Genomic DNA, 144,179 nt, shown 5'->3' with positions numbered 1-144,179 from the left:
GTGTACCTATACGCTAAGAGACATGAGTAGAAACATTCGTGGCTTCGTAATTCACAATAGCTAACATCAGTATATCATCGGTGTAATGTACATATAAATGCTCATATATTGATATATATGAGTTATAAAAATGAACAAACTCTTGGCACACGACACAACATGGATGAATCTCATAAATATGATATTATGTGACAAAAACTAGACCCAAATGAGTACCTATTATATGACTCCAATTAGGTCAAGTGCAAAACCAGGCAAAACTATAATGTTAGCAATCCAGGGCAGTGTTAACGTTTTAGAAAGAAAGGAAACTATGTTAGGTTTTGGGGAACCAAAGATGTACAGGGTATGGTCTAATTCCTCAAGAGTTTCACATTGAGATTATGTACATAAAAATGCGTTATGAGCTGAAAACGCATGAACCATTAAAATGTTATTATTTTGAATAATAATATCCAGATAAGCTGATATCTGAAGTTAAACAAGCTGATCTCTAACGTGTTTTTTTTTTCTGACATTTTGTTAATTAGACAACAAATAACTTCTCATTAGCTGAAACTCCTCAGGCAGGCCAAGGGCTATGTTTCCATTGAGTCTAAGGCAGATGGAATGAAATGAATTTTCACTGAATCTCATCTCTCCTCAGCCAATATGAACGCAGTCCAAAGGATTCTCATCAGCAGGAGAGGATTATAGGGTAACTCAGATAATATGACCTAGATGTGCTTATCTACTCATTGTTCCCTCTCTTTGGGGAAGAATTCAAGCAGAGCACAGCCATAACTTTTTTTCTGAAACCAAGAAAACCATGATTTGTCTTTAAAAGACAAGTAATAAAAAAAACAACAGCAGCAGGAGCAAAGACTACAATGATAATGTCCTTACAATAAGCTTCCCAGCTTGTGTCCCATCAGTAACATAGTTGTATAAAACTATCATTGCACTAATAGGTAACTGCGTTTACCTATCACAAATGAGAAAAGCCGTTTTCTAAGCTGGAAATTTGAAACATTACTACTTTTGCAAATATTTTACTTGTAGCACAAAAAACTGAGAGATTACCAACAAACATAAAATGCTTTTAGGTCATGTCTTATTCTCCTTGGAAGTTATCTTGTTATGTTTTTAAATGTTTATTTATTTCTTTTGAAGGAGAGAGCGAGCTGGGGAGGGGCAAAGACAGAGGGAGAGAAGAGTCCCGAGCAGGGTCCATGCAGTCGTCGCCGAGCCCAATGCGGGGCTCCATCTGGCAAATGGTGAGATCATGATGGGAGCCGAGATCAAGAGTTGAACACTTAACCCACTGAGCCCCCAGGCATCCCTTACTATATTTTATAGGGCACTTCATCTCTATTGAAAAAAAAATTTTTTTTAACGTTTATTTATTTTTGAGACAGAGAGAGACAGAGTATGAACGGAAGAGGGTTCGAGAGAGAGGAAAACACAGAATCTGAAACTGGCTCCAGGCTCCGAGCTGTCAGCACAGAGCCCGACGCGGGGCTCGAACTCAAGGACAGCAAGATCATGGCCTGAGCTGAAGTCGGACGTTTTAATGACTGAGCCACCCAGGTGCCCCATGCATCTGTTTTTTAACAGAGTATTTGCAGCCTGTCTTGTTTCCACATCCACATAGAAGGGTTATTTACAAGGATATTGCTTAATATATAAGTATTTAGAAATTTCCTAAGAATCTTATCATTATTCCAGCTTATATCTAATGTGGCCAGAGAACACAAATTCCAATTCCATGGTATTTGTTGAAACTTGTTTTATGGCCCTTTCCTGATGAGTGTTCCATATGTACTTGGAAATATAGCATATTTAGAAATCTGAGGTACAATATTCTACATGTGTCATTTAGGTCAAGGTTGTCAACTGCATTGCTTCGAATCCTCTGTATTCTTACTAATTAAAAATATTTTTTTAAACATTTATTTATTTTTGAGAGACAGAGTATAAGCAGGGGAGGGGGAGAGAGAGAGAAGGAGGTACAGAATCCGAAGCAGGCTTCTGGCTCTGAGATGTCAGCACAGAGTCTGATGCAGGGCTCGAACCCATGAACCACAAGATCATGACCTGAGCCGAAGTTGGAGGCTTAACCAACTGAGCCATCCAGGCACCCCAATTCTTACCAATTTTTATCTGCTTGTTTTAGATTTGTAACTGAGAAAGATATGTTCAAACTTTCTATTATGATTGTAGATTTTATTTTCCCTTTTAGTTCTTTTAGATTTTTCTGTATTTTGATTTAGACTATGCTCTACAAAGCCTAACTTAGAAATCTTTCTAATAGATTTGCCTTTTTATCATTATGAAATACCCTGTGGTTCTCTAATAATATTGATTTTATTAAAGCCTATTTTGCACGTTATTAGTATGGTGATGACAACTTTATGTTGGATAGCATTTCTTTTTTTTTTTTTTAAGTTTATTTATTTATTTTGAGGGAGAGAGAGAAGCACGAGCCAGAGAGGTAGAGAGAGAATCCCAAGCAGAGTCTGCTCTGTCAGTGCAGGGCTGGCTGAGGGGCTTGAACTCACAAACCATGAGATCATGACCTGAGCTGAAACCAAGAGTCAGACACTTAACTGACTGAGCCACCCAGGCTCAACACCATATGCTGTTGGATAGCATTTCGATGATTTACCTATCCTCTTAGTTTCCACTATGCTGTGTTCTCACAAGCAGCCGATAGTTGAGATTTGTGTTTTTATCCAACCTGATGATATTTTAATGAGTATCAATCCATTTAAACTTCATTTAATTTTATTACCAACATATTTGGAATTCTTCTACCATTTTATTTCCATTTGTGTCATCAATTCTTTAGTTTTTCCTTTTTCTCTCCTTTGTCACCTTGGGTTAATCAAGTAATTATTTTCCTTTTTTTCCTCTTTATTAGTGCGCGCGCACGCGCGCGCGCACACACACACACACACACACACACACAGTTTTTGTAACTAGTACTTTTACTACCACCCAGACAATGTGAGGACAAGCGTTCGATTCTATTTACCTCTCTTACGATTTTTTTTGCTATTATTAACATGTACTTTAAATATTTCTAAAACTCACAATATCTTATCACTGTTATATGTAGTCAATATTCATTTAGATTTATGGTATGTTTATATTTTTATGAGCCTTTATTTTTTCCTTTTCTTCTTCCTGAATGAAGAATGTATTTTAGTATTTCTCTTACTGAAGCCTGAATAGTAATGAATTCTCTGATTTTCTAAATTTGTCTAAAGTGTCTTTCTGTTACCTGTATTTTTTTTAATGCTTATTTCTTTTCAAGAGAGAGAGAGAGTTGGGGCGCCTGGGTGGCGCAGTCGGTTAAGCGTCCGACTTCAGCCAGGTCACGATCTCGCGGTCTGTGAGTTCGAGCCCCGTGTCGGGCTCTGGGCTGATGGCTCAGAGCCTGGAGCCTGTTTCCGACTCTGTGTCTCCCTCTCTCTCTGCCCCTCCCCCGTTCATGCTCTGTCTCTCTCTGTCCCAAAAATAAATAAACGTTGAAAAAAAAAAATTAAAAAAAAAAAAAAAAAAAAAGAAAGAGAGAGAGAGAGAGAGAGAGAGAGAGAGAGCAAGGGAGGAGCAGACAGAGGAACCGAAGCTCCACTGTCAACAGCAGACAGCCTGTGCGGGGCTCGAACTCACAAACCATGAGATCATGACCTGAGCCAAAATCAGACACTTAACCATCTGAACCACCCAGGCACCCCTACCCCTATTTTTTAACGGTCTTTTGACTCGGTGTAGAATTTACTTGCTTTTTTTTTTCAGCTGTAAGTGACAGTTGCTTTTTTCCAGCTTTCTAACGATATGTTTCCATTGTATTCCATCTTCTTTTACTTCTGGTGGAAAAATCAGCTCTTGATCTTATTGTTATTCCTTTGCAGGTGACGAATCTTTCCTCTGCCTGCTTGTAATATTTTCTCTTTTTCTTTGATCTGTCGCAGTTTTACCATGATGTGTCTATGTGGATTTCTTTGATGTATCTTGTTTGGGCTTCCTGAAATTTGTTGACTTAGGCATTTGAATCTGTCACATTTTGGAATTCTTGCCTGGTATATCTTCAAACATTATACCTGTCCTTCTCTTCTCTCAATCATACCCATTTCAGATCTTGTACCTATGTCACGTATGTCTCTGACATTCTGTATTTTTCGTTGTCTTCCTATATGTTCTTTTATTTGGGTGTTTTCTTCTGACCTAACTTCTACTTCACCAAATATCCCTTCTGCTGAGTTAAAGTTGCTCTTAAACTCATCTGTTAAGTTCTTAAGTTTTGCTAATGTGCTTTGCAATCTAGAATTACCATTTGACTTTTTGTATAGCTCCTACCATCTTCTGTGTGGCAATTAGAAGAGAAAGGGCATGAATTGACCTGTGAGTTGAGATGATTCAAGATAGATTCCTTTCTTTGTCCGGTTTGGTCCATTTTGGTTTTCCTTTATTCTCAGAGTATATCTTTTCAAGGTTATCTAATGAAAGCCTGGAGTGATAAATAGGGACCCCTTTCCTGGCAAGACATAAACTCAGACTTTTAAGTTGTTAGCTCCATAAGACCACTAAAAGGTCTACTTTGTGCTGTGTCTCTTCACACTTGATCTTAGCCAAAAGGCCGAGAAGCAATGTGCTGTGTCTCTTAATGACTGCTTTCCCCTTCTTCACTTCTGCCCTGCCCAAACAGGGCAGCAACTAATCGGGAAATAAACCAAATTCACTGTGATTCAATTTTGTTCAGGATCTAAATTCTTTAAATCTTTGCTGACTTTATAACTCTGAACTCCCATTATTTTCTTCTAAGATCTCTGAGACTGCAAAAATCTGAGCCACTGTGATCTGCAATGCTTAGGAATCACTACTTGTCTTAAAGGAAAAAGCAGAGTAAAGTATCATCTCAATGCCTTTCCTCAATTTGATCCTACAAGGTATGACTTCCTTGATTGCCGTCTGATGCCTTCCAACAGCTGTGGGTTTTTTCTCTTTTAATTTATATTTTATTCAGCTTTCATTGTTTTCCTTGGTGATAGGACGGATAGGGCTGTTTGACAGGTTTATAGATAATAAGCTACTCTATCAAAGCTGACAGTAAAAGTCCTAGTCATTCTCTTATAAAACATATAACACAAAAAGTGACCTTCAGAAGTAAGTGATATGGAAATGATAACTAGTAGCCTGCTTATTTTTTTGTAGGATAAAAACTTCTCAACTATAGCAACTCATAGCAGAAATTGAGTGGAGAGAAGAAAAACTTTATATACTTGTGTGTATATTACACAGGAGAGCAATGGATCTTCTAAATCTTTAATTTTAATCGAATTCCTAATGTATGCTTGAATCAGATTAAAGGCCGTAATATGTAAGCTACATCAAAGACACTGCCTTGTATAATGTCACTTCATACTCATGTTTTTCTTTCCCTCAAAGATACATTGAGCTGTCCTTTGCATTTAAGCTTTGTAGGCCTAGGGAATGGAAGTTTTCAATGAACTCAACATGTTTCCTAAAGCAATAGTTTTATTTTGTGTTTAGAATGGGTAAAGCTAAATTAGTTGGATAAGATATACTCTTTTTTTTATACTTTATAGAAATGGAATTCCAGGATTCACTGATAATTTAAAAATTGTTTTTTAATGTTTATTTATTTTTGAAGGAAAGAGAGACAGAGCATGAGCAGGGGAGGGGCAGAGAGAGAGAGAGAGAAACACAGAATCCAAAGCAGGCTCCAGGCTCTGAGCTGTCAGCACAGAGCCCGACGTGGGGCTCGAACTCACGAACTGCGAGATCATGGCCTGAGCTGAAGTCGGTCACTTTACTGACTGAGCCACCCAGGCGCCCCTACACTGATTATTTTGAAGAAGATAATAAAAGGAACGTGACATCTTTTCCCACAGCCTTGACCTTCTCAACTGGGATGAAAATAATTTCTCATGAACTAGGTTTTAGGACATCACACCATAGCTCTTAGATCGTCTGTGGTCAAAGTCCTTCCCTTGATCCCTCCTCTCAAATGTCCCTCATTGATCGACAAGACAGACAATTTTCTCACTCAGCCACCCACAAGATTCTCCTCTGAATGTTCTCTCAGTTTTTCGGTTCTCTTTGTGGCAGTCTAAACGAGAGAGTGAACAATGAAAATCCCAACATTTCAGAGAAATGGAACTGACATGGGAGTAGATAAGCTTTTCTTATAAGAGCCAAAGCCAAAATCCACTGATTTGATTGAAAAATAAGAAAGACAAAAACAAAAGAGCTCCCCAGAGTGAATAAATAGGTCTGAAGTAATGACAACGCTATTTACTCATTAAACCCTCAGAGTGGAATAATGGTACTGTAGATGCTTTGCAGCTGGTATAGGGAGCCATGCGCTAAGTAGAAATAGACAAGCTTCCTGTAAGAGACGACTCATTACAAATTCAAACTATTAGAATATTGCCACCACGAGAAGCAACTGCTGCCGGAAAGTTTGAAAAACAAGCGATTTCATGCAGCGAAGAGTCACCGGCCTGGCCAAAAATGTGAAATCTGCCAACCATAACGAATATGATGCGATTTACACAACTGGATTTTCCTTGTAGGTAATCCCTGAACCATATAATAAGAAACATGAGGGAAAAATTATTCCCTTTTCTATAAAAGAAGGTGGAAGAAAATTAACCCTAGTTTCAGAGAGACTTTTGCGGTCCACACAGGGGATGATTGATACAAACTCAAATGCCCAGTCCCTGGCATCACCCCCACCTACTGAATCAAATTTCTGGGGGAGAGCCAACCATCTGAGGTTCAACCAATACTACATATTTTTATTCATGCTATCTTTTGAGGAGGACTGATTTAAAGTAACTCAATTTAGTCTTTAGTCCAACTGCTTTGGTAAGTTCATTTTTTCTAGGAAAACTAATTTAGGAAATAAATTCAAAAAGTCTACATGACAATTGGTTATACACTGACTGTGGAATGGAGGGCTTAAATGTTTCATTCAGATGCTTGTCTTTAAGTAGTCACAGAATAGCAATGGGGTGTTGGGGAATGAAGGCACATGATAGAAGAGAAAGTGAAGGCAGCCATTTCCACCGAAACTTGGGAGAAAGGAGCCTGTAACTACTTCCTGTTCACAGTTTTGTCCAGAATGAATTCTTCTGCTTTGCCCTGCTGTAGAGAACTGAAGGATGGCCTGAGGTTATAGCAGGTTCTATGTACACGTGTTTCATTTCTTTTTAACTGAATAAATAATCTTACATATCTCTTTTAAAAACGCTGACATACAGTTAGGCACTTTCAGATTCCATTTTAAGTAGCATAAGAGTGAATCCTAAAGAGCAAAGAGATTCCTTCACTTACTTAGTTTATCTTCCATGTGCTTGTGTTGCGGAATACGAAGTTAGGGAGAAGATGTTAACAGAGATAAGTTCAAGGTCCTCAAGGAACTTCCTGTTTAGGAGAAATCAAAAGACAAGCGGTTAGTTACTGAAGTATTAAGAGTATCCCATTAGAGCTCAGTCAGTGAAGCGCCCCACTCTTGATTTCAGCTCAGGTTATGATCTCACGTTTCGTGAAATCGATCCTCGTGTAGGGCTCGGCACTGACAGTGCAGAGCCTGCTTGGGATTCTCTCTCTCTCTCTCTCTCTCTCTCTCTCTCTCTCTCTGTGCCCCTCCCCCACTCATGTTCTGTCTGTCTGTCTCTCCTTGTCAAAATAAATAAACATTTTTAAAAAATAAAAATAAATAGAGAACAGACACTGAGGTTGTAAAAGAAGTACTTAACCCAGTGTAGAGGATCAGACGGGGCAGAATTTTCTGAGGAAGTGTAACTAAGCTGAAACAATAACTGGAAGTGAGAATTAATTCATGGAAAGCTTTGGGCAGCCAAGAGAAACCATTGCTAATGGCAATAACCATTCATTCATTCATATCATGCATTTAATCCTTCAGTGAATTAAACATACGTCATGGGCAAAGTGCTCCGCTACATCCCGGAGCTATCGCTGTGAAAGTGTCCAAATGGCAACTGTCTTTGCTCAGCGGAAGACACAGACAGGGGACTACCTTGTAAGTGCTGTGATTAATGGAAAGGTTCTCTGCACCAACCAATATGGTAGCCACTAGATACATGGGGCCATTGAGCTGCAGTTGTGCTTCATGTAACTGAAGGCATGAAGTTTTAATTTTATTTAATTTTAATTGAAATAGCTTCATGTGGTAGTAGCTACCACATTATACAGGGGTAGAAACAGCAGGAAAACATCCCTGATCTGAATCCCCATAGGGATCCAGAGCTAAGAACCAGTAGCCTCTTAACAGTGAGCTCAGAAGAACAATGAGGGTCTAAAAGCATCAGCAGTGGGGTGAGGACATACTGCATGGTTAAGAACAATGGGGTAAGTCCAACTTCTTGCCAGGGTAAGGCTTTAACAACGGCTAAATACCATGATTTGAGAGTCTGAGAATATCCCTCTTACTGTTTGAAAAATCAGTGCCCTAAGTTTAGAGAAAAAAGGAAAGATAATGTTTTTAGATATAGAAAGAAAACTAAATCTATAATTTCAATAGGAATCTGACCCAAAGTCAAAGGGAAACAAGTTGGGGAAATGTTTAGCCAAGTGGACACATGACCAAAATGCATTATCGATATTCCAAAGAGTAGCTTCCTTTTCCAGAAGGTTCCTTTCTCTCTTCCCATACTAATACAGGGGATTTCAGTGGTCTCCTGAATTGTGCTATTAAATCTAAGTTCAATCCCCCAAGTACGTTTCCTTATATGTCAGTGTTAAAGCATCATTTTAAAAGCACCATCAATCTGAATGACAACTTTTCTCAAATACCTGGCCTGCTCAGGACACACAAATAGGAATTCAGTACTGCTAGGAATGAAATCATCTGCTAACCTATGGCAAGATTTGGATATACTAGTCCAGCCATGTTTCAAAATGACAGCATCAGGATTACCTTTCAGGGGTGATGTGGCTCGAAAATACTATCAAATCATGGTATTTTAAATTTCTGTTAAAGTCATCACATAGAAGGCTATAATGACACTCACGTAGACAGGAGGTGACAAATTTATATTTGAAGGAAGTCCACGTGGAAATTAGGTTTCCACAGAAGTTTTATGATACAGACTAGATCTCCAGTCAAAAAAGGGGCAACATAGGCTTGAATGGGCCAAAATATTGTATGTAAAGGAACAGTACTAATGCTTTTCTTCCAAAAATGAAAAACCAATGCCTGAAATGAAGGATAGTGTTATGCAAAAACCCTGAGAAAAAATCAAGAAGTAGGTATTGAGCAGGGTCGGTCCAGCACCTACACTTTGCAGGGGACATGGAATCTGGCAGCTTTGGGTCCTGAGGTCACCAAAGAGGTGAGCTCTATATTTAAGTTACAAAACATCTCTCTAAAATAAGGGGACAAGAGGCAGAGGAAGGAAGAGAGAGAAGAAAAGGAGAAGGAGGGAGACAGACAGCGGTGGTGAAGGGAGAATCATCAATTCAAAAATACTTTCCCGAGCGCTTGTACACATGAAGCTGTCTTCCAAATATCTAAAAGCTGAAAAGTGTGATAGTGGGGCCAGAGTCATTCATCAGATAGTTCCATGACTTGAATTTTTAATACTCATTGATTATTTCTTAAGTAACTGACACCAGAAAAAAAGGTCTTTTGGATGTCACACAAATATGTAGCTCAGTGATTAGAGACATTCCCACCCCCATTGGCTATATATGAATTAGTACTCTAGTCATGTTTTCATGTCTTATGGATTTGGTTAGTAATAAAGCGGCACGACCTGTGTGGATTTAAAAAAAAAAAAAAAGGATCCAGTTCCCGGATTCGGAAAGCTGAGGCTCAGACCGTAAGCGGTGGCGGGCACTCAGGTTACCCATCTGTGGGCACCTCCACCTGCGAGGACTGACAAGGGCACCTGCCAGTGTCCGTCTCAGCTCTCAGTCTTTCTCCCGGGAGCAGTATTCTTCAACTGGTTCTCGTCTTTTAAAATTTCACGCATTCCAATTACAAATGGAGCACCTGCTCATTGCAAGAATTCAAAAGGCAGAGATATTTTAAAAGAGAATTTAATAGTTCTTATCATTGTCACCAACACTTCTTCCCTAATGGCACTTCGGCACCCTTCCTTTGCTTCTACACCTTCGTGCCAACATAAAATGAGATCCGTCAATCCATATTATGTCGTTGCTTGCTTTTTGAGGTAAGTATATATATTGGGGCTATCCTTCCCCCAATTGGGGCTCTCCTTCCCCTTCATAAGTGTTTATAAATCTACTTATAACTTTTTAGTGCTCTCTGGATCGTGTTTAGTATGAGTTTATCATAATGTATTAACTACTCCAGAGAGTAGTTGATGAATTTTGAAATCGGTTTTATACTTTTGCTATTCCAAATGTGTTGGGATAATATTTTTGAGATATTTGTGCTTCATTTCCCTTTTCCCTCCCACCCCAGTATAAACAGGGAGCCCTACATTCACTGCCCCAGCAAAGATGCAGAAGATATGATGCAGAATAACCCAGAAGACACTGTTGTGGACTGTGTCCCCCTAAAATTCATACGTGGAAGCCTTAACCCCCAGTCTGACTACATTTGGAGATGGGGCCTCGCAGGGAAGTTATTAAAGTTAAATGAGGGCATAAGGGTTTGGGCTCTGATTCAAAAGGATTAGCATCTTTAGAAGAAGAGATGCCAGAATGTTTGCTAGCTCTCTCCCCACCTGCACACACCAAGGAAAGGCCATGCCAGGACACTGAGCAGGCTGCCATCCACAAGCCAGGAAAAGTTCTTATCAGAAACAAACCCACCATACGGGACCTTGATCTGGGACTTCCAGCCTCCAGAACTCTAATTACATTTCTGGCATTTAAGCCACCCAGTCTATGATATTTTGTTATGGCCGCCTGAGCAGACGAAGACTTGCCCCAATTTTCTAAGCCCTGGCAAGGAAAATAATACATTGTTTTAAATAAAATCTCTTGGCCAGAAGCAGAAAGTGAGGTTTCCATCACAAGAAGGCACAAATTGGGGTGCCTGAGGGGCTCAGTTGGTTTAGCTTCGGACTTCGGCTCAGGTCATGATCTCGCGGTTCGTGGGTTCGAGCCCCTTGTCAGGCTCTGTGCTGACAGCTCAGAGCCTGGGGCCTGCTTCGGATTCTGAGTCTCCTTCTCTCTCTGCCCCTCCCCGACTCGTGCTCTGTCTCTCTGTCTTTCACTCTCAAAAATAAATAAAACACATTGAAGGAAATCAATTTTCTGAGTGAGTTACTGAGGAGTTTCATTTCTCTTGTGATTTATGACATAATCTTTAACAAATAGGAAGTTTTCATATATATTTGTATCTCTTATTTATTAAAAAAATTTTAATGTTTATTTATTTCTGAGGGAGAGAGAGAGCATAAGCAGGGGAGGGGCAGAGACAGAGGGAGACACAGAGGCGAGCTGTCAGCACAGATCCCCACCTGGGGCTCGAACTCACGAACTGGGAGATCATGACCTGAACCGAAGTCAGGGGCTTAACCGACGGAGCCACCCAGCCGCCCCCTATCTCTTTCTGGAGTGATCTATTCATTTATTGTTGCATCAGTGCCATGTAGTTTTTTTTTAACTTCCTCCGCACTATTATTTCGTCTCTTTTAAAACTGAAATATAATTGACATCACATAAAATTCACCCTTTTAAAATGTACAGTTCAGTGGTGGTCAGGGGGTTCACAATCACCACTACTTTCTAATGCCAGAATGCATTCATCACCCCCAAAAGAAACCCTATCCCAGTTCTGACTCCACAATCCTCCTTCTCTCACCCCCTAGCAACCAATATTCTACTTAATGTTTCTATGGATTTGCCTGTTATGCACATCTCATATAAATGAAATTACACAAGTTCTGGCTTCTTTCACTTACCAAAACGTTTTCAAGGTCCGTCCATGTGGGTAGTCCGTATCTGTGCGTCACTCCTTTTTATGGCTAAATAATCTACGCTCTGGATATCCCACATTTTAGTTATCCGTTCGCCACTTGGTGGGAACTTGGGTTGTTTCTACTTTTTGGCTATTCTGAAAAACGTTGCTATAAACAAACATTCATGTACAAGTTTCTGGCTGAACGTATGTTTCCAATAATCTTGGATAAATGCCTGGGAATGGAATTTCTGGGTCATATGATAAGTTTATGTTTAACTTTTTGAGGCCCCGCAAAACCATTTTTCCAACCAGCCACGGTTTTCATTTCTACCAGTAATTTCGGAGAGTCCCAATCTCTCCATCTTTCTCTCCAACGCTTGTTATTGTCCACCCTTTTTTATTATATGCATCCCAATGTCTGTAAAGTGATATTTCATTGTGGTTTTGATTTGCATTTTTCTTTGCCCATTTTTTACATTGAGCTGTTTCCCATTTTGTTGTTGAGCTGTAAGAGTTCCTTATATATCCTGGATACCAAGCCCTTATCAGTTATATGATTTGCAAATATTTTCTCCCATTTTGCGATTGCACTTTCACTTTCTTGATAGCATCCTTTAAAACCGAACTTTTCAAAAAATTTTGATGAACTGTGTTTTATCTATCTCCCTCAGTTCCTCGTGCTTTAAATGTCACCTTGAAGAAACCCTTGCCTAATCCAAGATCATGAAGATTTACACTTAAGTTTTTTTCCAAGCGTTTCTAGTTTTAACTCTTACATTTAGGTCTTTCATCCATTTTGAGTTAATTGGTGTGAGGTAGGGGTGATTTGGGGGGTACGTATATGTCCAGTTGTCTCAGAACCATTTGTTTGAAAAGATTATTCCTTCCCCCCAATAAAGTATCTTAGAACTCTCGATGAAAATCAAGTGCAAAAAATGAGCTTATTTCTAGATTTTCTATCCTGTTCCATTGATCTTCATATCTAGCCTTATGCCTGTAGCACACAGTATTGATTGTATTGTTTTGAAATTAGGAGGTGTGAGAACTTCAACTTTCTTTATTTTTTTTAAGATTGTTTGGACTGTGCTGGTTCCCTTGCATTTCCATATGAATTTTAGAGTCAGTTGTCATTTTCTGGAAAAAAAAAAATCCAGCTGGGATTTTTTAGGGGTTGAGTTGAATCTGCAGATCTATTTGAGGAGTATTGCCATCTAAACAATATTGTCTTCCAAACATAAACATGAGTAGTATTTCCATTTACTTGTATCTTCTTTAGTTCTTAGCAATGATTTTTCTCAGCTTTATTGAGATAAAATTGACATATACCAGTGTGTAAGTTTAAGGGGAACAACATGATGACTTGATGCATGTATATTTGCAAAATGATTACCAAAGTTTACCGTAGATGATTACCAAAGATTACCATAGTTACCACATATAATTACCATTTTGGGTGTATGGTGGAGACATTTAAGATCTACTCTCCTGGCGATCTTCAAGTATATAATAATACAGATTGACTTCAATCACCATGTTATACATTATATCACCAGAACTTTTTACTCTTACAACTGGAAGTTTGTACCATTGACAAATATTTCTCCATTTACCCCAACCCCCAGCCTCTGGCAACCACTATTCTACCATCCATTTCGATGTGTTCAACTTTTTAAGACCATGTATATGAGGGCATAGTGTTTTCTTTTTCTGTTTGATGTATCTCATTTAGCATAATGCCCTCAGGTTTCATCCATGTTGCTGCAAATACTAGAATTTTCTTATTTTTTATGGCTGATTTATATATATATATATATATATATATATATATACACATACACACAATATATGTATATATACATATATGTATCATCTTTTCTTCATCCATTCATCCAACAAAGGACATTTACGTTGTTTCCACACCTTGACTATTGGGAATAATGCTGCAAAGAACATGAGGGTGCAGGAATCTCTCTGAGGTAGTGATATCATTTTCTTCAAATATATCCCCAAAAGTGGGATCTATTTTTTTCAGTTTTTGAGGAAGCTCCATATTGTTTTCCATAAGGGCTATACTAATTTACATTCCCCCCAAATTTCACGAGTGTTCTTTTTTTCTCACCAACACTTGTTATCTCTTGTCTTTTTGGTTATAGCTATTCCAACAAGGGTGGAATGCAATATTTTCATTTGCATTTCCCCGATGATTAGTGTGCTACACACGTTTCATGTACCTGCTGGCTATTTGTATATCTTTTTGGAAAATGTCTATTCAGATGCTCCACTCATTTTATTTTTCTTTCTGGACTCTCTCAACTCCTAGAACTTCTAAATAAAATCTTTCTATTGAAAAAAATATATATAAATAAATAAATAAAAATAAAATCTTTCTATTGAATGCTCATTCCTATCTACCTGACCTCATATTTTGTTAACTTGTGATACCCATTTTTAAATTGGATTATTTATTGTCTGCTTTGACTTGTAAGAGTTCCTTATGTTTTTTTCATATTGACCCTTTATCAGATATATGATTTGTAAATATTTCCCCCTTTTCCATAGGTTGCCTTTTTATTGCGTTGATTGTTTCTTTTGCTGTGCAGAAGCTTTTTAGCTTGATGTAGTTCCGCTTATTTATTTTTGGTTTTTGTTGCCTGTGTTTTTAGTATCATGTCCAAAATTTAAGCCTTTAATCCGTTTTAATTGTTGTCAGTGGAATAAGATAGGAGTACACATTCATTCTTTTGCATGTGAATGTCCAATTTTCTAAGCACCATTTATTGAAAAGACTATCTTTTCTTCATTGAGTATTCTTGGCTCCTTGGTCAAATATTAGTTGTGGACTTATTTCTGGGCTCTCAATTCTGTTCCATTGGTTTTTATGTCTGTTTTTAATGCCAGTACCATGCTGTTTTGATTAATAGCTTTGTAATATAGTTTAAAATGAGGAAGCATGATGCCTCCAGCTTTGCCCCTTCTTTCTCAGGATTACTTTGGCTATTCAGGGTCCTTTGTGGTTCTGTGTGAAATTAGATTGTTTTTTCTATCTCTGTGCAAAATACCATTTCAATTTTGGTAGAATTTGCACTGAATTTATAGAAAGCTTTTAGTAGTATGGACATTTTCACAATATTAACCCTGATCCGTGAATACAGAACATCTTCCCATTTACTTGTGCCTTCTTCAATGTCTTTCATCAATATTTTACAAATTTCAGTTTCACCTCCTTGGTTAAAGTCATACCGAAACAGTCTTTTTGATGTTATCATAAACAGAATGGTTTGCTGTATTTCTTTTTCAGATAGTTTGTTCTTATTCTATAGAAAAGCAATTGATGTTTTTCATGTTGGTTTTGTATCCTGCAATTTTACTAAATGTGTTGAATAGTTGTAACATCTTTGGCGGAGTCTTTAAGATTTTCTATATATATAATCATATTGCCTGCAAACAGGAGCAATGTTAGATCTTCATTTCTAATTTGGATACCTTTTGTTTCTTTTTCTTGACAATTGCTCTGGCTAAGACTTCCAATACTATGTTAAGTAGAAGTGGTGACAATGGATATCCTTGTCTTGTTCCTCATCTTAGAGGCAAAGATTTCAAGCTTTCGCCACTGAGTGTAATGTTAGCTGTGGGCTTGTTATATATGCCCTTCATTATTTTTTATAAATTTTTTTAATGTTTATTTATTTTTGAGAGAGACAGAGACAGAGACAGAGTATGAGCAGGAGAGGTGCAGAGAGAGAGGGAGACATAGAATCTGAAGCAGGTTCCAGTCTCTGAGCTGCTAGCACAGAGCCCGATGTGGGACTCAAACTCATGAACGATAAGATCAGACGTGAGCCGAAGTCGGACGCTTAACCGACTGAGCCACCCAGGCGTCCCAATGCCTTTCATTATTTTAAAGTACATTCTTCTATACCCAGTTGATTGAAAGTTTTATCACAAAAGGATTTTGAGTACTTCTTCTGCAGGTATTTAGATAATCATATGATTTTAATGTCCATGTACAGTTATTGACTTGTGTATGCTGAACTATCTTTGCATCTCAGGGATAAATCCCACTTGGTTGTGGTGTATGATACTTTTAATGTGATACTGAATTTGTTGGCTAATATTTTGTTGAGAATTTTTGCATCTATATTCATCAGAGATATTGGCCTTATTATTTTTTTTTCTTATAATCTTTTTATTTGGTTTTGGTATCAGGATAATGCTGGTCTGGTAAAATGAGTTTGGAAGTGTTTCCTCCTCTTTGATTTCTTGGAAGAGTTTGAGAAGGATTGGAACTAAGTGTTAATAAAAGCAGAACCCAAGGCCTTCATACATTCTCTCTTTCTGTCCCTGTGTCCTCACTGTGTGGTCCTAGATGTGCTGTGTAATTTTGAGGTCCTGTAACTAACAAACCTTTATTTTTTTGTCTGTTTATTTTTTTTTCCAAAGTTTTTTGATGTTTGCTACTGGAGGGCATTTTGTAATCATAACAAGAAACACGAGAGCCAGTCTGATTATAACATTGGTTATTGATAGGCTGATACTGGCCCAAAACATGTTATGATTCCAGTGTTTTTAAATTTGCTAAGACTTGTTTTGTGACCCACCATATGATCTATCTCAGTTTACTGTAATGGATCTTCGAGAAAATCATTTTGGGTTGAAATTTTAGGGATATCTATGAGCTTCATGAGCTTAGATGTCCAAATTCCATCCCAGATTTTGGAAAGTTCTCACTCGTTATTTCTTTAAATAGGCTTCTGTCCCTTTCTCTCTCTCTTCTACTGGGATACCAATACCGTGTAGATTCTTTTCTCTTACTGGTATCCCATAGTTCACATAGACTTTTTTTTTTCTCTTTCCTTTTTCTTCTTCTTTTTAATTTGTTCTCCTCTGACTGGATAATTTCAAATGATGTTTTCAACTTAACAGATTCAGGTCATGATCTCCGGGTCCATGAGTTCGAGCCCTGCGTGAAGTTCCGTGCTGACAGCTCAGAGCCTAGAGCCTGCTTTAGGTTCTGTGTCTCCCTCTCTCTCTCTCTGTCCCTCCCCACTTGTGTTCTGTCTCTCTCTCTGTCTCAAAAACAAAAAGATAAATAATAAAATAAGAGGAAAATAACTATTTTCAATTCTTTATCAGACAAATCAAAGATTTCCACTTCTTCAGGGTCAGTCACTGGAAAGTTATCGTGCTCCTTTGTTGGGGACACGTTTCCTTGATATTTCACGGTCCTTGATGTCTTGCATTTTTGTCTTCGCATTTCAAGGAGCAGTCACTTCCTCCGGTCTTTACTGACCGGCTTCTGGAAATAGTTTCCTTTATTCCTATTAGGAATTCTGAGGCTTTCTCAGATCTTTTCTATAGCTATGCCTGCTCCACACTTCTTGTTCTCTCTTATGGGTGGGAGGGCACCTGTAACATTACATGCATTGTTTCAGTCCTGCAAAGCCACGTCGAGTGATTTCACCCTCCCATTTGCTTCTTTTTTTCTGGGACAAGTGCTGAAAGCTCAGATTTGTGTGTTTTCTCTAATCCTGAAAACTTGGGCTAACTTTTCTGCAGGTGCTCACTGGCCGTCTGCAAAGGCTCACTCTCAACCACCGTCGGAGGTGTGCAGGGGGAGTCAGCCATAGGGTGAGGAGATGGGTAGAGGAGGCACACAGGACACGGAGGGTACCTGTGACCCAGTTGGGGATCTGCAGGCAAAGCAACCACGGAAGCTTATGAACAGGCCTCCTGAAGGAATCTGTAAAGCAAAGGAGGCTTTGATATATTCCAATCCGATCCCCCAGCTGCTCACCATCCCAGTCACGCAGTTCACAACTCAGTATTCCGGACAGGCAAGAATGGAGTGGGTCCCCTTTGTAGCATCCCACACAATTGGTAAAGCCGGACGCTCACTCACACACTCTTCACTGTCCCTCATGAGAGAAATCACGGGCTGAGAAGGTATCTCTCGGCACTGAGCTCTGCTGCCTTGGGAAAGAAGTGACACTTGGAATGGGAAACTGTTCCTCTTGACTCTCTCTACTGCGTCTAATCTCGGATATTTTTTCTCCAAGTGTGTGTTGGAATGTCTCCACTGGACTACGGAACTTTCACAAAGGCATTCTTGTGCATGGGTGGTTGTCGAAATCAGCGTTCTTTCCGAGGAAGACGGTAGAAAACTCTTCTTCCGCCATGATCATAATCATTCCTCCCTAGCAATGATGTTTTACAGCTTTCACTGTGTAAAGCTTGCAGGGAAGCTTTCCTTAAATTTATTAAGCACTACTTTATTCCTTTTGATGCCATTGCAAATGGAATGACTTTCTTAATTTTATTTTTGGATTGATTGTGCTTTACTGGGATGCAGGAATAAAACAGATTTTTGCATAGAGGTTATACATTCTGAAACCTTTCCAAACTCACTTATTAGCTCTAACAGTTTGTGTGTGTGTGGATTTCTTAGGATGTTCTCTAAACAAATACATCTCAGAATGAAGATACTTTCACTTCTTCCTTCCCAATCTGGAAGCCCATTATTTATTTTTCTTGCATAGTTGCTCTTACTAGAACCTCTGGTACAATATTTAATTAGAGTGGCAGAAATGGGCATTCTTGTCTTGTTTCTGATCTTTAGTTTTTCACCATTAGGTAGGATGTTAGCCGTATGTAATACACTGTCCTGACTAAAGACATTTAATCATCTGAATGATAAATTCCGCTGACTATTGTTTTTCAGATTTTTAAAATATACTTCCACATTTTTTTCCATAAAAGCGTTGTTTTTTTGTTTGTTTTTTGTTTGTTTGTTGGTGGTGGTGGCGGCGGTGGCGGCGGTGGTGGTGTGTGTGTGTTTTAAGAGAAAGAGAACGAGCTGGGGCGGGGAGCAGAGAGGCAGAGAGAATTCTCTCTCAGAGGCAGAGAGAATCCATACTCAGTGTGGAGCCTGACACAGGGTTCGATCTTACAACCCTGGGATCATGACCTGAGCTGAAATCAAGTCAGACGCTCAACAGACTGAGCCACCCACATGAAGTTTAAAACCATCATATTATCTCCAAAAATACAGGGGATTATAATTTGCATTTATTACACACTCAGCATCATAAAAAAATAGTTTTTATGGTATTAGCACTGACTAATAGGAACATGGTATATATTCTGGCTTTTTTATGTCCTTAATTACCAATTTCATACTTTCCATCATATAGGTCTTATAGCTGAATAAAATTATTCATACACGAATCTGTATTTTCTTGTATTGAGAATATAAGATCTTTCAAATTGATATGCCATGTGTGACCAAAAGTTCACGACTACCCATCGTTTGTCCTCTACTTAGTCTTTACCACATGTTAGTCAACCTTTTCTCTTTTCCATGGGACTCAGAATGCTTCTAACTCCTGAATCTGAGTAAGAACACGAAATGTTGAACATGCCCGTTCATCAGCTTTGCCTGGGAATCATAGGGCCATAGTAAGACCTTTTTCCTGATCCCATTGGCCATTTCCTTTGCTTGTTCAACTTGCCTGCCAAAGATTCTGCTTTTCTCTGCTTGCTCCCTCTTTACCCCTTTAACAGAGGGGCTCTGTTTGGCTCTGAGATGCTCAGATTTCTGAGATTGGAGCCTTCTTCCTATCTCAATAGTCTGTCTTGCTAATTAAAGTCTGTCTACGTCCACACTTCTTTTAACTTGACATTTCTACAATACTATAGAGAATGAATATATATATAATAAACTTTGGTATCCATACACCATGCCGAAATTCTCATTAGAGTAATGCATCATGTAAATTGGGTTTCTTTTTTTTCCCCCTCAGTATTCAATGAAATGCTAATTATCGGATTATCTTCAAATAATTAGCGTTTATCTCTTCCAATATTTATACCATGTATTTTTCTCTTTTGCCTTGTCATGCTAGGGAGAACTGCCAAAAACACTGTTGAATTATAATGCTGCTAGCAGGCATTCTCTCTGTTTCCCAATATGATGCAAAAGTCTATTACATTGCTCAATTTAATATATTAGTTGGGTTGGGCTGGGTTTAACTGTATTAAGAAAATGTCCTTCCTTTTCTATTTTACTTTAGAGCTTCTTCATTGTAATCAAAAGTATTCTGAAATTTCATCAAAAGTTGATTTGATAAAATGTTTTAATAATTTCATATTTTCCAAAAATCTGTCAATATAAAAAATTTACTGATAGAATGCTAATGATAAAACTTACTTGAATATCTGAAATAAACTTTATCGTGCATTTTAATATACTGCTGGGTTTTGTTTACAAATATTTCATTTAGAATTTTCCCATATTCGTAAGTAAAATTGGCCTATAATTTTCATATTTGAACATTTTATCTGTAGCAGATTTTGGTATAGGAAATACCCATACGTTGAGTTGTAGATAAAACCTACTGTAAAATCGCATTTAAGATTTTTCTCAAATCCTTTTTTATTTATTGGTCTGTTCCAAAAAGATCTAAAGAGACCATGATAACAGTGTTCAAATTGTTTAGGGTCTAACGTCAGAAGAGGGATTAGATCCTCAGAGTCTGTTTTCTTTATCTCCTTTAAATAGCATCATTCTAATGCAGGGCCTGGTTTTCCAACTAATTCCTGACTAAACTACCCACACTTAATATTCTTATACTTCAACTTTTTTTTTTCAGTATTATGTTGCTCGATTGTACTACATTGTTTTTCACATGTGTGTATCATCCTCCAAAAAAGATTACTGTCAGTATAATTGTATTCGCAAGGCACGATTGCTTCCAAAATATTGCCACCATATGTTCTCTAAATGCTTTGCTGAATTAAAAAAAGATGTAATTATACAACATAATATTGTGGTTGATATTCTGTTAATATCAGACCACCTTTCCAAGCAGTATTTATTTGCATCTAAGTTCTTTCAATATCATTTTTCAGATATATCTAATGGCACCCATTACACTGTTGTATGGATGTCCTTTGCCCAAATTCAAGGACAACGTCCAAGTCTCGGTTATCTTTGTATCCTTCACGTGCGTTGCAGCACTGGATACACAATGGATGCACAATAAGTGATGGTTATATGAATTAATAAACTGTGTCTACATACCTCTGTAGTCAATTCATGCATCATTAATAAATTTTAAAGAGCTAATACGGTTGTACATAATAGAAGTCATTTACTTGAAATAAACACTCAACAACTGATGAGTCCTGCATTCAAGACTCATCCAGAATATTGCTCAGCTTTAGCCCAAAACCACATCCTTAATAAAACGAACATTAACCAACTCAAAATAACACTCATGTAAACATTCTAGTAAGATTAAGTTTATTAATTTTTCATAAAAACGTGTTTTAATATAAAGAAAATAAGACTAGGTTTCATTTGTTTTAGAACCCCCCTGAATAGCAGGCATATTGTCTACTTTTACAAAAAGATATGCCAACTATCACTTGAAATGTGCTTTGCTGGCAAAATAAAATAAATTTAAGACCTGTAGTGATGCAGATACACTAGCTTCTTTCAACTTGAAATTTTTATCATATAATTTTATCATCCCATTTTCAAATGCTAAGTACACATACCTTTGTTATAACGAATGTTCATTCTAAAGATGATTCTAAGGCCTCCGTTCTCTTTTTAAAGTACAATCATTAAGTGTAAAATTGAAATTCCATTTTTGAGAATATTTTTAGTGTTTATTCTTTTTTTTTTCTTTGAAAGAAAGAGAGTGAGCAGGGGAGGGGCAGAGAGAGAGGCGGACAGAGGATCCGAAGCTGGCTCTGCGCTGACAGCAGCAAGACCAAACTTACCAACCGTGAGATCATGACCTGAGCCCAAGTAGGACGCTCAACCAACTGAGCTACATGGGCACCCTAAATTGTAATTCACTTTTTTTTTTCTAACATTTATTTATTTTTGAGATAGAGAGAGACAGAGCATGAACGGGGGAGGGTCAGAGAGAGAGGGGGACACAGAATCTGAAACAGGCTCCAGGCTCTGAGCCATCAGCCCAGAGCCTGACGCGGGGCTCGGACTCACGGAACGCGAGATCATGACCTGAGCCGAAGTCGGACGCTCAATCGACTGAGCCACCCAGGCGCCCTATGTAATTCACTTTTAAGGAGAAGTTAAATTTATAGTTCTGTGTATAATCCTTCAAAAAAATGTGAAGAAAGCATTCGTGGGAGTTAAAGAAAAACATTAAAAGCTACGAAGCAAAAACCAGGGCTTTGGGTTTGTGCAAGGGACAGCAGAATGTCTACGGATGTTCTCTACAAAGAACTAAACACCGACGGTAAGAAGCCATGAAGCCTCTTTCTCTTGAGATATCCTCAAACAGAATGTGTCCCTATATTTCTCTGATGGATTATTATCCAGCTTTACCAGGAAGGCGGAAGACAACATGAAGACCCTAGCAGCTAGTTGTTAACATAAAATACACACTAAGGACAAAGAGCTCTCAGTGTGTTAGGACTGACCAGTTACTAGAAGTACACAGAAGACAAGATTTCAGTATCAGAAAGTATGAGAGTCGGAGCTCCTGGGTGGCTCAGTCGGTTGGGCGTCCGACTTCCGCCCAGGTCATGATCCCATGGTTCGTGGGTTCGAGCCCTGTGTCGGGCCCTATGCTGACAGCTCAGAGCCTGGAACCTGCTTCAGATTCTGTGTCTCCCTCTCTCTCTGCGCCTTCCCTATTCACACTCTGTCTCTCTCTGTCTCTCAAAAATAAATAAACAAACATTGAAAAAAAGAAAGAAAGTATGAGACTCTTTCTCCTGTCCTTCAATCTCTCCTTACCCACCTTAAATTCCAGCCACGGTCCAAGAATGAAATCACTCCCTGGAGAGCCCTTTCATCTCCCAGCCCTCCCACTTGGTCATATTCTTTGAGCAAAGCCATCGTCTGTGTGTTCCACGCACGCACCCTACGGCCGGAGGCTAGTGGAGAAAAAGCACAACCATCCTGTGAGTCTCACTTCCAGCTCGGCACCCGTAACCACCATGGGCCTTTCTGGCTACCTGGCAAATACACTAAGCCATTTGCATCCACCCTCCTCCTCTGATTTCAGGACTTCTGCTCTTTGCAAGAGGAATCCGTCCCTCTCGGCTGATGACCTCTGCTCCCTTCCTCCCGGGAATGATGTCCTCTACCATGTTCCACACCCCCCTGCTTCTGCCTCTTATTCTGCTTCATTCCTGGGGCACAGCGTGCCTTCTGTGCCCCAGCCTGCCGTCACCTAGCCGTCCTCCCGCATGCACACTGCATGGCTCCAGCCGTCCCCTTTATGCTGCATCAGCAATGCCCCCCTGTACTCTGTTTTTCCCATCAGTCCACAAATAGGCTACTATTTCTCCCAACTTAGAAAAAGAAACGTCTTACTCCCATTTCACCCTCCTGGTGATACTCCAGTTCTCTACTTCCTTCTATAGCCAAACTCCTCCAAAACGTTATGCGTGCTTGCCATTTCTGATTGCTGTCCTCCTGTATCCTTTTGAACCTACTCTGATGAGACTTTCATGCCCATCACCTTAGCTGAGCGACTCTGGTTAAGATCACCGGTGGTTAATTCGTAGTCCTCATCTCTGATGGGAGAGCATTTGACACAGTTTATGACTTTTTTCTCGAAAACTTCTTCACTCCCCTGGACATTCTTCTATGGCACTGGCCACTTCGGGGGGTTTGGTCGGCCTCTTGCTGTTTCTCTGACCCCTGAACATGAGGGATGTAGGGCTGACTGCCTGAACCTCCTTTGTTTTCCGTCCGTGACCCTAGGACCGCATTCGACTTATGCCGAGGCTCCCTCATTTCTAAAGCTCTTCCTTGAGCTCCGGGCCCCTGTGGCCAACTATTTACATAATTCCACTTGAGTCCTCCACCTAATGCACTTTTGTGCATCTCAAACTTTGCATCTCTAAATTTTTCCTTCACATCTGCTGGTGATAGCCTCCCCCATCACTGTGATAACAACACAGATTGCCCTGGCCAAACGCCATTAATCATTCTTCATTCTTTGCTTTCTCTCCTACTCCTCATTCAATCTCTCTTGAAATTTCATTGGCTTTCACCACTGCATATATCCAGGATCCTATCACTTTTCACCACCTTTTCTGCCACTACCTTAATCAAGCCACCATCATCTCTCTCCAGGGTTATGGCTTAGACAACACCAAGGGTCGGATTATCAAATAAGACCTCCAAATCAAAAATCTCCTTCAGTACCAAGCTTCCTTAATAATAATTTCAAGGGTATAATTAATCATGAATGAAACAGGGAGAGACCCTGAACTCTAGTCTGAATCCTTTGCCCCTTCCTTGCTGCCTTAGAAACACTTGAGGCCATGGCAGGCAATGGGTTTTAAGTGGATTATAATAACCTGATTTTCACACATGGAGTGGTTTCGATCATGAAAAATAGCACACATGACATAACCCAGGGGGAGGCATGCCCTGTAACTCTGTGAATTCCAGGTTTGTTGACCATAAGCTGTGCGAGGAAAGCACGCCAAAGATAAGAGCAGTTTTGTTAGCACCAACTACTGAGCATTTTTGCCAGGAGGTATGTCATGTTAACAAGGAGAATAGACTGGATCATTCATTGCCTCGAAATGTGGCCCCTCCAATCCCCACGTAAAGGAGGGGAGTGGATCTCAGACTTCTTGTTTTGCATAAATAAGACCTATTTCCCAATGGTAATAGTATTTTCCGATGCACTCATTCTCCTGTTCTCATCCTTGCCACCTATTCTGAGCCAGAAACCAAATTAATCTTTTTTTTTTTTTAAGGTTTTGAGAGACAGAGACAGAGCACGAGCGGGGGGAGGGGCAGAGAGAGAGGGAGACACAGAATCAGAAGCAGGCTCCAGACTCTGAGCTGTCAGCACAGAGCCTGATGCAGGGCTCAAACCCACAAACCGTGAGACCATGACCTGAGCCAAAGTGAGACGCTTAACTGACTAAGCCACCTAGGCACCACTGATCTTTTTTTTTTTTAAGTTTATTTATTTTGAGGGAGAATGCACACAAGTGAGAGAGGGGCAGAGAGAAAGAGAAACAGAATCCCCAGCAGGCTCTGCCCCATCAGTTCACAGCCCAAGGTGGGGCTCGAACTCACAAACCGCGAGATCATGACCTGAGCAGAGATCAAGAGTTGGATGCTTGGGGCACCTGGGTGGCTCAGTCGGTTGAGCATCCGACTTCAGCTCAGGTCATGACCTCGCAGTCTGTGAGTTTCAGCCCCACGTCGGGCTCTGTGCTGACAGCTCGGAGCCTGGAGCCTGCTTCAAATTCTGCATCTCCTCCTCTCTGCCCCTCCCATGCTCATGCTCTGTCTTTCCCTGTCTCTCAAAAATAAATAAACGTTAAAAAAAAAAAAAAAGAGTTTGATGCTTAACCGAATGCACCACCCAGTTGTCCCCAAATTCACCTTTCAAAAGCAAGCCCAAAGATGTCACTACTCAGCCTTTGGCACTTGCTTCTCCCAGATGCACTCTGACCTTGCTCCCTCACCAACCTTAGGTAGCTCCTGAAATGTCACTGCCCTGGCCACTCTGCCCCAAACTGCAATCCCCAAACACAACCACACTGCAGGGCTCACTTCTCTTTGTCAGTTTCACATTAGAGCTTTACAGTCTAACATGATACATTTATTCATACATACACTTACTTGTCATATTTATTTTCTGGTACTGAGGATGTGCCTACATTTTTTTTTTTTTTTTTTTTGGTCTGTCTTACTCACTGTATATGCTCAGAACCTACTTGGAAATGTGTCTAGCCTATAGTAAGAATGTAATAAATATTTGTGGAATGAATGAATAAGTTTTCCTGTTCTTATTTTTAATTTCCTTGCATTGGGTGTCTTTTATTTTTTATTTATTTATTTATTTTTATCTTTTTAAGTTCATTTACTTTGATAAAGAGAGAGAGCACAGTGGAGGAGGGGCAGAGAGGAGAGACAGAATCCCAAGCAGGTTCTGCCCCATCGGCACATGTAGCCTGACGCAGGGCTCGAACTCACAAACCGTGAGACCGTGACCTGAAGATCAACAGTTGGACGCTTAAGCCACTGCACCACCCAGGCGCCCCATGTGGTTTTTATTCTTGATCAGACTTGCTAGTAGTTTCATCATGTTATTATTCCCTTAGAGAATCCACTCTTAGTTTTATTCATTAATTCTTCTTACCTACTTTCTAATGCATGACTTCCTATTTTTGTTATTTTTTAAAAACAATCTATGTTTTCTAGTCCTTGAAATTAAGAATAAATTGATTTATTATCATCCTTTTTTTAGGCCATATGATATTCGGACTATACGTATACAGTATAATATACCTATTGCTCTGAGTGTAGTTTTAGCTATATATTTTTTTTGGTTTTTATATAGTGTTTAAATATCTAATATTGTCAAATTACAGCTTTTTAAACCTATTTTCCCTTTTATTTTTTTTATTTTTTATTTTTTTCCAGTATATGAAATTTATTGTCAAATTGGTTTCCATACAACACCCAGTGCTCATCCCAAAAGTGTCCTCCTCCATACCCATCACCCACCCTCCCCTCCCTCCCACCCCCCATAAACCCTCAGTTGGTTCTCAGTTTTTAAGAGTCTCTTATGCTTTGGCTCTCTCCCACTCTTCTTTTTTTTTTTTTCCCTTCCCCTCCCCCATGGGTTTCTGTTAAGTTTCTCAGGATCCACATAAGAGTGAAAATATATGGTATCTGTCTTTCTCTGTATGGCTTATTTCACTTAGCATCACACTCTCCAGTTCCATCCACGTCGCTACAAAGGGCCATATTTCGTTCTTTCTCATTGCCATGTAATACTCCATTGGGTATATAAACCACAATTTCTTTATCCATTCATCAGTTGATGGACATTTAGGCTCTTTCCATAATTTGGCTATTGTTGAGAGTGCTGCTATAAACATTGGGGTACAAGTGCCCCTATGCATCAGTACTCCTGTATCCCTAAATTCCTAGCAGTGCTATTGCTGGGTCATAGGGTAGGTCTATTTTTAATTTTCTGAGGAACCTCCACACTGTTTTCCAGAGTGGCTGCACCAATTTGCATTCCCACCAATAGTGCAAGAGGGTTCCCGTTTCTCCACATCCTCGCCAGCATCTATAGTCTCCTGATTTGTTCATTTTGGCCACTCTGACTGGCGTGAGGTGATATCTGAGTGTGGTTTTGATTTGTATTTCCCTGATGAGGAGCGACGTTGAGCATCTTTTCATGTGCCTGTTGGCCATTCAGATGTCTTCTTTAGAGAAGTGTCTATTCATGTTTTCTGCCCCTTTCTTCACTGGGTTATTTGTTTTTCGGGTGTGGAGTTTGGTGAGCTCTTTATAGATTTTGGATATTAGCCCTTTGTCTGATATGTCATTTGCAAATATCTTTTCCCATTCCGTTGGTTGCCTTTTAGTTTTGTTGGTTGTTTCCTTTGCTGTGCAGAAGCTTTTTATCTTCATAAGGTCCCAGTAATTCACTTTTGCTTTTAATTCCCTTGCCTTTGGGGATGTGTGGAGTAAGAGATTGCTACGGCTGAGGTCAGAGAGGTCTTTTCCTGCTTTCTCCTCTAGGGTTTTGATGGTTTCCTGTCTCACATTCAGGTCCTTTATCCATTTTGAGTTTATTTTTGTGAATGGTGTGAGAAAGTGGTCTAGTTTCAACCTTCTGCATCTTGCTGTCCAGTTCTCCCAGCATCATTTGTTAAAGAGACTGTCTTTTTTCCATTGGATGTTCTTTCCTGCTTTGTCAAAGATTAGTTGGCCATACGTTTGTGGGTCTAGTTCTGGGGTTTCTATTCTATTCCATTGGTCTATGTGTCTATTTTTGTGCCAATACCATGCTGTCTTGATGATGACAGCTTTGTAGTAGAGGTTAAAGTCTGGGATTGTGATGCCTCCTGCTTTGGTCTTCTTCTTCAAAATTACTTTGGCTATTCAGGGCCTTTTGTGGTTCCATATGAATTTTAGGATTGCTTGTTCTAGTTTCGAGAAGAATACTGGTGCAATTTTGATTGGGATTGCATTGAATGTGTAGATAGCTTTGGGTAGTATTGACATTTTGACAATATTTATTCTTCCAATCCATGAGCAGGGAATGTCTTTCCATTTCTTTATATCTTCTTCAATTACCTTCATAAGCTTTCTATAGTTTTCAGCATACAGATTTTTTACATCTTTGGTTAGATATTTTCCCTTTTAACCAAGAGTTAAGAAGACTTGGTGAAATTTTTAGCTTTTAAAAAATTGAACGTTTTTCTGTCATTACTATCACACAAACAAAGGGCAAGTGGCCAGACAATATACATGCTACTCAGCAGGGAGAAGATTTATTGGAGAAAGCTCATGGAGAAAGGAGCAGAGGTCCACTTGCCTACTGTGTCCCAGGCCAGCATACAAGGTCTCAGAAGGGCTGGATTGGACTGTGGATGACTGACCCCAACCCTTGGATCTGGACCTTATAAGCTTCGTGGTTAGGGAAGCACATGCCTCTTAGTGTGGCCAGGGGCCAGGGGGCACTAGCAATCCAAAGTGGCACAAGCTGGTTCCAGACGGGTCCTGCCAGCTGAGCATTTACGTCTGGGGGAATCAGGATCCTCATTCCTTGGCATGAATGGGGATTCAGGGCTGGGGGCCCTGTCTTTGGTTCGCAGCTGAATGTGCAAGAATCAGTACGTCAGCATTTGTAGGGAAACAACCAGCCTCTCTCCTGCCACGATTGAGGACAGGGGTCCAAACCTGTTATTGTCCAGCATTGATTGGCTAAGCACTGGGCTAAAGCCAGGTTCCATGATCTTTGCAGAAGACCAGTTCTTCTTCTAGAATGTTAGGCCATCAGCAGTGAGCCTTGGACCAGTTAAACCTTGCTTCTCAAGTTTTAATTCAATATCAGTAATTCAAAATTCTTGGCTGGCTGGATTTTTTCCACTCTTTGTAATTTACTTAGATTCCTTTGGGGCCTATGTTTGTTTTGTTAAAATTAAATGGCATCTGAAAAGGAAATTAATTCTCTAATTTCAGTGTATGAAATTGAAAAGAAGTGTGTGTGGTCAAATTTAATAATTATACTATTGGGATTCATAGCCTTATTTATTTTTTGACTACTTGATCTTTATGAGAAAAAAGAAGTAAACTAAATATTATAACTACTATATTTTCTGTATTAAGTCTTTTGTGTATTTTCTGCAGTGTTACACTTTCCAATGCTTTGTTATTCAGTAGGAAGAAAATAAACATTAGCCTTTCACTTGGGATTGCACATATTATCTTAAGCATTCTTGGTTTGGCATTGTTTTTTATTTCAACTTTATCCTATCTCAACAGTATGACTCTTGCTTTATTTTATTTGCCTTTGCCTGACATATTTTTACCCCTTTGAACGTTCTGTGTCGTTTTGCATTTTCCATGCATACCCCTTGTAGATAGCCCGTAGTTCTTACCTCTTAAAACCATCCTGAGAGGTATTTTTATTCTTTTTTTTTTTTTAGTGTTTATTTATTTTTGAGAGAGACAGACAGAGAACAAGCAGGGAAGGGGCAGAGATGGAGGGAGACACAGAATCTGAAGGAGGCTCCAGGCTCTGAGCTGTCAGCACACAGCCCAACACAGGGCTTGAACTCATGAGCCCTGAGATCATGACCTAAGCCGAGGCTTAACCACCTGAGCCACCCAGGTGCCCTCTGAGAGTTTATTTTTATAGGTGTTTGAGTTATTTATAATATAATAATTTGGCTTCAACTCTGAATTTATATTTCATAATATAAATTCTTGATGATATTACTTCCTGTTTCCCCCATCATATTTGCAACACTTTCAGTGTATTGCTTTGTTTTGTGTATTGTGTGTGGGGTTTTCATTATAATAGTGTGGAAGGCTTATAACTATTTTGGTGCTATTTGTATGATTTTGTCTCTCTTTTTTTTTTAAAATACTGGCGCTATATGAATTCTTTCTCTTTTTAGTAATTAGAAAATAACTTTAGGTACTTTACTAAGATCGCTCCGTGAAGATTTGTTCATCGTAGACAGCATTTATTTACTCGCAATTACAGTGTTTTTACGTGTAGCCTCTGTGTCTCCGATTTTGTTTTCAGTAATGCCCTATTTTCTTTCCTTTCCCACTTTGGTTGTGCCTTTTATTTCTGCGGCAGTTTTATTGCTAAATTTAAGTTCTTCCCTTAAGGTCTGCCAGCTTGCTTTTCAACTCCTTACATGGGCTTTTCTAATCTTGTTCTAACTCATATCTCAACTTTAACAGACTGCTTTTCCAGTTGTTATTTCTTGACATGTTTTGCGAGCGGAGAGAAAAGCCTTTTTTTTTTTTTTTTTTTTTTTTTGGCGTGTGAACTTGTGTTTTCCTATTTCCTGGAGTAATTCTCTTAATGTGCATTATCTGTCTACTTTTCACTTAATTGCACTTCTTCCTAATGATGTTTTCCGGATACTATCCCTACAGGGCTTCGTGTAGATCATTTGTACTTACTTCCCCTTCCATCTAAGCCTGTTATTCCCTTAAGCCTGGGGTCGGGGAATTTACACGGAGGGAAGGTGGTGGGGGAGGGGGGGCAAAGACTCCAGAACTTTTCAATTTTTTGTGTGCCTAAATGCATATCCGCTATATCCTCTGACTGGGTATGTCTGTCTTCAAGACTGTTATGTTGACCCGCTCGGGGCGGGCACATCATTCAGAGAAGTCTATGTGGCTCCCCATATGTATAGAGATATCTATATAGTTAGCAAACTTTAGTGTTTTTTCTCCTTTCTCCATCTTACTTTATCTCCAAATTATTTCTCGTCATAAGGAGACCGACTAGTTTGCAGAAAGTTATGAAAAGATGTCATTTCTCCTTCAGAACTTCCCTCTTTGCTTTTCTGCAGTACGGAAGTCTGTCTCCCCCACTCCCACCACCCGAGGGTGTTCCTAGATTTTCCTTTGGCCAGTCTGCCTTCTTCAAATAGTAGCTGCTGCAATCTGGTTAAAATCTGGACCTGCATTCACTGGCTCTCGGTCCTCTCTCTCCATTTGGCCCAAGGTTCTTCATATTTGGCCATATTCTTCAAAAGCTGTGCTTTGGAGCTTTAGCCAATTCCTGATTTCACTGAAGATCTAAGTTTTGTAGTTCTTGTTCTCTTTGTTGGTAACTGTGGGTTTCAGTGAAAAGAACAGAGGAGACAACAAGCTATTTCTTACCAGAAGCATCACAGTGTTGTTTTGTTTTTTAGGCTAATAAATCATTGTCATTATGCTCGACTACACTCCCAGTCTCTGGTCACATGTCCTGTGGGATGGCATCTGAGAACTCTGAGCTTGCTCATGGTTGCTAAGCAACTAGAGCTCTTTTCTTCCTTCCAACAGCCTGCCCCATCCCTACCCCGACATGGCCCGGCCCACCCTGCCTTCAAATAGAGTGTGTGGTACCATGACTCACTTGGAAATGGTTCTCTAACCAAAGACAAACACCCGTGGCTTCCAGAGAGATTTCAGGGGGGGATCTTATTGAAGAGGAGGGGGAAAGATACTCATACATACATTAAGAATAAGACAAATTGTTAACAAAAAATACATATAGGTCAACAAGACCTTGGGAGAAAAGGAAAATGAAAAGGTGGAAGAAAGAATGCGTGTATGTTTTCTCACAAAGTTGAGTTGATCCAAGTGTACATTTGGAGTTCTACCAGTTGAGGCAGAGGGCCCAGGTAAAAATTAGCTACATGTGCCCACTGTATTCTTGGTTGCCTGAATAACAAACATGGTTTTCATATGCTGAAAGTATTAAAAAGGAAAAGATTATATGTAAATGAGGTGGATAGTAAATTAGAAGTGGAACATCAGTAGTTTGGCCACCTCCCTTTGGGGTAAGGCCTGGAAAGAGGTATGTGCCCCAAAGATGATACCAGGAGGAGAAAATTTTGACCCATGTTGAATTAAACACATCAAGTTGCATTTGTGTACACAGGACCCTAACACTGCAGAGGCCGCCTTGGGTGAGAACAATGGCGGCAGCCTGTGGTCTGGACTCTTCTCTCTGCGTCCTTTCTGAATATTCTTCCTGCTCCACAGGGACAGAGGGAGTAGGAGAGGGAATCACCAGGAACATTTACACCCCAAAAGAGGTTATTACTAGCCAGGAAAGGGAATATGTCTTTGGACGAGGAAATTATATTTTATTTTTCAAATTCTCTTTAATGTTTTATTTATTTTTGAGAGAGAGAGACAGAGACAGAGGCACAAGCAGGGGAGGGACAAAGAGAGAGGGAGACACAGAATCCGAAGCAGGCTCCAGACTCCGAGCTGTCAGCACAGAGCCCAACGGGGCTCGAATTCACGAGCCATGAGATCATGACCTGAGCCAAAGTCGGATGCTTAGCCGACCCAGGTGCTCAAGAAGATTATATTCTTAAAATGTAAATAATTTTGAATACGACATGGCATGTTTTACAAACAAAAGTGACTTGCCTCTTAGGCATCAGGTAACTCCTACTTAGGATATGTCAGGGTTAAGAAATGTCATTTTTTTTTTTAAGTTACTAAACATTTTTGTGGGACACGAAACTTGTAAAATAAAAATCAACCAATAATATATATGGGAAGTAACAACATATTAATAAAGAATGATATTGAAGTGGGACTATTTACTAAAAGGAGATAAGTAACGAAAACATCATTAAAGGGGCGCCTGGGCGGCTCAGTCAGTTAAGTGTCCGATTCAGCTCAGGTCATGATCTCACGGTTTGTGGGTTCGAGCCCTATGTCGGGCTCTGTGCTGACAGCTCAGAGCCTGGAGCCTGCTTCATATTCTGGGTCTCCCTCTCTCTGCCCTCTCCCACTCATGCTGTCTCTCTCTGTCTCTTAAAAATAAACATTAAAGAAAAAGTTTTTTTAAAAAAGTCATTAATACAATTGTGTTAAAACTACTTTCTTTATGTGGGACTTCGATATTAGTAATTTTCTAAGTGGCAGTAATCCTGAAGATCCATTAAGTACAAATTATAGGTTAAATTACCAACATCTTGGGGCACCTGGGTGGCTCAGTTGGTTAAGCGTCTGACTTCGGCTCAGGTCATGATCTCATAGTCCGTGAGTTCAAGCCCCACGTCGGGCTCTGTGCTGACAGCTCAGAGCCTGGAGCCTGCTTTGGATTCTGTGTCTCCCTCTCTCTCTGCCCCTCCCCTGCTCATGCTCTGTCTCTCTCTTTCTCAAAAATAAATAAAAACATTAAAAAAAATTTTTTTTAAATTACCAACATCTTGCATGCTAGGCACTATAAATCAAATTTTACTTAAGTTTATTGTGAAATTTTACAGAAAATCTTAACACCGTTAAGATTACAGAATACTCCTCGTTGATAAATCTAAGCTGAAGACATAAATCTAGCCTATTCTGTTGATAAGCTTCCACATCCAGCTGAATGAAATTTCCGTACATCCCATCTACCGGTCATCAGGACTTCCCACTGTCCTCTGGTTCACGTAATTTCATTTCTCGAATCTCGATTTATTTTAGTACAAAAAGAAAAGAAAGATTACTGATATCTACAAGCAGACTGTATGCTTGCCTGGCTTTTAGATACATGGCTACGTGCAGACTCGTTAGGTAGGAAACTCTAGCGGTTCAAAAGCCATGTGCAAGTGGGTGATGACAACGAACAAGCCACAGGGGCTGGAAACCAACGCTGGCCAGACAGCATCCTCCAACTAATGTGTTGGCAATCACGGTCAAGCACCCCTTGATTTTAAAAGAGATTTACATGTGATTTTTGCTGTGCCAAAAAATAATCATAACAAGTCTTCTGTGTTTCATGGAAATGAAAGTAATGGAGCTTTGCCATCTTCAATGGTAAATTACTTTGAAGCTGTGCTCAAATAGAGATGTTATCTAAAAGCTAAAGTCCTGATCAACAGAACTAAAAAATAATACCATCAAATATAGTTCTTCACATATTACAATATAATTGTGTCTGTGTCGTCTCAGATTAGTACGCTTTAAATTTCTGTGGAAAAGCCTTTTTATTGTTCCTTGGGAAAAAAAAATTTAAATCATGTTTTATTCGATGCTAAGTTCCACGAGGTTTCTCTAGGGACCCTCTGAAACAATGATCTGTATTCTCTTCAGGCTCTACACTTATACAAGGGTCCAAAGTTATAGACATGAAAAATATATCTGCCACTATTCATGCCTTTAACATTTTTTTTTTAAATGTCTCCTTACTTGGGAGCTTGGGCATGCGATTTCTGCATGATTATTTCTTGCTTTTTGCTCTCCACCATCAGTTACAATAATGACACTGGTCTGCATGTTAAAGGACAGATGAAGTGTCTTTTCCTTGGGTTCAATCCATTTGAATTTTCTCTTTCGATTATTCTAGGCTTTTTTCTCCATTTGGGGCACATCAGAGGAAAATGAACTTATTTAGAAAATCATGTTTCAAATTTCCTCTGGGAAAAATGCTTAGCTTATTTTGAAAGTCTCTTTCCACGTATAAACTCTAGAATCCTAAAATACTGACAAACGTCTGCTTCCGAAGTACTTTGGAAACCTAAGACAGTGAGGACCCTTCTTTAATTTTTTCCCAGGAATAATCTTCTCAAAAGGCACAGATGAATAAATGAGCCTCAACTTTTTGGCCTTCTTAAAGAGACAAAGAACCTTCTTCCTCATCTACTTTTAAAGGAATTCAACCTGAGTTACACAGAATAAACAAGTAGGGAGAAATGCAGGCATTGTCAAATCTTAAAAGACAGCTGAAATTAATTATATATGTGACAAACGAGAAAGTGGGAGTATTTCATAAGGGGGAAAAATTGAATTTAGCTTTCAATCAGAGTAAAGCTATCAGTCAGGTAGCTGTTTATGACTCCGGAGAAATGAACTGAAATGTTGTCCCAGTAAAAGGACAGCACAACAGACGGGTACGTTTAAGAGCTGCTTTAATCACCTACTGCTCAGGCAAAATGCTCAGGTCACATGCAGGCGAGGTGCAGATACAAGGGCTTTGTCGTCTGTCCCGAGACGCTGGAAGTGTTTTCCATATAGTAGAGGGAGGTACAGTGGGTTCTAGTTCCGTCTGCCTCCACCTGGCCCAGGCTTTTTGCCGCGGGTCTTTGCAGCCCTGCTTTAGCTCAGCGTGCAAAAAGCAGGGCACAGCTGTGCCTTACACATGAGCACAGCTGTGCTTTGCACACCTCTGGGGCTATGATCAACTCTCTGTGCCGGACTTAAAATTTTAAAAGACAAGAAACGGTGAACGCGCATTTATTGAGTACCTACTAGTACTCAGTGCTGGACACCGAGCCAAGTACTCTCCACATGTAACTCACTTAATCTTCACAAAATCCAGTGACTCAGGTACACTACTTCTGAGGCACGGACACTTCCCAAAGATCACACAATTGGGAAGAAACAAAATCCAAATCCAAAAACCTGTTTTCCTTTTCCAGAAAATGACGTCAGAGAAAATGGCAAGCAGGCATGCGGAATGGGCTTTTACATGCCCCAGTATCAAATAAAAAATAGCAAATATTTCTACAAATGAGAGATCTTAGGAAGGAAATCCTAGAACGCAGGGCTAATACTCCACTGATTTATTTATCACACAGTTTCAAGCTTAGAAAATACCCCGCAAGACACACACAAGCCACTTCTCCACCCTCACACACACTCTGCACTGTTACCACTGTTCATTAGGTCCAAGGAACTTTGTTGTTTTTTTTTAAAATTTTTTTTCAACGTTTATTTATTTTTTGGGGGGGACAGAGAGAGATAGAGCATGAACGGGGGAGGGGGAGAGAGAGAGGGAGACACAGAATCGGAAACAGGCTCCAGGCTCTGAGCCATCAGCCCAGAGCCTGACGCGGGGCTCGAACTCACGGACCGCGAGATCGTGACCTGGCTGAAGTCGGACGCTTAACCGACTGCGCCACCCAGGCGCCCCTAGGTCCAAGGAACTTTGATCTCTGGGGGCTGGAAGGCATTTTCAATTTCAGTGGTGGATGTAATGAAATGTCCCAAGTTCCATTTCCATGGAAAGGCTGAGAAGCTTGCTTGATCATACAACTCTGCTGACTTCATTTTTCTTTTCAATCAGTGTGTTATAGAAGCAGGATTTGCTTAATCTTCAGGTAAGATCTCATTTATCTGCTTGAGACTTACTGGGGGATTTGCGTATAAATAATGGAAGAATTACTTAACAGATTTTCAGGCTCCTATTTTTGTGATGTGCTTATTAGACTGCTAACCATTCAAACTAATGGGATAGGCCCTCTGGTTGTAAACAGCTAAATCAGATCCCTAATCTTTCTTTAGACATCTCTTATTTATCCTTTCACCTTTTCCCCAGATACATTTCAGGCTGGAGTTTTCATAACTTAAGCAGTGGTCAGTCAACCACTGTGCATTTGCTCTGAAAAAGAGAGCCATATTGGGCTCACGAGATCATACTATATTTAAGGATCATGAAATAATACATGATATATACAAAATTCATACGTATTCATAATCTACAGAACATAAGAATACCATAACCACCCATGAAACCAACCCTGAGTTTATAAACTAGGATGTTCTAAACACCATCTTAACCACTATCTTTACAAGATGGTGCCACATTTTTTCAAAGTGGTGTACCAATTTGCACTCCCACTGGTAGTACAGAAGTTTTATTGTTGTTATACATCATTAACAACTCATGATTTACCAAAAGTCTTATTTTTAAGCAACCAATTTAGTATCTCATAATGGTTTAAATTTTTAGTTTGGTAATTACTAATGAGGCGAGACATATTTTTATGTATTTTTGGCCACTCATAGCTCCTTTTCTATAAAATGCCTGTTTATATTTTTTGCCCTTTTTTTCTATAAGGCTTATTGATTTGTGTATGCTCTTTATATATTCTGAATAGTGATTCTTTACTGGCTGTATATTGAAAATACCTTCCAACACATGCAGCTTGTCAATCTTATTATTATTATTATTTTTGATGAACAGAAGTAATTTTAATGCAATCTGATGTGTCAATATTTTCTTTTATGGTTAGCAACTTTTTTGCCTTAATTTAAAAATCCTTCCTACTCTCAGGTCATAAAGATCTTTCTCTTGGGACACCTGCATGGCTCAGTTGATTAAATGTCTGACTTCGGCTCAGGTCGTGACCTCACGTTCATGGGTTGGAGCCCCACATGGGGCTCTGAGCTCACAGCTCAGAGCCTGGAACCTGCTTCGGATTTTGTGTCTCCCTCTCTGCCCCTCCCCTGCTCCCATGCTCACCCCCCCCCCCCCAAGAATAAAAATCATAAACATAAAAAAAGATCTTTCTCTTTAATTTCTAAACATTTTGAAATGACTTTTGTACATTTAGGTTATTAAAGTATCAGAAATTCATTTCTGTGTATGATTTGATGCATCAGATTGATTTCATTTTTTCCGTATAAATTAGCAATGCCACCGACTGCCACCAGATCAAGTTCCCTTATACACATAGGTGTCACCAGGCCTTCGATTCTGGTGCATTTTCAATCTGTTGACCTTGGTGCCAAGACAGGCTGTTCTCATTTTGGTAACTCTATAACAATTCTTGAAAGCTGATAGGGAAAGTCACCATAACAATTCTTGAAAGCTGATAGGGAAGTTCACCCATATTCTTCTTCAGCAAATGAATCTTGGCTCTTCCATTGTTCTTCTTTATAAAATTGCAAATCAAGCCCTATTGCGATTCTGACAGAAATTGACTTGAAGATGCGGGCAAAATGTGGGAAGATTTTATATCTTAATGATACGGTGTTTCCATAATAGCACCATGGTGTATGTATCTCTTTAATTATGTCACTGTTAGTATCTTCTAATAAAGTTTATGATTTTCCCCACATAGGTCTTGATGTGATTTTAGTTACATTTTTTCAGTTTTACCTTATATTTTCTGCTGGTATTATAAGTGCTATTTTTTACTGCTAGCATATCACATTCCAAACTGACTTTTATTGATGTATAGTAATGTAACTGGCTTGTGTAATTTTATTTCATAAGGAGACAGGTAACTTGTTATTTCTAATTATTTAAGATGAATCTGAGGTTCTAATGGGCAGCTGGATGATCTTCAAATAATGACATTCATTCATTCTTTTCCATATGTCTATACATTTTTGTTTCTTTTTCCAACCTGCCCATACTGTTCTTCTTGAGATGACAGTAGCTTCATGGAAGGAATAGGGGAATAGTCCTTGGTAATCTGTAATCTGGGAAGGTTTGTATGTTCCTTGAAAAGGGAACCCCAGCTCTGATGTTTTCTTCCTGAGAAGATTCCTAACCACCGATTCAAATTCTTTAATGGTTACTAATGTGTGGTGCTCAGATTTTCTATTGCTTCTTGACAGAGTTTGATTACTTAGATTTTTCTAAGAATCCATCTGTTTTGTCTAAGTCAGTGGTTCTCAGCCAAAGGTGATTTTGCCCCCTGGGGAGCACTTGACAGTATCTGTAAATGATTTTGGCTGTCATAGCTGTGGGTGGGGTGAGGGTGCTGCTCCAACGAGTGGGTAGAGGCCAAGGATGCTTATGAACACCCTACAATGCTCATGGCCGCTCCCCCTCCTCTCTCTCTCTCTCTCTCTCTCTCTCTCTCCCTCTCTCTCTCTCTCATACACACACATATACGCACACACCAAAGAACCATTCATCTCAAATGTCAATAGGGCTGAAGTTGAGAAACACTGGTGTGTTTTCTTGACAGAGTTATAGTATTAGCATTGTTTTTTAACTTTGGCTAGATCATTTATTCTTCCTGTCAATTTATGCCTTCTTTTCTTCCTATTTTCCTGATTAACGTTGGTATTTTCAAGGTACATGTACATTTTCAAAGTACCAACTAATGACCCTATTCGTTCTCACTATCAAACGTTTATTTTCCGTTCTACTTTCTTTGTATCTATCAGGTTGTGTTATTTTTATTTTTTTTCCCTTTCTCCTCTTCTTAGATAAAATTTAAGCCTACAAATTTCCCTTTAAGTATATACTTGTATATATATATAAGTATATATTTGCTATAAGTTTATATTTGCTGCATTCCACATTTTTATGACCTGTTACTTTTATGGTTGGCTCAGTCCTAGGCATTTTAAGTTTCAATTAAAATCTCTTCTTTCGATCACAATTATATACACGTATGATTTTTAATTTCAAAATATATGGAGTTTTCTACTTACCTTTTGGTTCTTGATTAATAATTGAAATTCTTCTGTAGTAAAAGAACACAATGTAGGGCACTGATTTTTTAAAAATCTGTTGTGATTTTCCTTGTTAACTTATTATATTGTCATTTTTATTATATGTTCATGTGTTCTTGAGAAGTGCGTGTTTTCATGTTGTGAGGTGCTTGGTCCTATATACGCACAATAAATTAAGGTTATGTCTTGTATTTTTTAAATAGTCCATACTCCCAGGAGTATTTTGAATATTTGATACAACGATAGCCAGAAATGAGTATTCTGATCTGTTATTTCCCAGAAAGCTATATTAGCACTAAAAGGCTTTCCCCTTCACAGCAAAAAAAAAAAAAAAAAAAAAAAAAAAGGGCAGTGAGGTTGGCAGAAAACTCAGAATCCCTGAACTTTCGGTGTAGTTGATGTTTTCCGTAGTGGTAAAGATGTAAGATCTGGAGGAAAGTTCTGATCACAATTATCATTATCATCAAATTGTGCTTATCAAAAATGGTGGTATGGGATACAATTGAAGCAGAGGAACATAGAGACAAAGAGAGAGCTGACCTCTTCAATCCAGGACATTGCGGTTCTAACTGGTGTTGCTGATAAATGATTAAGGAATGAGAAGAAAGAGTTCTTTACTTCTTTGTCAATAGATAGACAAATAATGACATCTGAGGAGTAGCCAGTAGGAGAGACGTGAAAACATTAACTCCAGGTGTATGGTAACCTGTCCTCAAATAGGAAAATTCATATTTTCCTTCTGACTAGTAGATAAAGCATGACTTACATAGGCATGCAACTACCTTTGGGAGATCAAAAGGGATGTTATGCTTTTCTGAGTGAGGTAACTTTTATAGGCATTTTGCAAAGAAGGAGGAGGAGGAGAAGACGAAGAAGAAGGAGAAAAGGAAGGAAGGAAGGAAGGAAGGAAGGAAGGAAGGAAGGAAGAATCTGTCTTAGAATCTTTGTCAATAGTGAAGTAAAACTTTGAGTCAAAGTAAATCTCAGAAGTCATAGTCTGGAGACATAGAATTTGAAGCAGGCTCCAGGCTCTAAGCCGTCAGCACATAGCTCAATGCGGGGCTCGAACTCACGAACTGTGAGATCATGACCTGAGCTGAAGTGTGACGCTTAACCGACTGAGCCACCCAGGAGCCCCTGAATATTTCTACTTCTAATCTCAACTAACCTAACTCTAGTCTCAAACTATCAACAGGAGTGAGCTATTCTAGACATCTCCACAAATCATTGTAATTTACTAACCCAAAATATTACTTGGAGTCTTAGGATCTAACCATAACTCAGACATGGATTAAATTTCAGGTTATGCATCTCGAGAAAGACCAATTGCTATCATAATTGTCTTCTAAAACTTAAAATATTCTCCTTATTTGTTGTTTGCTTTAAAAAAGAGCTGTTGCGAAACAAAGGTTCCCTGGGAATTAAATTATTAGTTTAGGAAACTTGGCCATTGTAATTAAAATGCCCAAAAGATAAACTGCATGTCTTACAAGGACCATAGAAGAGAAATGGGAATTTTTAAGATGAGTTTCTGTTTTTTTGTCTTTTCTACTGAGCCACAAGTTTCTGGAAATGCCTAAGAGTCATCCCTAATGCAGGTATGGAATGACATATAGAGCAGGAAGCCAAGTGAGGATGTGGCAATTAATTGGAAATTTTGATTAATTGACAAATACTCATAAGTGAACTCCAGCCTGAAACAAAGCAATAGTTTTGTGAATACAGCCATCCATTACATGTGTCTAAATAGATCAAGTTTATCACATGATTGCCTAATATATGTCTCATGCTATATTGGAAACATAAACAGATAAATCAACAACTTGCATTTGGAAGCTCTAAATAAAAAAATAGTATTGGTAAAATAAGACTAAACGGTATGGAGATTGACAACTTGTCACGTTTCTCTCTATCGCAGTTTTGTTATTGCTGTTGACCGTCTGTATAGAAGCAAAAATCCCACTCGGGTTCCCCAAACTACAAAATAGTAACCCTATGAAAATTTGTAAAATTGTAAAAATTTGCAAAAATATGATTATGCTGCTTTCATTATGGATGTTTTAGAGGAAATTTTGTTTGCTCCTTTCTCCACCATCTTTTCTTCCTTATTCTGGGAATAAAATTTCTCATTCTCCTTTAAAAGCCAGCTCGTCTCCACCCCTGGTCCATGTAATCCTGTTTGAAACTGACAACGCCATGCTCCAGATCCACATGTGGCTGGGGATCTATGTTTGGCCAGTAGTAATTGAATCAGATAATATATAGTAATTGGGTGTCTAGTAATTGAATCAAGGGTAGTTATATGTTCCAAGCTAGGCTTACCAGAGTCACCAGAATCTTGACTGGAGTCATTAAGAAAGAGATACATATAGGGGCACCTGGGTGGCTCAGTCTGTTGAGCATCCGACTTCAGCTCAGGTCATGATCCCACAGCTTGTAAGATCAAGCCCTGAGTTGGGCTTTGTGCTGACAGCTCAGAGCCTGGAGCCTGCTTCAGATTCTGTGTCTCCCTCTCTCTCTGCCCCTCTCCATCTCAGACTCTGTCTCTCTCCCTCTCAAAAATAAGTAAACATTAAAAAAAAATTTTTTTTTAAAGAAAGAGATCCAGAGTTTCTCTGATGGGGAAACACTAATACTGTCATTATTGATGGCCTTCTCGCCCAGTACATGGGAAGAGCTGGCTTCATAAAGCAACTAACATGGCAGATGTAGGAACAAAAGACAGAAAAACCACTGCCTTGACGAGCCATCATCATTTGAGCTTCTCATTCAAACCTCGCGTGAAACTAACAGAGCCACTGATTTCTTTTGGGGGTTATCTAAGTCAAGAAATAACCTTTATCTTACAGAAATGTCATTCAAATGATATTTCTATGGCTTGTGTCTGAGCATCTTGAGGATTACTGAAGCAAGGACAGGGTATTCAAGATTCAGACTCAAGTACATGAAACGGCTGAGTCAAGATAAGAGAGGGCTTAGCAAGAATTTCCTAAGCCTAACACAAACACAGAGCATTGACTTGCAACATCTCTTGCTGCCCTTTAGCTCATTTTGGCATGGTGGGTTTCAGCTTTGAATAGCCTTATAGGGATGACTTTCTGGCATTTTTTTTTTCTGGTTGTATGATTATTTTCTCCATCTGTAAGGGGTAAAGAGCAATTGACACTGAGCTAAGTTTCCAGGCAGAGCACAGTTCACAGGTTGGTTAAGTCATGGCATGCAGGCCAGAAAGATGTTATGAATTGCTCAACTCCAAAACACCCTCAGATTTCAGTCAATCTAATGGCACGATATACTGGTGTTGTTACTTTAGAGACGTTAGAATCATCATCTACCCCATCTCCGTCCTCCACCACCCTGTTAACACACATAAACCATAGGGGCTGTTCTGCACCAAACTTAGGAGAGACACTTATAAACAGACTTCCTCTTTGACTGTTAAAGTGATATGGTAAAGTTGTCTGTTCAGTGAAGTGAACTGAACACAAACTTCTTTGCAATCCTGAAATCCCTCTGGACCAGCATGTTTTTGACTGCAAGGAATCATTCTACTCCTCATTCTCTTCTTTTCTGTTAATAATTTTTGTATCTTGATACTTATCTTGACCTTGATACTTATCTGTTGATCATTTCTTCGTGAAATTAGTTTTCCTGAACTCTTAGAGTGTGCCAATACTCACATGTGTGTCTAGAAATGGAAATGAAGCCTTTTGTTAGTTGATAAGACCTGAAGACACTAGATTATCTGCCATTAAAATTTTGCATTCGTTTCTCACAAAGGCTACTTTTTGAAGGGGAAAAAAAACCCACACTACATATCTATCCATCTCCCATTTTAGACCCAGATCTAGGAATGCTCCAATAACCATAGAATACTCTCTAATCTCTGTATTACAAACAAGAGGTGATTTGCTTCTACCACACAGTGTAACCACCTACTTCAAAGGACTCTGCCTCTCAGCCACTTCTTCTGTACTTGGTAAGAACTGGAAAGTCACTGGGTTTATTGTCATATTAAGAAATATAGAGACACCTTTATCCCACCATCCCCAATAGGATGACAGCCTATATTCTTGGGAAGGAAAGCTTTCTCTGAACTTGTCCTTAACTCTGGCTCCGTACTGACGCGTAATTTCGCATTTATTAAGTTCATAATAAATCTCTTCTAATTAGTATTTGGAAATTCACACCAGAAAACTAATCTTTTTTCCTCTAAGAGTAATGAATATAATTTGATAAACACAGTGTTCCCAAATCTTATTTGGAAACCGTTGCCTGATGTATTTACAGTAATACATCAAATTAAGTTTTCCTGAAGCAATTTATACACACCTGACCAATGTTTATTAAATTAATTTAATAATATGCAGGAACAGTTTATACAAAGTTCATCTAAAAGTGATGCCTAAGTGCTTAAAATTCATCACATGTAGATACATAGCTTTCACAGATTGTCATAAACCATAAATTTCACTTTCAAAATCAACTGCTACTTTTCAATCCATTTAATAATTGCATAATATCCAGCGTTTTATTTTAAAATGTCTATCATTTAGAGGCGTCTCTCTCGAGTGGCTCAGTCAGCTAAGCGCCAGACTCTTCGTTTCGGCTCAGGGCACGGTCTCAGAGTTCATGAGATAGAGCCCCGCGTCAGGCTCCGTGCCGACAGCTCAGAGCCTGCCTGGGATTCTCTGTCTCTCTCTCTCTCCCTCTCTGCCCCTTCTCCACAATCACTCTCTCAAAATAAATAAATACACTTTAAAAAAAAAATGTCTACCATTGATTTTGTCCAAATGAGATTAAATATTTATTCACAGATATTTTTATCAAAAACAAGTCCTCAAAAATCTGATGACGAAAACTAACAACCTGCCTAGATTTTTGAGAATTTTTCTTAAGTAAATTATACTAAACATCTACATAGCATTATATATCATACATACACGTGTAAATGCTGTATCTGTTGAAAGAATGAGTGAGTAAAATATCCATCTGTGATGCTGTGTCTCATCAGCCCACCTTGGACTTCAAATTATCCAGAGGCAGCACGTTGTACTGTATGCAAAACAAAGTCAGTTCTCTAGCAGGTTCACATTTTTCCTACTTGAGTGAATATTTTGCTTCAATCAAACTTAAGAGAAGATTTGTGTTTCAAATGTGATCTGAAAGTCTTTTGACAATGGCCATATCGATCTTTAGTCCCACATTATTTAGTGGAATATGGGGCGGTAGTGTCTGGCGATATGTAGGTGCATTTGATAGCGATTTACATAAAAATGATAAATATAGACTCAGACGTAGCCATTTCCTGGGTGCCAGGCAGAGTGGCTGGCACATAGTCTTTCCCCATCTTCTTGTCAAATTATTCCCTTTATTCATCCATCTTACTTGCTGTTAAACCTGGCATGCAAGTAAGAGGAAGACCTAGTCAGAGTCCAGGAAGGGTACTTGGGGCAAAAGAAATGCGTGCAAAGGCCTCACAGGTGCAAAAGCACGTGTGTTTGGGCAGCTGAGCGGAGGGCAGTGTGAACCCGGCGTAAAAGGATAAGACAGAAAATGGGCAGGTAAGTAAATGCTGAATCATGCAGGGCATTATAGGCTCATACAGAGTCTGAACTGTTTTCGAGAGCAATGGACATCCGCTCCCAGGTTTTACATGAAGGAACAGCATGATGTGGTTTACTTTTTTAAGTAAGAAAGCTGTGTAAAGATGGCTTCGGGGAAGCAAAGAGGATAGCAGCAAGAGTCGGGATTTAGCATCCCAGTGAGTCGCCCGGAGGCCTGGATTAGGAGGTGGCCGTGCACCAAGAGAAGTGGCCGGGGTGGGACATTGGTCACCTGTTGGTTGTGATGGAGGCATAGCAAGGAGGAGGGAGAGAGGAACCAAAGACATCGCCGAGATTTCTGGCTGGAAACACTTGATAGAGGGTGTTGGCATTTGCTGGTAGGAAGGTGGCCAACTAGAGGGGAAGAGATAGGGCGACAGAGAAATTTAAAAGATGCATTTAGTCAAATAGGCTTGCAAGGCCTTAATGTGTAAATGTCAAATAGTCGACTGGTTATGAGCATCCAACCCAGGCATATTGGGACAGGTATAATAGATGCAGTTTAGCAAACCTGTTTTCATCCGAAACAATTACTTATAATGATTACTTATATTGCTTTAATTACTGATATTGATTATTTATATTATATGGCTTTAACTATTTATTTTGTGGTTAAGTGATGTTTTAGCTTTCTTTTAAAGAGTTTGCGGTCCCAGGATAAATTATCACAAGTATTTTACATAAAGAGGACGTCAGACAGTGTCAGCTAAGATTTCAAGATAATTTTGTGTGGTAATGGCCTTCATTTAATCTCAAACAGATGAAGAAATCACTCAAGTTAATTGAGTTAATAGGGGTCTTTTAGAGGCAGATAAAAAGAACATAGTGCTTTTTGTTGGAATTTACCAGTTAGAACAGGTTAGGATTTTAATTGTATTCTTTGTCATTTTGTCTGTTATCTATCATTCCTGTATCTTGAAATAACTTGGGGAAGAAATGAGACAACTCTCTTTGACGCTATAAATAATAGCTGTTTTGCAAGAAACATTCATTTTTGACAGCTACTAATATTTCTGGAGGATCTTTTGACTTAAAAAAAAGCTTACAAGTATTCACTTTTGTTTTAGGGACAATTAAATATGACAATTGACATTAAAATTTTCTCACGACTGGACTTTAAATTTTAATAATTAAATGAACAATTCATTCTGAAATATCACTTGGCAAGTCAGGAACCAAAGACAGATGACTCTGATGCAATCATTTTCGTCCAATGATGATTTTAAGATTGTCGCGTCGTTTGATTTCTTGACAGTTTAATTTTATACTAAGTTCAAACTATCAGAAAATACGATGATGAAAAAGTACTTTGCTATATTTGAAGGAAGTGGGGACAATCTATGAAAATTATCAAGCTCATTCTAATAAGCTTGGAGGTAAATGCTACATAAAGGGGAAGTCAATTTTCTCTTGAAAAATAATGCTACAAGAGTAATTACCTTTATTAATAAGTAGTAAAATTCACATCTTTAGTAAAAGAAAAGCATGTATTGCAGAACCATAAAGCAGTTGCACAAAAACAGTTACCCAAAACATAATAGAATGTAAATCAGATCTATGTCGTCTATAACATGCATACGTATGCACATACATGTGTATATATAAAACACTAATCATTCATTCATTTATTTAGGAGACTTACTAGGGTCTCCTATGTGCCAGGCATACATGTAGACAATGTGTATAGTGATTTTAAAATATGTAAGACGCAGGGCGCCTGGATGCCTCAGTCAGTTAAGTGCCCAACCCTTGACTTCAGCTCAGATCATGATCTCATGGTTTGTGAGTTTGAGCCCCGCACCAGGCTCTGTGCTGACAGTGTGGAGTCTGCTTAGGATACTCTCTCTCGCTTTCTCTCTGCCCCTCCCCGGCTCACTCTGTCTCTCTTTCTCAAAAATAAATAAATGAACTTTAAAAAAATATGTAAGACGCAATCCCTGCCCTCAAGGAGATGAAACCCCAGGGTGTAAAGGCAGACACAGAACAAATGATCATCAATATGTAAGGGAGGGAAAACTAAAGCAGTAATAGGGGACCAGAGATCAGCCATGGCTGCTTGTTTCAGTTTGAAGACTGGTCTGTAAACAATTCCAGGATGAGAGAGTCTGACTTGTATCTGAGAATCACCCTGAGGACGTCTCCTATCAGCCTCACCACCACTCACCCAAGTCTGTACCCTGTTGTACTGGCCCTTGGAGGCTTGGTCCCTGTGCTGATTTTTACCACTCACTTCCCCTCTATTATTGTCCTTTTCTCTATCATTTTATAGAGGATTGAGTTTAGTAGTCTCTGCTCAGCAGTCCCAACCCTCTCCACTGCAAATTAGAAGCTATGGCACCTGACCAGTTTGTGTTGGTGTCTCCCTAACTTTTACTCTCTCTGTGACATCCCTCTCTCTCTCTACAGGAAGGTTGATTTTCACAAGTTAAGCTAGCTCACGTTTCAGATCATCTCTACCACTTAGAAACTGTCCTCCCACGTGCACACGGAAAGAAACTTTAAACAGAACACGCGTGCGCACACCGCATTCTGATCTTAGCCCACGAAATACGTCCGCGGGAAGTACGGAAGAAAAACAAATTCCGTATAATAAAAAGCTCCAAATAAATGTAATAGTTTAGGGCCCACCTCAGAGTGATATGAAGAGAAATACAATACAGTATACTTGTTATGTTGAGATTTTTCCCCTCTGGTGCCCAGAAGAACTGAGGCCTACCAGGCTGCCTTCACAGCCACTAAAGCTCAGGTACAAAGTGAATTCTAAGTTAGTGACATTGAGCGTGGCTTCTCTGAGAATTCACAGGATTCTCAACATTCTTTCAGAATTCACAGGATTGGGAAACATGGAGGAATGGGTTCCTTTTACTAGGTCCTTTTGTAAATCAACTTTATTGAGGTATAATTTATTTACAGTAAATTGCATGAGTTTTGAGAAGTGTATGAATGGTGGCATCACTGCCACAATCAAGACACAGAACACTTCCTCATCCCCCTTCAAGCCCTTAGACCCTGGCATTAGGCAGCCATTTATCTGGGTTTTTCGTCACCATACATTGGTTTGCATGTTCTAGAATTTTCCACAAATGGAATCATGTAGTGCACACTGCATCTGCTGCCTTCACTCAGCATAATGATTTTGAGACTGCTCCACACTGTTGCTCTATCAGCAATATATTCCTTTTTATTGCTGAGTCATGTTTTATCGAATGGATACGCCAACTGTGTTTATCCAATCACCTGTTGACGGACATTTGGGTTGTTTCCATCACAAGTAAAGCTGCTGTAAACGTTGGCATTCAAGTTTTTGTACGGACCTATATTATTATTTCTCTTGAGTAAATACATAGTTAATACATGAAAAAAGCTGGGTCATATCATAAGTATATATTTAACCTTTTTCTGAAACTGCCAAATTATTTTCCGTGATTATAGCACTTTTAATTCCCACTTGTGTCTAAGAGTTCCAGCTCTATTACATCATCACTAACATCTGGTATTGTCAGTCTTTCTATCTTTACCCATTCTAATGGATGTGGGATTGTATCTTATTAAGATTTCTCTCATAAGTAAAGATGTTCAATATTTTTTATGCGCTTATTTGCCACTTATCTTCTTCTGCAAAATATCTGTTCAAATATCTTCTACTTCTTACAGGGTTGACGGACTTCTTGAGTTTTACCAGTTCTTCATAAATTCAGAATGTGAATCCTTTGTTACATATATCTACTGTGAATATTTTCTCCATTCTGTGGCTTACTCTTTCCTTTTCCTTAAAAACGTTTTTCATTTTGATAAAAATCTGATTTCTCAACTTCTCCTTAATGGCTCATGCTTTTTGTATCCTAAGAAACATTTGCCTATCAGAAGATTACAGATATTATTATCGCTTTCTTCTAGGAGTTTTATAGTTTTGACAGTTACAGGTAGGTCTATAAGACATTTTGAGTTAACTTGGAGGTATGGTAGGAGATAAAGGTTAATATTCATTTTTCTTTCATATCGAGATCCAGTATTTCCAGTACTATTGATTTTTCCCATTGAGCTGAGTTGGCCAATTAGCCAAAAATTATTTGATCATATGTATGTAGTTCTATTTCTGGACTCCATTCATTCAATTGATCTGTGCTGATACTTTTAACCATCACCACGCTATCTTGATTAGATTCCCCCAAACCCAGTCAAGCTCTCAGGTCACTGAAGCCCTGGCCAACATTTTGACTGTTATTACCTTATGAGAGATCCAGAGCCATAACCACCAAGCTAAACCACTCCCAAAATTCTTGCCTGTAGAACGAGAGCAATTATGGTAGAAAAGGCTACTTAGAAGTCACTGGGACAGGCTCTGCCTATCTAAATGAACCAAAAGTGATGCCACATTCCAAGAAGGATTGCAGACATTAATGTCACCATCAAGGACTCCAAAGACGTCAGAGTGGTGGCCATACCCCCATTCATTTACCCATTGGGCCTGGGCAGAAGACGTGAAACTCAGACGATGATAAGGATTACCATGAGCTGATTCAGCTAATGACTCCAATTTCAGCTGTTTTGCCAAAAGTGGTTTCACTGCTGCAGGGAATCAACACAACCTCTGGCACCCGCTACACAGCTATTCATCTGACAAATACAGGAGATGTCCTCAGGAGCCCTGTAACTCCCCCTGCGTCCTGTGATTTAAATTCATGAAAAACTACAGCAATCCAATACATGAAGGACTCGATGTCCCAAACCCCTTAGAAGGAAACCAGAGCTTTCTGAAGGCAAAGGAGACATGGGTTGGGCAGTAGAGGAAGGCAGTTGTATGTACGAGCCATGAGCACATGACTAGTTGCAGAAAGGAGAACGTAATACTTATAAGCATTTCTCATTTTAATATTAATAATGTTTGTAGATACTAACAAAAATTTTTCACCTGCTCCTCAGTCTGCCTACCATCTATCATAAATTGTGTTAAAAGTTAGACTTTGTATTTCAGTATTATTGGATATCAAAGGGTATGACTTAGAAAAGTGAGCATCACCCCAAAATGGTCAAGAGGCTTTGCATCCTTCCTTGGGGAAAAGATCAGCATGTTTTCTACTGTGCATTGGACACTTGTAGTCTGTTAGGTGGAAGTCTGGCTCTGCTATTTGGATTTTAAGTCTGGTTAAAGAGTGTGGGTGGGTGCCAAAGTGACAAGGTGTGGACTGTGGTGGCCTTACAACATATCAACCTAACGAGACCATTTTTCCAGAATTGCCTTCTCAGTGCCTTTACCATTAGGGTAGAATGAAAGAGACATTTTGTGCAAGATTTGGAAGGTGAAATTGAAGCAGCAACCACATGTGTGCTGGGTGTTTTTGTGGCTCACACTTGTGTTTGCTGCCCTCCTGGCTCATCTCATTGGAATGGAGCACAGCTGGGCCTGCAGGTGCTCCCTCCACCTTGCCCTGGGTCCTCCCTGAGCTTCTCCAAGCCCTGGCCCAGGTACACATTTTAGTTCTGTGAGACAGAGTGCCATGTTTTCCCACAGGACACCCACAATGTTGAGGATGTAGCTGTTGAGATACCAACCCAGGGTCCAGCTCAAGTTTTGTCTCCTCTTTCTTCTGCTTTCTACCCATCTTTCCTTCCCGACTGCCTGTCTTGCAAAAGCCAACTCCAGCCTCAGACAAGGTATGAAGATAAGAATAGCTGTACACAGATTGCTTGACTGATTGCACACTTGTAATTGTGTGAGGTTAAATCCTTGTACTGTATCCTTTCATATAATGTAATGTAATTAATGTAATGTAATGCAATGCAATGCAATGTAATATAATGTAATGTCATATAATAAATATAATATATAATATAATAAATATAAGGCAAGATAATATACCTGTATATTTTACCACATATTTGTGTATAACATATAACATATTAATATAATATAATTATTATCATAATATCATTATAATAATTATATTATTCAATAATTATTATGTAATTCTATAATTATAATACAATATAATATAATTATTATATTATATAATTATAGAGTAATAATGTTCATATGTTATGTATTACATATTATAAATATTTATATGTAAGAATTACATGTTATATAGAATTATGTATTTTATATACATTATATGTCATGTGGTACATGTTATATATCATATATTTTACTATGAAGTATTATATGGTTCATAATGAATGTATTAATACACTATATATATATGATATATATATATATATATATATCAATATATATATCATATATATCTTAGTGGTTCTGCTTCTCTGACCAAACTTTAGTTGATATACTACTTGATATAAAAAAGAAATTACATTTCTCTAAACTACAATCTCAAGCAAGAGTTTGTGAATCTCTGGGCTCAAAAGTGTTTTTTGCCAATGTTTCTGTAGCAAACAAGATAGTACACCTGCTCTCCCGCTTTTTATAGTCAGAATTGGCTTTACAGCATAGTTTCCATTTCAAATTTTCATCCGCGTAATTTATATTCCTATGTCTTAAGCTGATCTTTCAGCATTTTCTGTGTGCAGAGATGTTGGCTCAACATTATCATGAATCCTGCCCATCAAGTTTGATGTTGGATTGCTTGAACTGGTGACTTGTTGATAAAATTCAACAAGTAAGGTAATTATTTTCAGATATGCAATTACAGATCTTGAGACATGGGACCTCATTATGCCATATCTTCTCTTCTTTGTGAATAAATGAGCTCCACGTTCCCACTGATTCTAAAGAACAAACCACATGCCGATGGAAATCTGAATACGGGAATGTGTCTGGTCTCATAACCTTTTCTTTGAAACTTAGACATTGACACCCTACTGCTAGCCACCTACAACTACCCTATATAACTCAGACCACAGAGCAGAAAAGCCAACTGCTTTGTATAATTTTTTTAAGTTTATTTCTTTATTTTGAGAGAGAGAGAGAGCGCGCGCAAGTGGGGGAGGCACAGAGAGAGGGGAAGAGTGAGAGAGGAGGAGAGAGACGATCCCTGACAAGATCTACACCATCAGCACAGAGCCCCACGCGGGGCTCGAACTCACAAACCGTGAGATCGTGACCTGAGCTGAAGTCAGACTCCGACTGAGCCGCCCAGGGGCCCCCAAAGCCATATACTTTTACAGAGCTTTCCACACAATCAGTACAAAAATCATTTAAAGGCGAACGGGCATGTTACTGCTTATGGACATGGCGGGGTCTTTGTCATATGTCATGCTGCTTGTATTTCCCCCCACGAGTTTCCCTCCCTGGTGATAGGGAATAAAACAGCTGTTGTTAACAAGGGAACATGTCTGACAAGCTTATCAGCCAGATATTGAGACCCCGAATACAGAGAGTCGTCAGACCACACTCAGGCTTTTACTAAATCATCTATAGGTATGTTTCTTTCGGACCCAGGGACAGTTTCAATGGGCTGTGATTTGTATTTTTAAGAATGGCATTAACTGGCACTGCTCTTACAGGAGGCTTAAACAAACTGTATTCGAATAAATGCCGAGAATGCTTCAAAGGAGCATCTAATTACCAAAAAGAATCTAAGCATTACTCTTAAATGGTACAATTACCTTGCTGCTAGTTAGCTCCTTAAAAACCCTAAGTACGAAGTGTGAGGTCATGTGGCTCAAAGGGCATGAATTTTCCGTTCTAAGGAGAATAAGTCCCTGGGATCTAAGATACGGTAGAGTAACGATAGTTAATAATATGTAGTATACTTGAAAGCTGCCGAGAGTAGGCCTTAAATGTTCTCACCACACACACACACACACACACACACACACACACAGCCGACGATGTGAGGCTATAGATATGTTAATTATCCGATTATCTGATCTCGGTAATCTTACCACAGCGTGTCTGTGACTCAAATTATCACATGGTGCACCTGCAACATATCCAATTACATTTGCCTGTTATTCCCACGTATTCCTCAACAAAGTAGAAGTCCCGAACACACTTTCTAAAGGAAAAGGAACAATGGGATTGTTGTGTGCACAAAAGGCTGTGAATATATGCAATAGTTCACCTAGAGAAGTTGCCTTATATACTTCATGCGCAGTAGGCAGCAAGCTCGAGGGGTCCCCTCGCATCTGCTATGGGGATGTTTTCTGGGCCAACACCGTCCTCACTGCTACCAGCCCCAGCCCACAGCAACTCTATCTGGCAAGGATGCGGAGCGTCAAACCCTTCTTGAATCTCGCCATTCTGGACTTTTTAGTATTGACCGCTGCTCACGTCTCAAAAGAGTTAAACCTCAGATTTCAGGATGCAGATTTGCATGACTCACTTTCCTCTCTCCGAACCTTCACTATTCTCTCCCGTGGGGGAGTTCCCCCTCACCTCTCTCCCACTCACACCCAGAGCCCCAGGGCCCGCCCAGTTCAGGTGCTGTGTTCAAGAACAAGAACAAATGGCATCCGTCACCAAAGGTCAACTACCCTTGGCATTCAGATAGCACACTTGGTCTTCTACCCCTAGCTGTTTTCTCCCTAGCCTTATTTAACAGCTAATGCTCTATTATTTCAGTTAAAATAGTCACACTCTCTGAATACTGTTTTGGACAACCTGCCATCAACGGGTCATAGCTACCTTCACATTTACAATACCTACAGTTTATCAAAAGGACCACATATGGGCTCCTAAAGTGATTCCCAAACTACCCGGAATATGCTTTGCCATCTGTCCTCTAAAAGAATCATTCTATCCTGCCATTACCCAGATCTCTTTTCTTCTTTGCCAACTCCTTGTATGCTCCCTGCTTCATGAAAACCAAAACCAACTCCCGATTCACAAACTATTTTTACTTCTCAGGGGATGTCACGTCCTAAGCCGTCTGAATACTTACTTCATGTTTTTACTTGGCCTGCGTTTTTATACACCCCCAAAATAATGTCAGCCTCAAATAAATTTATGAGGTTAGAAGTCAAGACAATGCTCATTGAGAGGAAGGAGGTAGTGGCTAGAATAAGGGCTAAAAATGGGGGAGGGGTTCTGGTAGGCTGATTTAATTTATTGATATGGGTGCTAACTGAATGGGTATTTTCTGTTTGTGAAAACCTATCAAGATGTTTGGCCATAATTTATCAACTTCCTTTTATAACTTAAACCTTGTCCATGTTAAAAGCAAATCAGTCTACTTAAATCACTCTGAAATATGCCTTGACTCTAGGTTTCTGCTCTCCGATTATCTTAACATCCTACTCATCAATGTAGCAAATAAAAAACATACTGAGCCCATGATAAAAGATCTAAAGCAGTGATGGCTTTTATCTTTAATTTATTCTATCGCCACCATCACAAATATGTCTCCAGCCAGAGAAGCGATATTAATATTCTTTGAGCCAAAGTAACTTATCCTAGAGCTCTTCCCACTGACCAACTTCTGCACATGCTTCCATATCACAGGCTTTAATTAGATGGTTCTGACGAAGCATCTGACGAGGCTGCATTTGAATTCGCATTGTGGATGACAAATAGCGGAGCTCTGGTGTTGAGCTGGGGCAGAGCAATGACTCCTGTAATTAATACAACTCAAAGAACTCACATGGCTGATGTCATGTCCTTTCTAGCAACATGATTAATGGATCTCAGCCACTAGAGCCTACCCATCCTGGTGCTTCTTCGATCAGAAAGAAATGGAAAGGAAATTAAAGATAAGATTTGTTATGAGGCCTTTTTCAAGCCCAAATGTACTTGCTGTATTTCTTATGCACGCACACACACACACACACACACACACACCCCACATGTGCACACACACACACCACACACATGCATGCACACAACGTCTTTTTTGGAAAGAGTCACGATATTGCAAGTAGTTGGAATAGAAATGGAGAAATGAATTTGAATGAGTAAACGCTTTAGTCTTAAATAACTACTTTTTGTTTGACATTCTGCTACTTCAATAGTATTCAGATTAAAAGGAAATATCCAGGCCAAGATTAGCTTATCCACAGTATCAGCTAAAATAGAATACGTGAGCAGCAGAAAAGAAACCCATCATATATTTCTTGTCACAGTACAGAGGGACTCAATTCAACAAAGACTGACATTTATTGAATGCTTACTATGCACCAAGCCCTGTGCTGGGCTCACCCAAGAGAAACCAAAAGGAGCAAGACATAGTTTGTGCCCTTCAGGACATAGCAAACATATGATTGAGTCCAGGATGTTAAGAGAAGGAGATTATCCTGGGTTGTCTAGGAGGGCAATAAATGCAACTACCTATAGCTTGAGAAGATGGCCACAGGCAGGAGAAGACAGACAGAGAAGGTAAGCCACAAGACAGAGAATCCTGATGGACATCAGAAGCTGGCAGGAAAGGCATTCTTCCCAGAGGCCCGAAAGGGGAGTTTCATTTCATTTCACCTTCATTTCAGTTCAATGACACTGACTCCTGACTCAGCCTTCCAGAATTGTCAGAGAATAAATGCCTGTTTTTTTTTTTTTTTTCAGCTACCCAGTTGTGGTAAATTCTTATAGTAATGACAGGGAACTCCTACGAGTTTCGGTTCCAACTTGAAGGGTAAATATCTAGCTACTTTGTTGAAATCTACTCATTTGAAAAGCAACAAAATAAGACAACAAAAGAAGACTGAAACAGTCAACACAATGTTCCAAGGATTAGTTACATAATAGAATTTTAATTCCAAAACCATGGACCAGAATGCTTTCCATGGACATCCAGTGGTCACCCAGAGAAGTTCTAGAGTGTGAGGCCTCTCCCACCTACAAGTAATAATTTGTAACAACTTATTTAACTTTTCTTTTTTTTTAATTTTCAAAAATGCCTATTTATTTTTGAGACAGAAAGAGACAGAGTGAGAGTGGGGGTGGTGGTGGGGGCACAGAGAGAGAGAGGGAGACACAGAATCTGAAGCAGGTTCCAGGCTCTCAGCACAGAGCCTGATGCGGGGCTCAAACTCACAATCTGCAAGATCATGACCTGAGCCAAAGTCGGACACTTAACTGACTGAGCCACCCAGGAGCCCCTTAAAAAAAATTTTTTTTTTAATGTTTACTTCTTTTGGAGAGAGAGAGTTAACCTTTCACAGCCACAGCTTCTTCATCTGCATAATAAAGGTAATAATAGTTTCTATTGCAAGAATTAAACAAATTAATATATACAAAGCACTTGGTAATATAAAGGTTCCATATGCGTTAGACATTCTTATTCTTTAAAAATATTGTTATTTTTATTATTATTCTTCACTCCCCTTTCCTCTTGTAGCAAATGTCTTCCAAGAAACCAGCTACGACTTCCAGGGAGCTATATCTATGGATAAATTTGTATTGGCAAATATTTAACAATTAACAAAATTATATTGCAGGTATCTTCAAAAGGGCAGTTACTACTGCAGTATGGGTGCTCACTGAGAGCAGATCGAAGACAGATGTCAGATGGGCCAGAGAACACGGCAAACTTTGCACAATTTGCTCCATTCTATTTCAGTTGTGGAAACTATACTCCCAAACTGCAATCTGCCTTAACCAGGGATGGGTACAAAAATGTATTCAAACATACTTCGTTCTTGTCCTGTTATTTTTATTTTTCCTTAGCTTTATTGAGATACAATTGACATACACTATTGTATTCGTTAAAGATGTACAGTATAAAGATTTGATGAACGTATTCATTGAAAAATGATCATCATAAATGTTGTTAACCTCCATCATTCAAGGATTCTTTAAATGACATAAAATTTAGGGAATAAGCCAACTAGAATATATCTGAGATTTCCTTGACGAGTAGTTTGTAGATGAAGAAGGTTTGGCCAAGCAGTAAAACACTTGTTATTCACTCAGTCATCAGTACACTATATAAATTGACCTTACATTGTAAGAATCTAATCCCAAAACTTTGTCGAGCTCCAAGAATATGGTCTCCTGTCTTTTCTTTGAGTATCTTGGAATCTAAAATACCTATCCGCCCAAGCATGGTTTATTTCTGCCCAGTTAATGCGATCTCCATGACATGGTCACTTCCTCTCAAGGTCACCTGATGATCACAATCATGATTGTGGCAGTAAGTCCGGTCATAATTCCCTCCAGGTAAATTAAGGATAGAAATGCCAACAAGGCGACCAAGAATTGATCACACATTCTGCTACTTCTAGATGATATCTGAGTGGAGCTTCCTTGTATTTGTTTGTTTTATCTCTGCCAACTCTGTCACTATTAAGCATCAAGAGAGCACATCCATCCTGTTTGTGCGATGGGAGATTCTAGAAGTTAGAATTTCTGCCCCACAGGGATCTATAGGTGTACCTCTTCTCAATAACACTCGTCTGTTCTCTGCAGTAAGGTGTGCTCAAATACCAGACGCTTTGTTCTCTCTTGAAAATCATGGGTTTCCATCAGGGGTGTCCCATTTGGATTGTTATGTGGGAGCGACTCCGAAACTTACCAGCTCCTGACCCGGAAAAACCTGCTCCTCTCATCTTCTTTCCTCATCTTTAAAATGCAAATTATGCTTCTTTGATTTCCTCCAAAACCTATTGAAGAGGAAATGTGATGATAATGTATGTAAAAGATGTTTGAATATAAAAAGCTCTACGAGCGTAATCAGCTGCTGTTTTTCCTTATTATTTCCAGGTTCTGCCCAAGCATCATACTTAGGTCTCAATGACAACTAAGCTAATGTACTGAATTCTGTGTTTATCACCTGTACTTTGTACATTGGTCTAATGGCCTCTGAGCTCAGTGAGCTTAACCTTCTTCCTTGTTTTCACTTTTGATTTGCTAGAACGTCCTCTGCTATGATTGTTTTTGCTGGATCATTTATTTTAATTCACACAGATTTTCTGGACATTTGTAACTCTGACCAAGATAATAGCTATCTTGATCCAGTGCAAATTCCTGTCAGATACTGTCTGATATGAGTGGGTCTGATATGCATATTGTTATATAAAGTGTGGTCCATGCCCTTTAGAAACATTCAGCCAAATGGAAAAACTAGAGGAACTCCTTCCTCCCCAAGGAATTTTTAAAATATTTTTTCCCAACAGGAAGCTTTTCTAGAACATATTCTTGGTTTTCCCCAAATAGATAGTTAGCCAATTCCATGGACGATGTTAGAGATCCAAGCGTCACACCTGTTGGCATTCTACAACAGTCCAGGTTGCAGGGCCAGGTCCTAGGGACTTCATCCCATTTCATAAATAGATTTTATTGTTTAGAGATATTTTAGGTTCACAGAGAAATTAAGGGAAAGTTGAGATACTTCCCATATATACCCTGCCCACAACAGGCACAGCCTCTCCTATTACCAACATCCCCCATCAAAATAGCACATTTGTTACAACTGATGAACCTACGTTAATACATCCTCGTCAGCCCGAGTCCATACTTTACATTAGGGTTTTCACTCTTGGTGGTGTGCATTGTATTCTACGGGTTTGGACAAAGACATTAGTGAAGAAAGAGCTGGGAACAGAGAGATTCAAATAGCAATTTCCAACTAATCGTCCCTGAATGCTTCCAAACTCTACCTTCTTCTTGAGACCATCAGAAAACGTTGAAAATGAGCACAAAAGCACTGCTCACATTTATTTCCCAGCTAGGTACAAATGTTTACTTGATAACACATAAGATTCTAAAACGATAGAGCTTAATCGCTGACAGGTAGCACGTACATAGTCTACATTTCACTTTAAATTGAAGGAATGATTCTGGCAGTAAAGGCAAGATTTCCATGCCTAAATCCTAAATCCTAAAATAAGAGTGACATTCATTGCATTGTGTGGAAAATGTAATTTTCATTTTGCCCCTTTGCAAAAGTTTGAAGCTATGAATTAAATAACACAAATTAAAAGCCTGTCATTTATAATTTATTCAGATGTAATTCAGCTATGAAGTCACTCATTTATGCTACAGCAAATTCCAACTTGAGGAAAACAGCAATTTTAGTTAATTGATTATGGCCAATTACCATAGTACTTTAAAAAATGGATTTTCATTCATTTATCTCAGATTATTTTTGGTAGTCAAATTATTTTAGTTTCTTGGGAAGATATAGCTCATGAAATTGTATCACTTGAGTACTTGTCATTACTGATAATTACTTGTTCTAGAATTAATTAACTTTGAAAATGAATGCACGAACAATGTATATGTGCTATATTTTCTAACTCTCTATACTGGTGATATATATTAAGCATTTCACCCAATAATAATTTTATTTATTTAAGTAATCTCTACACCCAACATGGGCCTCAAACTCATGCCCCCAAGATCATGAGCCGCATGCTCTATCCAACTGAGCCATCCAGGTGTCCCATCCAATTAATACTTTTAATCAGTAAAGAAACTGTATTTGCTTCTCCGATGGAATAAGAGTCTGGTCATTTGTGCTGAGAATTCAGATGCGTTTGAAGAATAAGTGAAAGTGAATTTCCATTTGTTTTAAAACAAAGCAACACATGTTTCCTCATTGTGTTTTCTTAGTACATTGTTTCTTGATAGAGAAAACTGAAACTAAACTCTCCTGGAATTATTTGGATTCTTTGTGATCTCTTAAATCCTATAAATGATGTTGCATTAGAGATGTGAAGGAATTATCCTAAGAATGAAAATGTTCAATGAAGCTAAGGTAATATATTGTATTAATAGTCAGTCTTTCTACTGTCTTCTGTCCTGCAAAATTATTTAATGCATAACTGGGTTATTTCTAGATCCCATGTTAAACAAAATGCATTTAGTCAATCAATATTTAGTGACAATTCCTAATGCACTAATAATGCAAAATACAACAGAAGATAATTCTTCCAGAAGATCAGCTCAGTGTGCAGCCAGATGCATACAAGTGAATGTTACTACATCCACAGCATAGGCAGAGTTTACAGATTTAGCAAGATCTATAGCCTGAGATTGTGGTCATTTAAAGAATACTAGCCACGACTTCCAAGGCTACAGATGATCAACCTCAATCCATATTCAATGAAAAATGCAGTTTTGTTTGTAAGACCTTGAAAAGGACCGAGGATTTTAGGCTCTTTTATGATAAACTATGGCAAAATCATGAGATGTGGGAAAGGGTTATGAAAAATCAATTCTGTTCAAGTAAGATCAGGTGAGACCTAAAACATATTCATTGGAGCTGGCTTCCACCATACGTCTCAGGGACTATCAATATTTGGACCCACAAATATTGGGTTTGTCCCAGAAGCTGGGGTAGCAAAGCTGGAAAGGGTAAAATGATGTGGCTAAATACATCAGAACGATTTCCAGGTGATCTAATTGTGTAGTTTAGATTTTTATAGGTCCACCAGATTATTATCTGACTTTGTTTCATAGAATATGGTGTAATGGACTAGCAGTGGGTTTTTCTTTGATTTCCCAGAGGCAGGTTCAATTTCTACTTTTCCAGAAAGTAGAAATTCTACTTTCTTCTGTTTTTATATTTTTCTTCTGTTTTTTATATGTCTTCTGTTCATGGTATAATAAATGTCTCTAGGTAAAAGAGAGAACATTTCCCATAATAAGGATATAATTTGATGATAATGGAAATATGGATATGATGTTAGAAGTATTGTTTTAATGGACCTTTTCAACACGTGTCATAGGACTCAATGGAAATGCTCAATGGGATGTCAAAAAGTGATAGGTTTGAGCAGGGGCATTTGTACATACACAGCCCAGGTCAGGGGATTCGACCATCTCTATAGTTATTTATACATCTGTGTGTTTCTTTTTAGCATCTTCCACTATAAAAACTCTAGAAATGGGAGCTCAATTTTATCTATAGAAAGATGGAGCTAAATACAAGTAACTTCATGAATTCTGAGAGAAAATATCTTTTATCTTCCATTAGATTTCGAGAAATCTGAGAAAGCCTACCCATGCAGTCAACCAAAGAAAATGAGTATTAGTATAATTGTGCCCAACTACTAAACTAAAAGAAATCATGACCAAAGATCAGGTAGGAAATCCAATTTTAAAAAGCCAATTGGATTTTATACCGTCAAGAAAACTAATTGTCAATGAAAGAGACACCAATATGACCAAATTTTTAAAATTTTTCAAATATTTCTTTGTGACATTTTTTTTTTTGTAGAACCCAGAAACTCATCAGTTTTATTTTATTTAAGCACATTGTTCTCATAATTATTTTCCAGGGAAACACTTTACAGGGAAGGGAAGTTTGTCCTCAAGATATCTTCTTTATCTATAACTTCCTAAATTCCTTTTTCCTTGCTCTTAGATGATTTGATTGGTTGGTATTTTTCTTCCCAATCCAAACCTCTTTGTTTAGATGCCTTTAGATGTCTGTATCATTATAGTCTTCTATTGGAGAGAACTGGAGTCAGTATATGATTACACAATGTTTACCACCAGAATGAAGGGAGGAAGGGATAAAATATGAAGGCAGGAAGGCATGTATATTTCAGAATTATGGTAAGAGTAAAGAAAGTGTGAGGCACTTTTTTAAATGTGCCGTTGTACCCTTCTCCAGCCACTGTGATTGCCCTGCAAATCTGCCTATGGAACTTCTTCAAACTATGGAATTAATTCTATAGGAATATTGTATAGAATGATTTTGACTGTACAAGAGGGCTGGAGTAGAACACAGATGTGTATAACCTTTTTAAGACCTTACAGATGATATTGACATAAAACTGGAGGTATGGTTTGTGAGGAGACTTCATGTGTCTAACTATATAGCTAACTCTTAAACTACTCGATAATACCCTTTCAAGCTGTCCGGCATATTGAACCCCTTCAGTGACAGTGAAAACACTTTCCAAAGCAGCCTAATCCAACTTTAGACAGTTCAGGGTTCAAGAAATTCTTCCAAAATCAGTCTCATGACGACTTCCAGAAATGGGCCCCACGTCTTTCAATTGAAGCTATTTAAAACAAGTCCAATTTACTTCACCCAAAATGAACTTTCAAATTTTTCAAGGAGAATCCCTTCTGAAACACCCTTTTCCACCCTTTCAGAATTCCTTCTGAAACACCTTCATCTCCTCAACCTTTTTCTATATGGCAACATTTCCAATCTATTTCGCCAGCTCTGTTCTTGCTGTCTGAACACACTACAGTTTGTCTATATCTGCTCTTAAAAGGCACCCTTAGAAGCATGAAATTCTTTGTATGAAATCTTCTCAGAACCCGGGAGATCAAAACCAGTTTTCTCCCAGTCTGGATGCTATGCTTCAGTGAGTGTATTTCAATATTTTACTTGTACTACTCTTTGTGGCCTCCATATCACACACAAATAGCTCACATTTCACTTGAGTCACCTAAAATTCCTAAACTTTAATGAACAAACCACTTTCCACAAATTTATACTTGCCGCCAGTTGTGGGCCCTAAGAGAAAGATGTTCCCTTTATCACTAGAAATGTCTATCGTATTAGAGTTGATCTACTTTTACAACACCGCCATTTTGAATTTTGCTTCTCTTGTCATTTGTAGTCACTCTTCCTCTCTGCTTCTGTACCACCACTGTATTCAGTCCCATCACTGATGACAGAGCTCAAGAGGAGCAAGATATGGATGGAGCTCTAGCCCTGACAGTAGGGATTGTCCTCCACACAGTGACATGAGTTCATTCTTTGTGAGGTTTTTTAAGATGTATACTAAACCTCTTCCTGACCTAGACATAACTCCAAGTTCGTCCCTTTGTTTTAACTCCAGTTGTTGTTGTGGTTGTTTGCTTTTTAAAATTCTTCCACGTTAACTTCAGAGGGAATTGACAAATTCTGACCTTCGTTCAGCTAAAGATACAGAGACTCTCAAGAAATAAAATGATCGTCTGTAAAAGTTTGCAAACGTGTATTCTGTCCTTTAAAACACTCAGATACAAGTTGGACTACGATATGAGATCACATCATGAATGCACAGAATACGAAAGTCACTACTAATAACCTTTTATTATTGAAGTTACAAAAGGGATAGGTAACATAGAACTATACTTCAATAGTTGTCTCAACTTCATGTTGATGCATCCTTGATTTTCTAAATATTTATGCAGGGTCTGCTCTTACCACTCTCTCAAGCTGCTGTATAGAGTATCGGAACCTAGTTTCATGGGTCCTTGCCACCCTCAAATGTTCGTTCACACTCTGTCCACTGAAACAATGGAGGATGTTTACAGAGAGCAATGATATAATCAGATACATTAAAAAAAAAATCACCAGAAATACTGTGGTAAATTAACTTAAGTAGCAAAATACAGGCAAACCATTTCATACTCTTTCCCTACTCCCCACCCCAGCCAAAAAAAACCTTTAAACAACAGATAGATTTATTCATTAACTCAACAAATGTTTGCTGAGTATCTCTTCAGATTTATTACAAAGTGGTTTCTCTTAAAGAAAGTCCTGGTATTTCATAATAGTTCAGCTGTCTTTTTAGAAAGAATGAAGATAAACTTGTTATTTTTGGTAGCCAATCAACACATTTTTTTTTATTGTGCTCTTGGCATAGTGCCACATAATATAAAGGACTAAATATAAACCACATCCACGATAACTGATGAGGGCTTATGTGAGGGCAGAGACAATGAAGAAGAAGGAAAGTGTGCGTAAGGAGTTCTCTTCAGCATTCATGGAGTGCACACATGATGAGAGGAGTTTGGAACCTGGTCCTCTGTGCTGGGATTTGAGTCCACTGCCCTACCTGGAATATTCTGGATGAGCCGATAACCTCAGCCTCACGTGCAGCAAAATGATGGGATGGGACTAAGCTCTAATATACCCGTAGCTGTAAAGACTCTATGAGCCTGTGATTTTATCTTAATTAAGATTGCACTGTCACATAAAAAAGTCGAAGAATTAGAGAACCGACCTCCATTCACATTAGAAGAAAAGCTGTCATCTCGCTGGTATTCAGCTACAATTTTAAAATAGCCTTGTGACCTTGCTTGTAACAAGGAACTAAAGTGAGTGAGTGGTGCCGCATGCAAAGTTTATGCAAAATTTCACTCATGTTTTAAATAAATCAGAGGTAGTTTTCCAACATAATTTGAAGCCTTAAAGAGAAGAGGCAATTTATTCATGAGATTTCCTTTAATTCTGGTTATAACCTACACGAACGATTAAGGGGAGATGCATAGCATTTGCTATTTATGGCACGTTTTCCGGCTGGCCGCTCATTGAAATCCCATGTTGTTGTTGTTTTTCTCAGATCCAGAAGGACAGTCCATATGAAAGAGGCTATTGTTCCTTGATAATTACTTAGGAGTTCTTTGTATAGTATGGCTTCTGCGTCGTGTGGTGTAGCAATTAAAAAAAAAAAAAAATTAAACAGAAACAGCAAATACACACAGGTGGGGAGTTACTAAATATACAGTCTGTTGATTTGCAACTTGTGAGTGCAATTGTACAGCATGTTAATATTGCCTTTTAACACAGAGGTATCACTAATATTTTTAAAGTGTTGTTTCAACCAATAAATAATAAGTTGTTCTTCCCTTTTAAGAGCCGTGAGACCACCATTCCCCTGTAGCAACACCAAGTAATGTCCTAGCTAATGTGTCCTCCTCTATCTTGGAACTAGATAACCAACCGAAAAGCAAGCAGAGGGAGGGCAAGGCTGTTCCATGGGGATGGGGGGGGGGGTGAGGTGGGGGCAGGGACAGAGGGCGCTGAAACCGGATTAGGAGAAATAAAACTCTCCCCTGATCAAGTGTATGAAGTTGTCGCCAAAAATAATGGTTTTACTTATCCCCGCATAAAATTAGTTTGTGTTCCTTTTATGATGGTATGTAAGATCATTTGTCCAAGGATCTTGTTTCAGATAGGAAGAGTGAAGAACGGCCTTCATTTTCAATTTGCTTATAAATTTGTAAAACAAATAAGACGAGACCAGCTTTACATGGGGGGGGGGGGGGGTAGAAGATTACCAGCACTTTCACTGTTAGCTCATGATCATTTAGACTGAATAAGTCTAAATATGATTTATAGCAGAAAAAAACAACAACAACCCTCTAGCCAATAAGCACTCTCTGCAATGAAAATAACTAGATTCACAGTGAGTACATACTAACAGTTTTTCATGTTCTCTTTTCCTGAGACGTAGTTTTAAAAGAATTGGGACAGTCAGCTCTGGACCTTTAAGCCCCAATCGTCTGGCAAATGAAAGATGTGAAAGGGCTGGTCATAGGTTGGGCTCCGCGCGGCTGCTGGGGTGGAACACACAGAAATGTATATACTGTGGAACTGAGACAGAAGCTTAGCAGTCAGACGTCCAAAGAAACTCACTGAAGCGCTAAGAAAAGGTCGGCGGTCTGTATCAAATACCACAGAGGAGACAATTGTAGTTAGTTTTTCAAATTTTACCCCACTACAATACGAAAGATGGTTCTAATCGCCAGTAGGTATCAGTCCCCATGATGACAGCCACGGGAAGGAGACTTCCTCCACCAGTGCTGACGCAAAGGTGACCCCACACAAATGACCTGCCTGGAGCTCCAATGCTACCTGGATGCTTTCTGAACCCAGACACCAAGTGAGAGAATGGACGGAAGCCGCCCTCTCTCATCGATCACTGTAACTTTATCCAAGTGTCTGGAGAGCTAGAGTCTTCCCCCGAAGATACTTCATCATGTAGGAAAAGGTCAAACAAATCTCCTGGAGTACAGATTTGATTTGAAGAGTTAGAGAGCAAACCACAGAGAGAGAGAGAGAGAGACATTAGTAATCATGGCAGTTTCCTTTCTCTTTCCGGACCGTGGTCTCCCCTCATTTTCACCCACGATACTGGAAATGACATGGGCTTTAGGGCCAAATGGCTCTTGGTTTAAATCCCAGTACAGTGTTTAGTAGGCATGCAATTCAAGATAAGTCAGTCTCAGAGCTTGATTTCCCTCATCTGTAACATTGGCATAATCTAGAATCATGCCGGTTAATACATGAAAGCACCTCGCCCGAAGCCCAGTATATAGACGCTGGTACCATAGCACTTGACTTCTACCTACTGCTGCTATGACTCCCACCTTAACTATCTGTCCCTGAAGCCAGGATTTGGTGGCTTCGATATGATCTCTCTTATACTTAACAACTCGCTTTCTTGAATGAACTTTGATTAAATATAAGGCTCTTCTGTGCTTAAAATTTGGTTTTTCACAATGAAACAGGTTACTTGGGTTTGCTTGCGTTTGTTTGTTTGTTTGGTAAGCAATTTTTGCTATAGTCTCAAGGAAACAAACCCTGACCCTAATCAGTATCTTTGATAAAGATAAACAAAACTCCAGGGCTCCTGGGTGGCGCAGTCGGTTAAGCGTCCGACTTCAGCCAGGTCACGATCTCGCGGTCCGTGAGTTCGAGCCCCGCGTCAGGCTCTGGGCTGATGGCTCAGAGCCTGGAGCCTGTTTCCGATTCTGTGTCTCCCTCTCTCTCTGCCCCTCCCCCGTTCATGCTCTGTCTCTCTCTGTCCCAAAAATAAATAAACGTTGAAAAAAAGATAAACAAAACTCCAAAGGACATTTAAAAGTTTAAGTGATGCATGAGGCGCCTGGCTGACCAAGTCAGTTAAGCATCTGACTCAGTTTCGGCTCAAGTCATGACCTCACAGTTTGTGGGTTCGAGCCCCACATCAGGCTCCTCACTGCCAGATGTTTGGGATTCTCTCTCTCTCCCTCCCTTTCTCTCTCTGCCCCACCCCTGCTCGTGCTCTCTCCATCTCTCTCAAAATAAATAAATAAACTTAAAAAAAAGTTTAAGTTAAAAAAAATCACCCAAATCAGCTCGGCTTTGAGGGAAATTTCAGGTCTCTGAACACCTATGGCAGTCTTTGTCTCAGTTCCGTGTAACTTCTGGGAACTCCACAAAAACAAGGAGGCTTCACTTGTTTTGATCCTTTAACTGAGACTCCGTTGCATTTACTGCCTTCTCCCTGTGGTTTTACCCCCATTTTATGGGGTTGGCTCCACACTTCAGAGCGCTCATAGGGATATTCCCTGTTGAACACTTCACCAAGGGTTCCAGTGTCCCGCCAACAGAAGGGCACTGGTATTGTAGTTACGATTTCTGTAGAAGAGGTATCTGAGACTCAGAGAGGTTTTGCACTCATTAAAATAATTAAGTGCGATAAGCATGAACCGTATTATGGAACATGATTTCGAAGAGACAATTCCTGCTTATAACCTGGTATCCTTTTCACTAATGCTTCCTTGCTCTGATTTTCATTCCACCCCTATAGTATTTATGTGAGGAAACTAGAAGAATTTTAAAAATGTTTATGTGACTCTCCCTTGAGAGGGAAGGTGGAAGACAAATAAAAAAGCACATTTAATGAAAATAAGCAGCCTATCTCTGGTCAAGTCAAATCATCTCGTGTCTCCTGGTACACCAGCCTGGCAAGGGAATTGTAAGGAGAAAGATAAGAAAATCCATCTCTTCCCAGGCCAGCGCCCATACCTGATGTCCTGAGGCTCCAACCCAGGGCTCTGACCTTCGGTAAGTGCCTCCTTTCCGGCCTCCTGCTCTTTGTCCCACTGCGGTAGGGGGTGCTGATGAGGACAGAGCCACTGGCTCCTCTCACCTCTCCATCTGCCTCCACACAAATTCCCTCCACTCATCCTTCAGCAGATCCCCCTCCCCTGTAGGGGTTCGGTGATGCGGGCTGGATGCTCAGCTTGCAAAGTGCAGTTTACTCCCGCCGTACCCCCTCCCCCTGCACCGAGGTCCAGCTCAAGACTGACATTTTCTTCCTGGTGCTAAATGCACCATTCACACAAGAGATTTCCATTCAGTCCCAGTGCTGGGGGTCCGTTATAGCCCCCAAGGAGGATGAATATAGAAAGGAGAAACCAGAATATGCCTATGTCACCAACTTGCACTTTCTGGAATCTTGGTCCTGAACTTGGGGCACGATCTTCGGCCTCAGTGTCCACCTGAATGTTCTCAGAAGCCAGGAGCTCACCAAGCAGAAGAAGGAAAGCCAAGCCCCTCCCGGGACAAATATCCCCCAGTGAAAGTGCCATCGGGAGAGGTGAGAAGGGAGAGGGTTTTCTCTACTTTTAATCTTTGCTCGTGTTGTTCATTCTGGGCCCAGGGCAGGGGCATTCATTCCAAAGTGTCAAGGTTCTAAGGGAAACACGACAATGATAAAATCTCACAAGATTCTACAAGCCAACGGGCATGTGTTTCCTGTGACCCCACTGTCTCCAAGTCTCACGGCTCCTGGACGGGGTCCTCCAACAGACAGAGGGATAGAGTCAAGGGATAGAGTCCCTATCTATCCAAGGGACAGAGTCAAGGGCCAGCCTGGCACAGACCGTGGTGGGGCCATGTCAGCCTTGCACTTGGGTGGGCCCTCAGGGTAGGCCCCCCCGCACCTCTCATAGCCAGAAAGTGATTTATCGTCTGTCTTTCCTTCTCCACACTCCCTCCTCTGGCATTTCTGTGATGTCCCTGCAGCCAGCCGCTCCTCAAATCTGCTTCCCACAGGCCACTCGTCTAGGGCAGGGGAAGCCTCTTCAGCTGTCACCGCACTCCACGGGGGGGGGGGGGGGGGGGGGGGGGGGGGGGGGGGGGGGGGGGGGGGGGGGGGGGGGGGGGGGGGGGGGGAGGGTTTGTCATCTAGGTTTTTTAAAAAACGAGAGGCGTCAGCTCTGCTCGGACACATGGGGGCGCTCCTGCTCCCCTGAGCTTAGGGTGCACTCTGTGGTCCAACTGGGTGCTACAAGGCTCCCCTCACCTCCCCAGGCTGCAGCCCTTAACCCGCGTCCTGATTCCCAATGTAACCCAGGGAGCTCTTCGTAAAGCTCCAGAAATAAGCAGAAGCTTTCATCGCAGGAAGAAATGTTTAACCAGGATCATTGAATCACTTCTCCCTTAGAGTTATTTGAAGATTTAGGGGCCAGGCGCTCAGGAACACCCTGCTGTTACCCACGTTCTTTTGGTTGAAATCACAACTAAGGAAAGTGCTCTGTCACACAGTATCCTGGTCTATGTTTTCATATTTCAGGAGGTATTATTTACCCAGCGGGGTCACCCTGTTGCTGTAAAATCTTCACCTATGCCCTTCCTCACATTGACTTTGGAAGGTTTCCTCTCGGTCATTAGCACCTGCAGAAATGGGGGAGGCTTTCACTTCTCGTGAAGCATGACCTTCCACAATGTGCTGGGAGACGGTCGATTAGCTCAGGAGGATGTGCTCTTTTCCTCACTCGCCAACCATCACCCCGTTTCTCCGGGAGCTTGCAAGCTGAGATCGTGTTTGCACACACTTGTGCCCCCCCAGCCCCGTGCTACCCGGACTACAGCTTGGCCCTGGCACACTGCTCCTGCTTCCACAAAACCCCACTCCCTCTTTGCTCCCCTGTGAAACAGCAGCTACTCTGTGCACTTAGCACCCAGTCAATATTAAGGGCCTCTAGCGGGGCAGGGTTTTTTTCTGTGCGTCTTTTCATAAATGACAATGTTTCACCGTTATATTTAGACATTACAGAAGGGCATGCATAACAGTATTAAATATTCAAATAAACCATGGCCTAGTTTTTAAAGTCCGAGGAAGATTCCTCAGATTCTGGTAATCAGAGCACACATCTTTTCTTCTAATTTGTTTAATGTTTATTTATTTTTGAGAGAGAGAGACACAGTGTGAGCAGGGGAGGGGCAGAGAGAGGGGGAGACACAGAATGCGAAGCAGGCTCCAGGCTCTGAGCTGTTAGCACGGAGCCCAATGTGAGGCTTGAACTCATGAACCGCGAGATCATGACCTGAGTTGAAGATGGACACCCAACCGACTGAGCCACCCAGGTGCCCCAAGAGTACACGTATTTTGATGCTTAACTGCTAAAAGATGAAGGAGGAAGAGGAAGAAAGAAAGAAAGAAAGAAAGAAAGAAAGAAAGAAAGAAAGAGGAGGGGATGGGGGAGGGGAGGGGATAAGGGAAGGAGGAGGGGGTTGGAGAGGAACAAGAAGAAAGAGGAGGAGGAAAAAGAGAAAGTGGTGGAGGAGAAGAAAAGAAGGAAGAGGAGGGGAAGGAGGGGGAGGAAGAAGAGGGGGAGGGGGAGGAGAAGAAGGGAGGAGAAAAAGGAGAAGGAGAACGAGAAGAAGGAGAGGGATTGTTAGGTAATGGGGATGAAAAGCGGAAAATTGAGGAAATATCTTAAAGAGCATTGTCTAATTTTCTTAAGTTTATTTATTTTTGAGAGAGAGAGAGAGAGAGACAGTGTGAGTTGGGGAGGGGCAGAAAGAGAGAAAGAGGAAGAGAGAAAGAGGAAGAGAGAGAGAGAGAGAGAGAGAGAGAGAGAGAGAGCATCCCAAGCAGACTCCACACTGTCAGCACCGGGCCGGATGTGGGGCTCAAACTCACTAAATCTTGAGATCATGACCTGAGCCAAAACCAAGAGTCGGGTGCTTCACCAACCTAGCCACCCAGGCGCCCCAAGCATTGTGTAGTAATACACAAATAATAATTTAGGAGTCTTCCGTATTAAAAGGAGATTTCTTTTGGAAGAGAAAACTAACAACAACAACAAATTGGTATATAAGCTGGTTTGGCTTCCTCTGAACACAGAAGGTGAGGTTAGGACTCGGGTGCGAGTGGAAAGTGATCAGGGACCTGGGAGCCGAGGGAGGGAGGCAAGGAGGAAAGCACCAGCGGGTGCAGGAGAGGGGCTGACACGGGCAATCCCGGCCGTTCTCCCGGGTCCTCAGACACGCATCTCACAGCTATGACTTCAAAAGAAGGGAGGCCAGGGCATTTATCTACCAACTCGAATCCACTCCGAATCAGGAGTGGGAACAACTCCACAGCACACCCTGCTGGGGCTGAGCTTCCGCGGCTTTGGGGGAAACTGAGGCAGATGGGGAAGAGACATGACTGCCAGGTTCCAGGGGACTTGTCCACACAGCTACAGCTGAACTCAGAGGAGGGCAAGGGGGTCGTGCCTGGTGCCCGAAGCACCTGCTTCAGCAGGTCATGTTTGTGCCTCACTCGATTCAGATCCCAGCCCTTCCCTCCCGAGCCCTTCCCTGAGGCCACCTCACCATCCCTCACCAGCCCCCCGCCGGCATCTCCCCACCCCTCACCTACCATAATCTCCACACACACATCTCTTTTTTAAATGGGAATTATATTAAATGTATAGATTCACTGGGATGAAGCCATGTGTTTGCAGTCTTCATTTCTAGGGATATTTTTTTGCTCCATTTATTCAAGTCTCTTTTGTATTATTATTATTGTTGGTCAATTGCCTTAAGACCCACAGCAATGCCTGACACACATATTGGTTAAGGAATCAATGTCAGCGTGTCCCCTGCACTAGATTCACATTAATCCTAAAGCCCCTGATTTCTACTTCTAGGGGAGGATGTGACACTTTTATAGGAAATGTCAAATCTTTTCAACTTCAAGGACAAGATGACCTTATGGTTAAAAAGAAGTGTCTGTTATATAATACAGATACATTATATATGTGGATATATTTATATGGGGATATAAAACTCTGTCTCTCCGCAGGGCCACATTGCAAGTAACATAAGGCATAGAGGAGAACGTGAGGCCCCAGCAAGGCCAACGCGGCCCTGCAAGACTCGGGACAGAGTGGGGTCAATCGTAGAGGGGTGACATCTCACCAGTCTTGGACAGTCTGGCACGGGGAGGGGGAAGCAGGCAGCATTCAGCAGAGCATGACCGAGAGCAGCAAAGTTTTTCCTATTAATCAAATGATAAATCACAAATCAGTGAAAAACAGTGGCTCTGCTTGCTCAAAACAAAAGGAGCTTTCTGGAACCCCACGGCCCTGAACGCAGAGCTCATGCAAGAGGACAGGGGAGGTGCGCAGATAAAGGATCCCTGAGCCTAGAAGAAGCATTCAGACCTGCATGGGGCCAAAAGAAATTCAATTTAAGCCATTATTTGTTCTCAAAGATACCAGGAGAAAAAAAAAAAAAAAAACTCACATGAAAACAACAGAATCAGAAAAATCCTACAATCGATTCATGAAAAGTAAGGGAGAGCAGCCAAGAGCAGGAAAAGTGAAATAAAGCCCTCACCACAACACCCTGTAATTACTTGTAATCTTAGCTTCTTACACCTGTTTCAGTCTTCCCAACTGGGACACTCGTCCCCAGCACAAGGACTATGTCTTTGGCTTCTTTGTATCTCCCCAAATCCGGCGGTGGCACCTCCCCACCGGCCTTAGCTGGGGCTCCTGTCTCTCCGCCCACAGGCTCAGCCCCGCCTAGACCCCCGCTGTGCCCAGCCACCCAGAGGACCACCCTAGGGCCTTGCAAAAGCAATGCACTTGGCCTATTACAGCCAGCTTTCCCCACACCCCTTTAAAGGACAGAGAAATCTAGACATCTTGGCCACATCACTAAGCCAAATTTTGTGTAGTGATATAGAAGGACTTGGTTACCTATGATTTCATAGACACATCTTGCAAAAATTCTGAGAAGATTTTTTTTTGAGAGAGAGAGAGAGAGAGAGAGAGAGAGAGAGTGCAAGTGGGGTGGGGGCAGAAGGGGAGGGAGAGAGAGAATCTTAAGCACCCAGCACAGAGGCCAACTCGGGGCTCGATCTTACCACCGTGAGATTATGACCGGAGCCCAAACCAAGAGTTGGTCACTTAACTGACTGAGCCACCCAGGCACCCTGAGAAGACATGTTTAAAAAGTTATTCACCCTTGAAATTGATTCATTATTTCTTGCCTAGTAATTTTAATTATAGTCAATATCTACCCTTCTTTATTGTTCACACTTGAATACTTACTTCTCATTGCTGTGGAATGTGTTATTTTAACAAAGAAGAGAAGTTTCATTCCATGTCTAATCCCATGCCTCCAGGACCCCGGGAAGAGGAAAGGTGCACTTAAGGTAAAGGCTATTTTCTCATTTCTTAGGAGTCGGGGAGGTCTCACTTGAGTAGGATCAATAGGTCCAAGCAAAAGGACTAACAATAAACCAAACATATATGTTCATTTTCAGTTTGTATTCTCATATTTTAATTATTGTCATTAAAATTATTGTATTCTAATTTTCAACTATGCAATTAAAAAAAAAAGATGTTACTTCAACTTGCAAAGTACATGGTTAGCAAATATCAATGATTCATCCATTCATTCCAAAAATATTTATTAGGCCCCTGTTATGTTTCCTGTTTTACCTAATATAATAGATATAAAATCTTAAAAGGCATATTTACTGATTATTTCCCTTGGCAAACCCTGGGACACAGGAGTGAGTAAGGCCCTGGTACCGTCATAGAACAAATGGAACCAAGAATAATAGAACCAGTTAGATGCTGTGTTAACAATAGGGGCACAGCCATTAAATCGCCCTGAAATTGCTGCCTATACCACTGGTCCTGTGGCCTCAGGCTTCCTGCCTGTCAGGATGTTGTTCAGCTCACAGTGCTGAAACTCCCTGAAAACAGCTAGAGAAACACCTACCCCTGAGGCCAGACTGGGAGACCGCCCCTCCAAACCTCCCAAGACTTTACCTAACGCAAGGAGGTGGGGGGGGGGGGGGGGGCTGCCCTTCAAAAGGCCAATACTCAAGAGAGGAGTTTTGATTAGAAAGCAATTTGAGGGGTGTCTGCCTGGCCCAGAGATTTCTAAAAGGGTTTAATTGGCTAAGGGAGTGCAGCAGTCTGTGACATTTCTTGATTACGTGCAGACTCAACGATGCCAGCTACAGAATTATCTCAGGGCTCAAGGGTTGTGCAAGAAGTTCTGGTTCCTTGGTACCCGAGGGTTTTGCAAGAGTATTCTGTTCTTTCTGAAAAGGAGGGCAAGGTCTACAGATGCACAAAGCGAGGTCAGGAAAGTCATTTGTGTGACCTTAAAAACGAAAAGCATTTTGCTAGAAGATTGCTAAGCTAATCAGACAGCCGGGGTGGCTTCAAAAGGGACTTGCTGGCTTCCGTGGCCTGGGAACGTTCTGGTCCTTCAGTCCCCAAGGCCAGTGGTCTGCAAATCTCAAAGAAAGTAAATTTGTTCTATTACAGAACTCAGCAAGCAAGAAGTATGTTAACTTGAAGCAAGTTAACCCTTAGGACCAGCTGGAGAACAGCCGGGAGCTCTGTCTACTCCTACGTCCATTCCCCTCCAGTGCCATCCCCATGACCCTACCATTTTCTTGCCCCCCCCCCCACCTTACTGCTATTTTGAGAGGGAGAGAGAACAAGCATGCACACGTGGGCAAGTGGGGAGGGACAGAGAGGGAGGGAGAGAGAGAGAATCCCAAGTAGGCTCCACACTGTCAGCACAGAGCCTGATGCGTGGCTCCAACTCACAAACTGTGAGATCATACCTGAGCCGAAATCAGGAGTCAGACATTTAAACAACCTGAGCTACCCAGGGGCCCCCCAATTCCATTCTTATTTGTGATTTTTTTTAAGTCTCACAACAATACTGTGAAGTTGATATTAATCTCACTTTACAGGTGAAGAAACCTGTAAGTGAGGTTCAGAAAGACTGTAGATTGCCTAAGTATAGGCCGATTTTCCACACCTGCCCAATGGGACTGACCCATCATTGATGTCTGATGCCTTTGGGGAGTGATGGAGACTGAGTCCTAAACCCACATCTGGGTTTGAATCCTGGGTCAAGAGTTTAAGGGGAGTGCCTCTAGGTAAGTTCTGAGTCTCCTTAAACAATAGTCTCTCTAGATATAAAACAGAGACAGTATTTACTTTAAATAATATCTACTTTAAGGAATTCAGTAAGATGATCCCACTAAAGTGTCTAACACAGTGTTTAACACAGAGTAACGTTCAGAAGATGTTAGCTGTTGGTATTGTCATTGGTATCTTTATTTTTTTTAATATTTATTTATTTTCAAGAGAGAGAAAGAGAGCAAGCCGGGGAGGGGCAGAGGGATAAGGGGACAGAGCACAAAGCAGACTCTGCACTGACAGCAGAAAGCTCCATGCAGGGTTTGAACTCACAAACCACGAGATCATGACCTGAGCCAAAGTCAAGAGTCAGATGTTTAACCGATTGGGACTGAGCCACCCAGGCATCCCAATCACTAATATTCTTAAATCCTCCCTGCTTTAGCTGAGGTTCCCAGTACTGTCCCATCACCACTGAATCTCAATTCTGACAAATGCAATGCCTCACAGACCACATGTTAATCAATAAATTTCTATTGACCTAGTCGGTGCCTTGACCTCAAGCACATCGAAAGATGCAGCTGCAGTAAGCACAACTCACTTTGCACTGTTCCTCCCTCTAAATACAATGAAATACCCTGGAAATTATTCAACAGGCAACAATAAAAAGACTCTGAAAGCTGGAAAGAGGAAGTCAGACTGGCTAAGACGATCAACCACTTGGTGAGTTTCCCTTTGTTCTCCCATATGCCCTCCGGACTTGGTGCCATACTGTCCTGCAGCCCAGAACCACTGACAGTGGTATAAAGAAAGAGGGAAAGAGAAAGAAAAAGAAACAGAGAAAGAAAGGAGGGGAAAATAAAGAAGGAAGGAAGGAAGGAAGGAAGGAAGGAAGGAAGGAAGGAAGGAAGAGAAAGGGAAGGAGGAAGAAAGAAGGAAAGACGGAAAGAGGAAAGTAGATACCAATATCTGTTTTAAACTTAGAAGCAATAATCCTTAACAAAATTTTAAGTTGAATCTGCCAATGCTTAAAAAGAATGCTATACCACAATCAAAAATGTTTTATTCCAGGTGTGCAAGGCTGGTTCAGTATTCAAAAATCGATCAATGTAATTCACCATATCCACACGCTAAAGAAGAAAAATCACATGATCATATCAATTAACAGAATAATTTGACAAAATTCAATAATCGTTCATGATAAAAACTCCCAGAAAAATGGGATAGAGGGTAAATCCCACAGCCTTATAAACAACATCCACAAAACAACCTGCAGTTAACATCACAGTTAATAGTGTCAGATAGAGTGGTCTTTCTCCAACATCTGGAACAAAGCAGGATGTCTGCTGTCTGCTGTCACCACTCTTACCCCACATTGTACTAGAAGCCCTAGCCACTGAATTAAGGCAAGAAAAAGGAAGAAAAAGCATATTAATTGGAAAAGAGGAAATCCATTGTCTTTTTGTATATGACATAATTAGCTACACAGAAAATCCCAAGCAATCTACAAACTAACTCCTAGAATTAATAAACAAACTCAATAATGCCATGGTATGCAATGTCAGCCCACAAAAGTCAATTTTATTTCTATATAATGACAATGAACAACTGACAACAAATAAAAAATACAATACCATTTATATCTGCTTCAAAGAAAATGAAATACTTAGTGATCAGGGAGCATAAGGCAGGCTGACAGGTCGCAAACAACCCCTCCCCCCACCAAGGGTGGGATATGTGTGATATTCCCTGGGCACTCCTGGCTATCTAAGAACAAAGAAAAGGGGAAAAACAAATGGTTAACTGATTGAGATCACAGTCCCACAGGACCTGAGTCTCCAGCACCCTTCCATAATGATGTGGGAAACAAAGGCAGAAGAAAATGGCAGCTGGAACCAAATTTCCTTATACCCTGCAGCCCATTGACAAATACTTGAGGCAGGCAGAGTAAAATGTTGCTCTAGGAACTCCCTATGTCTTAATGCTAATGCTTTGCTAGAGGGAAAAACAACCTTCGCTTGACACTAGCTAGGCCTCCAGTGATCTGTGAGTCTTCTTTGGCATATGAAAATCTCACTGGAAACTTCCCCTGGACTCTAACCTCTTCCAGTCTCTCCTTATGGTCCTTGGGCAGCTCTTCCTGCCCACAAGTCCTGTCTTCCATGCTTCAATATGTTCACCTTTTTGCACTAAAGACATCTTTAAGAATTCTTTCTTGGTTGTCAGCTATGGGCCCCACAAAACCCACTGTCACCCCAAAAACCTCATCACTTAGGCATATACTTTTAAAAATATGTTCAGGATCTGTAGGCTTAAAATTACAAGAAGCTGATGGAAAAAAAATAAATAAATAAAAGGAAAGAAGCCCTAAATATTTGGAAAGATGTGCCATGTCCTTGGGTAGGAAATCTTAACATTGTAAAGATGTCAAATCTTCCTGAACTGATCTATAGATTTAGTTCAACTCCCAACAAAATATCAGCAAGGTGTTTTATAGACACAAACAAGCTTATTCTAAAGTTTATAAGGAAAGGAGGAAGCCTTACAATGACCAAAACAAATTTTGAAAAGAAGAATAAAGTGGAATGAATCACTCTTTTTGATGTTGAGGCTCAGGATACAGTGACAGCAATCAAAACAATGTGGTGATGGTGAAGAATTAGACACACAGGTCGGTGGAACAGAAGAGAGAATTCAGAAACAGATCCACGCAAATATGTCCAATTGATTTTTGACGATGGGGTGAAAGCAATTCATTGGAAGAAATAAAGCCTTCACAAATAAAGCCTTCATAGTGGTGCTATGGCCATAGGACATTCATAGGTAACAAAAAAATATTTAAAAAGAACTTTACCTAAATCTCACACCTTATATACAAAAGAGAGTGGATCATACACTCAAATGTGAAACACGACTCCATAAAACTTCTAGAAAAGAACCTAAGAGAAAATCTTTAGGACCTAGGAGTAAGGAAAGAATTTTTCACCTTGACACCAAGTGAACAATTCAGAAAAGGAAAATTTGGTAAGTTGGATCTCGTCAAAATTTAAAACTTCTGCTCCGTAAAAGATCCTATTAAGAGGACAAGAAGACAGATTACAGACTCAGAGAAAATATTTGCAAATCACAGTTCCAACAAAAGACTAATACCTATAAGATGTAAAGAACTCTTGAAGCTCAAAATTAGGAAAACAAACAATCCAGTCAGAAAATGGGTTAAAGACCAAAAATGATATCCAGATGGCAAATAGACATGAAAAGGTGTTCAACATCATTAGCTACTAGAAAAACACAAATCAAAACCACACTGAGATATCAATAAAAATCTATCGAAACTGTTAAAATAATTAAAAAACAGTATTAGTATCCTGCGACTTTGCTGAATTCATGTATCTGTTCTAGCAGACTTTTGGTGGAGTCTATCGGATTTTCCATGTAGAATATCATGTCATCTGCAAAAAGTGAAAGCTTGACTTCATCTTTGCCAATTTTGATGCCTTTGATGTCCTTTTGTTGTCTGATTGCTGATGCTAGAACTTCCAACACTATGTTAAACAACAGCAGTGAGAGTGGACATCCCTGTCGTGTTCCTGATCTCAAGGGGAAAGCTCTCAGTTTTTCCCCATTGAGGATGATACTAGCTCTGGGCTTTTCATAAATGGCTTTTATGATGTTTAGGTATGTTCCTTCTATCCCGACTCTCTCGAGGGTTTTGTTAAGAAAGGATGCTGAATTTTGTCAAATGCTTTTTCTGCATCGATTAACAGGATCATATGGTTATCCTTTCTTTTATTAATGTGATATATCACATTGATTGATTTGCAAATGTTGAACCAGCCCTGCAGACCAGGAATGAATCCCACTTGATCATGGTGAATAATTCTTTTTATATGCTGTTGAACTCTATTTGCTAGTATCTTATTGAGAACTTTTGCATCCATATTCATCAGGGATATTGGCCTGTAGTTCTCTTTTTTGCCGGGTCTCTGTCTGGTTTAGGAATCAAAGTAATGCTGGCTTCATAGAATGAGTCTGGAAGTTTTCCTTCCCCTTCTATTTTTTGGAACAGCTTGAGAAGGATAAGTATTACCTCTGCTTTAAATGTCTGGTAGAATTCCCCAGGGAAGCCATCTGGTCATGGACTCTTATTTGTTGGGAGATTTTTGATAACTGATTCCATTTCTTTGCTGGTTATGGGTCTGTTCAAGTTTTCTATTTCTTCCTGTTTGAGTTTTGGAAGTGTGTGGGTGTTTAGGAATTTGTCCATTTCTTCCAGGTTGTCCAGTTTGTTGGCATATAATCTTTCATAGTATTCCCTGATAATTGCTTGTATTTCTGAGGGATTGGTTGTAATAATTCCATTTTAATTCATGATTTTATCTATTTGGGTCATTTCCCTTTTCTTTTTGAGAAGCCTGGCTAGAGGTTTATCAATTTTGTTTATTTTTTCAAAAAACCAACTCTTGGTTTCATTTATCTGATCTACAGTTTTTTTTTAGATTCTATATTGTTTATTTCTGCTCTGATCTTTATTATTTCTCTTCTTCTTCTGGGTTTGGGGTGTCTTTGCTGTTCTGCTTCTAGTTCCTTTAGGTGTGCTGTTAGATTTTGTATTTGGGATTTTTCTTGTTTCTTGAGATAGGCCTGGATTGCAATGTATTTTCATCTCAGGACTGCCTTTGCTGCATCCCAAAGCATTTTGGATTGGATACAAAATCAATGTACAGAAATCAGTTCCATTCTTATACACTAACAATGAAGCAACAGAAAGACAAATAAAGAAAATGATCCCATTCACAATTGCACCAAGAATCATAAAATACCTAGGAATAAACCTAACCAAAGATGTAAAAGATCTGTATGCTGAAAACTATAGAAAGCTTATGAAGGAAATTGAAGAAGATATAAAGAAATGGAAAAACATTCTGTGCTCATGGATCAGAAGAATAAATATTGTCAAAATGTCAATACTACCCAAAGCTTTCTACACATTCAATGCAATCCTAATCAAAATTGCACCAGCATTCTTCTCGAAGCTAGAACAAGCAATCCTAAAATTTGTATGGAACCACAAAAGACCCCAAATAGCTAAAGTAATTTTGAAGAAGAAGACCAAAGTGGGAGGCATCACAATCCCAGACTTCAGCCTCTACTACAAAGCTGTAATCATCAAGACAGCATGGTATTGGCACAAAAATAGATACATAGACCAATGGAATAGAATAGAAACCCCAGAATTAGACCCACAAAAGTATGGCCAACTAATCTTTGACAAAGCAGGAAAGAATATCCAATGGAAAAAAGACAGTCTCTTTAACAAATGGTACTGGGAGAGCTGGACAGCAACATGCAGAAGAATGAAACTAAACCACTTTCTTACACCATTCACAAAAATAAGCTCAAAATGGATAAAGGACCTGAATATGAGACAGGAAACCATCAAAACCCTAGAGGAGAAAGCAGGAAAAAACCTCTCTGACCTTAGCTGCAGCAATTTCTTACTTGACACATCCCCAAAGGCAAGGGAATTAAAAGCAAAAATCAACTATTGGGACCTCATGAAGATAAAAACCTTCTGCACAGCAAAGGAAACAATGAAGAAAACTAAAAGGCAACCGACAGAATGGGAAAAGATATTTGCAAATGACATATCAGACAAAGGGCTAGTATCCAAAATCTATAAAGAACTCACCAAACTCCACACCCAAAAATCAAACAATCTAATGAAGAAATGGGCAGAAAACATGAATAGACACTTCTCTAAAGAAGACATCCAGATGGCCAACAGGCGCATGAAAAGATGCTCAACATCGCTTCTCATCAGGGAAATACAAATCAAAACCACACTCAGATATCACCTCACGCCAGTCAGAGTGGCTAAAATGAGCAAACCAGGAGACTATAGATGCTGGTGAGGATGTGGAGAAATGGGAACCCTCTTGCACTGTTGGTGGGAATGCAAATTGGTGCAGCCAGTCTGGAAAACAGTGTGGAGGTTCCTCAAAAAATTAAAAATAGATCTACCCTCTGACCCAGCAATAGCACTGCTAGGAATTTACCCAAGGGATACAGGAGTACTGATGCATAGGGGCACTTGTACCCCAATGTTTATAGCAGCACTCTCAACAATAGCCAAATTATGGAAAGAGCCTAAATGTCCATCAACTGATGAATGGATAAAGAAATTGTAGTTTATATACACAATGGAATATTACGTGGCAATGAGAAAGAATGAAATATAGCCTTTTGTAGCGACATGGATGGAACTGGAGAGTGTCATGCTAAGTGAAATAAGTCAGGCAGAGAAAGACAGATACCGTATGTTTTCACTCCTATGTGGATCCTGAGAAAATCAACAGAAGACCATGGGGGAGGGGAAGGGGAAAAAAAGTTAGAGAGAGGGAAGGAGCCAAACCATAAGAGACTCTTAAAAACTGAGAATAAACTGAGGGTTGATGGGGGGTGGGAGGGAGGGGAAAGTGGGTGATGGGCATTGAGGACGGCACCTGTTGGGATGAGCACTGGGTGTTGTATGGAAACCAATCTGACAATAAATTTCTTATTAAAAAAAAATAGTATTAGTGCTAAATGTTGGCAAGGATATAGAGAACCTGGATCACTCAGAATTGCAGCCGCTCTGGAAAAGTTCAACAGTTTCTTTACAACCAAGATGGGTTTATATAATCTAATAATTATACTCTTGGCCCTACATCCTAGAGAAATGAAAACTTATTTTCATACAGAAATTTATGCAGAAATATCCATAGCAGATGTTCGTCAGTGAACAAGTGGATAAATAAACTGTGGCATATCCATACTGTGGCATACTACTCAGTTGTAAAGAAGGAAATCTATTGATGGACAAACTTGGGTAAACCTCTAAGTTAGGCTGAAAGAGAAAAGTCTCAAATGGATACGTATTGCATGGCTCCATTTATATAAACTTTATAAAATAACATAATTATAAAGACAGAAACCACATTAGTGGTTTCCAGAGATTGGGAACGGGGGTGAAGAGGCCAAGTATGCTATAAAGGGGTAAAATGGAGGGGCTTTATGCTGACGGTACTGTTAGTTACCCATCTTGTATGTGGCGGTCATTGCCTGAAGAGACTCACGTGAATGTGATGAAATCACGTAGACACATACACCACCACCCACCCCCACCCACCCACACACACACACGACTAGTTAAATCTGAAAAAACTCAATGGATTGTGCCAATGTGAATTTCCCTGTGTTGATAGTATTTTCTGGTTATGCCAGATGCCACCATCAGGAGAGGCGGAATAAAGTGTGCATAGGACCCTAATAGCTTCCTTTGCATTTTCCTGTGAATCTGATCCATTTTTAAATTGAAGCTACAGGTCTCGATGAAGTGTGAGAATCGGCACGAGTTTCATGCACTTAAATTCCGAATAACGTAGCAAAAACCAAGTGTTCCTTAGCATTATTGCCTAGTGAAAAGCACTTGGGATAAAAGGGAAATATATTTTTTTAAATGTTTACAGATTTGACAAGGGGAGTGAAGAGAAAAGGTTTTGGAATGTAAAAGTAAGTGACTGCATTTAGGCATGAGGGAAAATATGCCAATTAGCTGATGCTGTTATAGAATTAACATTGGTCTGAAAAGCCTAACCCTTGAAGAAACTCCAAACATTAGCTATGTTCCCAAAAAGATGAGCCATTTTCGATATTTTTCAAACCTGTGATTACCATGTTCCAAATGACGGCACCCAATAACCAAGTTGGTGTTGCACATTGTACGTGGGCAGGCGGTCAGCCCAGTTACCCACTGTGAAATCCTTTTCTTTCCCTACTGTCCGTACATGGCTTCATTTCCAGATGATGAATTACATCGACATTGCATCTCTGGGAACATAATTCATAAAATTCTCAGTAGAGGATTTTTAAAGCAGTATCTTGTTGTTAAAGGAAATGAGTAGTATGAATATCTTTTCCCCACAGAAAGTAAGTGCTAAATAAAGGGGGAAAGAGAAGGGCTAGGTTTGAGAAATTTATTCATTCAACAAGCATTCATTAAGCAAAGAATTGGGAATTGGAGGTTCAAAGATGAATAAAAGATAGGATCTGCCCTCAAGGGCATCGATGGGGGTTAGAGGCAGGAGCCTATCCCAGTGGGTGCTGTGGACTGAATTGTGTTCCCTCTCCCATAATGCGTACGTTGAAACTCTAACTCCCAATGTGACTGTGTTTGGGAACAGGGCTTTTGGGAAGTAATTAAGGTCAAATGAGATCGTAAGGGTGGAGCCTTAATCCCCAGGGTCAGTGGCCTTACAAGAAGAGGAAAAGGGAGAGATGCCTGTTTCTCCAAGAAAGCACAAAGAGGTCATGGGCGTACACAGCAAGAAGGGAGCCACCCACCAGTCAAGAGAAGAGAAATTCACCTTGTTGGTACTTTGATCTTGGATTGCACAGCCTCCAGAACTATAAGAACTAAATCTCTATCGTTTAAGCCATGCAGAGAATGGTATTTTGTTATGACAGCCCTAGCAGAACAATGCAGTGAAGTTTCATGGCGTCAAGGTTGGAATAAAGAATGCTTCACTGGAGATGACATAGATATTTAGGCTGCCAAACTGTGGGTGTTGAAACGAGCCCAGAAAGAAAATGATGCCTAAGAAGTCAATGAAGATACTCAAAAGGCGAACAGCAGATGTTAAACGCTAGGGTGTGGTCTTAAGGATATGATAGGAGCAACATTAGTGGATTAAGTATAAGTGGCAGTGGCTCCACCCAAGTGGCTGAATCAAGAGGAAAATCTGAGTATAAAGGGCTAGAATTAGGTTGAGCAATTCCCTTATGTGCCATTTTCTGGGACATGCAGACACGAGAAATTCTGGAGTCACCTGGCAGAGACCCATTATGGACATTGGATCCTTTTTCTTTGGGCAGTAGACCGTAGGTCTTCTTTCCTTCATCTAACCTTTCTGGGGAACCCAGGACTAGAACTGATATGGATAATGGCAAGATTTGAGCCTTTCTTATTTTCTCACAGATATCTCGTCTTATGTGCCATGCCAAGGACTGGGTAGATGTGGAGAGTAGGGTTTTGATTGCCGAGGCACAAGTCAAAAGCAGTCAAACGTGGATAGATAAAATTTATAGAAACTTCTCTAACATGCATGTGTGATCAACCTAGCTGGACGTGGACCAGTGGAGATGAATACAGAAGCTTGCAAAGAGTTCTTTCTAGAACCAGAATACAGAATTGAGACTTCAGTCAGAAGTCAGGTGACCAGGAATGGTGTGATTACTGGATAGAATGGTAGTGGTTGAGACAAAAGAAGACGGGTGTGAAGTATGACACGGCCATCTTGGCAAGATTATTGCTCCCACCAAAACGGTGTTGTGAGTTCCCATTCCGATGCAATTCCAAAGCATTCTAGGTTGGAAGCAGGGGGGGTTGTTCAAGCCCATAGGGGACTTCCATAGCCTAAGTCAAAGGTATCGGTACACAAGTAGGTATCATACGTCTTTGGACTACGCTTAAACATCTGTCTGGACTTGGTGATGTTGGGGCACTAACACTGAGCCTGATGACCGGATCCTCCAGAAGAGCTGACAGGGCGGATTGAGCAGGACTCCAAGCCCAAGAAGCTTCACTCAGTGGTTGAGAGCTTGGATGCTGGAATCACACAGACTTCAGCTTTAATAGCTGCTCTGGCAGGTACTTGCTAACTGACCTTGAGCAAGTGAATTAAATTGAGTGCTGGTGTTCTCATCTCAATCATAATAGAACCTATCTCGAAGAGTCTGGAGAGGACTAAATAAGATAGTGCTTGTAAAGCCTCTTCTGACAATGTCAGGCACAGAAACACTCAGACACATTTTATCCCTGGAGTCTGGATCAATTAAAGAACAAAAGACCCTGATTAGCATTTGACCAATTTCTTCATCTTGCAAGGATATTTCCTCCTCTTTTTTCTTAACCCCAGATACCAAAGAAAAAAGCATAGGCGAGGGTAATCTAATTTTGATTACTAGTTGAATACAGAAGTTGATGTTCAAAGGGATTTTTTTTTTTTCTGATATAGCACAGTAAAGCTCCTTTTTAATTCGGTTTGTTGTTCTGTTATTCTGTCAGTCACCTTTCATTCCCTTCTTTCCTCCTGGAAAATTATGCTGTCACTAAGTCATTTACCTAAAAACACCGCTGATTTCCACTACGATACATACAGGGAATTAGAACACTTAGAGAGATTTTTATGGTGTGCTTTAGCCTCCTTAGTCTATTGTAATTTTTTTCATCTTTATTTATTTTTGAGAGAGAGAAAGAGACAGAGTTCGAGCAGGGGAGGTTCAGAGAGGGAGGGAGACACAGAATCCAAAGCAGGCTCCAGGTTCTGAGCAGTCAGCACAGAGCCCGACATGGGGCTTGAACCCACAAAAGTCGGTTCATGACCTGAGTCGAAGTCGGATGCTTAAGTCTATTAGCCTCCTTAAGTCTATTCTGATAAAATTTCATTACTTTATTTTTAACTGTGCATTTTAAAAGTATAAACCTCTTTGTTTACACGAACACAAGTAAATCTACACGTCTCGATTTTAGTTAGAGCGACAAACACCATTCCCTTGTCAGTCCCAGCTACAACAATCTGTTTTAGTTATAATCTCTTTAAAATGGTTTGTTTGCCTACCTGGAACAACAAATCTTGTGTTCGTGTGGCATCTAAATTGTTTCCATGAGTGAAACATCAATGAGGGACTTAAATAGTTCAGAGATGCTCATTTATCACAAAAACTCCAGGACCAATCCTCCGGTCAAACGAGGATTAAGGATCAGGGACATCCCAAACAAAACAGCTTTCCCTCAAAGAGAGAACATTCTACAACAAGTAACTCAATCATATATGTGAAAATAAGTGGGGAAAGAAATAAAATTAAGCATGTATAATCTGCAACCAGAGAATCTTCCTACCATCGTCAGATTATATATAAAATAATATTTGCGATTTGGGGAAGTTGTTTACATCCTAAATATGTTGCAAATGGTGGCCTTCTGGCCCAGTCTGATTGCTTTCTCTTTGTACTTCTGCCTGCCTTTGAATGTGTACATGCAGTATTAGCTTTCTACAGCACTTTCCTGGGGGGAGATCACACAAGGGGCCCACATCAGTCAGGGCTTCCCTCTGGTAAGAAAGTAGATTGCTCTTTTGTGAGAAAGCTCAGCGCCGAAGGACTGAATCAGTCATGCGAGACATGGTATCTCCTCCTGCTCAAAAAGGTCTTCTGGGAAAGCAATTTCACAACCTCTATTGATAACCTGTCCATTATGGACCCCCTGCTCCCCGAGAGATACTTCGGTTACAGCCAGCTAAATAGATTTGTCCTCGGGTGATAAAATGGAAACTTTCTTATCAATCCTAAAGACGCTAAATTTACTGACTCTGAAAAACCTGAATTTGAGAAGCAACTCTAACAAAATCATTGTTCTTTAGGTAAAGTACTAACTTAGGATTTAATTAGCATAATTCATGGCTTGATTCTTCAATAAAAATTTGAGATGTAAACAAGCCAAAAAGAGGAGAGAAAAACCTACTAACTGATCCTAGCATTTATCTTTTTCCTCAATTTTAAAAGTTGTCATGACAATTAAAGGAGAATGTGTGTGAAAAGCACTTTGGCACAACAAAGTGAATGTATTTAATGCCACTTAAATGTATACTCAAAAATGATTAATGGGGGGGGTGTGCCTGGGTGGCTCGGTCCATTGGGCGGCCGACTTCGACTCAGGTCATGATCTCGCAGTTCATGGGTTCAAGCCCTGCGTGGGGCTCTGTGCTGACAGCTCAGAGCCTGGAGCCTGCTTCATATTCTCTGTCTCTCTCTCTCTCTCTCTTTCTCTCTGCTCCTCCTCTGCTCATGCTCTCTCTCTTTCTGTCTCAAAAATAAATAAACATTAAAAAAATGTTAAATTATTAAAATGGTAAATTTTATGTTTGCATATTTTACTACAACTTATTTAAAAATATTGAATTAGGGAAACTAAAGAAAAAAATCAAAACACAAATTTTCCACTGATTTGGTGTGGGCACCAACACAAAGACCCAACTCCAGCCCTAGCATCAAAATCCTGGACCACAACCCCACCCAATGACTCTCATTGCATCCGGAGAGTTGGGAGTCGGATCCTACGCAAGGGGTTGGAGGACAGATAGTGGGGGGTCAGTTGGAGAATCAAGACAGAGGTCAATTTCCAACAGTATTTGGACATTTTATCAGCCGGTATATCTGTGTTGGCTGAATACCAGCACGAATGTGCTCATTATTCTTACTATGCTTGCTAAGAGAGGTATTACCTACAAAAACAGTCTTCAATGGATCTTTTTAGTCGTCCCTAAAGGGTTAAGCTATCACAGAATTCAAGCTGTTATCCCTTCACCCTGTGGATCAGCTTGTTGTTTTTCTACATAGGTATATCATGATAGAAAATTTATTAGGCCTAGAAAATTGACCAGGGCTCTATACCAATCGTTGCCTAATTCTGCATTCAAGCTCAAGGGCATATATTTAAAGATTCTTGGGCAGTAGAAGTTGTGGGGCCATAGTCACCTGAAATGGATACTATCACCTTCTTTAAAGCCAATGCCATCCTTCAGCCATCTGACACTTGAAGGATAAGGGCTACTCCCAGAGGAGAGAGGGGACCGGAATAGGGGCAGCTCGTTAGGGATGGCTTACAAACAGCGGACATCAACTCGGAGGACTGGAAGGAGACTTTAATGAGACTCGCTCCTGTGTATGTGTGGAAGGGTCGAGGATTCCCAGAAAACCGGATGAGCCGAGGACCTGTGCTTGCAGGACGGGGGACAAACTAGCAAAATTTAGATTACTGAGATGACGGAGACCTCATTGGTACCTCCAGGCTGGTGGAACCTGGGGAAATGTGGCTCCAAAAACTACAGCTGTCAAAAAACATATCCTGCTCCTTGCCCTCAGTGCTCGAAATGCCCTCTCTTGTCCTCTCTTTGACGATATGGCATATCCCCTCAGGCCCAGCCCAAATCCTGCCTCCTTCATGACGTCCTCCCTCCAGACCTCGGAGTGCCTAGATGTCTCCTCTTTCTGACCTCTCACAGTAGCTATCGTGTAGTCAGTGCACGGGATCAAGTGCTGTTGTTCGCGCTCACACATGTAGCCTCACATGAGCAGAGAGAGGACAGGAACCATGCGTATGTTGCCCCCACCGGGCCCACCTGAGATGGAGCACGAAGAAAGGACTTCACAAAATGCTATCTAATTTGGATTGATACATAATAGCCTCCAAGCAACATCATGGTTGTCCCAGAAAAAATGGCAGGATCATCATAGACTCAAAGCTGTACTAACTTTCCAAAAGAACGACTATCAGATACTATCATTAAAGCCCCTCAAAGGAGAGCCAGTCTCTCGCCTTAGGAACAGCAAAGGCAAACCGCCAACCTATTATAAATAACGAGCACATTGTCAGCCACAAAACACCTTTCATCATATGCTTCGAAAATCTTTAAAAGACCTCTATGGGGGAAGAAACTCGGTGGAGAATTCTTTTTAAACTTATTCTGTCTATTGTGGTTAGAATTTACCCCAAGGAAGTCACTCACTTTATTTTCTTAATGTTTATTTATTTTTGAGAGAGAGAGAGAGAGAGAGAGAGAGAGAGAGAGACCGAGCAGGGGAGGGGCAGAGAGAGAAGGAGACACAGAATCCAAAGCAGGCTCCAGGCTCTGAGCTGTCAGCACAGAGCGCGTTGTGGGACCCAACCTCACGGACTGCGAGATCATAACCTGAACCAAAGTTGGACGCCCAACCCACTGAGACACCCAGGCGTCCCCCCCCCCCACCCCCCGGCCAAGGAAGTCACTTTAAATTCAAGTACTTAAAAATTCTGAAAGCATGGTGTGAGCAAATTAGCAAATTATTGTTTTGATAATTTCTAATAATCAAATGTTAAATAAAGTAAATAGCAAGTCCTTTATTTGGCATTAGCACACATTCTTGGGTGTGCTAAATAAAGAAAGCTCTAGGTAGTCTATCTTGGTGTAACTCAGCAAACATGAATAACAATTTACTTTAATAGATGAACATATCACCCAATTGTCATCACAGGTACTTAATTTTACCCTTTGTTTTCAAGGTTGCAGATTTTTCTTTGTGCTGTTTGATAAGGCCATTTTAAATACACGGATTGCTTATTCTTTGATAGGTACAAGCAATCCAGGCCAAATCAGGATAGCGTGATCTGCCCTAGAGGGTGGGCTGGGGCTGTTGGTGGCGGTATCGAGTTTTAGAATTCTCATTTTCTGTACAAGAAAACGGTCTAGTTTACTGATTCCCTTCACAGAGGCATAACAACCCTCATGTACTCTAAGGAGGTGCTAATGAGCAGTTTGGGGATGACCCTGATGTATCTTTTAAATGAACAAAAGCTTCCAACATTTTGGAATGAGTAATACACTTTCAAGCAAAAGAACATCAAGTGTCTAATTGTGACAGCCCACGAAGGAGCCTGAAATAGGGATTCTTCTCGAACATTAGGATGGAAAACTACTTCATCATTGTAATACATGTAATCAGTATACGTTTTATTTTATCACTGATTTCTTTTCTTAGGGTTTTTTGTTATGAAGGGATACCTGGGTGGCTCAGTTGGTTGAGCGTCCGACTTTGGCTCAGGTCATGATCTCATGGTCCATGGGTCCAAGCCCCGCGTCAGGCTGTGTGCTGACAGCTCAGAGCCTGGAGCCTGCTTCGGATTCTGTGTCTCCCTCTCTCTTTCTGACCCTCCCCCACTCACACTCTGTCACTCTCTGTCTCTCAAAAATGAATAAATGTTAAAAAAAAAATTTTAAGATTTTTTGTTATGAAGAATCTCAAGGATATACAAAAGTAAACAGAATAGTATAATAACCAAATCCCTATATCACCCGACTGTAATAGTTAACCCATAGCCAATTTTGGTTCAACTACACACCCATCCACTTTCCCTTTCCCATATTATTTTATTTATACTTATATACAGTTATATATATTATTTATATATATTTATATGTATTGTTTATATTTTATATTATTTTGAAGCAAATCCCATGCATACTACAACTACCTGTAATGTTTCCCATATGCATTTTATCTGTTAAATTTCCACTTATATTTCTTAAAAAGATAACTTATTTTTAACATAACCACAATATAACTAGCACACCAAAAACCAAAAGTCACTATTACTTCTTAATATCAAATGTCCATTCTTGGAACACCTAATTTTCCTCATAAATATATTTTAATAGTTTGTTTAGAATTAGAATCGAATAGCTTCTTTTTGCAATCAGCCATGCCTGTAAAGTCCCTTTTATCTAAAATTTCTCTCCCCATCTGTCTTTTTTGCTTGTGGATTTCATTGTCCCACAGTCTGGGTTTGTGACTGTGTCCCCCAAGTATAGTTGAACTTGATCCTCTCTCCTATTTTCCTGTAAATTGGAAGTTGGACCTACAGGCTCTATCAAATTCAGTTGTTTTGTCTTGTTCCCTTTTCCCCCAAAACACATCGTAAGTGGTGGAGGTTTCTTCCCTCAGGAGGGACATCATATCTGATCATCTCTCTTTGTATGAACTTAGCAGCCAGTGACGGTCATTATTTAGATCTGTTAACGTATTAGACACTGCAAAATTGTGTTATTCTAATCCCAGCATTTCTTCTTAATTTCTCAGCTGGAATGCTTTCATGGTTCTTTTGTAAAGCTGGCTTTGGGAGTTCTGGGGGAAAAAAAACCAAAACCAAAAACCTTTTCATTTACTGAAATGAATACTATTATCTCATGAGGGAATTTTCAAAGTCTAATTTGAAATCTGAGAGATGAGAGTCAAAGGCAGACCTCATCATCAACCCTTCCTTCCCTGGTTAATAAACCTTAACCCTGAGTCCTAGCCTCCATAGACCAGATGTGCAGGCAGGAAACAGAACAAATGACTGAGTGGGGAAAACACGTTGGGTAAAAATTTCAGAACTTCATCCCATACATTTCTATTCAATATCAGAGATCGTAACATTTCTTCGGGCATCATCAGCACCCCTGTACCCTGGTGAGGAGAGGCATCCTAGGGGTTTTGGAAAACCTGGTGTCTACACGGCAGTGCTGGCTTGATTATAGCCCAAGGTCAGAAATACTCGTTTACAGTTTATGAAGATGAGAAACAGGTCCAGAGGCCAGCAAAGCATGTTGACCACACGACCTATTTTCAGTTGTCTCCAGCTGTCCTTTTAGCTGGGATCTGACTGGAAATACAGAATTCGGGCTTAGCTCCGAAGTGAGGTGTGTGTCAGTGGGCAGAGCTGTCTGCAGCTTTGACACTGTGCGGGAGCCACTGGGGCTCAAAATGGGGCTCCCGAGCACCTGGGTTAGCATCCTACCTACCAGAAAGACTGCTGCTCCCTGTATCGAGTTATTAAGTCAGCAGGTGCTTCCTGGGGAGACTAATTGCTGGCAGCTGGAGGGCCTGAGGCCGACAGAGCCGTTTTTAACTTTTGCTTTGCCACCAGCCCTGGGGAAAACCAATGAGCTTTTTTCAGAAAGGACACACAGAAACGTTACATGTTTGGGAAGAAAGCTACCCACAGCCTGAGCACATCGTTTGAATGTGTTACACTCAACCCCATCCCTTCACATCTCAGCCAGGGATCCAGGGCCCTTGCCCTAGAAAATACCCCAGGAAAGGCTCACGGTCACTCTGTTCCCTGGGGCCAGGGTCAGACAACACTAAAGTCACCACAGTTTGTGCACCAAACGTCGGGAGGCTAGGACTGATAAAGGATGTTTTCTCCAACATGTGAAAAAGGAGATAAATAAACGACGTTTATCTATTGATTCGTGTAACCATCTCCATCAGTAAGAACAGAATTAAGAAACAGGAATCACGACATAAATTCAGGAAGCGAGCACCAAGCCGCAAGCACCTTCATCAAGGTGCCCTGTGACTAGATTGTCCATCAACCTCTAATCAGTAAGACCCATCTATGCACATTAGTTCTCTTCTCACTTATTTATAGACCCATCTAGAGAGTAAATCGACCAGCAAGCATCTTGCCCACAGGCATGACGTTATTTTTGGTAATCTCTTCCTACCATGGGCTCCTGAATGCTGGTTTCCCCGCTGGTCCCCGAAAGCTCCCTGTTGTCTAGCAATTCTGGGTACAAACAGGTTAAGGCTCCCTGTCCCTGCCATGTACGGCACTTCGTAAATGGGCTTCATCACTAAGGGGCAAACAGAGCCTCCACATCCTTTACATGCACTTCAGTTCAAGAAAGTTCTTAGGGGCAACTGGGTGGCTCAGTTGGTTAAGCGTCCGACTTCGGCTCAGGTCAGGATCTCACGGTTCATGGGTTCAAGCCCTGTGTCAGGCTCTGTGCTGACAGCTCGGAGCCTGGAGCCTGCTTCTGATTCTGTGTCTCCCTGTCTCTCTGCCCCTCCCCTGCTCACGTTCTCTCTCTCTCTCTGAAATAAATAAACATTGAAAAAAGAAAGTTCTTAGAATTTCTTGTCCCCTTAGGTTATTAGATTTGGAGAGGAAAAAGTGTGTTGACAATGCCTTGCCCAAACTCAGAAAAGCATGGGTATTATAGTTATTGTTTTAGCTGGAAGCTAATGGCTCACCTTGCCAGCTCCCCTCAGTTTTAGTGAGGAACTCTGAGGCTTGGTGATTACTACCATTTACCTGGATGATGAGAGCTAGAGTCGCAAAACGAGTCACCTGGAAGCTGTGATTCTGTTTGTTCACGAACTGGTCCCTCCCTGTACACACAGGGCAGGGAGAGACTGAAAAAAAGGCAGACCTCTCCAGGTTGGTAAGTGGTAGGTTTGATAAGCAAGTGTTGGGGAGCAAGAATCCCGGTCCCCTCCAAGGCCCTTCTAGCTGGACTAAGAATCGAGTTCATGTGAGCTAGATTAACAGGAGAAAATCAAATTGAATCATATATATACAAGAGGAATCCACACCGATGTGGAAATTCCAAAGTCAGGCACAACAAGGTCCATCCGTCGTCCTGAACTAAGGAGAAGGGGGTAGGGGTCGGGGACTTGAGAGGAAAGAAATGCCCTTCATAGGGCAATGCGTTCTTATGGTTAAAACAATACAAATCATTTCCATGTGTCTGCTCAGTCTTCTCCCCCTGTTTGCCTGTCTCTCACGCTAAAGACTGGCTAACCTTCACAGTTTCTCTTAAGTTTGCTAAAGTAACACTTTCTGGTTTAACTAGGTAACTGTGATGTCTTTCCTGTCTCCCGAAGCTAGATGTCCCCTATGATCCTCCTTCCCTCCCTACACACTGGATGAACTCCCTACCTCGTCACTGATGGCTCAGACCTGAAGCATCCTGTGCCTCACAAACTGAGCCAGCCTGGTGTCGGCACTCCATTTCTGAGCCTTTGCCTGAGTCCGCCACCAGGGGTGGCCCTGCTGTAGGCTCCCCTTTGGCCGGTCCCCACCATGCTCTCTCCTCTTCTTTCCCCATCTTAGTATCCTGCCCTTACCATGCTGCACCTTAACTGCTCCTTTACTCCTTCGTCTTGACCCCTTCTGGACTAGAAGCTTTTGGAAGCCATCGGCTACACTTGCTTACCTAACATTTAAAAGTGTGCAGCAGTTATAAGATGCCCAGAAATATTTGTTAAAAGAAAAAGAAGGAAGAGAAAGAATGGAGGAAGAGGAGCCCAGGCATTCAGTCCCCAGGCACAGGGCTACTCCAGAGGAGCTGCAGTGTGGACCAAATCCCTGCCCACCGTCTACACCGACGGAGCCTGCGGGGGAGGACCATAGGAGATCTCAGAGTCATGATGGGAATGCAGCATCATCTGTGTTGAATAGATTTAGAGAAAAATTAAAAACACACTTTTTTTTATGTTTATTTATTTTTGAGAGAGAGCGAGAGAGAATGCATAAGTAGGGGAGGGGCAGAGAGAGAGAGGGAGACAGAGGATCCGAAGGGGGTTCTGGGGCTCAGACTCACGAACTGAACCATGAGCTGAAGTTGCACGCTTAACCGACTGAGCCACCCAGGCACCACCCCCCCCAAAAAAACACATTCTTAAGGTCTCTTTTCCCAACAACCTGTGGTGAAAACATTGGAAAATTTCCTTCTAGATAGACCTTCTCTACTTTTGCAATCCAAGTCCGTTACACTAACTTCTCTGAGGGGGATGGTGGGTGGGGAATGAATAAACAAAAAGCCATCTCTCTCTCTCTCTCTCTCTCTCTCTCTCTCTCTCTCTCTTTTTCGTCTGGCCATTTTTCCTGTGACAAACAAATCCTTTCCTCAGGATACCACATCCATTTTTGTCAGTGCACGTAACACAGCACTCAGAGGAATGCATTCTGTAGCACACTCTGCTTTATTAGCTTTTCTTCCCCAAACTTGGGTCACTCCAATATTTAGCTTTCGTTCTTTCTTCAGTCTTTGACATGACTTACACAAATATCTGTGTAATCAATGCCTTGTCTTTCTCATTAATATTTAGGGAGACAGAAAAAGTCATCAATGACTTTCAGAAGGACAAGCCACATTAATAATACTGGTCACAGGTTGCTTCCTACCCTACAAGTTTTCAGGTATTCCTAGTACCAAATCTGCCTACCTCTAGTTTGTTTTCTTCTTAAATATCTTGCTAATAAAACTCATCATTTTTATTATCATGTAATTCCAGTCTACTATTTCAGTTTGCTTCTATTAAGAAACTATTCAATGATGTTGCTTGTTGACCTGAGGCAAAAGGGCAAAAGGCCCAATTAGTTTTATAGACTCCTGTTTCTTATTTTAGAAACCATTTCACCACAACAAAGTAAGATGAAAGAGAATAAAAGAGAAGAAAGAAAGAAAGAAAGAAAGAAAGAAAGAAAGAAAGAAAGAAAGGAGGGAGGGAAGAAAAGAAAGAAAGAAAGAAAGAAAGAAAGAAAGAAAGAAAGAAAGAAAGGAAGGAGGGAGGAAAGGAAGGAAGAAAGGAAGGAAGGAAGGAAGGAAGAAGGGAGGGAAGAAAGAAAGAAAGAAAGAAAGAAAGAAGAAAGAAAGAAAGAAAGAACGAAAGAAAGAAAGAAAGAAAGAAAGGAGGGAAGAAAGAAAGAAAGAAAGAAAGAAGAAAGAAAGAAAGAAAAGAAAGAAGAAAGAAAGAAAATAGAAAGAAGGAAAGAATAAGAAAGGAAATATAGTAAAGTTCAATAAATACTACACTTATAAAATCAAGAAAAGGTATTTATGATTGCTGTGTATCAACGGTCACCTGAATCCTGGTGACCATGGCATTCCTGTTGTACTTTCTAAAGGCAAGTGAAAGATAAAAAGTTCTAACCACTGGTGAACATGTCAAAAATGTCACAAAGGTCATCGAAATGGAAAGCTTTTGATAATTTATAACTGTCTTCAATTTTCTGTACAATAATTGTTCCCAACGGAAACATCTTTCTAATTTTTAAATATAATGTGGTGAGCTCTGTCCATGGTATGGCAGCTTGTGCTCTTGCAAAGTAGGTCGCATTTCCATGGCTCTGATACCAGGACGCTCATAAACCCTCAAATACTGCCCTACTGGGCTGTGTGAAAAGAACCAAATTACTAAGCTGGACTGAATATCCCCCTTTTCTGAAAGAAAATTTTAGAGCTGAGACAAAGGCCAAGAAGGGATAAGCCATTTGCTCCGCTTTCTAGAGGTGTGAACAGAAAGCAGAGTTGCCAAAATGGGATTACACTCGAAATCACAACCCAAACAAGATATGAGATGGAAATAAAGGCAAGCCAAGGAAGAGCAGCTCCCTCCAGGCATGACCTTGAGACCAGGTCAAAATCGCATTTCAATGCTATGGAGTTACCCATAAGTATAAAAAGGGGAAAATCCAATAAGTCACAACCAGCATTACCAGCCTTGAGTCATCTCAAAGCCCCTCAGAAACTTGATCAGATCATTGGATGAGGTGTTTCAAGCCTTCTAAAACAACCATTGCTCAGAACAACCAAAATACGTTTGTTTTTTTTTTTTTTAATGAGGGAAGTGAATTAAAAAGGCAAAGTTTCCCAGAATTAGAAAAAAATTTTAAGAGGTATTCAAAATTCTCAATAGTGCTCTTGAAAATCAGACCAGATAAGCTCCCTTTTCAACTTTAATTGTATTTTTCTCAGTGACCTTTTTTGCCTCCCAGTGTTAAGTATTATTTTTTAAGTGCCCTCAAAATTGTGACTAACCTCATATTCATAATCCTTTAGATTGTAATGACAAATACCATGTTCTTGGTAATTGTCAGGAAAAATGAAAAAATGTTATATAAAATTTGTCCTCAACTTTTACAAAAGTTTCAGAGTCTGACTCAAATGGCACTCACTTATAATGTTATTCTGCTTTTTTTTTTTTTAATGCCTCCGTTTAGAAGCTTTCATCCTAATGTCTTTGGACATCTTCTCAAGTTGGGGTGTCACTGGCCACATTTGGAGAAGGGTGCTCTGTACAGCACTGGGCAGTCCATGGTAGTGTTGTGAGGACAAAGAGAAAAAGAACTGCTTCCTTGCCTAGACATCACTGAGATGTGGAAGGTTGCAGACACATGGCAATATGTTTGATTCAAACTCCAACTCCCCTGAACATTCCCCAGTATCTTCTACTAAGTACAACTGATCTGTCTCCTCTAAGCACCTTCAACCCTTACCATTGCAAAACATAACTCTCTATGCCTCATGGTTCCTATGCTCCCAGCAGGCTGGGACCTCGTGATTCATTTTGTATCCCCCTCCAGCATCTGGTCAGGACAAGATTTATTCACAGTGAAAGTTCAATGACATTGTTGAGGGACAAGTAACTGAATAATGCCTTCTCTCCCAAAGTCCTTCCTTCAATTATCTTACCCCTAATTTCCTCCCATGTGTTCTTAGCTCCATTATTGTTGAATACCAACTCAGATCACTTCCAGGCTGAAGGGGCTGGGCAGATTCATTCCACTGGATGTGGAATACTGCTGGGTAAGGTAGACCAAAGTTAAGGTACAGGTAGTATGTCCATAGAAGGAGTTATAAGTAGCGGATGAGAGAGAAGATGAAGAAGTGAGACAGGAGGTGGATTATGAGATGATGAAGAACAGGCTCCAAAGCCACACTAATCAGATGCAAGTCCCAGTCTTGTCACTAATTTGGGCAAGATGGCTATCTCCCTGTGACTCAGTTTCCTTCAGTACATAATAGACACAAGTAGTACCTCCCCCATAGGGTTGCTGTAGGATTAAAAGAGCTAAAACAGGGCACCTGAGTGGCTCACTCAGTTGAGCATCCAACTTCAGCTCAGGTCATGATCTCATGGTTCATGAGTTTGGGCCCCACATCAGACTCTCTGCTGTCATCACAGAGCCTGCTTCGGATCTTCTGTCCCCCTCTCTCTCTCTGCCCCTCCCCTGCTTGTGCTCTCTCAAAAATAAATAAACATTAAAAAAAAGAGTTAATACAGGTAAGTTAATTCAAGTAACTTTGATAGCGTTTCTGAAAATGCTAAGTACTCATAAATGCCCTTTGGTGTTATTAGAAAGGAGAAAATTGTATCTAAAATTTTCTAATCAAAATACATAGAATGACTGAAGGGATTAAAAAAAAAAAAAAAGCCAGATCCAATAATATACTATTTACAAGTCTCCCTTTAGCCTTAAAGACATACATACACTGAGATGGAAATAGACATTTCAAGCAAATGGTAACCAAAACAAGAAACAGGAGTAACTATACTTATATCAGACAAAATACACTCAAAATTAAAATGTCAAAAAGAGACACAGAAGGCCATTATATAATGATAGAGGGGTCAATACATCGGGCAGATACAATCATTGTAAATATTCATGCACTCTACCTAGCACACCTAAATATATAAAGCAAAAAATAATAGAAGCAAAAGAAGAAATAACCAATAATACATAGTTGGGGACTTTAATACCCCACACTGTCAGCAATGAAGAGATCATCCAGACAGAGAATCAATAAGGAAACAGTGACTTGAACAATGCTATAGACCAAAGGGACCTAACAGATATGTAGAACATTCTTCTCAAGTGCACATGGAACATTTTTCAGGATAGACACTGTGTTAGGCCATGAAGCAAGTCCTAGTAAATCCAAGAAGAAAGAAATTGTACCAAGTATCTTCTCTGACCACAATGGCATGAAAATAGAAATCAATGTGAACAAAACTGTAAAATTCACACGAACACATAGAAATTAAACAACACTCTTCTGAACAACCAATGGGCCAAAGAAATTAAAGGGGATATAAAAAAGTTTCTTGAGACAAAAGATGGAAACACAACAGAACACCAGAACTTATGGGATGCAGCAAAAGCTGTTCTAAGAGGGAAGTTCATAGCAATAAATGCCTATATTAAGTAGCAAATAGGGGCACTTGTGTGGCTCTGTTGGTTAAGCGCTGGACTTGATTTCAGCTCAGGTCACAATCTCACAGTTCATGGGATTGAGCCCTGCACCGGGCTCTGCACTGACAGTGTGGAGCCTGCTTGAGATTTTCTCTCTCTCCCTCTCTCTCTGCACCTTCCCCCTCTGCTCACACTCTCTCTCTCTCTCAAAAATAAATAGACATTAAAAAGAGGCAAATAAACAACCTAACTCTATGCCTTAAAGGACTAGAAAAATAAAAACAAAATGAGCCCAAAGTTAGCAGAACAAAGGAAATAATAAAGATCAGAGCAGAAATAAATGAAATGGAGAACAGAAAAACAATGGAAAAAATTAACCATGGAATTTGTTCCTTGAAAAGATGTTTTAAAAGTAACAAACCCTCATACTAACCAAGGGGAAAAAATGTAAAAACGCAAATCAATAAATCACAAATAGAAAAGAGATGTTACAACTGACAGAAATTCAAAGGATCATAAGAGGCTACCTTGAACAACCACACACTAGCAAACTGGATAACCTAGAGGCAGAAAAGTTCTTAGAAACATACAACTTGCCAAGACAGAATCAGAAAGAAACAGAAGATCTGAGCAGATCAATTACTCATAAGGACATTGTATCAAAAATCTCTAAACAAAGAAAAACCCAGGAGCAGACGGCTTCACAGGTGACTTTCCCCAAGCATTTCAAGAACTGTCACCAATCTTAAACTCTTCCAAAAAAATCAAAGAGGAAGGAACATTCCCAAATTCATTTTATGAAGCCAGTATTAGCCTGAAATCAAGACCAGAAAAGGTCACTCCTGGAAAAGAAAACTGTAGGCCCTTATTTCTGATAAATATGGGTAAAAATTTCTCAATAAAATACTAGCAATTCCAAATTCAGCAGCACATTAAAAGGATCATTCACCATGATCAAGTATGATTTATCCCTGGGATGCAAGGAGGGTTCCAATTAATCATTGTGATACTTTATATGAATAGAATAAAGAAAAGAAAGCAAATAATAATCTCAGTAGACACAAGAAAGAGCACCTGACAAAATTCAACATCCATTTATAATAAAAACTCGTAGCAAATTAGGCATTAAAGGCACATATCTCAACATAATAAAGGCCATATGCCAGCCCACATCTAACATGCTCCTCAAAAGTGAAAGGTTGAAAGCTTTTTCTGTAACATCAGAGACAAGACAAGGGTGACCACTCTTCCTAGAAATCCTAGCTAGAGAAATCAGGTAGAAAGAATGAGAGAAAGAGAGAAAGACACAGAGAGAGAGACAAAAAGAGAGAGGAGCGAGGAGGGAGAGGGAAGGAGGGAGGGTGGAAGGAAGAAAACTTATCAGAATTGCAAAGGAAGAAGCAAAATGGCCTTTATTTGAATGTGTCACTGAAAAGACAAGCTGCCACCAAAATGATTAAAAGACAGACAAATAATCGACCTAAAGCTGGAGTCAAATTGTTTCTGAATACTCTGAACTGAGCGTGACAAAGTTCCAGCTCTCCCAAGAGCCCACAGGAAACTTCAGGAGGGCACAGAAGGCACACGCGTTCCCGTGTACAACCAACACACATGGCGTGCTAGGTGTGACACGCTGTCTGGGTTGGCAATGTTCGAGGTTCCTTGCAGGACATGGGGGAGTTGAACAAACACACCTTTCTCCAGAGCACCGATCACTTGCATCAACTTGAACTTGGGAAATCGATGTTTCTAATAAATGGTAATTGAGCTTGTGTTGAAACCACACTAACATAAAAACACAGTGTCTGTCTTTGGGGCATCTGGCTGGCTCAGTAGATTAAATGTCCAACTTTTGATTTCGGCTCAGGATTAAGCCCCAAGTCCGACTCCCAGCTGAGTGTGGAGTCGGCTTAAGATTCTCTCTGTCTCTCTTCCCCTTCTCTCCCCTCTCTCCCTCTGCCCCTCCCCCACCATGTGCTCTCTCTCACTCTCTCTAAAAAAAAACCTCACTGGGTCTTTCTCCTTTCTTCCTCCAAGGTCTAAATATCGTTACAAAGCTGAGATTCGAGCTCCATGCATGCCTCATAATAGACTGTCACCTGTCAGCGAGCTGTAGAGGGAAGGGCACCGAAGTTAAAACAAGGGCTTCCTGGCTAGCAGAACACAGCAAGGGGAGAAAACAAACGAGGAATGAATGGAACATTTAGAGATTATGTTCTCCTATAGAAAAAATAAAGGGAGGGAGGGAGGGAAAGGAAAGAAGGAGGCCTCTGAGTTCCTCTTAGGCAAAATCAAAGAGAAACTTGACTTTGCCAAGAGCTACGAAAAGTGCTGCCAGAGTAGAGGAAGGCAGAGACTGTAAGAGAATGATTTGTACAACTGGCAGATGGAGTGTGTGAACTTGCTCGGGCCGTGGGATGTTTAAATGAAATATGAAGGAAGAAGAGACTCAAGGTAACCATGAAATTCCTAAGATCAGAAAGCATATGCTTTTCTGTAGTTGAATGAGAACATCCTACCCGATCGTGACAATGTGAACCTTCCTTGAGATGTGCTGTATAATGTAAACAACAAAAGGTAGGTAAAAAATCAGTTGTCAACTTTTTTTAAAGGAAAAAAAAAATGATCATCACCAATAATCACTACAAATACCTCATCTCTGGGATCATCTTTGGTTTTCTAGCCACTGGGCCAAAAGCCATGCTGACGTTTCATCAGCGACCACAGTCAACATCTTCAGCTCTTCCTGTGTCTGGCTAGTTACTATTCACTAACTAGTACTCAGCATTATGATAGGACCCCTGCGGGATAAGGAAGGAGGGCAATATAAATGAAACTGACCATCAATAATACGAATTCTTGCTATGACAGGTACGGAACTGTTTTCCTATCATTCATGCCCTCAACAACCCAACAAAATAGGTATTGCACCTAATTCATAAATGGGGAAACCAAGTTTCAGAGAGGTTATGTAATTTGTGCAAGTTTGTGCAGCTGATAAACGACCCCTTCATCACACTGCCGTTATATAACTGGAGAAATAAAACCGACCCATGCAATGATGAATCAACCGTATAAAGCCATACCATGTTTGAATAAACGAATGAATGACCAGATGAGGGGGGAATTCAGAAAAAGAATATGCGGGTAGAGAAGAGACAAAAGTGACTGAGGCAAGTGTTTTTCAGGAGTTTGCCTTCATGCGGGTCTTCTATGGAGGCAGTGGGATTTGGAGAGCTGGGAATTCGAGGGGCATTACTGATAAAAGGACCATCCGGGCAAAGGCACTGTGGCAGTGGCTAGCATGCTGAAGAGACAGAGGTCCTGAGGTGGGCCCACACAGCCCCAGAAGGTTTGTGTGGGGTTAGAGGACCCATAAGCTCCAAAGAAGGTCACCACATAATTTATCATCCAAATAGGCACAGTTTTGAGAATGAAAGGGAGCAGTGGACGTAACACCACAGTTCTAAGCGCAAGGAAGAATGACCCAGGATAAACCCCATCCATACATCCACCCACAAGCCCAGTAAAAGGAAGCGAATTAAGCTCACCTCTGAACCCAATGCCATTGTAAGCAAAATTTTATGTGTATCTTTGTGCATTTTTCCAGAGAGAAGGTTCACAGTTTTCATGAGTTTCTTAAAGAGATCCATGCCCTTTCCCCCCACCCGAGATGGTTAAAAACTGCCAGACCAAATCAAGTGGCCCTTGTCAAAACCATGAAGCTTGGGGCGCCTGGGTGGCGCAGTCGGTTGAGCGTCCGACTTCGGCTCAGGTCACGATCTCGCGGTCCGTGAGTTCGAGCCCCGCGTCGGGCTCCGGGCTGACGGCTCAGAGCCTGGAGCCTGCTTCCGATTCTGTGTCTCCCTCTCTCTCTGCCCCTCCCCCGTTCATGCTCTGTCTCTCTCTGTCTCAAAAATAAATAAACATTAAAAAAATAATAAAAATAAATAAATAAATAAAATAAAATTTAAAAAAAACTGTGAAGCTTGTCACCTTCTCATTTTACCATTTCCCCGACTTGGGTGTGCTCTATCTATGCTCCTACAGACCAGGGTGCTCCTCAAGTTTCTCGTCTCTGAAGAAGAAACTGCGAACAGAGGCCTCCTGGGAGTGTCATTGATCACAGAGGGGTTCGATCCTAATGCAGGGATAATTCCGCAGAAATAGGAAATCAAACTTTAAGCCAGATGATGGTACTGTAAATCTACCATGCCAGCCACCCACTAGGCTGACACTTTGTGGAACAGAGTCCTTCCTGATGCCCCTGACCAAGAGTAAATGGGCAGCTTCTTTCTCTGCCCGTTTGTGAAACCAGCTTTCCAGGAGAAATGGCCTCATTGGCTCTTGCTGCTTCGTGCTATTCAAAAACTCCACTAATGAGGTGACAGCTGTGTCTACAAAGTACCCCCCTTTACACAGCACATTTTTTCTTACCCTTTTCTATTTTCCCTTCCGTTCTCATCAGTCTACATCATATCCCTCCCAAAAAAGCAGTTTTGAAGAGGTCGTCTCTTCTAAGAAGAAGAATGCCCGGGGATCACTTAGATAAATACTCATGGAACCAAATCGTATGTCAATGAGTCAACCTCAGAACTGGTCATAATTTCTTCTTATTGAATGCTAAGTAAGCTTGACCCATTAAACAATTCCAAATCATAGGATTTCCACTAGTCCGACACCGTGTAAAGAATTTTGCAAGTTTACTACAACTTGGACTAGTCCCACATTAAAAATGTACCCTCTCTATAAATGGGTCCAAATGATATGGTATTTTTCTCATTTCCTTTTTTATGCTCCTCACTCTAGCTGGGCAAAGGACTAGTAAAATTACTGCCTTTCATGGCAGACTTCTTTGTTGACAGAAAAAAAAAATCTTAGTTGTCTTCAAGTGGAGCAAATTGTTAGTAATTTTATTCATCCTTAGACTTGGCATTTGGGGGAACTTCTTTGATTTTGAGTAACAGAATCGGGCTAAATCCTGGAATGCCTTGAATACCAAGCTTTCTAGGGAGTTCTTTGGCCTTCGGTAAATAACACGATATGGAAATTTGTGGAGTTTCGAAATCACTTAAACATTTTTGAACGCCCCAGGCACAGTTTCATATGGCAGGAATACAGCCATGAACAACAACAAAACAACACTTCCTGCCTTTGCAGGTCTTCTAGTCTTGGGGGCATGCTTTTTGAAAGATTTAAGTGTAAGCAGTGGGTGGAAGTTTCGGGAGGAAACAAGAGGCATTTCAACCCTACAGTATCCGGGCTGTGGGGACATCTGAGGATGAACACAAGTGGCGAGTACGACTGAGATACGGAGTCAGGAGAACTAGGTAACCGGTGTTAGTATTAACAGGAAGATGGAATTTTGAAAGAATTTGGAAAAGAGTTTATGCCTTTAACTTTGGATAAGTTCAGTTCGAGGAAATATTTCAAAATCCAGTTGGAAATGTCCAATGAAAGTCCTGGATCTAAACCTTGGGAAACAGATGTTTGAAAGCGTACGGAACAGACATGCTGCAGACATTGTAGAAGCATCCTGAGACGCCCAGAAAGAAGATAGAAAAATGACACGTGGGCACGGAACTTGTGTCTGTAGTCTGAAATTGAACAAAAAATATCCTACAGCATTTAGGATTTTCCGTGTCTCTGTGCATATTTACGCCCACAGCCATGATGCCCATGACATATTACGATAAGGGAAGGGGCGGGGGGGTGGGGGGGTGGCCCTGGGCATCTCAGTCAGTCGAGCGTCGGACTTCGGCTCAGGTCATGATCTCACAGTTCATGAGTTCAAGCCCCACATCGGGCTGTCTGCTGTCAGCCTGTCACCACAGAGCCCACTCCAGATCCTCTGTCCCCTTCTCTCTACCCTTCCCCTGCTTGTGCTTTCCCAAAAATAAATACATATTTTTTTTAAAGAAAGATAAGGGCAGAGAAGAAACCTATAATTTAGTGCCTTCTGTCCTCCCTCCATGAGTGGAAATCAGATGGATCTATACCCTAGAAGGGTAAGGATTGGTCAGCAGTCTTTCCTGGGTCAGCTATTTGCCAGAGCCTGTGATAGTCTGGAATCTCTTGGCAGGTCCCCAGCTCCTTGCATTTAATTAATAATAGCACGCTGTTCCAGACCTATGTTGTTCGTGAGAGAGATGGGGTTAGACAGTTGCTGAATGTATTCCAAAGAAGGAATTCATGAGAGCAGATGCCTAATCCAGACGTTCAGTTACCACTGCAAATCCCACAGAGGGGCACCTTTGCTGGAGTGGGGAGTGGCATTTAGCAGGGCATGGAAACTGATGAACTGCCACTGTCTCCTGGAACACTCTCCAAAATAAAGGATAGAGCAGAAAGGGAAGGTTGGTAGGCATTTAGTAACCAAAAATATATTGAAAATGAGCTCCTAAAAGAATATACTATGCAGAGATCAACTCTTAACTGACGGAAGCACTGTGTTGATGTTAGGACAAAGTGGAGGAGATTTAAATCATTTGGGAAGGAGTTTGCCCAGCAATATAAAGGAACCCTCTGATTTTTAAGGTTGCTGGATGAAGCATGTATTTATGTTCAGTTGTGCTACATGGGGATCACACACACAGGCTTTTAATATTAAAAAAAAATTACAGTAAGTAGACATCTATTTAAACCAGTATTATGTGCAAGGAAACTGGGAATACAGTGAATTTGGATAAATCAAATACTGATAGCATTAACTATCAGGGATTCAGTAAGGACTTGGAAATATAAAAGGAGGCAAAATATTTTTAATGCATCATATAAATCATGCAATGCTGTTATTAAATGCTAGAAGCATAACAATGGTGACATGATGGTCCCACTCCCACTCCAAACTGGTCAAGGTGCATTCTGGACTGTTGGTCAGTTTTGAGTGCCCCACTGGAACCCGTTCAAAGGAAAATGATCACAATAACAAACAAATCAAAATCTATGCAGTGGAAGGAATTATTGGGAAGGCTTAGATGTTTACTGTCAGAAAAATAAGATATAAGAGGAATATGGTATTTTTCTTAAATGTTTATTTATTTTTGAGAAAGAGAGAGATAGAGAGCGGTCAGGGGAGGGGCAGAGAGAGACAGAGAGAGACAGAGAGAGAGAATCCCAAGACAGAGAGAGAGAGAATCTGTGCTATCTGCGCAGAGCCTGCTTGGGGTTTAAACTCACAGATCATGAGATCATGACCTGAGCCCAAACCAAGAGTCCGAGGCTTAACTGACTGAGCACCCAGGCTTCCCTAAGAGGAATACAGTATTTCAAAGGGCTGTACTTATTCTATATAACTATAAAGGGAAAAATTAGAACAAATTCATTCATTTGAAAAATATTTCTTGGGACCCTGATACATGCTGGATATTTGGTACACAAAGTGAATAAAAACACCCTTAATCTCTGTCCCTTTGAAGTTTGCAGTCTAATGCAGGAAGAGTAACTAACAAAACATCCACACAAATGAAAGTAAAACATTTTACCCAGAGAGGCAAAGGTCATAGAAAGCACACGATAGAGGAATTTGACCAGGGAGGCAGTTGGGAATGACTTCCTTATAGAAGTGACTGGGGGGAGATACTGATGTGGGTTTAAGACAAAGAAAATCAATTAAAGAATCATTCAAAGAATGGGCTATCTCAGGAGGAGGAGAGCCTCTCATCACTATGTGGGTGGATGGATAAAACAGGGTCTAGTTGGCTGGTTGCTAGATTTATGATTTATAGAGGAAGTCACACAATAAGATAAATTGAGATAATTGGATATATTGGATATATTGGATATACTGGATAAATTGAGATCTCATCCAACCCTGAAATTTGTGGAGTCTATCAACAGCCACACCACACAATCCCCAAGAAAGTCTTGCCGGGGGGCTTTTAATATTTAAGATTGAATATTGCCCTTCATATACATATATATGCATAGAGACATTGTATATATATATATATATGTATGTGTATATATATATGTATGTATATATATATGAATATGTGTATGTATATATGTATGCATATATACACATATATAATATATAAAAACTTATAAACAATGTTTTTAATTGCAATGAGAAGTTAGCATAATTATTTCTTCAGACCAATGCCATTACCTCTATCATTCATTTCACCTCTGCTTTGCCATGTGTTCCTTCTTTTCCTTTTCAGACTATTCTTTTAAAGTTTATTTGTTTATTTTGAGAGAGAGAAAGAGTACAGGAAGGGCAGAGAGAAGGAGAGAGACAGAATCCTAAGCAGGCTCCGCCCTGTCAGCACAGAGCCGGATGCGGGGCTCAAGCCCTCGAACCATGAAATCATGACCTGAGCCAAAATCAAAAGTCAGACGCTTAACTGACTGAGCCACCTAAGTGCCCCCCTTTTCAAACTATTAAACAGAAATACATTTTGGTGCTGTTAAGAGATAGAGTAGGGGCACCTGGGTGGCTCAGTCGGTTAAGCGCCCGACTTCGGCTAAGGTCATGATTTCGCGGTTTGTGAGTTCGAGCCCCGTGTGGGACTCTATACTGACTGACGGCTCAGAGCCTGGAGCCTGTTTCCGATTCTGTGTCTCCCTCTCTCTCTGCCCCTCCCCCGTTCATGCTCTGTCTCTCTCTGTCCCAAAAATAAATAAACGTTGAAAAAAAAATTAAAAAAAAAAAAAAGAAATAGACTAAGGATTAGATGTACTTAATGATGTGCATTTGCTCTTTTTCTCTTAGAACATAGGTTTTAATACTCTTTAATACAGAGGTCCCAAACAATGACTGTGGCCCTGATTTTTATAAATAAAGAACACAGCCACACTCATTCATTTACATACAGCGCATGGCAACTGCAATAGGGAACTTATGGCCTGATAAGACTAAAATTTACTGGTCAAAACAGAAAAAGAAGCTATCACAGAATCCGAGGATTGTATCAAATGCACCCACTATACATAAATAAGTTGATTTTAGTATCAATGAGTATAATAAACGTTATTTAATTATTTATTTAATTATTTATTAAAATTTATTAAAATTACTTATTTATTTATCAATTAAAACTTATTTAATATAATTAAGTGAAGCCCATAGGTTCATAATCATACTCGAAAAATTGCAGTGGTTGTCCTCAGGAGACCAAAAGGAACCATTTGTTCTTCTCAAAATTGGTAAATCAGGGAAGAAAACAGTTATCCTGCATTTTGTATACAACTCACACTTTAAGTTAACTCAAGAATCAACAAGGGGAAGTTTCTTTTTATAGAAGTTTTCTGGCTAATAAATGAAGAGTAAATGAAAAATTATAATTTTGTCGTTTTGCAATTTATAAGAAAGTGATCCATCCAAGCAATACTCATCAACGGCTAGAAGCCTGACAAGAAAGGAGAAAACTCAATCACTACACATCTCCTGATAAGGGTAGATGCCACCACTTTGATAGATAGATAGATCTTATATATCTAGTGTGTGTGTGTGTGTGTGTGTGTGTGTGTATCATATCAAGCTTCTAGATATAACTACCAATTTACATAAAATACAAGGGCCTAGGGACCATGTTTAATACCACCGTGGGTAAGCAATTCACAAACATATGGACTATAGACCTTGGGGCAATTCTACACGACAAATGACCTAGTTACCTCAATTTAAAAAAAAAAATTTGCAATTAAAGAGAAATGAAGAGAGGAACCTACAGATTACTGAAAGAAATTAGGAAATACATTGCCAATATCAACGTATGAATCTTATTTCAATCTTCCTCAAATATATCAAAACTAATCTGAAGTCTCTTGGAGAAATGGGAATATTAAGTAAATATTTGATGATATTAATGATTCAGTCTCAATTTTTTAGAGGTAACAATGGTCTTGTAGTTTTTTTAAAGACTTTAAAGACTTTGGAGTCTTTTTTACAGTCTTGGAGTCTTTTTTAAAGACGCCTTATTTTTTAGGAATCCATATGAAAATATGTAGGGATGAAACATGATATATAGATTTGACTTCAAAATAATCCTGTTGAGGGGTGGCGGGCAGAGGTATAGATGAAAAGGATGACCCATCTAGACAGTTATGGAAACCAAAACCTGGCACCAGATTCATTGTATATGAATATATTTTTGTATATGATGGCAAATTTTCCAGATAAAAAGCCTTTTTTTTTCTTTTCAGCGAGACGACCTAGAAGTGCAGTGATTAGAATTACAATTAGTCAACTCTCTAGCTTGAGAAAGAAATACCGTGGAAGCTACTCTGTAGGATACAAGGTTCCCAGTAAGAGCAAGATTTTATTCTCCTTTATTTCTGGAGAAAATAGGGCTCTTGCAACCCCATCCTGAGCTCTTTTCTCCACAATTATGTGACCTGGGGTGATGAGGTGGTGGGAGGGAGAACGCCAGGAAGAGGAGACTGACTCGGTTAGATCAGAACACACTTGTGCCTGTGGGTTCTCCCAGGACCTCAGGGTAATTCAGCCAGTTTAAGCAGAAAGGGACTATGATGGGGAGGAAATAATCGTTCTTTAAAAAAGCGAAAGTTGTTTCTCAGAGTCTGGAAGTTCCTAATCCTGATCACACTAACTTTTTTAATTTTTATTTTATTAAAAAATTTTTTTTAATTTATTTCTTTTGAGAGAGAGAGAGAGAGAGAGAGAGAGAGAGCAAGCAGGGGAAGGACGGAGAGAGAGGAAAGAAAGAATCCTAAGCCGGCTCTGTGCTGCCAGCACAGAGCTGGATGTGGGGATCGAACTCACGAACCGTGAGATCATGACCTGAGCCAAAATCAAGAGTCGGATGCTTAACCGACTGAGCCACCCAGGCGCTCCTGATCCCACTCACTGTTTAATGAATGAGTAAAGGAGTGGACCTTTTTCGCTTGTTCTGTATCACGTAGCAAAGTGTCTAGTAATAAAGAAACTTGTTACCTCTCCATTCAGCCAATATTAATCACCTGCCCGTGCCAGGACCTGTGCTAGGAACAGGAAACATTCACTGAATGGAAGTAAGGAATGGTTCTGTGCAGACCCATCTCTCCGAAAGCCCAGGAGTTTCCACTCAAGAGAGCCCGGGCAGAAGGGCACATGGCTCAGGTCACAAGCATTCTGTGACGCTATTCTTTCCCATCATGCTCCTTGGAGGCAGATGGTGGGATCTCCTGTCAGTGGGAGTCCACCGGATTAGGGCATTGTGCCTCTGTCGTCCACAGAGAGGTTCTGAACTGATTCCCATGTATAGCCAATGCCCATCTAGACTCAAGAGGTGGATTAGGGGCCAGTGCACTAGGCCTTCCTTTGTACCTCATGTGAGAATCTGTTCCTCACTCCCTCAACGTTTCATCCTTTCCCACCTTAGGATCTCTGATGGGACTGATGCCAGGTTTGGCTCAGGCTCTTAGGGAAGTAAAGTGAAACTCTTGCTTTTTTTCTGCAGCTCTACAACTGTAGAATGGGTAATAAATGCAGGATTCAAGAGCATCATACCTGAGCTTCTAAAAACAAGTAACATTGCTTTCCCTCCATGTCAGGTGACGATGCTGAATTCTCAGTGCTCCCCACAGGAGCACTCGCCGAAGCCTAGCCACCAGCCCCAGACTGTCCCGTGAGGGCGTGTTTGTATCTGACAAGGTGTTCCCAGAGCATAATGTGATCTTGACACATAGGAGGTGTCACGAAATCTTTGTGGAATGGACTGAATGGCTGAGTAATAAACCCGTGAATTCGGTACATTGGCAGTGAGCCAGGTTTATGATCTGCCCTTTCTGCAGGTACAGAATCTCCAGATAAACAACCCTTCCTTGTGTTATCACAACTGCACACGGGTTTCCAGGTATGTGCTATTTCACTGTGGTCATTGGGAGGAATATGCAACAGTTTAACACATTTGAGTAAGACGTTATTTTAACAGGTGTCACAAACGCCTTGTGGTACATATCAAGATGTCATGAATTTCAATGGGAAAAAAGTTGTTTTTAATTCTTTAAATAACCCTCGGCATTGAGTTTTGTGTTCCTGCAGAATTAGGAAGCAAACAAATTTAACTCGGCGCGCCAAAATGCTGGCTGCTTTCTGGAATAAGCAAAAGCCTTACTATATGGGGGAAAATGTAATTTGGGGTGTGAATCCACTCTTTCAGTAGAAAACATTAAAATGTAAAATAGGAGAATTTTGAGATCAAGTATTTTCCTCAAAATTGTTTCGGTGTTTCAAAAACCACGTTCAAAAAAGAGCACTTCTCTTTATCTTTTTATTTGCACGAAATTTTTTCAAATGGTTGACACGGATTGATCCGATTTTTTTCTACGAAAGCAGTTACGATTAGCGCTGGGATATAAACGGGCCCTGGAGTGTAAAAAGAGCAGCAGAGGTTAGAGAATCCCAATCTCTAGCTATCGTCCTTGGAGCACTGTGCCCTGGAAACGTTCTAGAGGGTTTTTTGTTTGTTTTTTTAAGATATTACCCTGGAATCCGGAAGGCTTTTTCTCCAAGAAACAACTTCAGGGAAACCCAATTAACATATTTTTAATTACCAAATTGGGAACCTAATTAAATGTGCCTTGTAAGACCTATATGAAATGTCAAACAAATCCTTCTAGAAAATAAACTTTTCTTTTTTTTTTTGCCTAATTTCAAATCTACAAATCCCCAAAACAGAGTTTGAGTACAAGAGATTTTGTAGCAGTTTAATCGTAACAAACTTTGGTAATTCCTACAAAGGCTGTTTATGTAAGCTGACGGGAATGAAACTATAATTTATATCGTTGAAACGAATGTACTTATCTGATCAAATATATTTCTTTGTGTCTTCCAATAGGGAACTTAAGCTTTTGTTTGTAATCCCGAAGTAATATATATATATTTTTTTTACTTTAAAAAAGCCTCTCAGTTTTATTTAAAGTGCAAATGATGTAAAGCTGATGCTTTTAAAAAAGAATTTACTTGGGTCAGGAGTGTTTCAAAGTCTATGAACTAAAAACACTAGTAACATACTGTCTGAGATCCAAAAGCCTTCCCTCTGTTTGAGGAAATATGTTTGTCAGGCATGAGGTTTCCGTCTTCCACTTGACGTTGTTTTACTAATTTAAAACCAAAAGAATTGTTTCTGTCATAACTCAAAGATGTTAAGCAGCTGCATAACTTTGTTCTTCCAGTGCTTGGAGGGGTTTGTTTTTCTGTAAATATGTAAACCTATCAAAGGAAATAAATGAACTTTATGCACATCCCATTTCTATGAGCTCATTAGACACAGGAATTAAGCAAATACAACCAAGAAAGGGAGTAAACAAACTGGCCGCCTGCCGCCCTTGGGGCCACAGTAGCCCTAAGGGCTTTCTCGGAGGGGCCAGTTTTCCGCAGGGAGAAGGCATAAATTGCCCATCCTCAGGGGTGTATTAATTTCTTCGCAATGAAGCATTGGCTCCCTATTCAGTGCTGAGATTAGGAACGGAGGGAAGCATGCCTGTGGCCTCTGAAGCCCCCTAGAAAGCCTGGTGGAAATAAGAACTTGCTTTTGGAACGGTGAAGGGAGCAGGCATTCCGTAATTCACCTGACACAAATGGATGAAGAAGGGGAGCCCTAAACAAAACGCGGGCGTGCTCACCATCCCCCTGGCGGCTCCTGTCTCCAGCATCCTCAGCATCGTCACTGATGCGCTCTGCGTTTCCGGTTCCTCATCCATAAACGGAGAATATGTAATAGATGGTCTCTACGTTGTTGTCGGCTCAAATATGATCTTATTCATAATAGTAGAAGCTGATAAGGGCTGGTCATGCTTCCCACCCTCGACCCTGGGGGATTTTTATTTAACAAGAGCCCTAAAGCTCTGGTATCTTTACCCCAAATGATAAATCTTATCCATAAAAATATAATACAATATAAGGGGGCCTTTAGAGCAATCCCACAAATTATACCTTTCCCCAGCCATTGTACTCCTCCCAAGCATGAAGTCACCCTTTGTATAAGCACAGGGATGTGCATGGAACCTCTCTACTGATTATCTAATCAATTCAAAGATTCTTTTTAAATGATGGTTGACAACATGTGTATTATTTTTCTCAATGATAGATATTTTAGAAAGTTGTACAAATCTCTGGGCACGGGGGCTGGGAGGATTCTGAGACTGTGACAACCGAGTAGAGGACAATAGAAATAATTTTGTATGGAAATTTTGTCAAGATTCAGCATTACATTATTTTTAAATGGACAAATTATCCATGTAGGAAGCTAATACATTTAAGAATTCTCTAGAGCACTTCTAATATCTTGGGAAACTTCAGGGGCGAACATTTAAAAGGCAATATTTGCAACAACAAAATGTGGTTTCTAAGGCCTATTTTCTTTGGCATTTTGCAAAGCAGAAATGATTATTACCACATGAACTCACTTTATACATTCTACTAATTATAATATGTCCATAGCTTAGGGGTGATTAACTCCTTTGGGATTGGATATAGTCACATTCATTGAAAAAGACAATACTCAACCACGACCAAATAGTTGGGAGAAACAATGAACATTTTGAATCACCAAGGAATTGTTTATATTTTCTTCTTGATAGTTTTGTGTGTCTCATGCATGTATTTAGCATCCGTCCACCTCGGGTTTGTAGGAGACAGGGCCTGGGAGTTCTCTTTCATTTGCATCCGTCCCTCCATGACACAAAGACATAGGATCCTGATGGACAGTGAGTCCCCATGACCTTGCCTGATAACTGGGGGACGACAGGTATTCTGATAAGGTCAAACACAGGGCCCCTAATGAAAGGTCACAAGTCAAAGCTGAAGGCAAGCATGGGCCAAGAAGCCATCCTTGTTCCCAAATGTCATATGGACAGTCGTAGGAAGATTTTCAGCTCTTCTCTGGGGACTTGAAGGACAAGAAAGAGGAAACTCCTCTGGCTCACCTACATGGAGAACTCTCTGGAAGGATTTTCTCACGGCAGCTGTGGGTCTTCCTGGACCAGGTAGAGAAGGAAGTGTGCAAGGGCACACTGCTATTTCTAGGCACCCTTTCACCTAGAACTAGATTGTTCTTGGAGCTACCAGAAAGAGTAATTCATGGGGATGTGATATACAGGGGGAAAAAGAGAGAGGGGTGGGGGTTACCGGGAAGAAAGGAGCCTTAATTTCAACACAAGGGTTAAGCCTAAAAAGGGTGTGACGTAACGAGAACCATGAGAACACCGTCTGCCTTCACATCCCCCAAGAAGTGATCTCCACTGAGTGCCTTTTTTTTTTATTACTTATGCAGGACACACACACACACACACACACACACATTTGTGTCAATGATACAGCTGTTCTAGCCCCAACAGCACAAAGTATTGTCCCATTACCCTTAGGTATATCTTAGCTTAAATACTTCATTGAACACATACTGCCTACCTTTCTCTTCTCTTACCTATTCCTGATGGAGACCGCCACTATAGCCCTGGCAAGAGAATGCCATATCTTCTCCTACCTGGTGTGAGGGGACAGGGCCATGGGAGAGTTTGCTCCCTTTTAGTTGTTAGAAGATCAGTCTACATTTTGCTGTGTCACAAGCAGCCAGAGGCTGGCCACACAGCCCCACACCCTGTCAACTTCCTTCCTAGATGGAAGGATTTAAATGTGAGCCTAGGTCTAGACATGAGCCTCTTCCCTAGGGCACACAGCCCTGTGCATAAGTTTGTCTTTCCAACGACTTATGCCTTATAAGGACAACCTTCTGCCCTGCCTGTTCAGAGCCTCTTGGGGGCCCAAGGCCTGGTGTTACACACAGGCCCTCTCTGTGCGGGAACATTGGCCTTGGCTGGCTGTCACCAATGCCATGCACTCGGGGGGGGGGGGGGGGTTGGCTGCAACTGGAAGAGCCAGCAGTGGTGATCTTCTCTTCTGCATGCTGACATCCTCTTCTGTCCAAATAACTTTTGGAAAACTCACAGCTTTCCTTGCAACTTGTAAGCAAAGTTTCAGAGTTCTCGTGGCCTCCACAGTCTCCTGCTACTTCTAAGTGTACAAACCCAAACACAGCACATCTTATCCAGGCCCTGCCCCCTGAGAGCATTCTGACCGAACCTGGCCGTCATGTCCCAGAGCTCACTCAGCATTGGCCTGCTAGCACCCTCCACATCAGCTTGCCTGGGGCGTGGGGGAATTAAATTTCAGCCAAGAAGCTTCTAGAAGAATGTGAGAGCCTGCAGGAAGAAAATGCCCTCCCACACACACACTTTTTAAAAGTACTTCAGTAGATTTCAGGGAAATTTGAGATAAATATTATCTTACTGAAATAAGAAGGAAATTTTGAGTTTTAGAAATATTTCCTTTTCTCTTTCTTCAAATAACATTGTACCTTTCAGACGAGGGGAAGGAAACTCAAGGAGACCTGAGTTCTACCTCTGATTCGATCACTGCCTTCAGTTTTCAAGGGCTGTTTTCAAGTCTCAAACTCTGACCTATCCATATAATAATAATATGATAATGATAATAGTAACAATAATAAGGAAAACAAACACATAACATTAATTATGTCTAAGCTCAAGGCCTCATAGCAACCTTAAGAAATACCATCCCCATTTTATAGATGAGACAGGTGAGGCACAGAGACATCAAGTCATGTTCCCAAGATCACACAGCTAAGATGTAGTGAGCTGGGATTCTAAACCAGTGCCCAGTGCCAGAATCTAGTCTTAGCCTGTACATGGGGCACTGCTAAGACTTGAGTGCTTCATATTCCAAACTGAAAGTTGTAAGAATCTGCTTGGAGATGGGGGAGAAAGTGGTAAAAGTTAAGCTAAGAGTAACAGGTGCCTCTGTCTCTTCCTCAAAATCCATCATTAAGCTGTATTTGTAACCCAGGTATCTGTTCGTCCTCCCTGCTGCCTCAGGATCTTGAGATCTTGGCTTGGAACCCCCACTTTCTCAACATGCAATGTCTGAAGCTCAAGCCAAGATTCTTACAAATTTCTAGGTGCTTCAAACATCATGGAGTATTTGCCTTTGGGTCTCTTAGACAACACTAAGTCTATTCTCACCAAATGTGTATGGAGAAATAGAGTTCTAATGAAAAAGCAACAGTTCCTGAATGACTGTGGTCACCCCCAACCCCAGGAGTTTCTCTGACTTGCCCTAAACTCAGCCTCTTCTGTTTCCCTCCTCCTCTCTTTTCTCTACCCTGCTCTTCTGACCCCGGTAGCCCCCTGTCCGTACTACAGAGTGTAATAAATCCTTCCTCAGGTCTCATTCTTCACAAGAGGGTTTTGCTACTTGAGCCTGCTCTTCAAAGTCTCATCTTCTACCCCAACTGATGTATCAAGGAAATTCTGGTGCCCGCTACTTAGATAATAACATTTGTCCTATGTCATTGCAATTTGCTAATGATGTAGTGTGATAAAAGAGAGAAGGTGTGGTCGTATAAGACAAATTCTTAAGATGCAAGAGCATGTCTAAGTTTAATGCAACCTGTTATGTGATATTTGATCACAATTAAATCTAGATCTAGATTTAGGTCTCGGTCTAGAATGAGGCCCGTTGGAGGGAGGGACATCAAGGTGAATAAGACAGACCAAATGGCCCCTCATGAAACTTACCACTAAGAAGCAGAAATGGACAAGAAGTAAACAACAGAACATACAATACAATGTCAGGCAGGGAAGTGCCACAAAGGAAAGTGGAGGAGATCCAGGAATGGAAAGTGAAAATATGGGAAGAAGTATTCTGAATAAGGTGGTCAAAGAAGGCACCTCTGAGACACCATTTGGGAGAAGACTAGAGTCAATAAGGGAGGGAGCCATGTGTGTATCTGGGGGGCGAACATTCTGGGCAGAGGAAACAGCCACTGCAAACCTTGAGGGTGGACCAAGGCTGACAAATGTGGTGTGAGAACATGGCTGTAGCTGAGTGAACACAGCTGTAGAGTTCAGGTGGTTCTGCCCTTTCAGGCCAGGGAGGGTTTTGATCTCTATGTACATAAATCTTTTTTTAATCAACTAAATACCTTGGACATATGATTCTATAACGATATATCTTCCCCTCTTAGACCTAAGTAAGGAACTTTATAGTTTGCTAGTTAGTTTTTATTTTTTATTTTAGGGAGAGAGAGAGAAAGAGAGAGACAGAATGTGAGTGGGGGAGGGACAGAGAGAGAGAGAGAGAGAGAGAGAGAGAAAATCCCAAGCAGGCTTCACACTCAGCACAGAGCCCGACTCGGGGCTCGATCCCATGACCCTGGGATCATGACCTGAACAGAAATCAAGAGTCGGACTCTCAACCAACTGAGCCACTCAGGCACCCTAAAACTTTATATTTATATTTGTTTGCATTTGTTGTTAATTTTTTGCCAAATGTAATCCATAATAAAAAGTATGGATTTGAAGTATGATTGTGTTATTATTTGGTTACCTGAAAATTTGATCTTCCTACTTCCTATGCCTTTATCCACAACAATGATAAAATTTCTGCAGATTGAGAATACTCTGTGTCATGGAATGAGAAATGTCCTTCAAAATTAAATACCACTTTATCAGAGGATGCATTCTTAATGGTCTGGTAACATGAAATTATAATAAGTTATAAGCCAATGTCCTGTTTCTGCGGTAGGCATTTTGCTTCCTTCTTGAAATACCTCTGTGTGTGTGTGTGTGTGTGTGTGTGTGTGTGTGTGTGTGGCTTCATGCCTCCCCTCCCCAAGAAAATGTTTCTATCCACTCTTTCTCTACTCTTCATAAGGTTTTCTATTTCCACTCCCTTTGATATTGTTGCTCTATTCTTGCTTTTTTTATTCTCTGGAAAACTCTACTAAACTACTCAAAGGTTTTAAGCAGGGGCATGGTCCAATTTACATTGTGGGGAAATGGATTTTGCTGCTGGGTGGAAAATGGGTTGAAGGAGGAGAAGAAAGGAAGAACAGGTCAAGCTTTGGGGGAAGTCTACATCAGAATTAAGAGTGTTCTGTATTAGACAAAAGAAATGGAAAGGAGAAATCAGCAAGACTTCAGAGATTGGACTGCCAAGACTTGCTCAGGTAGTGAATGAAGGGCATGAGTGTGAATTAAGTCATTTTCCCTCCATCCCTCCCCACACCACACACACACACACACACACACACACACACACACACACACAGAGACTAACCTCATCTTAATTCTTTATACATTCATATCTATCTCCTCTTCTGGACTCTGACACACAGTACATCTCTTCTGTGAACATTCCTAAATAATTCCAACCCACATTGATCTCTGCAGTCCAGACCCATGCACCTAGACCACACATCACACATCATTGTTATTTTTATCATTTAATGCCCATTTTGTTAATAAACTTTCAGTTAGTAAAAATCTTCTCACTGCAATTAGACTACCTAAATGCCCACAAAACAGTGACCAAGTCTTGTGCATTTCCCCCAGGTAGCACTTAGCATAATGCTTAATGAAAATTTGTTTTCAAAAATAATGAATTAACAAATTATCAAATTACATCAATATTTGCCAATTATGACAGACAACTGACAAAAGTCATCTATTCAAGGTTCCTCATATGTATATTTGAAAAGTTATCTTGATAATTCTTGCTCTTTCCATTAAAAGAACATGGCTTACATCAACAACAGGACCATTGGTTAGAAAAATCTCTTAAGTTAAATAAAATGGCTAAATTCAATCTAAATACCTTTATCTTTCTATTTCTTTCAAGAAGAAAGAAATCACAACAGAAAAAGAAGAATGACAGATCTTATTTGCAGGTGAGTAGATGGGAATCAAATGCACATCTGTAACAAAACTCTTCCAGATGTGTTTTGATGCAAAGTAAATATAAGCAACGTGATGAACCTCAAACAAGACATGAAAACTTATTCCATGGGTCCTTGCCATATTACCAAAAGTAATTCATACCAAGAAGAAATGTTTATAGTGGTCAGCCAGGGAGACATGATATTAACCCTGCTCCTCATTCCCGTTATTCTAATAAAATAAAACATGGTTTTGTGTTTGCTGTCTTCTTTTAAAGTTTATTTTATTTATTTTAAGAGAGGGTGCACGCCCGAGTGGGGAAGGGACAGAGAGAGAATGAGAGCACAGATCCTGATGTGGGGCTTGAACTCACAAACCATGAGATCATGACCCAAGCCAAGATCAAGAGTGGGACGCTTAACCGACGGAGCCACCCAGGTGCCCCTGTGTTTGCTGTCTTAAATCAGAATTCAATGCTTCTCTTAATTTATCTGTTTTTTTTCCCTTTTGATCTTGACATGTGCCGCGTACTGGTTGTGGCTCTGCATGTGGCTCTGAAGCAAGCCAGACGGCCTGAGTCCAAAGCATCGTTGTCCATCTTATCAGCTGTGGCATCACTTTAGTAGAGTCACTGGATATCTCTGGGTGCCTCACTTTCCTTGACTGTTAAATGGAGATAATAATGGTAGATTCTCAGGACTGTTGTGAAGATGAAGAGAGTTAATAGTTGAAAAGCATGGAGAATCACACCTGGCTCTTAGCAAGTGTTCTGAAAATATCAGCTTTGATTAATAGCACATATTTACAGATTGCTATTTGCCCAACCAGGAAGCTTTCCCAGCCTCAGGCCATGAATTCCATCCTTTGTGTGATTGCAACTGTTATTCCATCATCTACAGATCTTTTCACGGCTGTCACTGAGGAACTAAATCACTGCTGTACAATAAAGAATTTAAATGGCTTTAGTCCTCAGGTCCTGGCAGGGACCCCTAGACCTCTCAGATTGAAATGGCCTTGCTAATTCATGGTGGACACTGGAGCCACATCTGAGTTTATGAGTTGATGCTAAAAAGATCACTCGACATTGGGGTTGGCCATGAAGACAGACCAACCACATGATTAGAGGTTTGGGAATGATCAAACTGGGGGGGGGGGGGGGGACACGTGGTACTAGGAGCCCCTGATTTATAGCCAGTTGGTCAGATATGTCGGTAGTTTGGGAGCCCCAGACTTGTGTCTGATGTCTGAAGCAAGGGCAGTCTCATGCCCTCAACCTGTGGAACCTCAGAATTGCACTGCAACCACCAAACTGCCCCAGGTCATGCCTAACTAAGTTCAAGCGAAATAGTTGGAAAGCCATAACAAATTAATTCTGGGCTCACCTGTGGTCTGGATCACGTTTCTGCATTAATACATCTTAGAAATAACATTTCTTCCTTCACAGAACCTGTCTCAGCTTGCTACATTCCCTGAAGGGAAGGCTGATTGAAGCCTATCTTCCTCACCAGACTATAAACTCCATGAAGAAGCCTGGAACTCCATAAATATGTACTAAATTGGTTACTGAACAAAATGCTCACCTGAGCACTTCCTCTGCCCCAATACACTTCTATCCAGATTAAAAGACGCATGGCTAATCTCTACAACTGATCTTCAGAAGGGAAAGGCTGAAGACAAAAGAGGTTGAGAAAAAGAAATATAAGACCCAGTCAATGGAAATGGAAGATTGAAATGTCAATCAACGCAGGCATCGAATATTCTCACTTATTCAATAAATACTTATTAAAAGTCCATCGCTTGTCAAGCATTGTGCTCAACGTTTGGACACAGAGAGGAAAGGACATGATCCAGTGTCCAGTGGGGAACCCAACAAATGAAGAAACAATTACAAATATGTTAGACCGCAGTTGTAATGGATGGAGGCATGAGGCCAACCTGAGACTGAAGGAAGACATTGTAAAGAACGTAGCATTGGAGTTGCACCTTGAACAGTGTGTAGAAGTTACCCAGTGGCCAGGTGAGGAGAAGGAGTTCTGTTGACAGAGAATCCCACAATCAAAAGTGTGGGAGCACCAGGGAGAGTATATATTTGTCTAAATGCCGGTAATTGTATGTTACTTAAATATAAAGTCTGTGAGGGAGAGAGACAGAGACAGAGAGAGGAGGGGAAGAGACAGAGAGAGACTTTGTTGGGCCACAGTCTTGGCAGCTACTGAGAAGCTGGCTGGTAAAATACTGAACGCTGTAATGTAATGAAGTTTAGACTACAACTTCTAAAAGAATTTAAAAATAAACAAATGAGTTAACGAACGAGCCAGAAAATGAACTGGGTTGTTTTGAGGATGGAAGTCTCATCATCATAATGGGAAGATTTGGATTTCATAAAGATCATTCTGAAGGCAAGAGAAGTCTTTTAGTGCAACTCTGTCAAGGGACATCGGAGATAGAATACAAGGGACAGACACAAAAGGTATTTAGGATCCAGGATCAACAAATTTGCAGATGGGTGAGAGATGGAAGGGGGGGGGGGTGGTCTTTGAAGTTTCTGGCTTGGATTCCCAGATAGACCATGGAGCCATTATAGGAGATGGGAACACAGAAGGGCAGTTGGTGGATCCAGTGTGGGAAAGCCACACGGAGTTGTCTCATGAGCAGATGGAGCTCAAAGGAGCCAGTTCACTAGAGGGGGAGGCTTGAGAACCAGCAAGTCTAGTAGACAGCTGAGCTCACGGACTAAATAAGCTGGGTCAGGGAGAGCTTATAAAGTGAGAAGAGAGGAGGTAGGACAACCTTCTCTGAAGAGCTAGATGAGACATCCTGACCTTAACTGTCATGTACAAGGAAGCTGTTCTAAGAAGAAAACTAGCAGTCACTGGTCCAGAGTTTAGTTGAGAGTTTTCCTTTAGATTTCTTGTCCAGGCTGCCTGCTTTCTTCTGTACATGTGTATTTGATGAATACATGCATGAAACGGGGCACCTGGGTGGCTCAGTCGGTTGAGCGCCCGACTTCAGCTCAGGTCATGATCTCACAGTCTGTGAGTTTGAGCCCCACGTCGGGCTCTGTGCTGACAGCTCAGAGCCTGGAGCCTGCTTCGGATTCTGTGTCTCCCTCTCTCTCTGTCCCTCCCCTGCTCATGCTCTGTCTCTGTCTCAAAAATAAACAAACATTAAAAAAAAAAAAAAAAAGACTGGGGCGCCTGGGTGGCTCAGTCGGTTAAGCGTCCGACTTCAGCTCAGGTCATGATCTCGCGGTCCGTGAGTTCGAGCCCTGCATTGGGCTCTGTGCTGACGGCTCAAGAGCCTGGAGCCTGCTTCGGATTCTGTGTCTCGCTCTCTCTCTGCTCCTCCCCTGCTCATGCTCTGTCTCTCTCTGTCTCAAAAATAAATAAAAACATTAAAAAAATTTTTTTAAATGCATGAAACTACCTGTTACTTGCAGAAAAACAATATGTTGGTAGTCAGGGAAAAACAGAAACAAGGGGAAAATTAAAAGTATTAAAAGAGAGGCAGCCTTACTATATGTATATGTGAGTGGAAGAGAAATAAATTATATGAAATTAATCAGAGTTAAACTAATAAAAATAACCAGTAATATTACCTTAAAAATAACCAAAAGAATAGGAATGAAAATGAAGTGAATCAAATTTGACATAATTTCAGATACAGGAAAAAATCATGTGTGATTAGTTCTCTGGGTATAAATCCACCACATTATCTCTAAGAACAGTTAGCATTCTGTCTGGTGGATGGAATGGGACAGCCAGGTGGTGATTTCTCTTTGACTAACAGATTCATATTTTTCCAGCAAAATCAGCAGTTAATTTTGAGGCATTTCAGCAGAGATTAGAACACCTGTATTCAATAAAGCTAAGACAACTGTAGGGGAAGAAAAAGAAAAGAAAAGCTGCAGAGATAAATGACAACCTGTAAGAGGGAGGAAATGTTCAAATTAAGATCATAACCTTTCCATAAATACACGTGGAGAAGTTAAATAAATTGCTACATTTTCGTTCATAGCCATCTCAAGGATTTCTATTTGCTATTTAGCTCTCCAAGAAATGTTGAAGCATAGTTTGATTAATGGGGAAGTCTGATTTTAATAATAAACTTCACTACGAGAATGGAGCATTTTATGAGCTGATGGCTTCACCTGGAAGAGGGGTTTCTATTGTTTAGTTTCGTTTGGTTTGACATGAACAACCCTAAGAAATTGCTCCTACTGTCTTCCTTCCCTATAAATGGAAACGTGGAGCTTGTTTTCTTATTTGAATATGATCTTTTGACCATAAAACCAGACAAGAAGATAATTAATTTATGAGACTAACTCATCTAATTAGACACAACCCCGTGTGTCTCTACAAATGAGCAGAAATCTTGAAGCACCTGAGATTTTAGATTTTTAAATGACCCTTGTGTGATTAAATAAGAGAAATCACTCATTGGGCTGGCTTCTGTAAGACTGTACAAAATGTCAAAATAATCAGGAGAAAAGAGAAAAGCAATAGCCAAGTATGACATCAAGGGGAAAATATGACATGAAATTCATTGTGTCTTACAGACAAGACTGGCTACATCACCTACAGGGTCCAGTGCCAAATAAAAATGTCAAGCCCCTTGTTCAAAAAGTGGCAGAAAAGCACCATTAACATGTCTTCAGATATGAAGCTTTGTCCTTTCCCTCACAGTCTCCCTCTTGACTTATCATTGTAGGGGTTTTTTTTGTTTGTTTAATTTGTTATTCAGTGTTCTAAGTAAATAAAACTTAAAATTTTGAATAATCAGCACAAATTCTACCTTCCATGTTCATATTGTGCAATGTCAGTTTTATTTTTTTATTTTTTTTTTAATTTTTTTTTTCAACGTTTATTTATTTTTTGAAGGACAGAGAGAGACAGAGCATGAATGGGGGAGGGGCAGAGAGAGAGGGAGACACAGAATCGGAAACAGGCTCCAGGCTCTGAGCCATCAGCCCAGAGCCTGACGCGGGGCTCGAACTCATGGACCGCGAGATCATGACCTGGCTGAAGTCGGACGCTTAACCGACTGCGCCACCCAGGCGCCCCGTGCAATGTCAGTTTTAAATGCAAATATAAGAGCATTTAATTCTTATGCAGAGTCACCAAATGACACAAGTTGCATTTTATAGCTCTTACTTGTGTGTGCATTGTTACCGGAAGAGTAGAAACCTCCATAAAACTCACTCATCTGCTTTTATGTCACTCCTTGATATGAGCACCCTCTACCAGCTCTTTACCTCAGGCTTATTGATGAAGGAGGATTGAAAGGAAAAGGAATTATGTCATCACCTGACGTCATTTTCACTGTGTTTGGTTAATGTGAGGAAGTAACGTGAGTAAAAAAGGACAAGACAGGGTTCTCTGGTCACTCATTTTTCTTAGAACACCACTGACTTCTTCTGTGTTCAGGACACGTTCTGCTTCAAACAGAAAGTGCGGCCTCCTGGGGTCACTGGGGCCCCCCGTTACTCAGTCATGGATATAACACACTTACCTTGTATGTACTTGGAGTTTCACTGAACCCTCATATGTCATGGGTCCACCGGATTTCTTGGCTTGTGGACTGTCTCAATGCTTTGTGCAAATGGGGCAGCAAGAAACAGCAGTCACATATTTCCAGGACCTCATATGCACTCTCCATTGTCCCACTGGACATCAGTTACAAAACACAAGTGCAAAGATGTCGCAGACTATGAATCTGAGTTCCCTCTTGTCCAGCAAGACAGCAGATGCAGAATTGAATACAAAAGAGGCTATTGTCGCGGAGGAGACAAGAGCCCCAAATAGGGGTTTTGTCTCCATATTTATTGAGATCTCAAGATCTACACACGTGCTGAATGTGAAGAAAACAAGATCTTACACATGTAAACATGGAGAAAACAATCAGACAGTAAACATTAACTTGCGTGTGTAAGAAGCAAAGGGTCGGGGGGGCAAGTGGAGTTTGTGATCAAGGTATATTGGTACCAGATGGAAACTAGTTTCCTGAAGGTGATATTACAAGTTACTTGTGATCCCATTCTAATATCTTGCTCACTAACCTTGGTCACTTTCACCCCGTGGTGGGGGCTTTCTGCCCTAAGCTTTTTTTTAACCCATTTATGTGAGTATAAGGAATTCTTGAACCTACCCCCACACAAGGATAAAATTATATCAAGATTTCAGAACAATGACAGCAGAGCATTAAGCCAAGCACAGGGCCCTTCTGAGGGTAGGTCTTGTTTTGACTACATATACTTTGCGTATCCATGGAGCCCACCCTGCTCACAGAGCTTTGCACACATTGGGGGAAATCCACATAGGATGGCCAACGAGGAAGCTCTCAATGACCCATCATTGTGCAGCAACCATTTTCACCAATGCATCCACTGAAGCAATGATACGCTGGTATTCTAATATTGCCAAACTGAGATACTATTGGCCAGCTCCTCACTAGTGTTTCCATTCAAAAATAACAACACTAATTAAAAAAATTTTTTTCTTGAGGTTTATTTTTGAGAGAGAGAGAGAGAGAGAGAGAGAGAGAGCGCGCGCATGAGCAGGGGAGGAGCAGAGAGAGAGGGAGACACAGAATCTGAAGCAGGCTCCAGGATCTAAGTTGTCAGCATGGAGCCCAATGTGGGGCCTGAACCTGTGAACTGCGAGATCATGACCTGAGCCGAAGTGAGATGTTTAACCAACTGAGCCACCCAGGTGCCCTGAGAACATTATTTTTTTAAAGCAAATAAACACAAATATAACAGATAAAAATACATAATTAAACTTTAAAAGTAGCAGTAGGAAAGAATAAAAATTACCAAATTATCTAACAGTGCCAAGATCCTACTGAACAACTCAGATGGTGAATTGTGTTTAAATGTTATCTCATGGGTTGCTCAGAAGAGGTACTGAATGTCTGCATGTTGCAATGCATGTTTTTCTTCTGCTCACAGCTTTACTCATTTTGTTCTTTATTATTTAGTTAGTTTTGAAATAGGTTCCACGCCCCATGTGGGGCTTGAACCCACGACCCCAAGATCAAGAGTTCTCTATCGACTGAGCCAGCCAGGCACCCCCAGGTTCTCTCATTTTGAAGTTATCCATATTCAGAGTAAAGAGAAAATTATAGGAAAACTGCTCTTACAACATTTCTGTTTCCCCCCTTCATTATAATTCAAGGATCTTTAAAAATAATACAACTTGATTTAATGTCATTTGATACAACAAAGCGCTACAGATTAGGAAGGCACGTTGACCATACCGGAAATGAAAACAAGAAGGCATGGCGTAAGATTTGAAAAAGAAAACCCACAGTTTTGCATGTCCCTCAGACTTGTTCAGTCTTCCACCCTGGCCTCTGAATCTAGGCATCCAGGTTCCAATCTTGGTGGGATTCGAATCCTTAGTGGGATTCATCTACTCTGAATTAGAATTTTGCAACTGTTTTGCAGCCCTAATGAAAACAGGGGTTGGGGCAATGAGGATCAGTGGTTACTAAAACCTTGAGGTGAAGTCCTGATGGAAAGATAACAGTCGATGAGGCAGGCTGATGCACCAACTCACTAAGAGACAGACACGTCTCCTCACAGAACTACAAACCACCATGTAGCAAATATGAACAACAACAACAGCAATGAACCTGAATCGGATCAGATGCATGCATCTAACCAGAATTCAGAAGAACATGCTAAGTGACACCATGGCTATACAATCATCGAAGGCAAGCATGTGGGAAGTGTTATGGGATAAACAACCTAACTTCTTCCACACATAAATTGCACAGAACCACGGATGGCAGAGAGTGGAAACCTGTAGGCAAAAAGGGATTTGAGCTACATTTCAGCCACACGCAACTTGTGAACCTTGTTTGGATCCTAATTCAAACAAATCAACAGTGAAAAAAAAAATATATGTGATGATATGAAGAGACCAGATCACTTGTTATTACTTAGAAATCATTATTAATATTTTAGGTGAGAGAATGCTTCATGTTATATTTTTAGAAAAAAAAAATTACTACACTGTAGAGATCAAAAAAGAAACATTTAGGGGCGCCTGGGTGGCGCAGTCGGTTAAGCGTCCGACTTCAGCCAGGTCACGATCTCGCGGTCCGTGAGTTCGAGCCCCGCGTCGGGCTCTGGGCTGATGGCTCGGAGCCTGGAGCCTGTTTCCGATTCTGTGTCTCCCTCTCTCTCTGCCCCTCCCCCGTTCATGCTCTGTCTCTCTCTGTCCCAAAAATAAATAAACGTTGAAAAAAAAATTAAAAAAAAAAAAAGAAACATTTATATATACAATTATACGATGTCTAGAATTCAAAATAATTGTCCCGTGGTGGGCAGTGGGGAGGTCACATCAAAAACTACTGTTTGTGAGCTGGTGATTGTTGAAATCAGGTGATGGGGATGGAAGGGGAAGGCATCATTTTATTATTATACTCTCCTACTATACTTTATACTATTCTCTCTGCTTATGTGGATGTTTGAAATTTTCGGTAATAAAAAGCTTAAAACATAAAATTTTGAAAACAGTATTCAAGCAATGGTTTCAAAGCATGAACTAGAGTCTCCTTATATATTCCACCTCTCTGCATGGCACCCATGTTGGCACTTTACATAGTGCGCCTTGAAGCAGCTGTTACTTTAAGGCCACCAGTGTTCAACTTCCGTGACCCCACCACCACATCCCCGTTGCCCTCTCTTCTTCTGTTTCCTGCCTGTAAACAGATAGTCCCATACAAGGTTAACCCACTGATTGGCTGCACCAGTGAACTTAGGTCTATCGGAGGTTAGTCGCCATCCACCCTGATCTTCCCCTCCGGGGTTAGGATACGTGGATACCAAGTAGTGTAGTACTCGGTGTAAACAGATGTGAATATAATTACCATCTTCATCCATTTTTTTTACTTCCTTCCTCAAACCTCTCCTCTATGGTTTCATGAAACCCTTCAAACTCTCCCAAGCCCACTTACTTGGTCTAGTGCCAGGATCCCTCTCCATTTAATTCCACGTTTATTTCACCACTAGAAAGGGAGAGTTTTGAAGGCAGCAATCCTTCCTTATTTACCCCTCTCTGTCCAATTTAAGACACACTAAGAATTCAATAAAGCTGGTTTTTGTTTGTCTGTTTGTTTCTTTGGTAAAGGAATAAAGGGAGGGAAGGGAAAAGGGGAGAGACAGATAAAGGAAATGGTTAAAACACTTAAAGATTACAAAGATTACTGGTTTCAGTGTTTGACTCTCCTATCAGGTAAGCCTCCTATCATTACCTTATGTTTGAGTAATTCTTTACTGCTTACAACATATTTTTATAACTTCTTCAATCACAGAAAACAAGAGCTATAGAAAAATCCTTCAATATGGTAAACATTTTAGAGAAAAATTTTAGAGTTTAAGGCCGCCAGCTTCCTGGAACACGGTCGTCTGCAGATCTAGGTGTGATGTAAAGCAGGTACATATACTCTGGCCCCTCTGCAAAGGGCTTTGTGTGTAATCAAAGGGGCAGCAAGAATAAGGTGCCTTTCCTATTCAGATAGCCCCACAGTTGAGACTCTTAAAGTTCAGAATCCCAGAGCAACTTAACGGAAGACTATTGATCTCAAGGCAGTATTAAAGCTCAATCTTTCTTTAAACGAAAGCAAGAAACAAAGACAAAACTCAATCTCTCAACACAGATTTATTGAGCAACTACTATTGCCCCGGTCTTGCGCTCTGAGGGTAAAAAACAAGAATAAAGCTTCATCTTTATCTTGTAAAATCTGCCTGGTGGAAATCTCTGTGCTTTTCGGTAGAAGTTGGGACTATGGGCAGAAGAGAAATTGGAAAGCTAAGAGCTGAAAACATCCTTATGCATACAAATCCATATGAGTGCCCTTCTGCTTTTTAGCTGACAGTTATCCATTCATTCATTCAGCAGGTATTTACTGCACACTTACCATGTGCCTGGCCCCGTTCCAGACAAAGGGAAGAGAGCCATGAATGGAAAAGACAGCAGGCTCTCAGGAAACGTGTCTTCCGGGGCTGGACACTGACCCTACTCCAGATACTGTGCTGTTAATGCACTCAAACTATTATTACTTGGAGACTGTACAAGAGGCTAAATCATTGAACGACTTAACATGAAAATGGGATGAAATTACTCCCATGGAAGATTAATAACTTGATTTTTGTTTCCTTAAATACAAAAGCAACAGAAACAAGCTCTTTGTGGTCCTGCCCAGAATCTGTCATTTGAGCTTTTCTTTCTCTTTTCTGATTCTTCTCGGCCATCCTCAGGGATTCTGTCTTCCTGGAATATTTTAAGAACTACCTTTAAAACTCCCTGTGATTTAGCTCATTATCCCTTCATTCTTTTTTTTTTTTTTTGGGGGGGGGGGGGGTTCAGACCAGTCCTCTAGCCAAGGAAAATCACCTGAACACAACACACACACACTCAAGATTCAATTACCAAGGGGGGAGAAACACTGGATGAAAATAACACTGGTCCATGTAACACATCTTGTTTGTCTTTCAGATTTCAATTCAAACTTCCCTGACCCTCACACCAGATCGGAATCCAGACTGTCCCTTTAAAACATAGTGGAGTCTTATCATTTTAACAGCATATGTATTTGGGTGATCATTTGATGTGTTTTTCTTCTGTGCCACGGGGCACAGAGTAGGCAGTCCATGAACATGTGATAAATCAATAATATTGAATAAATGGTTCTCAGAGCCTGCATTATGCACTATATTGAAGAATTACAAAGTACAAGGTTAATCATTCAAGGTTAATATTTCCTAACAAATTATGACATAAAGTTAATCTTAAAAATACATATTCTTTTTGAAGAACAAACTAAATAAAACTAATTTTCAAAGAATTTCAATTCCTACCAAAGATAGAAAGGAGGAATTCTGTACCTGATTTCAAAGTTTACCAAAACATATGTTATTTACAGATAATTTGGTTTGAAAGATCCTGGGTCTTAGCTTGTTTTTAATTCTGCATGTCCAACTGGAGCTAATGTATGATTTCTGCAACGCAGTAAATAAATACGCTCTATTTAACCATCATTCTGCATGCCTTCTACCTGTCAGAAACAGATCATTTTTATCAGGTCCTGTCTGTTTGAAGTCAACTTCATCCTATTCATCAAGTTGACAACCTTAAATGAAAGTCAGTGTTCTATTTGATTTCCCACCACCATAATGTGCCTTCAGCCACAACAGCCTTCAAATTGCTTTTCCTAGGAAAGATCTCAATATGATAAGCTCAAAGCCAAAAAGCCTTAATAAATCAACTAGCATAGTGTATAAAAGTGAAAAATGTACTGAAAGAGAATGTCAGGTCCCATTTATTTTTAATTTTATTTACTCTTTCGGTACACATATATCATTTTTTTTTATGTTTACATATTCTCTCCAAATCATCCATTCAAAAGGGCCTTTCAAATTAATTTAATTTCCATATCATATGGGAGCAAACACAGTGAACAAAAACAATCTCTCAATGGCCAAACCACATTTTCTTTCTCAGTGAATTAACCACAGGTTGCCTTAACTTCTGGAGGGGAGCCAATCCAGTGTCTCAGAACTTAAATTTTTTGACTTGTACCGGGATAGCTGGAAGAAATTATTCTGGGGCCTCCCACAAATTAGGGATGCCTCTGCATCCGTTAGGATCTGTTCAGCAGCAAGTATTGGCAAGCGCACCCACCAGTGGTTTAAAACATCATTTTTTAAAGATTTTATTTTTAAGTAATCTCTACACCCTAGGTAGGGCTTGAACTCACAACTCCGAGATCAAGAGTCACGTCCTCCCCCAACTGAGCCAGCCAGCTACCCCAAAGTATCATTACTGATACCAACTCAGGTGCAGGATTAGGCTGGCATACCAGAATGCCACCAACCTCTTGCACTCGTCCCGTCTGCCATGATGTTCAGCGTGTGGGCTATTGTCTGTGGGCTTCTTGCCTTGTAAACGTCATGTGCTCACACAACAGTGTCCAAAGGGAAGAGAAGAAGCCAAAGAGGCGGTCTTCTTGCCCTACTGTCTCCCATCCCAGAATTCCCATTTGAGCTCATAAGCCAGAATCAGTCCCACACATACCCTGGATTCATCATTGGCAAAAGAAATGACATTACTATGATTAGCCAGGATCAATTATGATTCAGTCCCTGAGACGTCACATTTCCCAAACAAAAGGAGACTTGCCCGTTTGTTAAACAAATGAAGGACCACAACTAACCAAAAAGGATGGATCTGCCCCACGAGACACCCAGAATTCCATCTTCAAACATGTTCAATGAATGGTAATTCGTTGAACAGGAACATGCAGTGAAGTAGGATAAGATCAAAGTATACAAGATTGATAAAGTATTAGCCCTTTATAGGTTTTATAGGTTTTGTATTAGCCCTTTATAGTTGAAGCTTTGATAAAAAGCTGAAAGAATCTCATTCTTACTTTTAAGATGATCCTAAGAGTGTTATAGTTACAATAAAGTCTTCGTTATTGAATATTAGAAATTTACCATTTTCCTTTCACATAGTGACCTTTAACATTTACTTAATGACATTCATTAGATTAAATGAACAAGTCCTCCAAAAAGAAACATGGAATTGTAGGGAAGTGTCTAAATGTTAATGCTGAAAGCCCATGAATAATCTTTATGTCATCTCCACAGAGCTTTTTCATGATAAAGCATGAAGTTCACTGCCACTGAAGAAAGGCAGGTTGGGAGCAACTTCTTACTCTGCTGTCATCAACCACTATTCGGCATTTCATACAAATACTTTTCAACCACTTACCTATCAGTCTACCTATCTATATCATCACCCTACCTACATTTACGATTTTGCCCACAAAGGCATCAAAGGGGACTTATCAAGTCCTCACTTACACACGTCTACACCATGTCTCTGGATTACCAGTCTACCACCATATCCAAAAAGTTCATCCCGAAAAGATTTCTTTCCTGAGTGAACGTGTGCCGAGTCCCAGGGGTCAGCTCTTCTTCCTCTTCCAGGTTCTCCCTAACTATTCCTTTGAGCGTGTACCCATACTGTTGCCTGGGTTAAGCTCACCAATCACAGGTGGTTTCATAGATGGTTTCCCTGGCACATCTGCCCTCCCTCACCTCTCTGGATCAATTATTGACTTTCTCCATTGTTCTTGAAACATCACATGTATAGTGACACCCAAAGGCATCCCTATCCGTTTCTGTCCTCAGATGAAATGCTTCTGGACAAGTGGTTTCAGATATTTTTGTCAATATTTGTGCCGCTCTGAAATATCTTTCTACCTGCCACAAAGCAATGGGGGCCAGATGAAGGTTGAGCAGCTATGTTTTCTCCCTCTGATCTCGCAGCCTGGGCTACCTGCCCGAAGAATGAAACTTTACACTCCTTGTCTGCTTGTTCTGATCCAAACACAATGTTGAAATGTACAATAATTTATTTTCTTTTACTTAGAAAACAAAGCATCTCCGGCAAATTTGTGGTGGTCATCAATTCTGGGTAGCGGGAGCATGGAGTGACTTACCATTCTCTACTCTGCTGTGTTTTGGCAAATTCTCAATATAAAGGGAGTCTTTAACATCGTTTCCAGTGGAAAGCTAATATATTTTAGTTCCCACTATCCATTCAGCAAAGATTTAAGCACCTGCTGTTTGCCAGGTATTGGACTTAGTAAGCACCATCCTTAACCAACACCATTTGGATATTTTCTGCATTTTTTTTTGGATGAGGGAATGAATGCATAGAGATCTCAATTAACTTGCTCAAAGCCCCACAGACATTAAGTGGAGGTGTCAGAAACCTATACTACCTCCCAGGTGGTTTGGGTGTTATGTTCCCAACACTACTAAGAAGCATGGTCCACTGTGTGATACCTTGTCTTGCTTAGGTGGCTCCCTACCATGGTGAGCATGGGTCCATTTTGCTCCTGAGCTCAGTGAGAGGCTCTGCTTACAGAGTGGCTGCTTCATGCCTCAGGCGCTTCCCAGTCATTGTCTTCATCAGGATGACTCAGAATTCTGATGCTGGCATTTCATTTTTATTGTGTTTCAAGTGCCTCCAAAACTGTAACTCTGAGCACAGCCACTACCAAATTCGGAAAGGCAGAAAGCCCAGGGGAAATGCACAGCAAATCCCAGATGAGAAGGGACGCCATTAAATTCCCTTCTGTCCCAAATACCACTTTTACCTGATGCCCACCCCTCCGACCCCCTCCTCATTCTCGTCCCAGGTGATTTTCCCTGCTGTCCGCTCTGGGCAGTGATGGTAAACTCTGCACTGATCGAACCCCTAAGCCCAACCGACTTGCCTTCGTTTGCTCTTGGACTTCAGCTCTGACGATTTGCAAATCTCCGGTTCTTTGCTCCAGTTCCACCCCTCCCCATTTTCTGCGCTCAGGACTCCCTCATCGCATCTGTGCTACAAACAAAACAAAAAACCATGCTCCAAGATGTGGCATCCTCCTGGATCACCTTTCCTGTCAGTGCTGTAGACAATGGCATCACAAATGTTTGTTGGACTCTTTGAAACTTACACTCTCAAGTTCTTCAGTCCTCATCTAATTAAGCCTGTGATGCCCTTTTGTGGCAATACTATACTCGAAGATGATTTAACGAGGGTAGCCAAGAGTTGTGAAAAGCTACGTTGTTGGAAGCAGAAGGCTAGATCCAGAATCCCTGGCTGAGAGTCCTGCTTCTATACACCCCTTGCAGTGTAATTTGGGGTACGTCATTTAGCTTCCCTCTGTCTTGCTTTCCACTTTCCATAAAATTAGATTAAATACAGATTCTACTCCTAGGGACGGTATAAAGATAAAATGAGTTAGTACTTACAAAGGGCTTAGAAAAATGTCTGGCACATACAAAGTCCTACTTAGAGTTTATCATATATATTTCTACAAGAAAGAAAAGAGATAATTACAGAACCAAAAGAATCTCAGTTAGTAATGTCACATTTGGTGGGTGCTAGAATGTTACTTTCTGTTATCTGTGAAAGAGAAAACTTGATTCCCTTGAAATAATGGCAGGCCCTCAGGAGAAGCCGAGACAGTCGTGGTTAAGTAGCTCGTCATGAAAATAGTCACGAAGACAAGATTTGGGGGAGAAAGCCCTAGGGGTCTTCTGCAGACTCAAGGCAGCTATGTAAGAAAAACTTGATTCAGAACAGTCAGAAATCAAACCAGAATGTAAGGAAATACAGAAGCATAGACAGGTCACTTCTGATAATGGTGCACTCAGGAGGCAGCTACGAAGCTGATGAATCTTTCCAGATGGTTCACTTAAACATTCTTTTTCCATTTCCAACTCATGTACGATCGAACTCTCTTTTATTCATGCCCCATGCAACTGCAGCTTGATGGTGGGTGATGCTAGCACTTCCCGTGTATTTTAAACACATTATCTCACTTAAACACACCAAGCCTGCAAGAGAGGTATTGCAGGCTGCATTTTGCACAGGAAGCCCCGGAAGCTGAGGAAGGTGTCAGTGATCTCTGTAAAAGTCACAGCTAGTAAGAGCAGAGCTAGAAGTCAACCTCAAAGCCATCTGCCTCCAGACTCCGTGCTCCCAACTGCTCAGTTTGACTTACTATTCAATGCCCTATCTGAAGGTCTGAAGATAGCAAATGATTTGAAACGGAAAGAATTTTAGATGGGGACATCAGAAGGCTTGCCTCTGGCTCTTGCTTTGCCATAAAGTAGCGACTCAATTTTAATTTTCGTCACATCAAGAAAATACTGAGGCAAGGCCTATGATATTCGAGACACTTGAAGCTCTGATAACAATGAACAAAAGTTTTAACTTATATTTGTCATAGTTCATTTACTATGTTGTTTTATCTGATTTTAACTCATTTTGGCCAAGTAAGAATGAATTTAACCCAGAGACCTACGAGTCTTAGTTACAGGGGAATAAGAAATTAGTTCAATCGGAAGTGAGAAAGTAGTTTGGTGGACCGGTGGAGATCTAGGAGATTCTATTGCTTCAAGATGACCCAGAAAAAAAAAAAAAAAAATAGAGTCGATCAGGACGATTATTAAACGGGTGTGTGTGTATCCATAGAAAAGTCTTGTCGCTGTTGCCTGCAGTGTCCCAGAGTTCAGCTAGGGGGCGACATCACGCACCTCACTGCCCTCCCTGGGAGCTGATGGGGAGTGCTCCCTCCTGGGTGTCTCTCTTCAGGGATCGCGGGCCTCCAGAGGGCAGCCAGTCTGCCCCTGGGAGGGAGGGCATGCAGTGTTAGGGGCTGAGTCTGTTCATAGGGTACAAATGATTATCCTCTTTGGCCCACACATAAACTCCCATTCTCCTTTCCGCCCACCATGTGTCATAAAGCTGGTGTCCTGATCTACCTTGCTAGCTTCTTTATGTCCCTTAACTGGGTCTGACCCTGGAAGAGAAAGGGGCGGGTAACAATAGCAACAACAATGACAACAATGAACACATAATTTATGCTAGATTGTGCCCTTGACTTTGGTTTGTTGAAGCATGCATATTGATTTGGGCATATGTCAGAAAATGAATTTTATTGCCCATGGTGAATACTAAAGGTGATATGAAATGTGGCACTTTCTGATTCCTTGAACAATCTCAAGGAATATTCTGGAACTGTACAAAACTTAAACAGCTGTTCATCCACACTCAGTACTAATGAGGGTCTAGTTCCCTGTGCTCCTTTTTATTTCTATACATTCTCGAAGTCACTGTGTCCTTTCTTTGCCCCGCTACTGTGTTGGTATTCTACTGATGCTTCATTATCTTTTCAGCCTTCTTCTCTGAGAGGAACAATACTGCTTTAGTTTTTCTAACAGACCATTTAAATGGTAATCTCTTCTAGAATTCATTGACATTTTCTTTGTTGGTCTCTTGATTTAAGTACAACTATTTGAATATATATTCAGAAAACATCCTCCCAGACTCCAAGGGCTTGTGTGTCTGCTGAGGTTGTTCATAAATGCCAGAAGATGTCGCGATGTAACCTCCACACTGCCTTGGGAATGGCTGGGATGATAAACTCTTCTGGGGCTTCTCGTTCTGCCTCATTAGAAATTTATATGTATTTGACAGACACGAGTTCCACCCGTTCTCAGTGTCCCTTCCTACCAAGCACATATTTGTTGAACAGGAAAACTTTATCCAGCTTCCATGAGGAAGGGGAAGTGAGACTGAGCTACCAAGAAGCATCTAGAAAAAAGATTTATTGGGGTACGTTGTATGATTTTTTTTTAAGGAATCCATTTGCTTAATAACTGACAAAAGTAATCAAAAAAGATCAAATAGAAAGCACAGATGTTACTGGAAAGTCTGACAAATCCTCTCATCCTAAACTATTTGTGATGGTAAAGGTAGTAAGTAGCTACCAAAACGTGTGTTTTGTTAACTGCTCTAAGTGTCTTTTCCATGAATAAAATTCTGCCATCCTAAACTGTCTTGTTAATTAGCTCTCCCTGTCATGCATGTAGTAAGCACAGCCTACTCAAGCCAGTTTTGCAAGATGTTTTTGTTTTCATTTTTGTTTTGAGCAGAGAATACATAGTTCCTGCCTGTGAGAAACGGGACAGACCTTAAGTGGGGAGAGAGGAGGTACAAATAGGAGGTAGTCAGCACCCACCTACAAGCTCGGTGTAGAAATGTCTCTGAGACATTTCTCTCCCCCTCACGGAACTTCGACAAACCAAAGAAACGGAAGCATTGAGATAGTCTTTTAGGATTCATTTTCTTTTCATTCATTAAGATTTTTGCCTTTTATTATACATAGAATTCGTTCAAGAAGATTTAGTTCCTTAGATATTCTTAAACTAGTAAAAAAATAGGTAGCGAATTGTTAGACAAGAAGAGGAGAATAAAAAGGAGAATAATGCTTAAGTGACTTTAGAAAATTTAATCCCTTTGTGAGTTTATTTTACTAAATTCAAACACATAGTCCCTGGGGAGACATAGTCTTGAATAAGTAATCCAGACATGGTTTCCCAGTTGATTCGAACGCAGTTGATTCAATAATGGCAGTTATTTGCAATCAAACACCAATGAATTCACAAGGATGCTTGGAAAGAAAGCTTAGGGCGAAATGTATGTTCTACCCAGGGAAGCATATTTATATTGTTTAAGTTTGTCCTAGTCTTACATACGTTTCCTTTCTAAGTCTCCACCCTTGATGAATTTCTCCTTTTAACCCTCCTCGGAATCTGGTCAGCCATACAAGTCAGTGGTCGGTGACCCCCATATGCTGGCCACTGACCGCCGGGCAGGTGCCTGCTCACTGCTTCCACATCGTAACACCACCTGCTGCTCAAGAGAAGTGCGCACAGAGAGACGATTCTCCACAGACTTCTCGCGTCAGTGCCTTATGTATCAGGAGGAACGATGACTTAATATTTCTATAGCCATAAACCCCAATTCCACAGAGTTGTTTCCTACAGTGATTCCCTTCAAGATTCACATCCCAAGTCCTTTGTAGGGAAGACGAATTTAAAAAAAAAGGCAAGAACAAGGCAGTTCAGGTTACCTCTAAGGAGAGAGGGTGAAGCCCTCGTGTACTTTGTACCTTCCTATTCTCCCCTTCCATAAGTCCTACCCCATCGATATTTCGGGAAACGTGTTTGTCTGACACTAAAGTTATCCCTTGCTGGCTCTCTGTTACCACTTTGCCAGCACCCAGTTCCTACCACACCCTGGGGCCATCAGCACCCAGCAGCCCCCCCGCCCCCCGCCAGTGGTGCCCCGAAGGCAGTGGTGTGGCAGAGGCCAGTGCCTCCAGGGAGAAGTCACCAGAAACAGCTTTCTGCCTCACCCTGGAGAAAATATTTCCAGCAAGTTCCAGAAGATGGATTTCCAGCAAATTCCATGAGCGTGGCATGACAGAGACTTGCCTGCCATCCAGTGATGTCTGACTCGCAGCCCTTCTCTGGGTGTTTGAGCCCTAGGGCTGGTGGCCTCTTAGAGCAGATATCTCTGTATTCTCTAGAACTCTCTTTACTCCTTACCAGCCAGCCTGTCTCATTGTTCCAATCTCCTGTTCCAGTCTACATGCTCTACCTTAAATTTTCCACGTTCAAATTTCTGTGTGGTTTCTCTCTCCTGACTGGAACAAGACTAATACATAGAGTAATTACCCTATGTATGATTAATACTAATACTAATTACTAATTACTCTACTAATGATTAATACTAACCTCCTATCACACTACCTCCCTCCCTTAAAATTAACCAAAGTTAACCAAAGGACAATGCTTACCTGTGACTTTTTTATTATTGTCACTGTTGTTATTTTTATTTCAACAGCAAGAAGATTTAAGATTTTTTGGATATTTTAATTCTATATGTCAAATATGAGTTATGAACAGCAATTAGATTGAGTAATACAAAGCAAGTTTCAAATGTCAAAAATGTGTTTTTGGAGGTGAGGCGACTCATTGTTTTCTCTAGCGGGGGGCAGAGGTTCAGGGTCAGGGGTTGCTTCTTGGGAGTTAGGGTAGCTGTACAATAATGATCCCAGAGGCTGGTGAGCCTACCACATGTCAGAACCCGGGGTGCAGGTGAGACAGATACTACTACCTTATTTGATTCTCTCAAAAAAATCTCCAAGATACATACTGTTTGTGCCCATTATTCAGATTAGGTTACTGAGCCTCAAAGTTAACTTGCTCAAATTCATATAATCCCCAGCAGTAGAGTCTAGATTCAGAGCCAGATTCTCTCAGACTCCAGGGCAGTATCTGTTCTATTAACATGATTTAAGGAATCATGGCAGCTTCTGGGGACGCAGTCATTTACCGCACAGACACAATGGCAGCTCCCTGGCCATCCCAGCCCCGCCTCCACTGTTTACCTGTCTCATTTGTTGATTTAATCAATACACCCCCCACCCCGTTATATGTGTGACATCATATAAACTCGAGTGTGCAACTATCCCAGATGACTGTAATCTCTTTTTCCTCAGGCAAGTGGTAACTTTTACCATTAGAAATAATTCTCCTTCACGTTTTTCATTTTCAAATACACATCGCTGTACCAACGTACTGCCTAATGATTCCTTATGATCTGACGCTCAGAAATAGATTTGATATTCTATCTGTGTTTTTCTGTGGAAACAAACATCTCCCTTGATAACCTGTCAATAAAACATCCCCATTAGAAGAAGAAAAAGAGAGGAATATAGTCCCCTGGGTTGCTAAAATGTTTCATATGTCTTATCATCTCTTACTGAGAAGATGAGCATTGAAATGTTGCTTGCTGACAAATTGCAAAATCCATAAGAAATTAAAGGAAAAGATCCATAACTTGAATCTCAAATAAAAGTTCTGTCATGGTGACTATGAATCCGACTTAGATCTCGGCGATGGTTACATGCTTACTAACTTGCCTCATAGCACTGTCACATAAAACTCAATATGAAACACAGAATTGCGACAAAATGCCAGTTTAGAACGGAAAAAAAAAAATGTTAAGGGTTTATATTATCTATTAACTCTCCCTGTCCTAACAAAAGCTACAACACAAAACACGGGAAGTTCCAAAGAATATAAAAATCGTTGCACAGAGGGGAGAGAAATAACAAACAAAAACCTATTTGCCAAAGCCACCTCATCAAAAACAGTCTAAGGCACTTCGAAGCACACATGCATGTAACAACGTCTTCCCAAAGACTCAGGCAGCTGTGTGAGGAGGTAGAAACCTGCTGACTTGATCTGCCCTCCTCCACAGAGCCTGTTCAATGTCACAGAAACTTCTTCATCCTCTTGAGGGAGCGCTGTCGTTTCTGACACTCACGCTTCAAAATGCCTGGCTAATGGCTTGGCCAACTGAACTGGTCCCCGAGATTGAACCTAACTTCTACTTTATACTTACTGCCAGCCCTCGGCCCTAAGGAATTCTTCCCACAAAGCGGTACCAAGATAGGAACAAAAATAGCCCCTTTTTAAAAAAGTGACTTACATCTTCTGTTCACCTGCTCTTTAATGCCTCTGAGCCATCCAATTTAAATTGCAAACCATGGGAAACTTGGCCATGCTTTATCTTTAAGACAGAACATACCTTATGCTCTCGCATAATAATTACAACAATAATTAGTCATTTAAAGTCAATCAAGTATCCTAGGTGTTTAAGGAGAATTTTATTCACTGACAATTTACATATATTAGAGACCAAACTGCAGTGGCTATAAAGTATAAAGTATTTTAATTGAAGCCTCTACAATCATGTAGACATTAAAAAATGCTTAAAAAAAAAAATTAAAAAAAAAAAAATTAAAAAAAAAAAAAAAAAAGGGGCGCCTGGGTGGCGCAGTCGGTTAAGCGTCCGACTTCAGCCAGGTCACGATCTCGCGGACCGTGAGTTCGAGCCCCGCGTCAGGCTCTGGGCTGATGGCTCAGAGCCTGGAGCCTGTTTCCGATTCTGTGTCTCCCTCTCTCTCGGCCCCTCCCCCATTCATGCTCTGTCTCTCTCTGTCCCAAAAATAAATAAACGTTGAAAAAAAAAAAATTAAAAAAAAAAATGCTTATAAGACCTGGTATCCAAAATTTATTCAGAACATTGTAATCATATGTCGGATCACTTACAGTGCCTTACAACTTTTGATTAGAAGTGGCTTATCTCGGGGCGCCTGGGTTGTTCAGTTAGTGAAGCATCTGACTTCGGCTCAGGTCATGAGCTCGCAGTTTGTGGGTTCAAGCTCCACATCAGGCTCTGTGCTGACAGCTCAGAGCCTGGACCTTGCTTCGGATTCTGTGTTTCCCTTTCTCTCTGCCCCTCCCCTGCTTGTGCTCTGTCTCTGTCTCTGTGTCTGTCTCAAAAATAAACAAACATTAAAAAAAAGTAGCTTGTCTCTGAGAAAAAGTCAGTCTTTTCAAGAAATGGTGTTGGGAAAATTGGACAGCCTCATGCAAAAGAATGAAACTGGGCTACTTTCTTCCACCATACATAAAAATAAACTCAAACTGGATTAAACATCCAGTGGGACCTGAAGCCAGAAAAATCATGAAGAGGGTTCAGACAGTAATTTCTCTGACATCAGCCATAGCAATGTTTTTCAAGCTATGTCTTCTGAGGCAAGGTAAATAAAAGCAAAAATAAACAATTGGGACCACATCATAATAAAAAGTTTCTGCACCCCAAGGGAAACAATCAACAACATACAGGCAACCTACAGAATGGGAGAAGATATTTGCAAATGACATATCTAATAGAGAGTTAGTATCCAAAATATATGAAGAATTTTTGAAACTCAACGCCCCAAAAGACAGATAATCAAATTAAAAAATGGGCGGAAAACATGAACAGACATTCTCCAAACAGATATCCAGATGGCCAACAGACACATGAAAAGATCCTCAACATCCATCATCATCAGGGATATGCAAATCAAAACTATAATGAGATATCGTTTCACACCTGTCAGAATAGCTAAAATCAAAAACACAAGAAATAACAAGTGTTGGCAAAGATCTGGAGAAACAGGAACCCTCTTGTACTATTGATGGGAATGCAAACTGGTACTGTGGAAATCAGTATGGAGGTCTTCAAAAAATTAAAAATAGAACCAGGGATCGCAGTACTGGGTATTTGCCGAAAAAAAAAAAAAATACAACCACGCTAATTCAACGGGATAGGTGCACTTTGATGTTTATTGCAGCATTATTTACAATAGTCCAACTATGGAAGCAGCACAAGTTTCCATCGATTGATGAATGGATAAAGAAGATGTGGAACAATGGAATATTACTCAGCCATAAAAAAGAATGAAGTCTTGCCATTTGCAACAACATGGATGGAGCTAGAGATTATAAGGCTAAGAGAAATAAGTCAATCACAGAAAGACAAATACCATGTGATGTCAAAAAAGAGAGATGCAAACCAAAAAACAGATTCTTAACTATAGAGAACAAACTGATGGTTACCAGAGGGGAGGTGAAGTGAGGGCGATGGGTGAAATAGGTGATGGGGATTAAAGAGTACACTTATCATGATGAAAAAAAATAAATATCCAAAATTAGAAGTAAATTAGAAGTAGCTTGTCTCCACAAAATAAATTCCAATTCTCAGTGATACACATGACACACACACAAAAAAAGTATGTGTTTTTACAGGGAGTTTTGGGTGAAACCAGTTCAGAGGATAACTGAATGGCATATAAAGGCAGGTGACTATGACTTAGTACTTTAGTTTGGTTCTGTGCTCCTCAAACTTTATTCTGAGAACCTAAGGGTAAACAGAGCCTTAAATAACTTCAGAACCATTGAGTCTGCATGTTTTATTTATTTATTTTTTTAATGTTGGGGCACCTGGGTGGCTCACTAGGTTAAGCGACTGACTTCGGCTGAGGTCATGATCTCACCGTTTCCGAGTTCGAGCCCCGCATCGGGCTCTCTGCTGACAGCTCAGAGCCTGGAGCCAGTTTCAGATTCTGTGTCTCCCTCTCTCTCTGCCCCTTTCCCGCTCATGCTCTTTCTCTCTCAAAAATAAACATTAAAAATTTGTTTATTTCTTTTTTAATGTTTGTATTTATTTTTGAGAGAGAGAGAGAGACAGAACATGAGTGGTGGAGAGGCAGAGAGAGAGGGAGACACAGAATCCAAAGCAGGCTCTAGGCTCCGAGCTGTCAGCACAGAGCCCAATGTGGGGCTTGAACTCACAAACCGTGACATCATGACCTCAGCCGAAGTAGGACACTCAACCAACTGAGCCACCGAGGCGCCCCAGGCACCCCAAGTTTGCATGTTTTATATTAAACATTTACAAGGATTTTCCCCTCCCCCTCTTTATAAATCTACTTTGGTAGCAGAGAAAAATTCCCTAAATCTTCAAGTAAAATTGACTCTCCAAAAAAATGTTCCCTGTTTGGGCTGTGGGTTCTCATCTATTCTGGGAAAACACAGCACACCCAGTTGGGGGAACACAGCTAATCATAACAGGAGGTCACTGATTACCTTTGAAAAAATCGTTTTATTGCTCTGTGTTTCAGTAATATATGAAATACCAGTAGCCCTCATGGAAAGCTGTTCAGAAGAGCAGCAAGCCGCAGGAAGAGAAGCCTAAGGAAAGATTAATGCACGTGTCCATCCAGAACATTTGGGTGTGGGACTCGGCAGTGCCTGACTCTCCTGGGTCTCACCATCAGAGATCTCACTTGGTTGTGACTAGTGGGCTTGGCCAGTGCCTGCCTGCAAGCCATGTAGACAGTGAGTGGAACTTCAATCTTACTACATTCCCCCCAATAAACGAGAGAGTCCAGTAAGCCTCCAGGGTTTCATTATGAGCAGGCTTTGCTCTACCCACCGTTTCCACGCACACAGAAGGACCCACACCTGCGGGCAGCAGAGCACCCCTGAGCTTCCAGGAAAAGATGGCAGCTCCAGGCTCTGTGTTCCTGCATTTTCAAAGGAATTCTCTCCCAGACTAAACAGGAGTTGCTTGGCATTTTTCTGTTTCTGGATGCAGAAGCCTGGTCTGCCTGTCACCCATCTGATCCCAAGATGGCCCTGGCAGAGTGCCTGGCACATATGAGGGGCTGCTGTGTGAGTGAGGAAATGTCCATCTCCACCTTCAGGAGAGCTTGGGGAAGACACCTTATTTCCTCAAGCCCAAGAGGGCCATTTCAATGAGTGGATGAGGACGCGTACAATGCTTGCACCTTGTGACCATAATCATGTTCACCTTTATTTATGAAATCATAACGGAGCAGAGGATGGAGATAGGACAGCAAGCTGAGGAACCTGAATCTGGCTACCCAACAGGGTGACCAAGCACCCTAGTCTGCCCTAGACAGAAGGCTTTTCCTGGATGTGGGCTTGCAGTGCTACAAGTGGGACAGTCCCAGGCAAGCCAGGAAGGTCACCTACCCTCTCCTCTAGAAAACAGTAATAGTAAGATAGAAGAGATGCTGTAGAATAAGTTCCAGCCACACAAGATTGCTGATATTTGACATTTCTAAGCTATCAAAATGGAAAATGTGCATGGCTCTATGTAGTAATTGTTAACTCGAGAAATGGTTGATCCAGAACCTGACCTCTGCCCCCCCCCAAACCGACCCAGGGTTTTGGTTCCTCTTCAGTGATATCATTGACAACCACTCATCCCTTGTGCATTGCAGGTGCCATCATCTGAATTCTCTGGAAGATTTTGAGGATGTGCATGCCTGATTGGATGGTCCATGGTGGGGGGAAATTCTAAGAGTCATTGCAAAGTATCCTCTTGTCCGGACTCTGTAGGCTTCAAACATGTTGGCTGGGAGGAAAGATCTGTCTTTGAGCTTCCCAGGTAAACAAAAGCTGAAGTAGGAGTTTTTGAAGGAAAAGGTGTTTAATCAGGGAGACGGGCAAGCCCAGCCAATTCCAGCAGGCGGAGTCCAATGGCTGTTAGCTGAGGTCCCTTTTACAGAGCCTGCCATATGATTTTAACCACCAGCTCACACTGGATTTGGAGATACTAATTCTTCCTCCTCTGGGGTATCTTTTGAAGTATGGCGGTTTGCTCACATGGATTCAGAATCCTTTGCCTGTCTATACCACACATATTGACTTCAGACTGAAGTCAATTGGTTTTAAGTTACAAGGAATCTGGCAAAAAAGCAAATGCACAATCTATTACAAAGTTCTCTTATGGCAAAATGAAAATGGCATGGAGGTAGGGGGCAGTGACTAAACTTGAATTTTCAATTGCTTGTTTTCTCCTGATTTAAGCACAGCTCGAGTTCATGGTGTTGACTTTTGGTGAAGTGTAGATCTTGGCATTACAGTCGACCTTGAACTGTAAGATGCATTTGGGGTTTCCACAGCTCACTGCCTGGAGCTTTCAGGTGATGGAAGCAGAGCAAGAGAGTGAGAAACTGGAAGGATGTGGTGTGAGTCACCTCCCGAGATGTCCACAGCACGGGAACAGGAGCGTGCAATTGGCAGGGATTTGGGAAGGGGCGGCCCCGCCTTTGGTTGTTAAGAGAAGATTTGTGATGGAAACCCAGCCAACCCCTTGATTTTCATTGTCATTCATGAGATGACCAAAGCCAGAGATCCTTCACGTGCAAGAGTCTGATGGCTTATCTGCAGCCACAGCACGAAGGTGCAGTGGTTTCCAAGTCTCCTTATAAATACAAAACTTTTGTCTCTGAAGCCAGCCCCACAGTATGTTCCATCATTGTCTTTCCTTTTAGGAAACCTAAGCTTTCTTTTTCACTCCCTGGATGTGTCACCTTGGGAAGGTCCTTCAACGTCTCTGATCCAAACCATTTTGCTCATTTGAAAAAATGCATCTACGAACAGATGTGGGGGTTGGATGAACTGATGTACGTGAAGCTTATGGCGGTGCTTGGCATGGAGCTACGTTCCAGGGAAATAGCTGTGCTATGATTCGTCCATTGACAGCTTTGTTTCTGCTCAGTAATTCTAAAATGTTTGAGGACGTGGGCTTTATTATTACTTGGGTATGCCAAGGCCAACAGGTCAAGATATGACTGGCATTGAAAAGAGAGTGGGTCATATTCACAGATCCCAAGAGGAGGGGGCATGCTGCACCACGGGAGGCCATACAGGGAAACGCCAGGATGAACAGGAAGCAGAGGAAGCAAGGGGGAAATGGGGACAAGAACCTTTATTGTGGTTTCCCTAGGGAGAAACAGGTGAGGCAGAGTAGACAGGCTACAGTTGGCTATTTTAAATCATTTCAGTGGGCTCTGGGGCACATGATATCGCTAGTGGTCTGGTCCCCAGCCCTGGGGTGATCAGGGCAGGGGGAGAGTGGCTTCAGTGTGAAAGCAACAGAGGAGGTGGTGGGGTGTGGTCTCGGGAGTGGTGGTTTGCATGGGAAAGGGGGGTTTTTTGTCCTCTTTACCATTTAGCAGACCTTGGGAGGGGCAGCCTCACCAGTCAGCAAGACCCCAAGATTTCAAAGCATGGGAGTATA

The sequence above is a fragment of the Prionailurus bengalensis genome, chromosome F2 (assembly GCF_016509475.1).
Source record: "Prionailurus bengalensis isolate Pbe53 chromosome F2, Fcat_Pben_1.1_paternal_pri, whole genome shotgun sequence".
In the NCBI taxonomy this organism is placed as follows: Eukaryota; Metazoa; Chordata; class Mammalia; order Carnivora; family Felidae; genus Prionailurus; species Prionailurus bengalensis.
This window is presented reverse-complemented; position numbering follows the sequence as displayed.